This window comes from Fundulus heteroclitus, chromosome 20 (assembly GCF_011125445.2).
Source record: "Fundulus heteroclitus isolate FHET01 chromosome 20, MU-UCD_Fhet_4.1, whole genome shotgun sequence".
NCBI classification, from domain to species: Eukaryota; Metazoa; Chordata; class Actinopteri; order Cyprinodontiformes; family Fundulidae; genus Fundulus; species Fundulus heteroclitus.
In genome coordinates this window covers 9,972,340-10,111,220 of record NC_046380.1, presented here as the reverse complement: position 1 = coordinate 10,111,220, position 138,881 = coordinate 9,972,340, and the positions used below count along the sequence as shown (strand labels likewise).

The following is a 138,881-nucleotide window of genomic DNA, read 5'->3' as shown; positions in this document are numbered from 1 at the left end:
ATTTTCTGAAGATGAGCAGAAATCGAACCCATTAACCATACTTTAATGCTTAGTAATTGTAACAGCTGTCTCTGTATTTGACAAAACTGAGGCAGAATCATACTGTCAAATGATGGCAGCACATGCAAGAAGCAGTGCAAAATAGTTCCCTTTCAAGCGTATTAAGATCCTGCCTCAGTTGCAATCAAAGTTAAATGAATCAATTTTAAACAGTTGTCCAGAGACGTGCGGTGGGCTGCCTGCTTGTTCCCTGTAGCGCTGGCTGCTTGTCTGTCTCACTCAAATCTGGCAACGCGGCCGACCGTCCCGTGAAACCCCATTGGCCACACGCGTGTGACGTCATCCGAATTGGAGAGCAAATGAAACAGTTCCTCCGTCGTCGCCCTCGTCGCTCGCTAGCTCCGCTGCTGCTGGTCCGAGCGGAGCCTGTCGGGCGCACCGAGCTTACCCTCCACGATTTCAGGTAGACTCTCTGGAGGGACGACAGGGAGCCGAGGGCCGCAAGGAGGCGGGGGGAGGGCTTCAGTTCCCCTTCGAACGGTACGTCCAGCCCCGTCAGCCGTAATGTCACGGCTGGCAAGGCTCTGTCAGCGGTGCGTGTTTGTGTCGGAACGCGTGAGGTTAAAGCTAATGTCCGTCCGGGGGGTGGGGGGCCCTCCGACCAGGAGCATGCAGTGGGCTCCTGTGGCCCGGAGGCCAACGCCGCGTTTCCTCCTTCACGCACAAGCGTGCTGCTACTGTAAACAAACGACCCTTGATTTGTAGCTAACGCTAGCCACTGTTGTTTTTGCATTCTGCGTTGGGATTTAGGGGCTGGTGGAAATGAGCTGCGGGTGTAAATAAGCGAGCGGTACGATGCGTTAAAGCGAGCTGCAGGCAGGGATCCTCCCGAGTGTTTCAGCTGTTAGGTTGCTGAGCTTCACTGCTTAATTAAAGTGTGTTGGTTGAAGTTAGCCTGAAACTTCCCTCATCCTCGCGGCCTTTGGCACAGAGAAGCTGCTTTGGTTGCATTGCTATTTCATCTTTTACCTTTTTTTTTTGTTCTGTCACTTTTCTTCTTCATAGAAGGTACACCTGGTCTGGTGTTCTGTTAGGTGTGACATCATCCAGGGGAGACAGATCACCCGCTATTACCATATAACGTAGAAAGGATTGCTTGATCAATGTGTGCCTCTGTTCTGCTGGAGGTTTTCCTTCCCGCTAAAGGGGAGTTTTCCTCTCCACTGTCGCTTCATGCATGCTCGGTATGAGACATTGCTGCAAGCCAAGGACAATGCAGACGACTGTCCACTGTAGCTCTACGCTCCTTCAGGAGGAGTGGATGCTGCTTGTCAAGACTTGATGCAATCTGCTGGGTTTCCTTAGAGAGGAATTTTTTTTTGACCAATCTGTATAATCTGACTGAATTTGAGATGACATGTATCATGAATTGGCGCCATGTAAATAAAATTGGATTGAAATCGGCAGATGGAGGTCACCAATGATGGACAGCAACTCGTCATGAGGCATTAGAAATATACATAAAGCAACGGTGCGCTCAGCACTTCAGACTAGTTTCAAACGTGTGAGGAAAAACTATCCATTTTAGGTTTTCTATTATTGTGCCAGCAGCAGATTAGATCCTATTCTGCTTCGTCTGTGCTGTCAGCCACGGCCGTCAGCTGTTGAAATGGGCTCAGCAGCTATAGCTCCTCTGCACACCAGTGTACCTGTGTTTAGCCATTGTTTAAGGGCAGGTCCTCAGTCTGCAGTCATTTTACTTGCAAAATGGACCAAGGACAAAAAGGACAAAGCTGTGTACAAAAGAAAAGTGTCGATGAGCTCTTTTCATATGTTTTAAAGGTACACTATGCAACCGGGGTTGATTTTCCAGCGAGGCTCCCCCCAGAGGGCGAAAGTAAAAGTGCACTGTCGTAAAGCTGCTCAGCTGTTCTGGTTGCTCAATAGACATATAACCGAATTGTACTGCCCAAATATGCATCACATCAAAAAAAAACATTTTCGCACTTCAATAAATGGTCGAGGAAGACCATTAACGCGATTCGAATTGATAAAAAAAGTTCAGATTGTTGAACCCGAGCGGAATTTTGATTCGCTCTAGACGCGCGTCCAAGTTTGGCTTTGCTCTATTCGCCTAATTCGCGGCATTCGCATCGCTCGAAACACGTCGTTCGCTTCACCGACCTTTTTTTTTTTTTTCTCCTGATTGCGCCTTTTACATATGGAATACGTAAATCACTCACTCCATTCGCCTTGTTCGGTGTGAATGTACCTTTAGGTTGTGACCCACATGATGACGGCTCTAATGGGACATAGCGGGCAAGCTTACTGGAAATGTAAGAACAAATCACAGCTCCGTGCTTACAGGTAATATTTCTAGATTTTCTTGCTAGGTTTATTAGCTGGAATCAGAGGTGGGTAAAGTAGCCAAAAATTGTACTCAATAAGAGCAGCTCTACTTCAACATATTTTTACTGAAGTAAAAGTTAAAAGTCATCAGCAAAGAAATTACCCAAGTAAGAGTAGAAAGGCATTCATTAAGAAGGCTACTCAAGTGCTGAGTAAATAATAATAACAGGTGATCGTTTAATATTTATTAAAAATGATGTAATTAGACAAAAATATAAGGTTATGAGAAAATTCTGGTATTTTAAAGACAATTGTGAAAAAATATACAAAGAATAACATAACTGCAAATAAGTTCAGGCAAAATTGGATTTAAAAATTGAAATCAATACTTACAGCAGTTAATGTGTATACAGTATGTTAGAACCGTGCAAAGTACTACCAGTGACAATATCTACTGTTTACTGTACGTTCATCTGACCTCCAAATGGCTCAATGAGCTCAGCAGATGGGAAAATAATGTTAAAATAACAAAGTTTGTGTACAAACGAGAAGTCTCACTTTAACATAAACTCTAGGTTTTTGTCTCTGGTGCATTTTCGGTTAAAACAATTCAGTTCTTTGTTCATGAAGTTACTTGCAGCAGGTAGAGTAGCCAGAAACTTTACTCAAGAGTAGCGATACTTGAAGAAATAATAACTCAAAAGTAAAAAGTACAGCGCAGTAAAACTACTCCTAAAAGTACATTTTGTTCAAAAAGTTACTCAAGTAAATGTGAGTAAATGTAACTAGTTACTACCCACCTCTGGTGGGAATTAGGCCTGGGTTATAAACTGAACATTTACTGACACTGAAGTTTACGACAATGACCGACATCCTTTGTTGCCTGTGTTGGTATTTTCTCAAAGTTACCTTTTGTCTTTTTTGGCTGTGTGTAGGTAGGCTATGCTCCTGTCCCTTTTAAGACACCATTTGGCCAGGGCGATTAACCGAAAATGTACCGTTATCGTCCGTTTATCGTTATGGAGGAGAGCAGCTCATCATACCGTAATATTGATTTTAGGCCGTATCGCCCAGCTCTAGTGGGAACATTATCCAGTTTAAAGCATTGAATGCAGTTCTTATAGTATTAATCCTGCCATCACATCAATAGATAATTAATTTCCCCACTTTTTTTGCCTTATTTATTGGTATTAGGAACAAGTGGATTTTTTAATTACTCAAAGGGAGAGCTGCTCACTTTCCCCACGTTTAGTAGAGAAGTTACAGGTGAAGCGGCCCCCATTTCCCCTCCCCTCCACCTTTTATCTCCTTTACGCCACTTCCGCTGCCACTCATCGGACATACATTAATGATCAGTCTGACTAAGCGGTGTCCTTCAGTCGCCCAAGCATTGCTACTTTGATTTGTTTTGCACATCAGCAGAAAAGTGTGGAATGCTTTGGTTGGCGTAATAGTCAGCAGATGTTTCCAGGATGCCGGCTATGCTTCCTTGTGAAGGTAATTACTTTGTTATTTTGTTCCACAAAATAACTTTAATCCTCGTGGAAGGTTTTGGATTTTAACTTTAGATTTCGAGTGTTAAAACTGTACACAACATTTAATAAATGAGTTTGAGGAGAGGGGGGGATTTAAAAAGAAGGAACTGAAGATGTAAATGCCTCCTGAGCTTTAAAGACCCCATCTGTGGCCGCTGCTATCGCCGGTATCCTTGGAAAGGTGAGCAAAAGGTGTGTTTAATCCAACTTACCCATTATTTACATTTAACACGGTGAGGAACTGGCTTGCTGGCTCTAGGTTGCACACTTTCCCCACCCCGCTGTGGCTTTTGTCTGATCCTGTGAACTTGGGGTTTCTGGGCGGTCACTCGTTATTTAATGGATTCGTTATTTCAGGACAACTAACCAACATTGTTAAATTTACCACTGCCTTTCACCAAATCTACCACCGGTACTTAACGGCAGCCAGAGCCGTCACGCTGCTTTTGTAAGACGCCAGGACACAAAGAAGGGAACATAAAAGCAGTATTTATCACATACCCATGTTGTGAAAAGGCTAAGAGGCTAACGACCAGATTTACTGTGTGAACATTAAAAAGAGAGCAGTTTAACCCTCAGTCTGAGTGATCTTGTGTAGAAATTTTTTATTTTTTTTGTACATGTCGACTTAAATATATCATTGTTCTCTTTGTTATATTTAACACTGCACTATTACTAAAACTGTTTATCAGAATATGTTAAATTATCTCGTTTTAAACAAATGTATGTACATTTTTCTGTAATTGTTGGAATATTTATCATGCTATATTGAGGTGTAACCATGAAAATCATCTTTGGATGCATTACAGTAATGAATTTGAAGCTCCAAAATCAGTTAAAAAATATACAAAATGCTATTTTGGTAAAAAAAACAAAAAAAAAAACGATGCCACATAATAAACATAGTTAGCTTTCAAATACAAAATAAATGATTCAGGTTTTCATGAGTATGTCCCACTATGTTGCGAATATACAACCATCCCAAAGTGAGTGTGTGCAATATGAATATAATATCATAAAGGACTGTTTGCAGTTTGGTTATAGAAATTCCTGTTTTCCTTTCCAATAACATGTATTCAGCATGTTGGATGGAGTTAAATAGTATTCTTTATTAATTTATCACTGCTTTGATTTTTAAACTGAGCTCTATATTTCTGTTTTTTTTTGTTTTTTTTTTCATCCTGACCTATTTCTTTTTCTCTGTGACACCCTGGGTGATGATGCCTGCAACACTGATTAGAAATGGCAGTCTGGAATTAGGCGTGCTGGTAATTGGCAAGCTTTTTTTTTTTTTTTTTTTTGAACTATTTAACTGTGGTATTTCTTATTTAGAATGAAAATCTTTTCTCCTGTCTGTACTCCTCTCTGTCAGCTTCGCCTATATTTTGAAAAGTCTTAACAGTCCAAGTAATCTTCAGCATGTATTGAGCCTTTTGGTCCTGACGGCTAAAGTTCTCTCTCTTTTTTTTAATGAGGCCAAATGGAACGAGCCCATGGGCATCTTTGAAGACTGAAGCGCGGGTGTTTTGTTACCTTCACAGCATGAGGCTGCACATGCTGGAATTGTGCAGAGACTTGACACACTTAACCTGGAAAGCAGTCGGGCTATTTTTTCCTGGTTTACTCAGCTGTGAAGTTAAGGTCCAGTTGAGTCGGATGGGTCAATTATGGGTGCACTACCCGAGCAATACACTTACATAGGCACTGCTCTCTAAAAATAAGCTCTGCCGTCTATTGTCAGCCTCAGGGCATTTATAGGTAATAGACTTATTTAAAAAAATAAGCCTCTGATTTCATTAAAGCCAGATGTGAGGGAGACGTTATCTGCTAATCTTGTCTTTCTCTGACATTTACCTTCATCTTTTCTTTTTTATTCAGTATTTAATAACATAAATACCAGTTTATAGGCCATATGATTTAACCTGAAATAAATTATATGTAATCTAACAAAGTGTTCTCAAAATTGTCATAAGAAATTATAATTACCGTGTTTTTCGCACCATATGGTGCATTAAATATTCTTCCAAAGTGTGTAATATCACTCCGCCCCTCCACGTACATCGCTCTCTCCTGAGAGGGAGAGCTATCCGTCTCTGCCCGAAGGACAGGGTAGTTGGACTAGTCTTTAGATAATAAACTTACTTATTACTTATATTGATCATAAAATGAAATAATTTGATGAATAATGTATTCATTGTTGAATGTGAGAGGTAATATTTTGTGTTAAATAAATTATAATTTAAGTTCTTTAGCTTTTTTAACATACAAAACTAGTTATACACTACACCATATTTTATTGAGAACATTTTTAAAATAATTTAAATTTTACTTTTAACCGTGCTGGGGCCTGATGACGTGACACGAGAACGCTCAAGTACGCATATTGAGAAACGGCCAATCTGTACCGTAATGTTCCAAATATCCATTGAGTGGAGCGGCTTACCAAAGTCGTAATTACACATTTTGACAGATTTTTGAGTGCATTGTACCACATAAAATCAGTCAGTAAGCACACCAAGTACGTTAATCATATATAAGGCGCACCAGATTATAAGGTGCACTATTACTTTTTTGGAAAAATTTAAGGATTTTAAGCGCGTCTTACAGTCTGAAAAATACGGTGTGGTGAACATTGCTTTCTCTTATAGAAGGGGAGAAATAATTCATGTCAGCTAAAGATTCCCAAATATTTACCCCAATTAAGATCCAGCTCAGAAAACCTTTTGTCTTCTATATTTTGGTAAAAGCTTTGACTGATTTTTGGGGTTATTAGACTTGAGTCATTTTCAGGCTTTTCCATTAATCCTGCCAATAGAGGTTGAAGGCACTCCTACTAATAACAAGTCTGTTTTCTTGAAGCATTTAAAGCAGTTAAAACTCTGACCGTAAAGATTAATGAGTCTGGCTGGCAGGACCGACACACATTCTGGGTGATTATAAGTAGGAACTCCCTGCCAAGACATAATTGAGGGCACACGTGGATGAACCCTTCTAAGGAGTTTATTCAGCCCCTCAAGGTAGTAAATTGTTTTGTTTTAAAAGGTCTTTCCTCTTTAGTAGATTTTCAAGATTAACTTATTTTATTAAATTCCTCATATTAGGTATTTTTTGTCACTTCAAGCAAACCCTTAGTGTTTTTATAATGGATTCAAAAAAATATCTTTATAGGCAATCCCCCTTGATGCACTTGCTTGGTCCTTTGAAATCTTTACACAAAAGGTAACCTTTTCTTAAAATGCCTATTAGATAACTTAGATCCTCAAGTCCATCATCTAGGAACCTCCCATCCACCCCGTCTATTTGTTTGACCCCTTCTGGTGCACGGCTCTGTTAGCCAGGAGTGAGACTCCGGGCTTGTGTTTCTGGCTGCACCATTAGCTAATCTATATGCTAATGAGAAGATGGTAATCAATGAGGTTCGCGCATGGTTGGCCCCAATCAATTCCACGTTGCTCTGGCAAATGACTCAAATAGCCACATTTCATACAGGCAGAGCGGCTGGATGGCGTGTTAATGTTCCGGGGGCAGACCATAAGTATGCCATTATCCCAGGGTCTCATCCACTCCATCCCACCGAAAGGAATTCTGGTGTCATTGAAGACGAGTTGAAAGCGATCCAATGCGGGAATGCGGTTTTCAGGGACTGCCGTTATGCATTTTATTACTGTACCTGCTATGATTGGACGCTTCCCCTGCTGTGACCTGGCTCATAAAGTGCCTCGTGGCTTCTGATCCGGCTGCGTTTTGGAATAAATAGTGATAATTTACTGGGGTGCGGTTAAATTTAGAAAAAATATTTGGTCTGCCATCCCTGATACGATCACTTTTGCACCATTTTTGTGTTTTTGGCAAATCTGTTTCACTTCTAAGTGATTATTGCCTTTAATTTGGATAATATTTGGAGCCTTTTAGTTATAATTTGGTTTATTGTACCACACAATGCAAGCCAAAACTGAGGGACATAAATTGAACAATTTTTTTTTTTTTTTTTTAGATTTCTTTAAATGAAAGCAGTTTTTAAGGCTCTAGCTTTATTTAAAATATTCTGGCTTCATTAATGATAAGCTAGAATAATGGCAATCTGGTTCAATCGGCCACTGCATTTTAAAAAAATTATTCAGTATTCAGGCAACATTGGAGGGGGAGGAGAGAGACGGAGTAAAACATTACCATCATCCTCATTAGAGAGGGGTCGCCTTGCCCAATCGGCACGCCGCTCTGCACGAGGATTCCATAAGCAGCCCATTGGCCGTCGCTAGGATACCACATAATCAGGGGGTCGGATGCTGGAATGACGAGCTGGGATGACGTGTTGGGGGGGGTTGATGCGAGGGGGAATCGGGGGGGTCTTTCGGATGTAGCACGGAAACAGCCCTCACACGCGCTCATTCGTTCCCCCCAGTCAGCCGACCAGCCTGCCACACAGCGAGCCAGACAAAGAGGAGCAGCATCCTGCCAGAGGACCGCACGCTCCCCGGGGGATGGGGCATCATACCCCTGCATCGCGTTGGGGGTGTCAGAGGAGGTAGGGAGCATTGGGGAAGGTGGGGGGGGGGGGCTTTGTCTCAGCAGCAGAGAGCTACCTCTGCACACACGGATCCATACACACAAGCAGATATGTCCCTGTGGACATCCTGCTTTTTAAAAGGGAGACACCAAGTCTATTAGTGCCTTCTTGTGGTTTTCTTTCATTTTTTTTTTCTTTTTTTTAAGCGCGCATCATCAGAGTGGTCCTGGTATGGAGACCGGAGGAGGAAGCCCGCCTGATGGAGGCTCCTGCACTTCCTTATTGTGATGTGAGAGCCAGTCTGTCTGACAGTCTCTCAGCGGCTGTCGTCATTCAGCCGACCGCAGAGATCCTCCAGACACAAAAACTGACAATCTAGTTCCAGCAGGAGTAGACGGATATGTCCACATAAAAGAAGGATGAATAGCTGATATGGTGGTGGTGTTGTGTCGGCTCGTGGTGCTTCGATTTCTCTATCAAGCATATTGGTCTATTCCCTTCTCTATAGGCTGTTTTTCTTTTAATGCTAATTCATTTTAAAACCATATTGAATATGTGGAAGCAGAGGAGGGGGGGGGGGCTGTTCCATTGGACCTAGACATCCACTGATGGATGGGTGACTCCGCTCATAGAGACAGGGGTTTAAGCCTTCATCACCAGAGGGGATTCTCTCCAGTCGTGGATGCGCGCTAATGATGCTGAAATGCAGGCCGGCATTTTTTATTTATTTTTTTTTGGGGGGGGGCTTTGTTTACCATTGAACCTTGATTGTCTGAATAGATTTTGCCTTTTTACACTACCACAATGCAGACACAATATTTTCTGGATGCGCTTTGCCTCATATACAGATCAATCGTTTTATTTATTTATTTATTTATTATTAGCTGTTTGGTTCCGTTTTGTGCTCTGGAGGAATGGGGCTTCCAGAGTTGCAGTGCGAGTGGAGCACAGAGGTTTGCTCCTGACAGAGTATAGCGGGAAGCGAGAGGAAATGGGTCCAGATCTGCGGCGTGACGGCAGCATCCCTCCTTGATTTAATTACTTCCATCAAAGCCTCTTCCCTCTCTCCATCCCGTTTAAATCTTCAGCCTGCACACTCAGACTCACCTCCTCACTTTCTCTCGGCTCCTTGACTCGAGAGCTAATGTGATCACCTCTAACCTTCAGAGCCGGCAGGTCTATCAGTTCCATCCATCGTTTAAACCCTTCTTTATTTCCCAACTCTGTGCTATCAGTTGTCACTGCAGGTTGACAAACAACTCTCTACTTTTTTTTCTCTCGTTTATGCACTAGAAATGCAAAAAGCAGGAGAATGTTGTGTTTTTTTTTTGTTCCATATTGACAGTGAAGGGTGCCAAACAGGAGCTGAAACTAACTTGGATGCTGAGGCCTGCTTCATAGAGAGCTCAGGCCCCATTTCTTCTTGCATTAATGAATAACTCGGCTCCAACAGCCAAGTCTTAAAAGGGTTTTTATAAAAGGAATAGTAATTCTGTCTCCTGATGCTGGTGATGAAAGAAAAAACATTTTGATCATAGAAATGTTTTTGATGGATGGATGTATATTAGCGGTTTAATCTGCTGAAGTTACATTTTCTGGTCTTTATTGATTTTTATTTTACTTAACCCAGAAGAAGATGCATTCTTTAGGATTTCTAAATATATGTAATGTTTGCAGGAAATAATAAAGCATTATTTAAAAGGCTAGTATAACTAGCTGCTTTTCAATATTAGGAAGAGCCATACTTTATTATATTTCTACTTTAGTTCTTTGCTGCTCCTTTAGCCAACAAGCTGTTGTATAAAATCTCTTTTTAAGATTTAAAACCACATTTTTTTTTTTTTTTTTGCCAGTTCTGATTTTAAATGAGACTCCTTATTTGAAAAGGCCTCTCATCCTTGTGGAAAGACATTTTTGTGTTTATCTATACATTGGCCTGCATTGAGTTTATAGCTGTCTTTGTTTTAATAGAAGCGACCATTGACAAGGAGGTCAAATTCTGGTATCTTCTTTTTTTAATTTTTTTTATTAGTTTTAATCAAGCAAAAGTGTCCGTCCACACTCATCAGCCAAAATGTCCAGAAAGTGAACATTTTTCCTGGTAAGAAGAGCGTACCTGTGCACTGTAATCCAGAATACCAGTAAGGTTTCTGAGGCGCACCTCTGAAAACGACCGAAATGTCAAACTAGTAAAACATGTAAAACTGCTTCTCCTCACTGAGCAGGAGCAGTTAAAAGTGAGAAAGGCAGCATATCTGAACTGAAATCATGACAAAAAGATAAAGATCTTAACAGTGAGCCAGCAGTGTCTGTTATAGGCAGGTCAGATATACTGTTTTTCATTTTATTTTTAAGAAGTAAAGTTGCTTCCAGAAAAATCGAAAGAGAATGTTTGAATGATCAAGTTTCCTACTAGATGTTTTTAAAACTGTGGATCACAAGACTGGGCAGAAAAAGGCTCCTGGAACATTGTGCATAGAAATTAGTTTTGGACAAAAAACTGCTGCATCCATTTTTTTAACTCACACTAACTTGATTAGATGGTATGATTTTATTGCTCATATTCTGTGAAGATTAAAATGACTTAATGTGCGCCTTAGTTTGTTACCTTTTTAAGGGCGATGTGTTGCGTTCATGCTTTGCAAGCCGATACTTTGTCGGATCAGTCGGATGGAGTTCGATGCTCACTGTTGATATGGAAGTAGGTGACTAAAATGCCAGAACTGACAGAGCGTGGTGGTGGGGGGGGGGACAATGTCATCACACCCTAACCCTGTATTTAATGATATTACACATGCATATTTGGATAATATCACCCTAAATGATAGAAAACCAGAATGCGTGGCATTTTTTTCTGGCTCTGGTTGTCGATGCAAAATCCAAACGTTAAACATGCAAGAGTTTTAATTTTGCATTGACATCTCAAACCTGCTGCTTTTTAGTGTAAAAACGAAGAACGAAACTGCTTTTATTTTGAAGGCGACAGCCGACCTCTCTGGTTGGATAGCTCTGCAGCAATAGAGAAGATATCTTTCCGTCATGGGAAGCTGCGTTTCTGCTCCAGTGTTCCCCGTTCTGTATAAATATTGCTAATGTTTCAAGAATCCAGCCACTTGCATTGCAAAAATAGAATTAAAAATAAGCAACATTTTCTTGAAATGAATGTATTTTCCCTTGGTTTGAGCAGGTAAATAAGACTATTTGCCAATGGAATAAGATTTTTGCACCTAAAATAAGAACAATTCATCTCCATCATCTTATTTCAAGCGCAGTATATCTAATTATCTTATTTCAGGGGTAAAAATACTCATTCTGTTGGCAAATACATTCATTTCAAGAAAAGTTTACTTATTTTTAGTTCTCTTTTTGCAGTGTAGAACATGGTAGTTACATATCCTAACGATTTTTTAGCGCAGATATTTATGCACTTGGGCTCATTTTTGTATGTTCAAGGGACGTATTGTATAAGTTTCTTTTTTTTTTTTTTTTCCCTCATGCTTTCCTCCACCCCCCCTGTTTTCCAGGCACAGGAGAGCCATTCAGAGGAGTCGGGGATCAAAGGTGAGAAGAGCAGAGGGCACCATGGAGAGTGAACCTGGGGCCCCTGCCTCTACCGCTGGCGGTACTGGGACCATTTCCACAACCAGCAGCTCCTCCTCCACCGCCACCAGCAGCACCAGCGCCCCCGCCACGACCAGCAGCCCCTCCAGTGCCTCGGCTGCCAGCACTAGTGCTTCTAACACCACTACCACTGCTTCTACCACTCCAGGCAGCGTTAGTGGTAGTACCAGCAGTAGTAGCGTTCCAAGCAGTAGTGCCAGCGGCAGCACCATAGCAGGAAGACAAGCAGTGCAGCAGATATCCATCTATAGCGGGATACCCGACCGACAAACGGTGCAGGTGAGCCTTAGTTGGGAGCAAGTCACTTGTTGTGTGCAAACTTTTCTCACTCTACTGCCATCTGTTGGTGTTTTTTTTTTTATTCATTTGGTAACACTTTATTTGAAGGGGTGTACATAAGACTGACATTACACTGACATAAACATGACATAACACCTGTTATGAACATAAATTACTCATTATGAATGTTTAGGACTGTTGTCATTAACTGTCATTCAGTAAATTATGACACTATTAAAGCAAAGTGGACGTTGTTTAACATGTCTTTGTTATGACCTTAATTTAACAAAACCCCAAACCAAGCCCTTAATTTAACCTAATCCTAAATCAAGCCCTAAACTAAATTTAACAAAACCCCAAACCAAGCCCTTAATTTAACCTAATCCCAAATCAAGCCCTTAATTTAACCTAATCCCAAATCAAGCCCTTAATTTAACCTAATCCCAAATCAAGCCCTAAATTTAACCTAATCCCAAATCAAGCCCTTAATTTAATCTAATCCCAAATCAAGCCCTTAATTTAACCTAAACCCAAATCAAGCCCTTAATTTAACCTAATCCCAAATCAAGCCCTTAATTTAACCTAAACCCAAATCAAGCCCTTAATTTAACCTAATCCCAAATCAAGCCCTTAATTCAACCTAATCCCAAATCAAGCCCTTAATTTAACCTAATCCCAAATCAAGACCTTAATTTAACCTAATCCCAAATCAAGACCTTAATTTAACCTAATCCCAAATCAAGCCCTTAATTTAACCTAATCCCAAATCAAGCCCTAAATTTAACCTAATCCCAAATCAAGACCTTAATTTAACCTAATCCCAAATCAAGCCCTTAATTCAACCTAATCCCAAATCAAGCCCTTAATTCAACCTAATCCAAATCAAGCCCTAAATTTAACCTAATCCCAAATCAAGCCCTAAATTTAACTTAATCCCAAATCAAACCCTAAACTTAACCTCGTCTCTGTTGATGTCAAGTTGTCATAACAAAGACATGTTAAACAATGTCAACTTTGCTTTAATAGTGTCATAATTTACCGAATGACAATTAATGACAACAGTCCTAAACATTCATAATGAATCATTTATGTCCATAACAGGTGTTATGTCATGTTTATGTCAGTGTAATGTCAGTCTTATGTACACCCCTTCAAATAAAGTGTAACCATTCATTTATATCCAAACATGCGTTGTAATCTTGTTTCAAATTGGGGAGAAAATGACAGAGGGATGAAGGAAACGGGGTGGCCCCTTGCTGAATGAAGCAATGCTAATGGGCTTTAGGCGCCTTGGTGCTCTTGACCTTTTTAACTTGAGGGTAAACCTCTACAAAGGCTTTGCCTCCACTTGAATGAGGGCGGCTCAACTTTCAGTGCTAATTCTTTGTCAGCAGGTTTATTGTGGCACAGATCCCTCATTTTCTTTGCGCTGACAGCTAAAAGCCAAACATCAGTCACCAGCCTTTTGAGTGTAAAAGCCGACTGGTCCTTAATGCGCAGTGAGGGCCGCCGCTAATTTTACCCTCACTCCTGGAGGCGTTAGTCCGGATGGTCCTCTGACACCGTGGACCTCAGGTCGACATCCCGTCTAGTTACCAGGCTACAGGGCAGAGGGCTCTTGCAGAGGTGAAGGGTGAGGAGAGTTGTCGGCTCTGGTGCATCAAGGTGACGTTTAGACTTGGTTGGAACGTAATTAAGGAACCGGGTTTCATAGTTTGTGCTCTTTTGTAAATGCAAAACTCTGAATTGTCCTTTCGTATTTGTCTTTATCAGTTTGCAGTACCACTAAATCCCAAATTAAGTTAATTCAGTGTCCATTTATTGTTCAGTATTTCATATAATGAAGTGGAAAAAGTAACTTTTTTTTAAAAATAAAGGATTAGGTAGACATCAGGAGTAAACAACCTTTTTTTTTTTTCTTTTTTTTTTTTTTTGCCCCTTGTTTTTCTCTAAGGTTTTTTCTTGATGATCACGTTGGACCAGAAAAACTGGCAAACATTTGAAGAAACTGGCTTATTGTTTGCAACTTGATTACAACAGTATATCCTATTGAAGCCTAATTCATTAATCAAACCGAAGGAAATGATTGAGCTTTAAATGCATTAGAACAAAAAAAAAAAAGAAGAAAAGTAAATTTGTGGTGTAGAAATACTATAAAACATATAGTCTACCTCAAGCAATGATAGATGTTTTTGTTTAATTATAACGGTTATATTTTGACTTTCTGCTAATTATCTCTGGTATGGCTGCATCCCTGCAGTCACTGGGACTAGTGCTTGCTGAACATTGATTGACTGTCATTTTCAACACACTTTTCCAGCTTTATTTTTGCTCAAGTTCCCCACCAGATTCCCAGGGCTCTCTCATCTCAGCCGTTAAAGAAAAACAACTGTTGTGGGCTTTAGGGGAAGTTCTAATCGAAATCATCTGGCCAAATCGATTCTAGATATGCAGAATGTTAATGCACGGTACTTGCAGCTCTAATTGCATGAATGGAATTGGTTCAGGTAATCCTTAATGATAAATGTCTTGATGAGTGAAGTTGCACAGGGCTCATGTATCATTTTATGCAGCATTAGCTGCTGATGTGTTGATTTTAGTGCTTTGTGCCGTTCAACTTCATACCGTAGTCCCTTTCAGGTCGTGTTTTCAGTTTTTGCTCAACATTTGTTCTGCACTCCTCAGCGATTCCCTGAAAGCGTTGACACAGAGGATGAGGTCACGTCGACCCACTTCTGTTATGGCACTGACCCGTTTTGAGAGGTAGTCGTAGAACCGTCACAGGGAGGAGTTTATCACTGTGCCGTGGTCTGAACGGGGCTTAATGTTTCCCTTTTCCATCAGGTTGACATTTATATCCTGACTCAGCATGTTTTTTTAGACTCCAGCTCTCATCCTGTCTTACCTTTTTGTTGATTAAAAGCCACTCGATTTTTTATTTTCTTTCCTTTTCCAGCTGTCGGTAATGGGCAATCGCTGAAGGTTGTGTTGTAGTAGGGTTCATTATGTGCCTTACCCTTCAAAAAGTTAGATTTTTATCCATAAAGACGGTCCACTGCAGGATAAGTACAGATGCTTTTCATTAATAGGTATCAGTACGACCTCCCCTGCTTTTTTTTTTACTTGCACTAAAACGGTAATCTGTTTATTTTTTTATTTTTTAGTGTTTTTTTTATTTTTTTTACTTGCTAGAAGTTGCAGACCTCAGAAGAACAGCATATACAGATTACTGATACATCACACTGACCTCAGTGGATATTTTCATTTTTTATTGAGTGTTTTATTTTTTATTTACCCTGTATGCCTCCTTTTGGAATGACAGATTTGGAAAGCCACTGCAGGCAAACATGAATATTACCACCTTTGGATTGGTGATGCTTTGTATCACGGTAGCAAATATTGTTAAAGAAAGCAATGCTTTCAAAAGTTGGTTGTAATTATTGCAATTTTTCACAACAAAAGCTTGGAAATGTTTGGCCATTATGTTTTTTGACTCTGCTTTTATTTGCAGGTTTTTCAGCAGGCGTTACACAGACAGCCGAACACGGCAGCACAGTACCTGCAGCAGATGTACGCCGCCCAGCAGCAGCACCTGATGTTGCAAACGGCAGCCCTCCAGCAGCACAGCCTCAGCACCGCTCAGCTGCAGAGCTTGGCGGCTGTACAGCAGGTCAGCAAACAATCCTCACCGTTATACTGCCTCCTCCGACAACTCTTTCAGATTGGGTAGCAACCACAAACTTCAGTATTTTTTATTTTTGTTCAATGGGGTTTTGGTGATAGTCCAACGCAAAGTAGAGAATCTCTTTTCTTTAATTGAAAATGCCTCCAAACAACGTCTAAATGGCATTGTTTGGAGGCATTACGATAGGCATTAGGATTGCCCAGTATTTTTGTATTAAAATTGGTTTGAGCCCCTGCTAGTCATCTTATAATATTTTGGTATTGGTCTTTATAAGTAAATCTGGGCAAGAATGAAGAACCTTTTATATATAATTCTGGGGTTGGGAGTCAGCCATGTGGAGATTGTTTGGCCATTTGGTAGTTAGAGTCCTGCAACAGAGGATTGCGGTGTGCTTTAACTGAAGCACAGAGTCGAAAGTGTTGGAAGAAATATATAATATCATTAAATATTGGTTATCAACCATATATGTTAATATCAGATATTGATATCGACCCAAATCGTTACTGCAGTGTATCCCTAAAAGACATTTGGTAGTTTCTGTATAAAAGTCAGAGACCTTTATGCATTTATATTATCAGTCTAAATGTTGACTTCTTTTAGCCAGGATTGACCAGTGGGTGCAGAAAAATGGAACAGCAGCTGTAAGCCTCGAATTGTGACAATTAGGGTCCTGTGCTCGTTTAAGTGGGCCGTCCACCAGCATGTGCAAATGAATAAAAAGTAATAAACAGGTCTATTTCAATGTGTATTATCTAGGCTTTTAATATTGTTGCTATAATTTTTTTTCTACCCAAATTAAAAATCCGTTCTTTCATCCTGTCCTTCACCTGTTCAGCGCTAAGGTTCAGCCCAGAAATTGTGATCGTTGGTGCTGAACTGATATTTTTCTTATGCAGCGGACTGAACTTCCTCTTTGGTGCACGCTCAGTTTCTCTTCGTCAGTACAGAGTAATCATGCAGAAATCAGGGTTTACTACTGTTCTTTTAAATTTACGCCAACAAATAAAAATATTTTCCACACATATGTAATATAACTGCAGTATCACAACTGTAAAACTGGTTAAATTAGTTTATTGTACTAAATGAAAAGAGGCTGCCGTTGAGTTTTGGTTTGTATGTTTTGGGATTATTGCATTGTGTACAGAATTTTTTTTGTGGATCTCACAAACGTTTTTTTTATTTTAAATCTAAGCGTGGAGCCTTTTTAGACCAGACTTCTTATAAATCTAGAATAAAATATAGGTGTAGATAATGGCTACAAGTACACTTTTCCTTGACTCATATATGAGCAAGAGGGGAAGTAGTGTACATATTTATGAAGGGGAAGGAAAATGTTACATGATTTTTCCAAATGCTAATATGTGTAGATATATATTCAGCCTCTTTTACTCTTTTAGCCATTAGCAACCCAGTGCAAAAGTTACTCAGTAAGTAAATATTGTTCACATGTGTCTACATTATAGTCAATATATAAATCTAGTTGTTCTGTGTAGTTCAGGGTTTCTCTTTTAGAGCTTTAGTGAACAGACAGCATCATGAAGGGACACAGCAGACAGTTCAGGTATAACGTTTGGGGAACGTTTAAAGGGAGGATGGGTTATAAAACAATATCCCTACTTTTGGACATCACTGTTCCATCTATCTACTGTCTCAGAGCATGGAGACCATTCATTAGGGAACCAGCTTAGCAGTCCATGGTCACTCTGGAGGAGCTGCAGCTCAGCTGGGAGAATCGGTCAACAGGACAATCATTAGTCAGCCACTCCACAAATCTAAGGCTACGTTCATCCTGCAGGCATTAATGCTCAATTCCGATTTTTTTTTTTTTTTTTTTTTTTTTGTGAAATCAAAAAAAAAAAATTGTGTGTGGTCGTTTACATTTCCAAATATGTGCAACTTGTATGTGATCTCCTGTGTGAACTGAATTCGTACAACTTAAGTGTCCCGCATTCGCAGTTGAGGACGTGATGACGTCACATGTAGCAAGTGTGCTCAGTGTTTGTGGAAGTAAACATGGATTATAATGTTGGTGTGCATTTCGCGATCTTTAATTTCTTTTCTAACCGGAGTTTCTCTACATTGACTGCTCTCCTCATTGTTGTCCGCCATGGGTGTCGTTTTTCTTCCCGTTTCGGCATAGCAGGACGCAGAATAGTGACGTTTGTCGAGTATCTGTGACGTACAGGTGGGATGAATGGGACCTGGCCATATAGACACAGGTCACATTTGAAAAGATCAGATACGTATCAGAATTAGGACCACAGATCCAAGTGGCCTGGGTCGCATTTGAAAAAATTCGATCTGTGTTGTTCAGACTGTCATGAAAAGATCACAAACAGGTCGCATATGGGCAAAAAAATCGGAATCGGGTCACTTCAGGCTGCAGTGTGAACATAGCCTAAGATCAGAATCGGAAATACTTTAATAATCCCAGAGGGAAATTACAGTTTCAGTAGAACCATCCATCACATACATCACAAACATTTCGGGGGAACGATTTGTCTGAGGCCTTGCTGCCGAGGACCCCGCCTGACGCGGTTTCCATTGGACGCTGCCTTTAACTCTGTGGAAAGATAGGAGCCACATTTATGATGTATGGGATGAGCTCCTTCTCATTTTGGATAAATTCAAAAGTGGTTTGTTAAAAATTGTTCGTCATTCCGAGTCTTAGTTGTTCCTACAGGAGAGTGGCAAGAGAACCAACAAAAGTCCTCTTTGTGATCTCCGAAGCGTTAACATTCAAATTCTTTGACCTGCATGCAAAAACGCCGTGTGTCAGAAAACGAACACGGCTCATCTATGGAGAATTAAGAAGCTTGATTGTCATTATGTGCAACCATAATGAAATCTTTGGTGAGGCAGACACCGGCTTAGGATGCACATAAAACACGCAGACATAACAAGACATGATATATTTAACAAACAGTTGATTGCACTACCCAACAACAACGCGCCATGAGGGGAATAAGCGTGCGTATAGTCCTTAGCAGCCGATGGACTCATTTTCAAGTCAAACGTCAGATGGCAGACTGCAATACCGTGCAGTGAATTTAGTTATAGAATTGTGCAATTTGCATGGATGAGACAGGCAGTCCCTGAGTGGTTGATGTGGGCGAATTTGCAAATGAGTCATGGATTTCCATCAGTTCAGAAACCTGTGTGACCTGTAGTGTGTTTGTTACATGTAACAGATCAGAAACTGAGTTTTTCTGCAGGGGACGATGGCCCTTACAGCGTTGAGAAAGAAGCTGTTTTTAAGTCTCTGTTAGTGTTTGATTTAATGTTCCTGAATCGTTTCCCTGATGGAAGTGGGACAAACGGCCTCCCCGGCATAAAACATGGGGATGGCAGAATCATGCTGTGGTTATGCATTTCTTAAGTAGGGATAGGGAAGGGGATCAGACTTCATGGTGAAACGGATTAAGCTAAATATAGAGCAATCCGGCAAGAAAACTTGTCATAGGCTGTTAATGATGTATGCCTGAGTCTTAGAATCATCTTAAAGGTATACTATCCCCCCAGAGGGCGAAAGTAAAAGTGCACTGTCGTAAAGATGCTCTGCTGTTCTGGTTTCTCCGTCAAGCCAGGCGCGGTTGTTTTGAGCTTAGCAGACAGGCGAACACAACGAAAAGTCGAAAAAAACGGCAGTACAAACAATGACTAACACAGTGAAAGTATGAACATCAGGGTTTCCGCAGCGCTATCTTGGCGAGGCGGCGGCCGCCAAGATAGCGCTAATAATATTATAATAATAAATAATAATAATAATAAAACTCAATATGCTTGCATGTTTATTTGATGTTAACACGTGGTTCTTTGTTGTTGCTTTTGCGCGTGCATATAGTGAATGGCAGGGCAAAAACGCATGGAGTTCTCGTCGTAAAGCAAGACCGACTCTCGCGGTCTTGCACGAGACTTCTGAGCCTGTGAGTGCGGGCCGAGGGCTCTTGCAATTGCAAGTACGGTATTTCCCCCACAGACCACCAGGTTGGCCGAGAAAACCTTTGTTCGACCTGAAATGACTCATTTAATCATCCAAAACGGTATGGAACACATTATTTAAATGAAAAATGTTGCATAGTATGCCTTTAAAACCCAAAACATACAGCTAGAGATATGGTAATAGGGACGACTTGAATCTAAGAGTCTGTAGGTGAACACTGATGTTCACAGTAGGGATGCACGATATATCGGCATTAACATCGCTATCGGCCGATTGTTAGTCAGTTTTTTAACATATCGGCATTGGCCCGATAAGTAAAACCGATGTTTGTTTCCATCCATTTGCCGTTTTTGCCTGTTTTTCAAGAGGTGGAGGTGATTGGGCTGGTCATGCAGTGCTTGTTTGGTCATGTGACAGTGATGCATCACAGCCAGGATGGTGTGATGCAGAGTTACAATGCCAGCCGTGTGAGTGTTTTTCACGGTCTCTAATAGGGCTGGATTCAATAACAATATATATCAATCGATAGATGTATATTGATGATAGAAACAAAAGGGTCAGTAAAAAGTTCAATAGTGTAACAGTTTTCCTTCCTTTTGCATTCTAGCCATGAATATTACAGTCAATACATCTTCCCAACCAATCACAAACACCCAGTAACAAAGCTCCGCCCCCTTCAAAGAGTTCAGAGAGCACCTGTTCTTTTTTCTTTTTAAAATACTTGCAGTTTTGGTAAAAAGTTGGTTAAATAAAGGGTTGACTTTGAATTCAGTGTTTGTGTGTTCTGTATCTAAAAATAGGTTGCTTAGCAACAAAGTAAAATGGCCAGGGCTGCACTTAAAATATTTATTTTGGATTTGTTGATAATTATCTTTATCGATACAATATCATTTCTATTTTATCGATATGCTTTTTTCTATATCGTCCAGGCCTAGTGTCTAAAGAAGACATACAACTAGAATATAACTCATGTTAAAAAATTCAGTTAGCATAAGTCTTCAGTTAGTGCAAAACTGTACAAAATTTGACCATCACAGAATCATACGTATAAGTGTGTACACACATGGGTAACTGTCAGTTATCGGTGTATTAATATTAATATCGGATATCGATATCGGCCCAAATTTTCATATCTGCATCCCTAGTTCACAGGTAGTCTTCTTCTAATCTGATCCTCCTTTGCAGTAATTACTACATTTTAGTTTAGTTAGGGTAGGGGGGGATTAGATTTTCACTAAAACCAGACCTTGCATATCTGTTTTTATTCCATTTCACAATGATGCCGCTGGATTATATTAAAAGTTTTTGGTTGTTGCACAACAAAATGTGTAAATGGGGGGGGGGGGGGTTTGCACACGTTTGAATTGTTGCACATTATTGCTGCTGTAGTCCTGTCACAAATCCTGTTTCGGACACTTCTCCTTACTTTGTCCCCTTCTTGTTTCTTTTATACATTTCGACAGGCCAGCATTGCAGCCGGCAGGCAGAACTCCTCACAGAATGGCACTTCATCTCAGCAGGCTGGGTCTACTCAAGCTACAGTAAGTGCACTTTTGTACCTTTTTAAATTGACTATGCCCGATTAGATCTTCTTGGATCTAAACTTGGGTTAGGAACCCGGGTCTTTAACCCCCGTTAAGCATCTACTTTACATTTTAAGAAATCAGACTTACTCATAAGTTCGTGCATTTGGAGTAGAAGTCTAAAGAAATCGCGTGTCTTTAAATCTGAAGTGCTGAGTTAAAGAATCTTTTGCATGTGTAAACCGATAATGCTGCCAATTCCTCCCCCGTAGATCAACCTGACCACATCCCCAGCTGCCGCCCAGTTGATCAGCCGGGCCCAGAACATGAGCTCCCCCCCCACCAGTATTTCCCAGCAAGCGGTTCTGCTCAGCAGCCAGTCCAGCCCGACTCTAACACCCAGCCAGGCCCAGCTGTACCTGCGGCACAAGATGGTGAGAGCCCAGAGACGAGGAGCGGAGCCTCGGGCACATTTACACAAGCTTCAAACACGCATTAACAAAACCCACTCATAAACTGCCTTTGGGACAAGGTTTGTGGATCCTTATAATACAGTCACATTTCAGATGTTGCGGTGGTAGTTTGCAAAATTAATGTCCATACAGAGCTGTTGAGGTAATACAGGACCTGCACTGCATAATCGGAACTTAAAATAAGTAAAATGTTCTTAAAATTAATGTATTTTTCCTTGATTTGAGCAGGTAAATAAGATGATCTGCCAATAGAATAAGATTTTTGCACTTAAAATAGGAACAACTCATCTCCACCGTCTTATTTCAAGTGCAGTATGTGTAATTATCTTATTTTAGGGGTAAAAATACTTATTCCATTGGCAGATAATATTATTTACCTGCTCAAATCTAGGACAAAAACACTAATTTTAAGAACATTTTACTTATTTTTAGATCCATGTTTTTCAGTGTGCTTTGGAACAGCTAATGGGTCTGATTTAGAGCTAGCACAGAAATGCCTTCCGTGTCTGTGGTCGGCAGATATCGACACATTTTGAGATCGTCAGTCTTTGTTTCTATTTTAGGAATCTGGTTAAAAACAAAAACACATTCTTCACATACACACAATCACCTTGAGAGAAATGTATAACGTGTTGTTGGACACACCTATCCACAGATTGAATATTTCAAACCGTGTCACCAGTTAAGTTAAAAAATAATTTATTGCTACCGACGGGAAATTAAAAGTCGCCGCACCTGAAGCTCTCCAAGTTTCTTAAGAGTCGTTGTCAGTGGTGATGAGTATGGACAGTAAGGGTCTCCTGTTGCGCTCATACTTGGCGTGGACCAGAAGAAGCCTCTGACTGAAGGTGTTGGGTCACTTTATGTTCCCCATTTTATGAAGCATCACTTTTTTGCTTCAGAGGTCCTAGAGCAGTCCCCAGAACCGAGCCAGTCTTCTTCTTCAGCTTTGTGAACTTCTTTAAGTAACTGGCTCTGATACTAGATGATGACAGAAAACTCTCCTCACTAGCTTGCTAGGAGATCTCCAAACATTGAACCACCCATGTAGGTTTTCTTCAGAAGTGCTGTCTATTCCCTCCCTCCTTGTATAACATCTCACTATGTCGCCTCTCTAGTCCAGTGTGGCGTCTCAGTGAACACAGAGGTATTCATATTTATTCACCACCGTCACATCTTCTCTCATGAAATCTACATTAACCTCCTTTTTGTTTAGTTTACATTCAAGATAAGCTAATTGTTTTTTTGGTTTTTTTTTTTCCCCTCTGCCTTTTGTCATTTCTTGTTCTGGAAGTCTGAGGTGTATAAACAGAAAGGGGACGTTATGAGCGCAGTCCCCTATGGTGTTCCTTTGTGGGTCAGACACACAAACCTTTTAGTTTCGCAAAGTGCGGTCCGTTTGTCAGGTAATCGTTGATGCAGGTAAATGTGGGAGCATCCGTCTGTTTTTTCTGGAGCCTTTGACACAGGAAATCAGACCGGCTTGTGTCAAATGCGATGGAGAAGTCAAAGAACACGACTCTCACATGGCTGCATGCTTCAGACTCATGACTATAGGCGGACGGCAGGGGTCCTGAAAGGTGCTCATTTGTTTCTCATGGTGTGTTCAGACTGACCGCTGTGTCCACGGCGGATTTAAATATTATCCCTATAGCCTCGCCATGTTCGGTCCGCGTGGAATTTAACTCTCCTGTGACTTTCGCTGGAGTTAAAAAAAATCTGAACATCTCTGTCAAATCAGGGACTCGTTGTTGTTGTGACACACAGTGATGGAGCGCGGTGGAGATGAAGCTTTTTTCAATCAGAATAGGAGATAGAAAAATCAAGAAGTAAGGAATGCTCTTCAGAGGATTGTGGGTGGCTTTGAAAAAAGCCGTTTTAATTTAGTCCTTGAAATGATTGTTAAATCATTCATCCTTCGTCCTCCTCTTGTAGCTCCAGATCTGGACCGGCCAGCTGCGGCTTCTCTGGGCGGGTCGGGTAATCTGTCTCTCGGCCTCTTGCTCTGTTCTGTCTCGCTGCTTCTGTCTGAGCTCCGTAGCAGGGAACACCGTGAGTCGCTTGGTAAAATCCCGGCCCACCATGTTGTGTTGAGCAGACAACCAGATAGAAGCTCCGATGATGCGGTGATTCACGGTGAAACCGGTACGGCGGTGAACTCCGCGCGGTGCAGGCAGACAGACAGGTAGTACGTGGAGAAGAATGGCTCACCAACATCTCCTGATTTGGCTGAAGGCTACGATGAACTATTAGCATCAACCTATGTAAGAGCGTGTTGAGTTTAGCGGCTCTGAAGACATCCATCTATGTATCTGATCCTGCTACCTTCATCTCTCCCCACCCGTCTCTCATATTATTCTGCTTTGGCCTGCTTTCCAGCTTCTTACGGTATGCATCCTTACCGTCTCACATCTCAACTTTAAGTGACTATAGTTTGGTGTCATAACAACCGTCTAAAATTCAAAATCAACAGCCGAAATCCCTCCCACTGCACAGCAAGGCAATTCTCACAAAAATGGATTCTGTTATTGAGTTCTGTCTTAGATTATTTTTGTTTATGTTGCACCTTCCAGGCTCAGCAGAATAACCTGGTGCAGGTGGCCAGGAGTCTGGGTCGGGCCGTCCCTCTGCCCCCGCAGCTCATCTTCACCCCCGCTGCTACAGTCACGGCCGTCCAGTCTGAGAGTGCCACACAACCCTCCGCACAGGTATAACGAGTTCCCCATATTTTATTTTTATTTTTTATTTATTTAATTCAAAATTAACTTTTAAAATTCATACACACAACACTAGCAAATCGATGCATCTTGAATGAAAATGAGCAGAGAGAAGAGTAATCTTATAGCTTGCCCTTTATTTATCTTACAATGATTGTGCATTAGTTCTGTTACTTAATCTTTTTTTTTTTTACAGTATTTACATCCATCTTGTCTCAGTTATCCATATTTGCTGTAATTATATTTTACAGTATTCAAAAAATATGATATAGCATCATTCAAACTCAACTCAAAGTGCTTTACACAGAAACAAAAGAAAACATGTAAAACACAAAAACCTTTCTGACTCAAAGAGCATCATATAGAAAAGAAACAAATGATGAAATGCTAAAATTCTCTTAATAATATAATATTATTATTATTGGTTATCAACTTGGTCACAAACCACTGAATTATTTCATAATTTCATATTTACTCAATACACTTACTTTTAAAGCAGTTTAAACAATATTGTCTTAAAGTGACTGAATAAACTACAGCTGTAGTTTGCTCACTGTTTATTCGTGTCTCGTCTCAAGAACCAGGTTCAGAATTTGGCTATTCGCGGCCAGCAGGGGGCGACCACCTCCTCCTCTCAGACTCAGACCCTTCCTCTCAGCCTGAAGCAGAGCCCGGTGCCCATTCAGCCCGCTTCACTCGTCAAGAATCCCAGTCAGGGGACCCAGACCTCATCAGGTGGGAAGTCCGCTTCCTCTGACGGCCCGTCAGACGGAGGAAAGAAAGGAGACGGTCCGGCGGTCACAGAGGTTCGAGCTATAAACATGAGCCGTAACATCACAGCAGTGAGTGCTCAGCCTCTTATTGCACCAGGTAGGTGGAGGTTCTAGTTCAGACATGGTTTAAAAACACAATATTGAAAACCATCAGAGCTTTTTTTTATTTTTTATATCTTAGATAGATAAAAGGTAATTCCCTTTCATTTTATGCACCATCACCACATAAATAAAATAATCTAGTTGTGTCTGTTCATTTTACCTTTTAAATAGACCCGACTTGTCATTGGAAGCATTACTTTCCAGCCGCAGGTATAAACACCAAGCTGTCAAATTGCCTACCAGCTGCTTCTAGCTGCTTTTTTGTAATTTTCCGCTCACTTCAAGCCTAGAATAGACCCGGGACTCCAGGAATCTTTTTTTATACACGCCAGAAATCCGCTGTTGTAAGATTGGACTGTGACAAGTCAGGGCCCGCACCACAAGTCCATTCACTCAGTAAATATACATTTTGTTTTGGGTTTTGTTACAAAACCGTCTGGCTGCAACACGTAAGAGTTGCCAAAAGGTTCGCAGCTGTGACTTAGTTCTGTTTTTTTTTTTTTTTTCTTCTTTTAAAATGTTGACTACATCAAGCTAAGACAGTTTTGGCAGATTAAATGTTTAATCTTTAAGAGCGCTTTATTGATGCAGTTCACTGTATAAATTGTGCAAGAACGACCAAACGTTTGTACGCGGTGAACTGTAATGCAAGGCCGAATGCGGTGTTGATGCGCAGTATTTGTGCCTCGCTCAAACGTTTGCATGCACAGTGTTTTTTTTTTTTTTATTCGGGTTTGTGACGGTAGTGGGAGTCGGATTATCCGAGCGTGTCGGTGCACAACTGTGCGTTGCTTTGTTTCAGTAATAGATTCACGCAGAAAAGAAAGGGAGGATGGAAGCTGGAAATCTTGGCTGCGTGCTGTCTGGTAAAAGAAATGAACTTGGGTTGCCATGGCAGCTAGGCACAGGGGACAGGTGTGCACGAGATGCTGGGGAGTCGATACGGCGAGCAGGAGCAGAGGAAGCTGTAGGGACGGGCAGACTGAATTCAGATCTGGGCTCAAGCTTGATTTTTATTTTATTTATTTTTTACTTAAATGTGACTCAGTCATTCAGAGCTTTCATTCAAAATTCCATTGTATTACATTTCTTCATGGCCTTTTATGTAAAAACAAATGTTTTTTTCTATATGTGAGTTTTAAATGGTATAAGATAAATGGACTGAACTTATATAGCGCTTTTTCGGTCATGTTGACCACTCAAAGCACTGTACACTAGAGCCACATTCACCCAATCGCACTCTCACTAACGCGCATACATTCATGCACCAATACGCATCTCAGTAGGCAACTTGGGGTTAAGTGCCTTGCCCAGTGGCACATCAACGTGTAACAAGGGGAAGCCTGAATCGAACCCACAACATTCCGATTACAAGACGACTAGTCAACCCATCAAGCCACAAAAATTGGCTAAATATTCTCAAGAGGAAAATGTAGTGTCATTTTTTTTTTTATTATTTTTGCAACTATGTTGTTGCAGGTGTATAGTGCTGCAAGAGGGCATCTTTAAACAAATTGTCCACTTTAATATATAACCAGAAGACAAATTGCTTACTGAAATCCCCACAAAAGAGAAGGGTTGAACAAAACATGGAGTGAGTGCCCGGTTCATGTTGTAGCCAAGATGTAACATGAAGATGATCCATCTTTCACAGACCGCAAGCAGCCGTGAGCACGTTAGGAACATTTTAGCATGGTATTGTATTTAACAAATGTTGTTTTGTTTTTTCTTGCTCGGTGCAGCTTCAATGTAGACTAAAGCCAAAATAATGAGCGAAATGAAACTTTCTGAAAACTTGTCAACTTAACTATTCCATACAGAATGTTAAGAAATTAATTAAGGCTTCATCTCCCTAAAAAAAAAAAAAAAAAAGGTAAGAATAAAAGGCAGGCTACCCCTACAAACTCCCTATAATTGCATATACACATTTTTTAATCTAATTTTATTGTTTTATTTATCTAGTGCCAATGCACAGCAAATGTTGTCTCAAAGCTGCACAATATATTGCCAAATATTGTCATCACAATATTGGTGTATGTGATATTCATAAAACAGCTTCAGGCGATTCTTTACCATATGCATATTGCAGTCCGTGATATTGCAATGACAATAAATTCACGATATATCGTGCAACACACGGATATTTGTATCACAAATGTTCCTCACCTTGACCTTACTTGTGCTATAACACACTTCAACAATCAGTCGTCTGAGCAACGCCTCTATCGCCAAATGTCTAATAAACTCAGTATGTCTTTGTTACTTGAAGATGAATTTGGGTGGAAACAAAACGTTTGGGATTTCTGGCCCAGTGCAGTCAGTATCTGTCATTGCCTTCTTAAAAAACAGCCAAGAACGTATTATAAAAGCCCAAGTGGGAACCCCCAGCAGCCCAGTTCTGGCAGATTAAAAGACCAGATCTGCACATAATGTTGTCTGACTTTAATAGAAATCAGGATCAGTATTCAGCCTTGATCTACATTTACAAAAAAAGAATATAACAGAATAAAAACTTTCACACTAATCAAAGGCGTTAAGAATGTCTCTGTGGCAGTTCGTTATACATGTGTGATTTGTTCACAAAGGATCCTCCGCTGTGGGGATTTTTCTACCTTCTGATCTGAAATCAATTTATGCTTTTGCCTTTTAACTGAATAAAACGAGCAAAAAAGTTTGATGTGACAACTGTTACTCGACAAAACATCTGCTAACCTGAGTGCTCTGCTCAAAGCCAACACATTGTGTTGTAGTTGTAGGTTACAATGTGTTTGATCAGAGTAAGCCAATGTGGCAGCAAATGTGGAAACTCTGGGATTTTCCAGGGCCTGTAGTGCTACAAATATTTAAAGGATCGTATACTGTCCTCAGTGTCCGGACATTGCACAACTATTCGCAGTTGTTGCTCTAATAAAATATTCCTTTGGGGGGGGGGAAGTTGGGCTCACTGCCGCGTAATACAGATTGAATGATTTGCATGTGTGTGGCGTGTGGAAAGGGGGCCGGCATCATTGCAGACAGTGATCCAAAATATTCGAGGGGGAGGTGGTGTTCACGTCGGTTTCTTGGCTTGTCTTGCATCCAGGACTTTTACTCTGTTCCTCATTAGAGGTTTGAGAGAGATGTCAAAATGTATCGGGACGGCAGATTGGATCCGGCAGATCCCGATTCAGAAATCCTCCTCCATTACTCATACGGTGCCTGGAAATCTTGTCTCTTTGATTCCAGAGCAATTCCTGCACCAACAATGGCTACCATGTTGCAGCAGCTCAGCGTTTTGAGCAAAATAACTTGTATCCAGACGCAGGGAATTGCTTTGACCTGTGTGAGCCAGGTCAAATGGACCATTCACAAGCAGCAGGCAAAACAAATGTTGGATCCTATTAGCCTCATAGCCCTGTTGAGTTGTCTCTCTGGTAATAATGTGGCTTTTGAAAGTACTTTACATTTTGTCACCTTCAGCCGCAAATATCAGCCTGTATTTTACTAGCAGAGATGCACCAAATAATTTTTTTTTCTCGATCCATACTGATACCTGGGTTGACCATATCTACCGATCCAATACTACTATTGAATGAATAAACCGTGTACCTTTCCATGTGAGTGAAGTTATCAGGCTCAAAATAAAAACATTGTTTAAAAAAAAAAAGAAGTTCTGCATGTCCTTTAGCGTGGTGTTTTTTGGAGGTGCTTATTTGAGTTTGTGCTGTTGAATTTACCAACCTGATCTGCAGATGCTGCATGTTGCAGTCGGCGTTGTTGGCGTATCAAGTTTGAAATGTTTCCAAATGGCAGACTTGGGTCGGTCCGGCACTTTTTGCTCATCGCTAGCTGCTGTGTTTGCTCTGCGTCAACGCTGTCGAAAACATAGAATAGAAGTGACTAGATCGGCGTAACTTTATTGCTGTGTATGATATTGATTTAAAAAAAAAAAAAAAAAAAAGGGAAATGACTGGATTGGTAATGCTGGATCGGCATCAATCATCCGATATCTGATCCAGCTAACTAGTCTATACCGGAGCCGATATCTCTACATCTTACTGGGATTTTACGAGATGCACCTGAACAGATTAATGCATAATTGTGAAGTGGTTTCCAAAAGTAAACAAAAATGTAAGATGTATATATGTATTCAGGGTTTTGGTCTAAAACGGTATCTTCAGCTTGGAAAATCTCACATTTTCAATCCATTATATGACAAACGTAAAGAGTATAGCACAACTGAAAAAACCTGCCAATACGTAATCTCCCAGCTAAACTGACAGGATGGACATTAATCAGAGAACCAGCTAAGAGGCCGACGGGAAAACTATTAGAATGGACCCCATAACTTTGGCCCAAGTGAAAGAGTAGGAAGAGGAGGGACGGAGGAAGTTATGTTTCCCTTGGCTGAAATAGGCCAACTTGAACTATCTGGCCTGCATATGCAATGAGGAAGACAGCAGTGCTGGTTAGCAATGATTGGAAGTTTTTATGAAAGATTATGACGTCCTGCTGGCGTCTTGGTTATTATTTTAGTGTTTTACGCTTTGTTTTTGCTCAATTTGTTAGTAAATAAAGCCTTTCGTGTTTATAACAACGGCAGTATGATACAGCGCTTACCTTGATGCCGTGTCCTCGTTTGTGTTTATGAACGGGAAATTAATTCCTCCGTGATGTTTTGATACAAGGCTCTTAGAGTTGCTGTTAGATCGATTTATTTTAATTAATAACGGTTGATCTTTGATCACGCCGAGCTGCCGCTTTACCACGAGCCATTTCAGAGGGTCAGGTTTGATTCGGCATCATTGTTATTAATAGTGATTTTTTTCATTTTTATGTTATATATATTACTATGATTTCTGATAGTTCTGCAGTACTGCTGGTAGACGGCACCACGTCTGTTTATATCTGCCCATCGTACCCAGCACTGGGGTTATTGTTAGGCTCAAAAAGGACCGTCAATACACTATCAGGATGGACGCTTTGTGTATATAACTTAATTTTTATAGGCGTATAATGTGGCTATATACCTTTTAATATAAGACAGACCTGGAAGAAAAAACCTGGCTGTTGAAGACTTGAGACTGATCCAGAGATTCTGAGAGCATTTCAATTGGATTGTTTCGGTCAAAGCATATTTGTGTTTTAGAATGACCCGGTTCAAGTCCAGACCTGAATAGGACTAAGAGTTGGTGGCAAAACTTGAAAACCACAAAGCTGGTAGAGATTTAACACAAAAGGATTTACAGCCGCAATTGCAGGGAGGTGGTTCTGCAAATGACTCTCATGGGCTGACTATGTACACACGCCACGTTTTTTAGATTTTTAACAAAAACAAAAAGAAACATGTATGCAGTTAATTCCACTGCAAAACTATGCACTGCTTTGTTTTGTATGGAGTGAAATGTGTTCCGTTACTGTTGCAAGCAAAGAACACATTTGCAAGTTGATATTTGGGGAAAAAATGCAACCCAGAAGTCAACTTTGCAAAACTTCTTAATCTAATCAAAAAAGGTTTTGAGAGTAAATTTGGCATCTTCTCAAATTTTATAAAAAAAACATCAAATCTGTTTTTTCTTTTTTTTTTTCCAGATTCAATTTTTTAAAATTTTATTAAAATTCTTCATTTTCAGATGGAGTTGTTCAGATTATATTCTCGTCACTTCTCGCTCTTGACGCGCACACTGATCATAGAAATGTGTTTGCTAACGTCCAAACAGACCAATAGAAATGCGTCCTCACTCTGGTTGAAAGCCCACCCCCAGAAGAGAAGAGAATGTGATCTGTAAAAAAAAAAACAATTTGAAAAGAATGCAAATCGTAAAACTGCATCTGAAAAACAGAAATTAAAAAAAAGAAAATAAAAATTAACAATTTTTTAACTTTTTTTTTTTTTTTTAAATAAAACAAAATCTGAGAAACCAGCAAAATTACTCTCAAATCCTGTTTTTGATTTAAAATTTTTAAAAGCTTAATCTCTGGATTGCATTTCTTTTCCCCATTTACAGAACTCTTTGCTGGCAACAATATTGTAACAAAATTGACTCCATAGATTTGGCCTAAAGGGGCAAGGGGGTCTAAATGCTTTTGCAACTTATCATTTACCTTAATGACATTCCACCAGTTTGTTTTTAGTTAATACCTCTGGAGACAATATCCAGAACAACCTCACATTCAGGTGCAAAATACTTAAATACAGAAATATATTAAGTTGCATTTCAATTTATTAACTAAGTTCTTTTTTTCTTTTTTTATTCTTTGCACTGTTTTCTAACAGACAGAAATGCCTTCATTATTTCTGGTCTCCCATAGGCTTTGCTACAGAAGTGATGGATGTTCATTACGGTCTACGTTGCTTCTCAACTGTAGGTTCCCATCTTTCTAATTGCAGCGCGGCTGTCTCTTTCCACCCATGCACAGCTCTCTCATACGTCTCTTAATTCATTGTAAATATGAACTTAAGGTTCTCCATGTTCGCCACAGGTAGCGCGATCTTCTGTCAGCGGGTTTCCCCATGTCCCACCATATGAGAAAGGGAACATATTTTTCCAGCACATTGTGTCGTGTTTAAACCCCAATAGACACGCAGGCTCTGCTGGATGAAACAAGAAAAAAAAAAAAAAAAACTCATCTATATTTCCCACAGTGGGGGTACAGACTGCGGTTAATGCCTCGCAGGGGAACTTTGAGACCAGATGGAGCTGATCCCACACAAAGCCTCGTGAAAAGAACGGGGAGAAGGAGGGTGGCACAAGGGGGATCTGGGACAATCGCTCATTAACTTGGCAATTTTCCACTCTTGGATTTATTGTGAGGTTTTATTAACATGAGACAGCACACCTCCATGTCGACACGGGTTCGTACGGCAGGAGCAACCGAGCAGCGCTTCGGAGTAGTAAGTCGTTTCTTGATGGAGTTTAGTAGTAACAACAGGGTTATTAGGTGCAATGTCTGCTGGGGGATGTGTTTCAGATCTGACTGGAGGGAGAGACGCCGGGGCCCGCGGACTCCATGAAGGTGTCACGGGCCAGTCGGCTCAGTGGTTTTCAACCTGGGGCCTTTCTAATATTAGAGCAGCCCCAGGCTACCGCCGCAGAACTCCATCCCATTTTCACATGTTGCCACAATACAAGATTGATGTGCTGTGTCTCTGGCTTCAGGGCAAGAGATGAGCTCAGGATGTCTCTTCACCTACGGCGCGCCGACAGGTGCTGACAGGCCGTTTTGAGACAATTTGTGGGTAATGGTCAGGTCAGAACCCGGCATCGGATTTGTCGGTGCACCTTTCAACAAGCTCTTAATATTACATGTTGTCAACGGGGGGGGGGGCCACGAAGGTGAAGGCAACACTACCAAATGAGATCGTTTGTACAAACCTCTATTTTTCACTGTTGGAGCCTGAGGCAGAGTGCTGCAATTCACCTTCCGCTTCCTCCTCCCACGTTTTCTCAACTGTAATTGCTTTGCTGCTCGTCAGAAGTGGAGGATTATGCCCTTCAGATAAAGGGTAGGGTGTTTGTGTGACGTTTTTTTTTGTTTTTGTTTTTTAAAACCCGTTTTTTTCAAGTAATTCAATTTCTATAAATATCAAAGAAAGAATATCTGTCGTTTATGCTGACAAAGTCGTCTGAGGCCAGAGGAGAAAGTCTTTTTTTTTTTTTTTTTCTTAGTTAAAATCAGACGAGCTTCAGTGTAAGTTGTTGAGCGTTTTGGGACATAACAGACAGCTGTTGTTCTTCTTCCAGCCTACACCCAGATCCAGCCTCATTCGCTGGTCCAGCAGCACAAACAGCAGCAGCAGCAGCAGTTCGTGGTCCAGCAGAGCCACGGCTCCCAAAGGCCGACGGGCCAGCTGCTGCAGACCGCCTCCGTTCAGCCGTCGCAGGCCCCCGTGCCCGTCCTGCCCAAACCTGCGCCTCACCAGCCCTCCACTCCCAGCCAGCAGGCCACCATCTTCCACTCCACCCTCAGCCCCCATGCTCTTCACTCCTCCCTCAACCAAACCAAAGCCCAGCCGGTCCAGCTCACTGCCATCAACCTGCAGATACAGCCGGCCGTAAGTAATCTGCTCGTCTTCTGCTAGTTACTGCTTTTACGTTTTGTTTTCTGCCTCACGGGAAAGGATGAGAAAAAAAAAAAGTCCCCATTGTTAATATACAGTTGTTCCGAAACTCAAATTTACACACTATTTGAAATTTAGGGTTTAGAAATTATGTGGACTTTTAAGAAATTCATCAGTTCTCAGTCTAAAGGAGACGGATGTGTGGCAACACGACAGGTAGGGAAGACATCAGCAATATACCTGGAAAAGCAATTTAGGAAACAGTTATAAGGCAATCTCTAAACCCTTTGAAATCTGTTGTTTTTCAACGTTTGAGATTAGATTGAAACAGTTTTAAAACCTCATGACATGACTTTATTATGTCCTGGTTTGTAAAACTTAAAACTAAGGATGTAGCTTATTTTTACCATGACTGTAACTGTCCTAAACTGGGACGTTTAATTAATTTGGCTTTCTCATAACACTTAAAGAAAAAAAGAAGTAAAAGTAAAAGAAACAGCAAATTCTTTATTTCTGATTGTCTTTGTTATAACTCTAGTTTTACTGTTATTAGGGTTTTATGCAGTCTGAAACAGTATGAAAAAGTTTGATTCGGGTGTTTTCTAAGTCTGGGTTAATATAAACAAATATTTTCTTCCAGACTATCGTTGATTGTCATCCTTCCTTTCTTGTGTCCTCCCTTTTTCCCCATCATCATTTCTTTTTTCCTCTCTCTCCTTATGTCCCTGTCCTTCCTTTTTCACTTGTATATTTCCTATTCTTCATTCCTTTCTTGTCTCCTTCCTTCCCTCCTCCTGTCTTTCTGTCCTTCCTCTGATATTTGCCTGATGCAGAAATGTCTGCCATAACTTCATGGGGAATCTTTGTATTTATGTTGAAACATTGAGAGAAACTGAAATGTTGAGCCAAGAAATCTGATATTTTTACATGACACTTGTGGAGAGGAGCCCGGTATTTATAGCAAGTATTCCTCACTCAGTAATATAAATTATCCAGTTCTTGTAGACATCCTATAATATGTTATATTAGAAAGCGCTGAGAAGAAAAACAAAAGCTGCTTTTGCTGCACCAGACAGAGTGCACATCCGTCCTCTAAGACGCCCACAGGGGGAAAAGACACTGCGATGTCTCTCCTCTGAATCTAGACTCTTGCTGTAATATTTTCCTTCAGGATGTTCAGTTTTCAGGCACTGACATTAAAAATCCTTAAACTTTGCTATCTTGGATTTCTGCTGTCAGACATTTGACTCCTTGTTTTAATTTTTTTTTTATGTTCCTCTTGGCTCTTTTAGACCCCACGACCTGTTCAGGACATTAAAGATAAGCCGACCTCGTTAGTAGTTAGAGAAACAAGTCAGACCCCGTCTACTCAACAACAGCAGCAGCAGCAGCAGCCGCCGCAGCAACGACCCGCATCTTCTCCATCGCAGCCCTTCAAGCCTGGAGAGCAGCCCAAAAGCAACGCCGCCACCCCGCCTGTTCCAGCACAAGGTAAAGACTAGGCCGGATTCACCAGGACGGCGCCGACTCTTATTTAGGAGCAACTCTTTCCCTAGTGAGCTGCTGCTTTGCTTCTGAAGCCCCGGCTTTTAAAAGGTTTTCAGTTAAAGATGATTCCGTCTTATTTTTTTTTTTTTGCGCATGTTTGATTACATTGAGGTGAAAAACTGGGAATGGGGGTTTGTTTGATTATTTATTTAGTCGTGTTGTTTAAAAATTTAGAGCACCGAGATTTTAAAAAAATACTTCCACTCTCCAAATATGAGCCCAGCTTTCAGATCGCAGAGTACAGAGCAATTTAGAAATTCCAGGTTAGTGTAACAGTAGACCTGTGTGGCAAAAAAAACAACAACAACCAGAGACTGCACTTTTATGAATGCCAGAAAGGCAAATCCATAACTTGTTTAAGTTTGGGGTTTAGTCCAGGTGGCGAAGTTCCTGCCTCAAGTGAAGGAGTTTAAGTATCTTGGTGTCTTGTTCATAAGTGAGGGGAAAAACGGAGCGCAGTAACGAGTACGCTGCACCGATCCGTTGTGATGAAAAAGGTGAGTCGAAAGGCGAAGCTGTCAATCTACCAATCCGTTGCTCTAGGTTCCTATCTTCACCTGCGGTCATGAAATTTAGGTCATGACCAAAAGAAGTAGATCTTTGAAGCAAGCGGCTAAGGAGCTCGGCCGTCCGGCAGAGCCGCTGCTCCTCCGTATCGAGAGGATTCAGCTGAGGAGGCTCGGGCATACTAAGCAGAAGACCGAGTTTAGTGATAGACCATGGGGGGCAGCTGATAGGCTAGAATCAATGTTTGTAAATTGTCATGCCTCTGACTTATGTGTGTGAAGTCCAAAGAGCTGCATGTATATTAAAGTTTCAACGCTTTGAGCTTCTTTTACGCAGAAACTCCCAGACATTAGACTTAGAGTTCCTACAGTGTTGGTGGTACTTCCTGTTGTGCATAATGTGCGCCGTTTGTGGACAGATGATTCAGATACTAAGTGGTCAGTAGCTTTTTTACGGCTATGCAAAGATGGCGGCGCTGCAGTCGTTTAGCTAAACAGCATCGCTTAGATGCAAGGCAGTATTATTAACTGGGCCAACAGGGATATTATTGCCAAAGAGAAACCAGATTTAAAACACATGAAGAAAGATAAAGGTTTTAAGTTCTTCATAAAGCCTGGTTTTAACTTTTAGTTTCATCTTCTTTCCATCTAGAGATGGAACTTTCTTTATTATACAAGGTGTGAAAAGGCATCCGGCCCCCGTACAGATTTATCATTGTCAAACAAATTTTTATAGATAACTCTGACTAACTACAGATGGAACGCTAACCTTGGATTAAACCTTAATTCTATTCTGATTAAAACAAATTAGGCTTTTAATTTGAAAGTCTGTCTTATGATTGTACAGCTTTTTAAAGGCGACTGTCATAACACCCATGTGTGAGAGTGTGTAAATGGTAAATATAGAAAGAATGGTACATAATAAGGACAAAGGACACTCTTTTGAGGACCAGAATGTTCACATTTTGGACAAAAGACAGATGGTTCGAAAGGGGGGTGAAGGAAGCCATTTACGTTAAGAGAGAAAAAACAACTGTAAACAGAGGAGGAGGACTCAAGTTTCAACTTTCAAAAACTTACAACACAGCAATAAGTTTGATTCCTTCCAATTTTCACCTCAATCCTCACTTCCATGCAGGTGAGCACAACATCTCCCCTGTAAGCCAGAACAACGATGAACCTATTACTAAGGGGTGGACCTGTTTCGGGTTAATTTGCATGTTATCTAAGCCATAACAAGGCCTCTTTGGGCAATAATATAAAGCTTGGAACTCCACACTACTCCACACTTGGATTGAGTCTCTCTCTGGTAGATGCTCACACCTGACAGATTACGTAAAGATAAGGAAAACAGCAGATTTTGAAACGTAGAACTACAGTCCGATTTGTCTGTATTTTGTGGCCCTGCTCCTTAGCGCTGGTGAAGTTTGTGGGGAAGAGACTGCTACTCCCTGGGATTACAGCTGGAGTTGGCATTAGAGTAAAAATACCGAAGTTACACATTTAAATTGTCTATAAGATATATGTTACAGTTGCCAGTATGGGATGTTGTATTTTTGCTGTTAATTTCTAATGACTAAAGTTACCAGAAGTTGATTGAAAGCATATTTTGATCTTATTGTACAATATTATTTTATTTTCTAAATAATTTGGGCCAAAACAAGTAGTAGTCTCCCATGTAGAACTTTGGGGAAAATGCACCGCCCACACTTGATTTTTAAACGACAGGACTGTGGTTTTATTTGGTGGAGGGTCTGTTTGCACACGGGGGGACGAATTGTATTCAAGCAGCTGAGCGGACCTGGAGTCGCAGATACGAAAAGATATCTTCACATGTTTAGTCTGGATCTGAAGGCTGTTTGCTGGGTACTCCCCGCTGGAAAATTGGTGATCTGCAGCCTGAGCTGAATTATGGAGCAGCTACTGTGGGGGCGCCGTGGGAGGAAACGGGGGCGGGGTCCTGCTTTCACAGACGGCTCATGAGCGGGCGTGAGGAAGCGCCTCTGCAGCTTTAAGTCTCTCTCAGCCTGTGCAGCTGCTCTGCGTGTCGCTCTGAGTCGGATCGTTAGAACAACAAACAAACGGAGCGGCACATGTTTTCCGTCTGAACAGCGCGGAAGTTGCAGGGTAAGAAAACTCTTATTCGGCACTAATGGCTCTAGGGTGACGAGGCATGGCGGCTCACTGTTTACTTTTGTTTCTGGGGCTTTTTGTTCAATAAAAAAAACAGCTTTTATGAGCACGGCTCAAATGTTAGGAGGTGGCTGTGTGCTTTTTGTTAATTATTCACCGTTAAATACTTTAAAAGGTCACTTTTCACTGTCTGAAATGAGATTTTAACCTGGCAGCAGGCAGAAAGATCCGATTGTGTCTGTTAGTTTTGTCCATTAAACTAAATTTCCACAATACATTACGGATACAACTGATCTCTCATCAATAGAAACTGTGTGTGTGAGACTGTGTTTACATGAATACCACAAATCTCTGCTGTTGCATACAAATTCACAAGGTTTTTACCCCCATATGTAAGAGCTGTGGTGATTATTTTGGTCATCTTTTACCCACACAATATCAGGAGTTGCATAAACCACTGTGGTTATTAATAAAGTAGGAAACCTAAACATTCACTAAATATTCCAGTGGGAATCTATCTTCAAAATGAATGTTTTGCCCCTCTGCTCTGTGATTGGCTGAATTAACGCTGAGATACAATATTTACTTTCCAAAAAAAGGTAAAAAACAAAGCAACTGGACTTGTTTTCCGTAGTTGAAGACGTTTCGTTTCCTCTCTAGGAAGCTTTCTCAATTCAAAAAGTCTGGAGTAATGTGGAGTAACAAGCTTTATACAATTGGCAAACAAAGGCCTTGTAAACATATTTACTTAATTGGTTAAAAAGATTATAATTCCTAGAAGGGCAGGCCAAATGTGTTCCATTGGGAGCGTAGCAAACCAGCTCCTGTGTGCTTTGGTGCTCTTTAAAATCTCCATCAGAAACTGTTTTTTTTTTTTTTTCCCCAATTTAGAAATGGACTTTTCTCTGCCGTTTTGATCTGAACTGCATCCTGTGTACATTTCTCGCTCAGGAGGGGGATCAGCCAAGAGGCCGAGCGCGACGACGCCCGGGACCCCACCTCCAGCCATGACCTCTGGAAACGAGAACGAGGCGCCCACCGTGACGGGCAGCGCGCCGCAAAACGGGGAGAACAAGCCGCCGCAGGCCATAGTCAAGCCCCAGGTCCTCACGCATGTCATCGAAGGCTTCGTCATCCAGGAGGGAGCCGAGCCGTTCCCCGTGTGTGTAAGTGCCCGCGCGACCTCGGATTTACTGGCAGAGAAACGCGGTAAACAACCAAGAGCCGGCACGCTCTCCAGTGTACATGCCTGCAGGGAGCTGTCAGCAGGCGAACACAAAGCCTCTGTTGGTGCTTGTAGTGACAGCTCACAGTGGCTGCTTGAATCAGTCTTTAATTAAAGGGAGACGGTGGCGGAATACAGATAGCTGCAGCTACACCACACTGCAAAAACAGAACTAGAAATAAGTAAAATGTTCTTAAAATTAGAGTATTTATCCTTGATTTGAGCAGGTAAATAAGATAATTTGCCAATGGAATATGATTTTTGCACTTAAAACAGGAGCAACAATCTCAATCATCTTGTTTCAAGTGCAGTATGTCTAATTATCTTATTTTAGGGGTCAAAATACTCATTCCATTGGCAGATAGTCGTATTTACTTGCTCAAATCAAGGATAAATACACTAACTTTAAGAACATTTTACTTATTTTTAGATCTGTTTTTGCAGTGCAGTTAAAGCTTCTTCTCCAATCAGTGCCGTGTGCTTTCACTTTAAACGCTTTGACTGTTTAATTGCCAAATATATGCTTATGTCGGAGGCTGTTGCAAAATGAAACCGTTTTAACTCATTTTAAGTATATATTTGTAAGTATACATTCTGGAGGGCAATGAGTCAAAGATTTTACCTTGTCTGCCTCCTTCTGGTCGGTTGGTGTAAATGCATCTTATTTTAGTACATGAGGGTTTTCAGATTTCTTTTTTTTTTGGTTAAATTACTTCAAGAAAATGTAAAAAATATTCAAACATTCATCTTGCAAAAAAAAAAAAAAAAAAACTGTACGAGCTGCTTTGAGAATCGGGATGAAAGTCATTTCAGTTTCCCCAAGAAATGTTGTGCTGGGTGGGGGTAAAAATTAACAATTAACATAGTTAATTGTTCTTTTTTGGGGGAGTTGCTAAGATTTTTCTTCCACTTAGCTTTCCATTAATATCACAGAATACAGCTTTAGATGAGCGGCCAGCTTCTATCTCTTTTTATGTTTCTGTCTCTATCATGTATTTATTTTAAAGGCTACATGCCATTCTTCCTTCCTGCTTCTTGATTAAATGAAAATCTCTTTAAATCTAGATCTGCCAGAGTCTAAAGTATTTACAAGTGCAACTTAATTAAGTTTTTATTACATTTGGGATCCGCTTGTGATCCGTTCATGGGGTCCATCTAGCAACAAAAATGCATTTTCCAAGAATAAAGCAGCCACAATTCCTCATAGATGGACTCATAAAGGTGGATTTTTGTGTCCAACAGACCGAATTTTGGTGATTTTTGCATCTGATGGATAAAAAAGTAGTTTTAATGCAGATATGTTGGCCTACTGAACACCATGTTGACGTACTGCGCCATAGATACCATACAGATACAGAGGTGATTAGTCTGCAGCACTAAGAAGTTAAGGAAGCTCCTCTGCGTCATTGTCTCTCTGTCTCATCTTCCTCTTTACGATTCACCATAGATTCTCTATGAGGTGGTGATCTGGTGAGTTCTGGTGGTCAACCAAGCACAGTAATGGCGTGGTAGCATGTTTTTTTTTTTGTTTTTTTTTGCTGTGTGGGCCAGTACCAAGTCCTGCTGGGAAATGAAACCAGCATCTCCATAAAGCTTGTCAGCAGAGTGGAGCTTTAAGTGTTCTAAAATTCCCAGGTTGCTGCAAACTTGGGTTTTCCAAATGAAATGCAACATTTATTTTCATTTGAAGAAAGGTCTCAGGACTGTTGAGATCCAAAGCATTTCTGGAAGTGAGCCTTCTTGGGGAGTGTGTCAGCGAGTGTCTGCTGGATGATTATCCTCAGCAATCTGCCACATGATGCTGTGGATCCCAACATTTCTACATAATGTTCCAACTTTCTGCAAAAGAAATTTTTTTTGGGTTGTCACCAACTTATTGAGATGCAGGTTAGGGCTGGACCATGTACAGAAAAAGCTGATTGATCGATAATTACCAAAAGATTCAAAACGTACCTCTTTAAGCGCAGCCCTGGCCATTCTATGCTGTTGCTTAGCGACCTATTTTTAGATACAGAACACACAAACACTGAATTGTATCTCAACCCTTTATTCAACCAACTTTTTACCAAAACTTCAAGTAAAAAAAAACAAACAAGAAAAAAGCTCTGAACTCTCTGAAGGGAGTTCCTGGCTCTGCGTTTGGGATTGGTTGGGAGGATGTAATGACGCTAGTTTTAACCTACATGATAGGCTGAAATGCAAAAGGAAGGAAAACATTGCTATTAAAGTTTTTATTGATATTTCTTCCTTTCGCACCACACATCTATTGATCGATCAATATATATATATATATATATATATATATATATATATATATATATATATATATATATATATATATATATATATTACTGTTGAAATGTCGTCCAGCCCTAATGCAGTTGTGTTTGGCAGTGTTGTCAGGTTGTATGCTTCCTGATCACTGTTCCTGCGTTTCCTCCATTTGAAATGCGATTCTTCATCTTCTGTTTTGTAAATGTTCTAATTCTCACTTCAGGTGGAGCGTCTGCCGATTCTCATCGACAGCCCAAAGAAGCTGGATCATCAGCTGTCTTCAGACCCCGACAAAACTCCCGTCAGCAACGCGGGGAACACCGACTCTGAGCCCGAGGACATGAACCAACCAGGTGAGACCAAACAGATTAAAGCTGAGCAGTTTGTCTACTTTTATTTGTGTAGGTTCATCCTGTTACAGCAGTGGATTATCCCACTCGCTGTTCCCACGATTCCCGCGTGCATCTTCGCGAAAGGCGGAAAATTTGTGAAATCGGGCTCACAATGGCGACAGTTCAGTTCACCTGCTGCTCACTGCCATGTCGTAAATAGAACGGAGGCTCTTCTAGCCGCCTAATTTCATGCATCTGCATCTCTTCACCGAACCAATTACCGTGCACGTGGCTCCCGGCCAATCTGAGGCAACATGCTCAGTAACACCACTGCCTCTCACCAGAGGATGTTGCATCCCGTTATGTGTCGGCTCCTTTCTCAGTGTTTTCATCTCTGCTGAGTTCTGTTGAACAGTTTCTTGTTTTTTTGTTTTTGTTTTTTTGGTCATCTCAAAAGGAATTCGGACAAAGTGCTGAAAACTGTCTACTGCAAAAACAGCTAGCTCTTTATTTTGTGAACGGTATGATCCAGTTTCCATGCACTCTGTGTCGCCAACAACTGCATGTATCTGGGGCAGAAGCAAACTCTTTATTCGTTATACATTATTTAGATTATCCACACGTTTTATTTTTAGCATTTGGAGACAGAAAATGTTTATGTTCAGGCTATTTTTTTCTCCCCCCTCATTTTATTTTGATGTTTGAATCCAGCCATCGCGTTTCAAAGACTGAGTGTGCACAATATCAGCCGGTAGTTTCAGTTTCAGTCTCATCCTTCTCGCCGCATCTGCCCGCACAGAAAAAGAAGAACCCAAGCTGACCTGCGAGTTCTGCGGCTGGGTGGACTTTGCCTACACCTTCAAGGGATCAAAGAGGTTCTGCTCAGTGGCCTGTGCAAAAAGGCAAGTTAGCGCAATGTTTACATTAATTTGTTGATGTATAAGCTCCATTAAATGGTTACAGGTGAAACAAATAGGACAAATAATCCTGTTTTAATAAAATTTACTCTGATTTATTTTCAGTCTAGTCAGAATTTATTTTTCTGTTGCCATGTATGTACGTGTATATGTACTTTCAGCTGTACATCAGGAGACAATGCATTAAACTGGAGGCTCTTTTTCTATTTTTTTCTTTTTTAATTTCTTTTTTTTTTTTTTTTTTTGGAGCAGGTACAACGTGGGCTGCACGAAACGGGTTGGACTTTTCCGTCCAGAGAAGAACAAAACGACAAACCGCTGGCGTAAAAGGTCTCACGGCCGCTCCAGTATAGAAGCTAAGCAGCAGGTAAAGATTATCATTTATTCCCTTATGACGAACGCGTTCACAACACCTTTTACAGCCGTTCACTTTTGCACCTTTTTGTTAATTTTATGAACTTTCGGGTAAACTGTGCCAGCCTGTTTTTTTTTTCTCCCTCTGTCTTTACGGGTCGTTAACTGTTCTATGATCTAGAGCCACCTTTTATTGGAGACCAGCCTGAGTAGGGAAGAATTACTTAGGATTTCCTGCCCACTGCACCTATTGAATGGAGAGCATTAAGAACTGTTAGTGGACCCAGAGGCCTTGGTTTATTACTGCAGACACGCTGTGGGAATATCAAGCAGAGTTCAGAACCCTGCAGAAATGTTTACTTGACATAACTTGTTTTATATAATTTTCTTCAGCGCTAGGTGTAGGAGGTGCTGATGTTTTATGTAGTTAGTCGATAAATAAAGCACCTGAATCCTTAAGGCACTCTTTGAAACTGTTATGAGGTTAGAATATTTCTTATTTAAATTCTCTCCTGATGTCTCTTGTGATTTTTTTTTATTTTTTTTTTATTTTTTTGGTTTGTTTGTTTCCTCCCTTGCTCAGAAAATGTCCCCGTCACCACAGCAGACTCAGGGAGGCTCTATATCCTCGCCGCATGCCTCTCAGCCCAGTCAGGAGGAGTCCAGCCCGTGTTCAGACATGTCCAGCTACGAAGAGCCGCCGTCGCCCATATCCGCGGCCAGCTCTGGGCCCCGCGCTCCGGCCTCCGCCCAGGTCCCCGTCCACCGGCAACCAAGCAGGTCCTCGGAGCCAGAGGGCTGCCCCGGCAGAGACGCACCCTCACTCAGCGAGCGTTTCCTCCCCAGCGACCCCACCAAGTGGAACGTAGAGGAGGTTTACGAGTTCATCCGCTCTCTGCCAGGTTGGTGGCATCTAATCAGGGGGGGGAGATTCAGAGCGTGTTGCATTCAGGGACCGTGTTTTAATGCATTTCCTCTGCCGTCCGGTCAGGTTGTCAGGAGATCGCCGACGAGTTTCGCTCTCAGGAGATCGACGGACAGGCGTTGCTCCTGTTGAAGGAGGACCACCTGATGAGCACTATGAACATTAAGCTGGGACCTGCACTCAAAATCTTTGCACGCATCAACATGCTCAAAGACTCATAGCAGACATTGTGTGTGAATTCAGCTCATAGCACTATAGCAGCACAGAGCACTGACTGCACTGTGACGCAGCCTTCTCAGCACTACTGGACTGCTTCCTCCAGCTACAGAAGGGAAAAAAAAAAAACCCTGATCTGCATTTTTATCACCAGTCCTGATGGAACAACATGATGGTTATTTCTCCGTGTTTTCGCAGGTGTCAGTACTGAAAGAAAGGGCAAAGATCTGCCACACTGGGTCATTTTGCGCTCATATTTTGAAAGATGTTGTGGTTAATGGTCATGTTGTGCTCCCCCCCCCCCCCCCCCCCCCCCCCCCCCGTGGGGAAAAAAAAAAATGCCTAGCATTTCTAATGTGGCGTCAGAAAACTAAAATGTGCTGGTTATCAGCCTTACATTACCATCATTTAGCTTCTACAGGACTTTCTCAGAAAATTAGAATATTGTGATAAAGTTCTTTTTCCTGTAGTGCAATTAAAAAACATGAAATGTCATACATTCTGGATTCATTACAAGTCAACTGAAATATCGCAAGCCTTTTATTGTTTTAATATCGCTGATTATGGCGTACAGCTGATGAAAACTCAAAAATCCTATCTCAAAATATTAGAATATTTCCTCAGACCAAGTAAAAAAAAAAAATTATAACAGCAAAACAAAATCAAACATTTGAAAATGTCCGTTAATGCACTCAGTACTTGGTTGGGAATCCTTTTGCACAGATTACTGCATCAATGCGGCGTGGCATGGAGGCAATCAGCCTGTGGCATTGCTGAGGTGTTATGGATGCCCAGGATGCTTCAATAGCGGCCTTTAGCTCATTTGCATTGTTGGCTCTGGTGTCTTTCAGCTTCTTCTTCACAATACCCCACAAATTCTCTATGGGGTTCAGGTCGGGGGAATTGGCAGGCCAATCAAGGACAGTAATGCCATGGTCAGTACACCAGTTACTGTGAGAATCTGATGTCGTCTCTTAACCACTACCATACTTGTGATTTAGTTTACTGAACCAAGCTGAGTGTTTTTCAAGGCTCAGGAAACCCTGCAGTGTTTCGAGTTAATTAGACGATTCAAGTGATTAGTTGAATAGCCTACTAGTATACTTTTTCACGATATTCTAATATTTTGAGATAGGATTCTAATATTTTAAGATAGGATATTTGGGTTTCTTAAGCTGTAAGCCATAATCAGCGATATTAAAACAATAAAAGGCTTGAGATATTTCAGTTGATTTGTAATGAATCCAGAATGTATGACATTTCATGTTTTTTAATTGCATTACAGAAAATAAAGAACTTTATCACAATATTCTAATTTTCTGAGACAGTCCTGTACTTTATGTGCTAAGCTACGATTTTTGCTCTGCACAGATCAAGCCTGAATAAGAAACCCAGTTTACAAAAGAAAACCGAGCTGTAAGAGCAAGCAGTGCTGGAGTGCTCTACCTGTTCAGTTGTGCCTGGGTTTGCTCACACCGCAGCACAATCTGCGCTCATTTGAGGCATTGTGATAAGCACGAGTGAAAGTCTGAATTTATTATATTGTTGTTCACGTTTTTTTTTTTTGTACAGTTTTGTTGCCGTGTGAAAGGAAGAAACGGCTGCGAGTCTGAGAACAGAAGATTGCATTCAATAATTGGCGTTTTTATTCAGCAGAGCCTCCTTTTTGCCTTTTCCTAACAATAAGACCCCCACAGCTGTCAAAAGAGCAAAGCTCGAGTGAAAGCAGAGAAAACGATTCAAGGAGCCTCTTTTGTGTCAATTTTCTTTTCAGCCTGTAGTTTTCTCTGTAGATTTAAACGACTTACAAATTATCTACTTTTTCAGAATGATTAACTTAAATATGACATTGATTTTCTGACTCAGGTTTAAAAGACACTAATTTATACAAGGAACAAAATGGGTTTGCTGCTCTCTCGACGCAACCCAAATTTTAGCTCTTTTTTTTTTATTTTATTTTATCATCCTTATGCACAATATGTTGTGGTGTGCAATTGTTAAACAATGCAAGTTTGTCCATGTATAGCAGCTCATTTGAAAGCTTGGAACTGTTCTTTATATAAGTTATCATTTTTATTTTAAGAGAAATTTAATTTTGGTTAATATTTTGATATATGCAAATTTATAAAATACCATTGGTGTTGGAGTTCCTATAGGTAATGTCTTTTTTTTAATAAGCTCTTTTTAATGGTTTTTCTTTGTGTGATAGAAAGTGAACTTTTTTTAGATAATTCTTTGTCAAATGCTTGTATTTAAGAAAACAGTTTGTTACACATTTTGCAGTTATAAATGATTTACAGAAGAGTTTTGTCTTGGTTTGATTTGAATCATTTATGTGTCTTTTTAAATGATTTCTGCAGAGCTGTTACTATTAAGCACATATCAATATAATTGAAAGGTTGATTTATTTTTCGAAACAAGTAAATATACACAGAGATTTCCAAGAGCCTATTTCTGCTCATTTTGATAATTATGGTTTACTGCTAAGAAACAGAACATTATGTTTTTCATATATATATACAGGATTTAACTTTCATTAAACAATAAATTAAAATGGAGACGTATGGCCCACGAAATCATGGGGAAGACTGCTGACTTGACAGATGTAGAGAGGACATTCACTGAAATCTTCCACGAAGGAGGGTTAACATAAAAAGTAATTGCCATAATTCATTCAGCGTGCTGTATCCTTGCACATTAATGGAAAGTTGAGTGGAAGGAAAAAGTATGGTAGACAAACGTGCAGTTAACAGACATAACAGCCTTAAGATTGTGAAGCTAAGTCAGTCACTGTTGAGGGGGAGATAAGAAAGGTCTGAACTGCAGCTACTACGACTTGAGCTAAGGAGAAAAATGATCAAACTGTTACTCATTTGTGATCTTTTTTTTTTTCTCTGATGAAAGGTAGGGTCCTGAAGAATAGTAGAGAATCAAATACTTCAAGTTATTTGATGTCCAGTGTTAAGTTTCCATAGATTGTTTGAGGAGATACCATCTGTTGCTGTTGGTTCCTTGTATTTTGTCAAGCTCAAAGTCAATGCAGATAATGTTACACCACTCACTCCATGCATCAATTTGCTGGCAGGTTTTATGGAGACGCTGATTTTGTTTTCCATCAGAATCTGGCACCTGCCACCACTGCAAAGACACCAAAACCTGCTTCAATGGCTACGGTACCACTGTGCTTCATATAAGAGCAAACTCTTAAAACCCGCCATAGACAATATATGGAGCATTGTCCAGAAGATGAGACATGGGAGCCAAGAACGTAGATGGGAAAAAAACCTATTAAAGACACCAGGGTTTCGTTAACACCTCATGCTGATTGCTCCCATGATACACAGCATGCGTGCCACGATTCATGAAAAAGGAGCTCAGACCAAGTAGGTAGGCCTACACTCCATGTAATTTTTCAGTAGGACCATATTCTGAATTTAAAATCTTTTATTATTCTTGGTTTGATGCAAATGTCTTATTTTCTAAAAAACATCACTTTGGCTGTTACTTCAGTTTCAGCCAAATCATCAAAATTGACAGGAAGGCCTTAAATGTATCACTTTGGAATGAATCTATAAGTGAATTTCACTTTTCTTTTTTAATAATTGAAAGTTTTTAAGCTATTATAATTTATAGTTACACCGATAACAGAAGTGGATTGTAACAAACTTGAAATAGGTTAGTTTTTAACATAAGAAACAAGCCAACGTTCAAATTTTCCCCTAAATGAAATACAGTATCATCAATATGTGACCCTCTGTGGTGTTTAGAATTAGGAAACTAAACGGACTGAAATGTGTCTGTTTACACTGGTTCCCCGGACTCTTTTCAGTTTGTCTCAACACAAAAACGCGACATTTCTGGTTCACACATGTTGCTTTCATACAAAAGTATCGACTGCTTTCCATTTTGTTTCCACTGTGCTGCAAAGAAAACGGCAGAACAGGTGAGGTCAGGTGGGCTATTGCGACAGAACGTAGAGGAAAGCAAGCAGGAAGTTACAGGACCGACGCGCCGTATGTTTTGATTTGAGATTGGACCGAACTAAAAAAAGTTACGCATTTCTGATGCGTTTCTTGTTAAAATAAATACACGTCAGCTATTTAAATAATGTAAGCCTTTGTGTTCTGTTTCAACTGAACCGTGCATATAAGTTAAATAACATCGGAACGCGAGATAAAGCATTTTCAACCCCCCCGTGTATTTCGACGGAAATGGTTTGGTCCAGGTTTGAACTTGACCGTTGACGCAAACGTCGTTTTAAACGGCTGATAGATTCACTGTCAGTCTGACGTTTCACGTTTCAAGTCATTTAAAAAACAACAACAACAACAACGCCCGGTGAGTTAACCGATAATACGTTTAATTATTAATGCTGTGCTGGTATGTTTCGGCGTATTTAAAATGTGTCTTTTATATTAAAATGTGTCAATTTACAGTGGCATTGTTACGTTTGGGAAACTCCTCGGGTAAAAACAGAGACGTACGGGCACGTCCTCGATTTAAACTAAACTCTGCCAGGTGATGTTCTTTACTCCCTGGCTATCCAAATAGTTGACAAAAATGTTGTTTTGCAAAATTTTGTAGCTTTTTTTTTCTAACTCTGTTTTTTAATTAAGTAGTAGTATTAATTCAATCTAAAAAAAGAGTTTAGAAATTGTATTGCTAACCTTATTTCACTTTGTACAATTAGTCTAGGCAAGGAAAATTTATTTGTATAGCACATTTCAGTGCACATACAATGCAAAGTGCTTTACATGATTAAAATATAGGAAAATAAAACAGAAGTTCGAATAAAATGTAGAAACAAAGCAAAACATGGGAGAATAGAAACTAAAAGCAAATATTAAAAACAGTTGGACAACAAAGTTGAACTAATGATGTTTCAGTAAAACAGTTTACCTAGAACAGTTTAATCCTAAACAAATGTGTTTTAATCTTGATTTAAAGGAACTCAGGCTTTCAGCACTTTTACAGTTTTGTTCCAGATAAGGAACTAAATGCTGCTTCTCCGTGTTTAGTTCTGGTTCTGGTTCTGCAGAGTAGGTTGATGCACTGATAACAAGTCTGTGATGTATTTAGGTGCTAAGCCATTCAGGGATTTATAAACTAACAGAAGAATTTTAAAGTCTATTCTCTGAGACACAAGGAGCCAGTGGAAGGACTTCAGAACTGATGTGATGTGCTCTACTTTCTTAGTCTTAGTGAGGACAGAGTTTCGCCAGATGTGTATCAAGTTTCACCCTGATTGCTGTAACAAAAAAAAGGCAGATGTGTTTGGATACGCTGTTTTCTTCTGGCGTTAAAATATCCCAAAAAAAACGGATTGTCATAAAGAACATAATAGCTGCAAAATTCACTTTCCACCAGTGCAGAGCTTGCCTCACTTTGGCAGCAGGTGGGTGTGTCCAAGAGAAAATCAGAAGCATAATTAAAATGTGCAGAAATCACGGAAAGACCTGTCGTCTGCTCCAGTTCCAAAATCATCAGCGAATTTTACATCAGATTGATGGGGGGGGGGGGGTATTTTTTTCTGGAGTTTAAAAGGCAGAAATTGCCACAAATCTTGACCACGTTGAAAGGTGTTGGTTATTTTTCAAAAGCCTGCAGAAGCAAAAGCGGTTATGACCAACTTCATCCACCAATAAGACAAGACTTTGGCCCTGGAGGTAAAACCAAAACACCAAAGGGGAAAAAGTCCAAACGTAAATAAGCCTTTATAATAATACCAGTTCTTCATATAGCTTCTAAGTATCTGCTGATAAAATCATTTAAAATTAAGAAAATAAAATGCTTTAGTTGTTCATCTGTGAACTGAGGGAAAGAATCACCCCACATATTAACTTTTTCTTTATGTAATATAATACAATCAAGAAGTAAATGGTTTATTGAATCATTACTTGTTTATTAAAATGCTCCTCTCGATGACCAATATTGTCCTTTTGCTGTGTTAATGGCATTATTTTCAATTTGCAATTGTTCGCTCAAATGTTTTCTCCACACTGACATATTATGTGTGTTTTGGTTACGATTCACCGAACTATATGACAAAAAAATAAAATAAAACAGCTTGATTACCAGCAACAAGAGAAAAAGACTAATCTATATTTAGAGAGTTCAAATGTTCTCGGCACTTGTTTCAACCAAATATCCAGTTATGCCTCGTTAACGAGGGAAATAAATGTTTGCTGCTCTGCAGAAATGTCCGGTCGGAGAGAGGAGCCCACTGATGATTCCCCGGCTGACCTTCCCAGTCTGGAAAAACTCGACTCTCCTGCAGGTATATGGAGCTTTATTGCACAGGCTCCAGTCTTACAGAGCCTATTAGTAATTGAATTATTGCCACCATGGCAGTTTTAATTATCTGTGTGTGTGTGTGTGTGTGTGTCAGGGAGCCCACCCACTGCCTCGTTATCCAGTCTGATGGAGCTAGAAAACTGTGTCTCCAACCTGAGCCTCGCACATGAGATAGTGGTGAATGGAGACTTCCGCCTGAAACCCCGAAGCCCCCCCACCGACAGGCAAGACGCATCCGACCGCTCGTTGCTTCCCGGATCGAAACTTGAGTTTGAATGAAACGATTTGCTTCTGTCTTAGCCTGGAGGGCAGAGTGACAGACGCCGTTCACCGGGCGTTCTGGGACGGTCTTCGGGAAGAGCTGAGCAGCGACCCTCCAAGCTACAGCCAAGCAGTGAAGCTGCTGCAGGAGGTCAAAACTGTACGTTTTCTGTCATTGGAAAGTCAGATTTTCCCTTTCATTGAAATAAAAGGGGGAAAAAACAAGTACAAACAGTCCTTTTATAAGGTACAACGCAAACCTTGCCGGAAACAGCACCACAGTTATGAGATCTCGCTGAATAAAGTGATCTAAGCAAAAGCCTTTAGAGGAGACGTGAGGAGGAACACACGTCTGCTCATTTTTTTTTTTTAGCTCTTTCTGTGATGATCTTTATCCACAAAAGGTCTGTGAATCCACAGCCAAACCGCTTGTGTTCTTGCTCTCAGATGCTCGGGTCGCTGCTGTTGCCCGCTCACGTCAGGTTGAGGTCTCGGCTGGACGAAGGGCTGGACATGGAGCTGATCCAGCAGCAGGTGCAGCACGGAGCTCTGGACCTCCACAGGCTGGCGGGATTTGTCGTCGACATGATGGCGTCTTTGTGCGCTCCTGTGCGTGACCCCGAGGTCCGGGCGCTGCGAGGCCTCGAGGAGCCCGTGGAGCTCCTTCGGTGAGAAGACCGGCCTGTCACACTTACGTAATAACTTCATAGAATACAACAACAACAAAAAATGCTTTCTTTTCTATATTTGTTGTGTCTCCTACTCTGATTTGTAAAAGTTACAGACAGGACTTGTTATGGTTTTCTTTTCATAGGGACTTTCTTTATGTGGTTTTCATAAGGAATAGTTTTTTTATCAACAGATATTCCCACATGCGCTTTGGATCTCTGCAGCTCCTCCAGAGTCACCACGGCCCCTTATTATGCTGTTTGTTCTCTTAAAAACCTCTGAGGCCTTTACAGAGCAACTGGATTTATACACAAATTAACTTGATTCATTTATCAGCTTGGTCAGGGTCCTGCAACCTTTACGGTCTAAAGAGCCGTTTTGTCTACAGTCCAATTTAATTAAACTCGTCCAGAGCCGCAAATGTCGCCTGGCCTTTTGAAAAAAAGACACGTTAGAATTTTTGATAAAGATCAGCTGTAGGAAATATGCTGTCATCGTTAAAAAACACCCTTTTATGTTTGTTTTCAGGATGGGATGTTAATATTTGTGGATAATGATGTAAAAAAAATCATAGTTTCCAACATAATGAAAAACTATTGATTTAAAATTAAATATTACTGGCACTTTTAGCATCATTCTGTTGTGAAAATTAAAAGCAATTATTCCAAGAAAAAAACTGCTTAAACCTGCATTTATTATCATGGTTACATTTAAATACCATAATAAAAATATAATTTGTAGCCAAAGTTATTAAGAGTCACTGTGGAAAGTCCAAGGAGCCACAAGTTGCAGACCTCTGACCTAAGTGATTAGGGGTGAATCCAAAAGCACTCCACACTTTTCAGATTTTAATACTGTTGAGTGCCACGTGCCATTTTATTTCCACCTCAAAATAATATACTGCTCAGTGTTGCTTTATTGCACAGAGTCCAAATAAATGACTTGTATGTGTTCAAATTCAATGTATTCTATAGATATGAATACCTTAGCAAGTGACTGTAAACAAAAAAATGTAATCCCTTTCCTGCAGGGGGATCTTCCGCGTGTTGGAGCTGATGAAGACCGACATGGTTAACTTCACCATCCAGAGCCTGAGGCCTCATCTCCTGCAGCAGGCTGTGCAGTATGAGAGAGCCAAATTTCAGCAGATCCTGGACCAGCACCCAGGTGAAGAGAGAGAGAGAGGGGGGAGATCTATCTTTGTTTCACTCTTCAGTTTTAATTAAGCAGTGACAGAGATATATGCAGATGGCATAGGTGACTTTGTGAGAGGAACATTTGCGGTAATTTAATGTCTCCGTATTCAATTAAATAGATTCTGACCTCTGTCGCACTAAATCACCGTCTTCCAGGTTGTTTTATGTGTTAACGCCGTGTGAGAAACTGGATCCTCACACAGATGTTTAAAGTAAAGCTAAAGGTGCTGATTCATAGAATAGCTTCCGCTTCTATTGTTTTTACCAGCTCTCCTGAACATAAGTGGATTTTATAAAGAAGATTAGGGCACAGGGAAACACCTGGCTTCTGAGTATAGCAAAGAAATGTTTTATTAATCTGCCTCGAATATATTGTGCTTGACGTCCCTCTTCTTTACAAACAGACATTTTTTACATTTATTAACTCTGACATTGTCAGCGATGACTGTACGGTCAACAAAGAGCAGAGACTGATTCATTCCACCTTGTAAAAATCACATTCAATAAATTAGAATAAGTTCATTTGTTTCAATAACTCAGTTCACAAAGTGAACTCTGTGTGAGAAACCATTATATAGATTAATTACACACAGACGGATGTGTTCAAGCCTTTAGTTCTGTTAATTATGATAGTCTTCTGCTTACATGTAATGAAAACACAACATTTATTATAGGAATATTAATGATTTTTGATACAGAAATGTGGGCTTAATGGAAAGTATGTTTAATACCTGCTTAAAGGTTGTTATATTAAAAAGGCACATTTCAGTACAAGGACAATGCAAAGTGCTGTAAATGATTAAAACAGTCTTATTTACCTGCTCAAATTAAGGAAAAATGCACTCAAATCAAGATAATTTCACTTACTTTTAGTTCCCTTTTTGCAGTGTGGAGTGATATTACACACTTGGAAGAATATTTAATGCGCCTTATAATCCAGTGTGTCGAAAAATACGGTAGATCATGTGGATCTTTTTGTTACCTTTCACCAATCTTTGGTGTTGCTCTAATAGGGTCCAACTGAGAACAAATCAAGACGTTTTTAGGTGTCCGATGGTAGAAACGTGTGGCTGTGAACATTTTAGAGCTTCCAGAAAGCCTGAATTAATCGGCACATGTGTACTGTACAAACACAGGAGACCCTCTGCTCATTCAGTCAGTTGTGGACAAATATTTGTTCAATGGTGTGCTTCATTTAAGAGCGATCCCTGTTTTTTTCCTCAGCTTCTCTAGACAACACGGCTGCTTGGCTCCAGGCGGCGGCGGCAGAGAAGGCGGCGGCGCTCCGAGCTCAGCGTGACGCTCCCGGTCCTGACAGTGGAGCTCTCCCCAGTGCCACCGCCATCCTCCACCGCGCCTACACGCGTCTGCTCCACTGGGACCCGCAGGACCCGAAATATCCCGAGGTCAGCGTCGGCCTGGAAAATTACCTCTCGCCGCACCTTTCATTACACACTGTGATATTTTATTGATTGCGAGGGAATATCCGGTAGCTCCGCGCACTCCTCCTCAGCCTGCTGCATGTGACAGGACATCAGGGTTCTTGTAGAACAGCAGCTCCAAACCCTTGTTCCGCTTGTATCAACACGGCACCGTCAGACGAAGCCACAACCTCCCTGATCAACATCAGATCTGCTGCACGTGTCTTTAGTTTTTTTTAGTTTTTTTTTTAGGAGCTCTTTCTTTTGAACAGCTTATCAGTTTGTCTCTTTCGATCACTTCAACTCCTCTGCAGTCTTTTTGCACAACCACCTAGGGCTGGACGATATAGGCAAAAAAAACACATCGATAAAATAGAAATCATATTGATCGATATTGATAATTATAAAACGACTAAAAACATACGTTTTAAGTGCAGCCCTGGTCATTTTTTATGTAGTTGCTTAGCGACCTAGTTTTAGATAGCGAACACACAAACGCTGAATTCACATTCAACCCTTTAATTATACAACTTTTAACCGAAACTACAAGTTTTTTAAAAAGAACAGGTGCTCGCTGATCTCTTTGAAAGGGGCGGAGCCTGTTGAAGGAGCGTTCCTGGGTCTGTGCGTTGTGATTGGTTGGGAGGATGTAATGCAACCTGCATGGCTAGAATGCAAAAGGAAGGAAATCGAATATCATCTATATATATATATATTCTATATATATATTCTATATCTATCTATCTATCTATCTATCTATCTATCTATCTATATATATATATAATATATATATATATATATATATATATATATATATTATAGTATAGTATCTATACATACTATATATATATATATATAATATGTGTGTATGTATGTATGTATGTGTTCTATATATATATTATAGTGTGTATGTATGTAGTATGTATGGATATATATATCATATATATAATATAGATATATACTATAGATTATCTATAATATTTATATTATATATTCTAGAGAGATATATATATATTAATATATATATATATATATATGTATATATAATGTGGTTGTATATGTGTATATATATATATATATGTGTATATGTATATGTATGTCGTTATTGAATTATCGTCCAGCCCTACAACCGCCTTCATGTTAAGAAGTCACACATGTCAATGAGGTGACCGTGTGTTGCAGAGCATGCTGATGGACCGATCCCGCCTGGACGCGCTGGGCCAGCAGCTCCACACGTTGGTCCTGGGGGCTTCTGTGTTGCTCCTGACCGGCACTCGCTGCCGGGGCGTCGCTTTCTCCCTACAAGGGTTTGTAGGTAAACTCAAGCAGACGACCGCTGCCCTGCTGGAGGGCAGTCACGCCAGGTAAGAGCTGGGCCGGGTGATGCACGTACCGGCTGTCACGGGGAACAGGTATTGTATGAGGCGGACACCAATGGAGGTGACAGGAGGCGGCGAGGTTGTCAGAACAGATGCGGCTAACCTCATTCTTTCTGTTCAAGCAAAAGCCCCGCCATGATTGCTGGACGACAGCACACCAAGAGTTTTATAATCCTACCGCTGCGGCAGACTTTCGATGAACTGAAATGTGTTCCTGCCAATTGAGCATTCGGCATAATGGAACGGATCTCTGTGGAACCCGATACCAGCTGCTCCACAGTTTGAGATTTATTTCTGCATCTCCAGGGAAGCTGACCTGAAGAGGGCCCTACTGGAGCTCGGGGAGGCGGTAGTGCAGCAGGTGAAAGAGGCGCTGGGCACCCAGGAAGGAGGAGAGTTTCCCCAGGAGAGCCAGGATCTGCTGAGAGGACAAATATCTGACCTGTGGAAGAGTAACAACCCGGTCCGCACACTCATAGGTCAGGCAGGGTTCCAGGAGCAGTTACTTTCCAGGCTCTCACCAGCTTCTTCTGACGGTTGTTCTCTTTAATTAGATTGTGGTGCAGAAAAAAAAAAAGGATACTTTGATGATTAGATGGATCCGTTTTAAAGTTACCGAAAAGAAAACGATTTGAAAATAAGTGAGAAAAAAATGTTTAATCTCTCTCTGAATTATTTCAGGATGGTTTGCGTTCCCTTTATAGCACAGAACCAGGCCTGGTTAGAATCCCTGATGAACGGATCATGGCAGCTGCCTCTGGAATATTAACCGTTCACATCCTCTGACACCATCTCCCATAAACCAGACAGATTATTTTCTATTGGCATCACTGCCACACACCTCATTCCATTACCTCGTTCCATTATTTTTTAATATCTTCCTGGAAATGTTATATTAATTTACATTGCTACACAGAAGTGAGACCCTTTCCCCCAGTCCCACCTCCTCCATCCCTCTGACTCCCTTTTCCTGTTTGTACAAAACTAAGTCTTAGTTTACCTCAAACTTCCTCAATTTAAACAGTGACAAAACTGAGGTTTTTACCAGCTCCTCCCAAAATCTGCTGGTTCTCCTTTTTAATTGGCTGTCATATAATTTCCTCCTCCCCAGAGGTTAAAGGTCTGGGTGTCACTATAGGTAAGACTCTAAAAAGTAAGTAAAGTTTTCTTGAAATGAATGTATCGTATTTATCGGACCATAAGGCGCACCGGATTATAAAGTGCACTAAATATTCTTCCTAAGTGTGTAATATCAAACCTCCCCTTCACGTCCACAGCTCTCTATCCGTCTCTGTTAGGAGGACAGAGTAGTTGGACTACACTGCCCTGTTTCTAACATGAAGCCAAAAAAACATAACTTTTATATTATTATTATTATATTATATATCGGTGTCACATAGAAAACAGTTCGATGAAGTTTATAGTGTGACACCGCGTACGCGGTTGTAAAAAATTGAGCTCTGCACTGACCCGTATGTGCGGACCTTCGCAGAGTAAACTAAGCCCGAGTATTTGGGGATCTTTAGATAAATACGCTTCTAGTTTTGACATTACAGTCAGGCAGTCTTGTAGACAGCTCAGGGGTCCCATCAGGTAGTGACACAGTGTACCGTAATGCTCCGAATGTCCAGTGAGCGGAGCGGCTTCGTTACTAACCAAAGTCTTACACATTTTAACAGATTGTTGAGCTTATTGTACCACATAAAATCAGTCAGTAAGCACAACGGTAATCATATATAAGGCGCACCATGAATTTTTGAGAAAATGTTAGGAATTTAAGTGCGCCTTATAGTCCGAGTAATATGGTATCTGTCCTTGATTTGTGATTTGCAGGAAAATAATCTTATCTGCTAAAATAAGATAATTGGATATATTCACTTGAAATAAGATGATGGACATGAGCTGTTCCTATTTTAAGTGCAAAAGTCTTATTCCACTGGCAGAAATCATCTAATTTACTTTCTCAAATCAAGGGCAAGTACACTAATATCAAGAAAATGTTACTTACTTTTAGTTCCCTTTTTGCTGTTTCTCATAGAAATAATGCCACCTTGTCTGCTTACTTCCACTGCCGTGATATAAAAACTCTTTTATTCTCTATCATACAACCTCCCAGCAGTACCAATTCACTCCCAAGTTACCTATTATATAGATTATAACAACTATTCATTTCTTCTGTGCTACAATTACCATGAATTAATTCAAACTTTCAGTCAAACAGACCTGCTGTAGGAAAGAAATATAGTTAAGTAGCTATTGAAATGTTTATATACGCTTTTGATATGAATTGATTTTAATTTGGTGTTTATTAATTATAATAATTTTTCAATGACTAATTCATTTGTTCCGTTGTAAAACTTTTGACCCATTCTGCTGCTGTTCTTTTACGTTGTTCTCTCTCTGTAAACCTTTGGTACCTTAACAAGCGCTTTAAAATGAAATATATTCTTACTATTTATGGCTGTTGAAAGCAGAAAAACATCACTTGCAACTAACCGTTTCCATTCTCGACTAATGAGAGAAAACAGAGAGCACGTTTCTTAAACTTTTCCCCTGTTTATGTGCGTTTTTAAACATTGATGATGCCTGCTGCACAGTCCTGACTCTCCTCCATCTTTCTTTCATCCCAACGTAGGAGAACGAGTTCAGGGCTTCCTTCTGGCCACGCTGCAAGGCGGCTCGGCTAAAAGGCGTCCAGAGCTGCATTTTCCCCTCGGGCTGGTGAGTCCAGAGCTCGCAGAGTTGGGGACGGCCTTTGGGCAAATTGTCCACTTCAACCGAACAGTCTTTGGTCCCTTCTACGCGCCCATCCTCAGGAAGCTGCTGCTGCCATCAGGAGAGAGTGAAACTGGGGAGGACTCGCGCTGAACCATTAAAAACCCACAGTGTCGTGAACATAAGCTGGCATTTTTAATCAAATGTTGAATTCAGATTATGATTTTTTTGGGAATGTTTGAGCTAAAAATCTGTAGTTGGAACATAAAACCATGCAGCTGAACGCCTCCTGTTTAATCAAATGTACAGTTTGCAAAAAAAACAACAAAAAAACATTAGGAGGGATATGTAGCAGAAATAAATGGCAAGATATCAAAATATCAAAACACAAGTACCAAAAACATATGCTAACATGTTGTAAATGATGCTTTAATTATGCTTTACCTTGTTTTCTGTCAATGAATGTTTATGTATAAATTACCAAAGACATTGTGCACTTTTCATTTATTTTTTTATTGTTCTTCTTTTGCACCTTTGATTATAAATCAGATATATACTGTTGGAGAGTTAATGTGTTACTAAACAGGGGTTTATGGGGAAACAAAGTTTTTTTTTTTTCATATATCACAGCCATCCAAAGAGCTCACATTACAGAACGGAGAAATAAAAATACATGGATCTCCCAAACACTCTTTGGAAAAAAGAAAACTTATAATGAACAAAGTAAAAAAATATATCATACAGATGATCTTCATAAGTGTTGTATATTATGTTGGGGGTTTATTTTTCACTCAAATAAAGTAACTAATAAGCTTAATCTTGTCTTGTTTTCTTTTTAGAAAAAAATATGTTTGCTCATAAGACGAGTTTCTAGACTGAGCAACGATTGCTGTGATGCATATACTGAGCAACATTTTACATTAGTCTGTTAATGCACTCCATTATTTCTTTTCAGTTTAAATTTTGCACTTTGCTTATGCTCTATAATCACCACAGTGAAGCAATTATATTTATGTACTTTTTATGAGATTTCTATATTATTTTTCTTAACTTGGCATCTTGATTGGATTTAAAACATATCTCTCTCTCATATATATACATATATATATATATATATAATGCTTTTAAGATTTTCTTCAAATTTTTCAAGTTCAGTCATATCTTTGGATTTGATTATGACATTATTATGTAACCAGTTACTTTCAGCTCCAGCCGGTGGTCCATTTAGATGGGAGGGTCATCTCTGCATAACTTGCTTACATGCTGCCTTGGTAATTTAAGCATTTGAAAGAGCTGTTCAAAAACCCTTAAAAGAATGCACAAGAAAAACAACGTGACTCGACTAACATGTGCTGCAGCTGCAAATCTGACCAAGAATGCCATTTTAGTTTTGTTAAATTTAAAGTTAAAATGGTAAATTTTTAGCTTTGCTTTCAAAAGAGAAATCTTAATTTCTAGTGAAATAATTTTCCCTGTGAAGTGTGCACATTTTGGATTTAAATCGTGAGCTTTGATCGATAGTGTGCAGCGTTTGCTGCTGCTGTGAACGTTAGCCTGTGTTAGCAAGGATGCTGCTAACGTCACGTTAGCACCAGAAATGCACCATTCTGTCCAATTAACACTTTTTGAGGTGAAATCTCCATGACTTCAAAAGGTGGAACGATTGGCTGCCCAGTGTGACGAAGTTCTCACAAGTCAGCTTCTGATTGGTTGATCAGTCCCCTGTGACGGCTCATCATCTGAAAGCGGATTAGTTTGGAAATTTAGACAGAACTATCAAGTGGACAAATTAGCCTGTCGAGGTTTGGTTGTATAATTGTCTGTCTTTGCTTGATATGCTATTTTATATCTGTCTAGTTTTGTGTAAAGTTCCTGCCGTATTTTATGTTGTTTTTTTTCTTCCTCTATACATGCAATGTTAGTACATTTATTTGGGGAGGTTTCATATTTATTGTCAAAGGTCAGATAAATAATTCAGGCTAATTTCTAATGGATTATAAAACTAACTGGTGTAGGAATGTTATTGTAATGTAGTTTTTCCTGTGAATAAGTAAATCACACCATTGACTAAAACATTAATGCAGATGATATAATTTCTATTTTGTTTGATTTTCATTGTACTTAGGAACAGCACATGGGCAGTGACTGTTGCCAAAGCCCTTCAAGCCAACATTTATTTTCAAGACCTACTGCTTGGTTGGGCTCTTCTACAAAAAAAAGAAAGAAAATAAATTCATAACATGAATGTAAAAAAATCCAAGTCAAAAAAACAACACTAGCTGTGACAGACTAACATCATGACTTAAGTTTAAAAAATGTGATTATTTAGCTGTTTCCTTGTTTTACCATTTTATAACTAATCTGTCATGGCTAAAATTTGACCATTAGATCAGAGTGTATTTTGGAGATTTTCTTTTTCCACCTGAACCCCCTGAGAAGCGGAAGAGCAGGTGGGATGATTTTGCGCGTGCACAGTTATTGAAAAAGGGACTTTGGCTTTTTTTTTTTTGTACCTACATTTCTGTAAAAAACGTCCACTCTACGTTTAAATAAATGAAGTGCAACATGCAAAAAGAGGAATTCTCCTTTAACTTTAAGTGAATTTGGTGGGAAGTTGCAGAGCTGTGCATTAGCTGCAAGCTAAATGTTCAGAAAGACTTTAAAAAAATTAATCGGGTTGTTGGAGACTTCCAGGATCCTGAAAGGAAGATGTTCTCTCTGCTTCACCACAAACAATGTTGAAATTGTTTCTTGAGCTAAAACCTTACTGAAGTTGTTACGGAGATCATGTATTAGTCTTTACATGTTGAATAAGTAAAACTGTGTTGTCATTTAAGTCTTTTTTCTGTCACCCCTAAAATAAATCGCCTCACATTTAAATTCTTTGTTCGTACTTCTTTTGATTCTGATGGTTCTGTGAGAACTAGACTACAAGAGCAACACTAATCTCTCTTTTCTCCCTCCAAAGATCAGCGAGAGCTCAGCTCCGCAACTTGAAAATAATAACGCAGACGAGAGGCACAAACGGGGCTAATCGTTTGTTTAGATTAGAAGTTGCGCCACCCACTAATCTCGTTCAGCGGGGAAAACAATGAAAGCACAATTGTACGATAATTACCGTCTTGTAATGTCACTTTTGATTTGGAAACAGCTGGTGTAACGTGTCTCTTTTTAACTGCTCAGCCATGTAAAGAAAATCAATGCTGACAACAGACTTGAGAGGGTTTCTTTAGTCTTTGTATTATTTAATATCATGAATATAATATTGCTTTGAAATTTGAAACAGTATCACATTTTCAACAACAAGCCATACTCTGACCACAAATATGGGCAAAGCATTGTATGCTGGTACAGTTTTCTCTCTCTCTTTGTCTCTCTACATTTTGGTACCCCTTTATCAAACCCAACTCTTGCCATCTTCAATAGACCTGAATCAACAGAAATTCGCATTAATCGTCTAAATTACTAAGGGTCTACAGTGCTCTACATGTAACAGTACCTTACAGACCTGTAAGCCACGCGGAGGCCAGGAAACAGACTTGACCCAGGGGCGATATACAGGTCCTGTGTTAGCCGGTGATGTGGGACCAAAAGTTACCTTTTTTATTTTATTTTTTTATCCTTTTGACTGTGAGTTGGGAATTCATCTTGGGAGCAGTGGAGGAGCAGGAGGTGTACAGAGTGAGACCTAAATGTCAGAGTAACACTAGTTGGCTCCTTCTCCTTCTTCTTCTTTTGTTTTTACCATATTCCCACTGCTTTGTGCACTAATTCAACACACGCAAAAAACACACTCGCATCGGCTGCTCCCCTTCCAACTCACAGCTTGGTGTCCGGAAACTTGAACGTTGGGGTGAGCTACACAGGGAGAATACGGATGTTAAAAAAGAGGACCGGTACATGCACAGCCACATCATGCTACCAAAAAACTTGCTTTAAATAGCTGCTCTTCATTAAAGTGTAATGCTTTTTTTTTTTTTTTCTTCTCCTTTTTTTTTTTTTAAAATAGTGTGCAGCCATATGAGAGCAGGTTGTCCTGGTGACACACAAAATGGAGGGGAGACGAGTGTGACAAAGAATTGGTGGAAACGGAAAGGGATGGGTATGGATTAGCGTGGAAACAGAGAGAGGGGGGGAACATAAAAGGCGCGTGTGGCAGATGAAAGAGTGGAGACGAGACGCCGCTACGGTACAGTACATACAGAGACTGCTCAGGCCAAGTGCATCAGAGGGGACAAAACACAAAGACACTGCCAAACATGCATCATCGGTGGAAGCTAACAGATAAAAGTCAGAACAAAGTGGCGATGACACCGACCACGGCGCCGCACACACACAACAGCAGCAGCAGCAGCAGCAGCTACATCTGAACAGTCTCCCTCACTTCTGCTGCGGCACACGCAAAAAAAACGAGGACAGCGGCCCGTGATGCAGCAGTCCAAACTTCCACAAGGACAGACAGAAACGAAGCGTACAGCACACACGGTCGGCAGTGCACAGGGGGTGGGGGGTTTGGGGTTGGGGGGGGGGGGTGGATAATAACCCAGTCACCTCTCAATCGCCATCTTCTTGTTAAGTCACAGTGCGGGAGGGAAACATAAATAGATAAATGAAACAATAACCCGTGCCGTTTCCAGCTTTGCAAAGCGATTTGCAGTCAACCAGACACCGAAACGTGTGAAGTGACACGCTGTGCATGTACTGTACCCAGTTTTAGGAAAACGGTGGTCAACAGAAACCCAAAGCGTTTAATCATGTATAATGAGCTACGCTATGAAGGGAAATGCCCATCAAACTGTGCCCGGGGGGGGGGGGGGGGGGGGGCTCGTTAATATAAACTCGTGTTAAAGAGACAGCTCAGGACGTCTGGAGTGGGGCTATGTTAGAAAGGTATTAGCAGTAAGTATCTTACCTGCAGCAGAAAACTGTTTTAGTGCCTTCATTAAGCAAAAATTCGGGCTACTTAGTCTGAGAGGTGGTCGGCTGGTTTGAAAGAGCCGAAACCAAAGCGGACTTCTGAAACTTATAAAGAACTACGACCTCAAAAATGCTAACGCAGTTTATGCCAAAGGCTTTTTATGTACCTGTGTACAAAAGGAACATTGTGTTGGGTGTTTAAATACAAGCTGTTGATTGGTTGATTACACATAGATGGTGCAACAACACCGAATAACTTCCTGCATGCAACATGCAATGAAAATGGACCACGCAACGCATCAGTGATCATAGTGACAGTCGGATTTAAAATGAAAGCTTGTAAGAAGCGTAGCAATAATAGAAGACATTTCAGCGCTATTATATTGATTTTAAACTGAATTACTTTACTAATAGGTAGTTATTCCAAGCGAGTACGCTATTTTATGAACCTTTCGACTATTGCTGGTTATTTTCATAGAAGATGACAAATTATTTTTAATGAAAATGTACAGAAAGTAGAACATGTAAAGCATTTCTGCTCTAGACTCTGGCCCTAGACTCAGCAAGATTCTATCTAAAAGTCTAAGATGAGAACTTAAAATTTCGACGTTCCACAAAAGTTTATAAATGATTTAAAGAAAAATGTCAGAGAGCATGAACCGAAATTTAAAGACGGCTTAATTGGATTCAGTATGAATGGATTTCATCCCTTTCAGCTGTGATATATTTGACTAACAATAAAAATAAGTTAGAAAGGATCGTCTGTTTTTTGTTAAGTTGAAAGCTAAAAATTAAGAAAATAGAGGTAAAAGTGATATAATGACATATTGCTACTGCACTACTGGATGTAAACGACACATTTTAATCTAATGGGCTGTTAAACATTTAAGATCTACAGGTTGTGCATCAACAAAACACTTTCTCGGTGTAGCCAGAGTGAAGGGGTTCATTTTCACTAAAGTAAAGCCAGATCTCTACACTCCCATAAGGCAGCCGCACCTTTTTGACAGAGATCCTAATAACAGGGAGACGACACAGCAGTGACAGCGTATCTCTGAAGCTTTTCATTTGTGTTGTGAAATGAGTCTTCACTCGCTTGGAATGACAGTAAAACCATCACAGGTACACATGTACACCAATTTTCGGCCTAGATATCTTTGGATCATATAGAGGATGTTTACAAAAATAACAAAATGCTCACTGCTCAGCACCTTATAAAAAGGTAGGTATTGTAAAAATGACATAGCATTCAATTAAAAGTAGTAATTGATATAATAATCTTTATTTGTCATGGCAAATTTTTACTTTTTTTTTTTTACATTCCAATAAAATGTGCCCTGTACATTTAACCCGTCCCTCAGGGAGCAATGGGGCCGCTACCGTACGGCACCCGGGTAGCTTTTCGGGGGCTAGGGGTTTTGCTCAAGGACCCAGAGTGGAAATCTGTGGGCTTCAAACCGGGGAACTTGCATCCTTCCCACAACACAAGCTTCCCTGCAACACCAGCTGAGCTTCACCCGAGTTTGGTTTTCCAGTGAACGGCTGTAGAGGGAGGGAACGTTTAGAGCCGACGGCGCCATTACGTCATGCTAAGAACATGCAGACTCAGCACATTTGACAGGTACCCGAGGAAGAGGAAGAGTTTGGGGTTTCCGTGTAAGTAACCCTCGGGCAGAGAAGCGCCATCGGCTTAAGGCCCATTCATACCCTACGTTTGGCCTACACGTCCGTATTTCTGTCCGTACGTTCTGTCCGTTGACTCCTTCATACCTCCGTTCGTTGAGGTGCGCAATAACCAATATTTCCTCTAGGTGGCAGTGCTGGGTGCCAATAATTCGTCAAACATGGCGACGGTCCAAGACGTGATTTTGTTGTATTTGCTCCGTAACTAAACTTTTTGTTTGTCCCTGTGCCCCGGACACGACACATCATATATGTGTGGGTAGTTGCGGACAAGCTCCGCAAGTTGTTCCTCGAATCCCGCCATTGTTTAGAGCCCAGAATTATAACCTTCTTCGTGATTTTGTTGACATTTTGTACTACAAACTCATTAGCGCCCCCACCGTTTCCGGTAGCATTGCTCCGTATTGATCAGTTTCGTCCGTAATCGTAAGCTCCCAATTTTCGTGTGAAAATATGGACGAAATCGACGGTTAGAACGTATGAAACACTCCACACGTATCCGTATCCGTCTTTTACGTGAGGTATGAATGGGCCTTTAGGGGTTCCTAAGATAGCGTTTGTAAAAACCACTGATATTATTTTAGTTTGTTGTTGTCTAAAGAAAGAAAGGTCCACTTTGATCTTTCTCCCTGCTCACTTGGATTTACGATAAATGAAGACACTAGAGGACTTATTTACTACGGGTGAGACATTAACTGGTCACTCTGTTTTGTTTTTTAACATAACCTCACGTCCAAAAATCCTGAGCAATCTTTTTAAAGAAATGATTTTTTTTAAGTGCAGATTACAAAACAAATGAAATGTGTGACTATTTTATCAGCTTTTTTCTGTAATATTCTCAGTATTTTACCTCATGTTGGGATATCCATGATCTGTTTTCAGTTACCTCCCATCTTAAAACCAAAAGTATCACAAAATGCACTAAAATTCAACTTGCACTGTAAGAAAACAAGGTTTAAAAAGGGATAGTGCTGTTTTTTTTTAACACAGTGCTTATAGTTTTGCTTTTTTTTTTTTTTTTTAAATGAAGAAGATTTGCAGGCTCTCAGCGCTACCGTTAATGCTGACAGGCACTGGGCAGTACAAGGCCAGACTCATCTCAACAAACCTGTACCATCACATAACCAACATCTCCTCAGTCACTCACAGTTCAATACAGCAGGAAATCCAAAATGTAGCTTTTTTTTTTTCCCGCACCCCCTTGCTTCCTTTCCGTCCATTTAAAGAAAAAACTGGTTGGAGGCGTGCAGCTGTTGGGTGCTGGAGTTTTGGCAGGACAGGAGATCAGGTGGGATTTTAAGTTGATTATAGTTACCGCAATATCGTGTAAGAAGGTTCTCAGCTCTCAGTCCGCTTTGAGTTCAGACATCAGTGATAGATTTGTGACCAATCCGCTTTGTGGTCTTACTATGAGTACTGTACAAATGAGTAAAAAAATACAGGTTGTTTGCTGCATGTTGCTGTTTTTGTCTTTCACTTATATATTTTTGTCCATCTTGTGTCCCATGCTAGCAAAGCAGCCTCCTCATAGTGCCTCACAGTGGTAGATGCCTGGTAAGACAGGACAGGCTACAGATGGAGAAAGAAAAAAACAAACTTATAACTGTCTTGAAGCAAAACAAATCAGAAAAAAAACAAAACATATACATAAAAATGTGAACAGAACAGTCTTACTCTCCTGAACTTAAATCTATATCTGTGGGAGTCTTAAAGGAACAGTTTGACATTTTAGGAATAATGCTCTAGTGGTTGAATTATGAAAAGACTGATAAACCATTTTACATCCGTGCGGAAATATTAAAATCCCAATATTATCTTCTGAAGGACACATCTGTTTTTATTTTATTACAAACAAAAGGGAAAAAAAAGAACCAAAAATATGGAAAAAAACATCTTTTTTTTTAGCCCAAACTTTCTAAACAATTATAGGCAAATGCAAAATGCTTCTGTTAATCGTTTAGTAAAAAGCTGAAAATCCAATCCAATGTTTATGCAGTGGAAAAAAAAAAAACGTGATGAAATAATTGTCTCAATAAAATTCTTGGAATACTAATTGTAACTGAAACATTTTCGCTATTGATACTTTAATTTTTTTTAGTTTGTCTGCTTGTCTGGTGGCTTTTACTTGGTTTTTCATAATTTCCTGTTTCCCTGCGGTATACATATAAGGTGACATATAGGCGTGTTTCTCTTAACTAGTTGTGAAAAATTGGAAAAACATGAGAGGCAGGATTGAAAAGCTTTTTTTAACCGTTTGAAAACTACTTTTCTTATTTGAATTGGATTTTAATGTTTGGATTGTGTGTTTTTGGTGTTTTAGATTCTCAAAAAATGTGAATAAAAGTGGGACAAATTCTGTTTTCACTGCACTTTCTTCCAGTTTTTCTTCCCCATTTCTAATTCATGATTAAATGCACTAGTTATGCTCCAGCTCTGCCAAATTAACAGCGGGAGCCATGCTGACCTCTGTTAACGCAGGCTAACTACAACATAGTTTCTGACCCCTGCAAAGACGGACTCTGCCCAAATGAAAGATTAGGCGTCTTTAATGTTATAAACAGAGGGAAGTTTGTATTTTTGCCATCTCATACAAAATGTTAAAGGTTATCAATATTAAGAAAATTCCTCCTGAAATGTCAAACTGCTCATTTAGTGTTTTGAACCCACAGACCAGTTTAGCCTCACACAAATCTCTAAAAAAAACCAAAAACAAACTTGAACTTGCTGAGAGGTCAAGTCTGAACAAATCAAAAATTAACATACTTGTTTTGCCTGTGGAGAAAAAAAACATAAGAAAAGAAGAAACAAAAAAACTGTCTTGAAAGAAAAAGAAGAAGAAGAAGAAGAAGAATAAAGACGCAACCTCTGGGAGCTATCGGGGATTTGGAGGCAGATGCAAGTTGTCAGGAAGAGGAGGATGAGGAGGAAGAGGCAGTTTGGTCGAGACGGCAGGGCCACTGTAAAATGAGATCAGTCCAGGATCATCCGTTCCAGGGCTCCGCCATTGGCTGCAGCAGCAACAGGCGAGGGAGGCTGCCGGGGGGGGGATGTTGGAGGGGGGGGGGGGGGGGGGGGGGGGGGGGGGGGGGGACTCAGGAGAGCCGCAGGAGTGTTTGTCATGGCATGTAGGAGGTCGGCGTGGGTTGCTGGGCAGGGCAAAGGAAGGTGCAGGAAGAGGCAGCCCTGAGGGATGCTATACCATCACAGTGAGAAGGCACGGGGCTCACATGTATATATCTCTCTGAGTGTGTGTGTGTGTGTGTGTGTGTGTGTGTAAGTGTGTGTGTGTGTTTCTCAGTGAGAGAAAGAGATGAGCAGAGAACCGGATGCAGGAGTAGAGGATAAAAAGTACGAGGGAGGTGCAGTGAGAAGGAGGGTCCTGGGGAGGGGACGGGGGACGAGGGGAGGGGCGGTCCGGCCTCAGAATATGGTGGTCTCGTACTTGGTGCTGACGGGACGCCTGTTGGAGTCCCGCTGGTCACAGAGCCAGGTGGTGCTGCCCAGCGACTGCATGTCGGCGTCCATCTCCAGGGGGTCGATCTGCCGGAGGGGGGTGGGGGGATGGGGGGGAGGAGGGAGGAGGGACGAGAGGAGGAGGTGTGAGACGTGCGGCAGTGGAGGCCCTTCGCGCCACACTGACAAGTCCTCAGCTCACACAACGTGCATGTGGATCAGAGGTACAGTCAGTCCAGTGATCAGGTTATAATCACAGACACTGAGGGCTCAATCCACAGAAAATGGATGACATTTGACAGAAAAGAAAAAAAAAAAAAAACCCTCTCAGCCTCTGTAAGCGGCGGCAGCAAACCAAACATACGACTCTCTGGGGGTTACGCTGATTACTAGTTCAGAAGCACCACCGTCTTCACACTTTCTGCTGATATAATTACTTCAACACAGCTAAAAAACAAAATTATTATTATAAAACAAGCCCTAGGTATTTGTAATTTTTCAACCATCCATCTGAGACAACCATGACATTATTGTTGCAATGGATTCCAACCCTCACTATGCTTTTTAACCAGGAGCTTTACAGACTCTAAATCCCACAAAACCCCTCCGCCACGCTCCTGTTTTCGACTCTGACATGTAGGATGGAGATGAGAGATGGGGAAAGCAAAAAAGGGATGAAAGGAGGCCTCTCTGAGATCCAAAATGTTAAAAAAACCCACAAACGGTCAACGTGGCACTGCAGAATCCACACACGCACACACACACGCACACACACACACAGAAGAAAAAAAAAAATCATAAGAAAAATCGATATAAGGGAGACATTTGTGTGTAAGCAGATGTATGGTGAGCGAGGACTGAAAAAAAGGAAAGGAAAGAGAAGGACCTGGATTCCAGGGCTAACAGAGTGCAACGGGAGGAAGGAAGGACGGTGGGTAGTACACGTGTGACAGTGACAGCAGCGGCATTCGAGCAGAGGGGCGCCCTGGGAAGCAGGAGGACCGAGAAGACAAGAACAAAGACATGTTATAAAAAAAAGGAAGGCAGGAGAGGACGGACAGAGCATTAAACGGGCAGTGAGGAAATCCAGTGGCAGCATAGGGGGGAAAAAAATTGTTTCAGGAATCTGTTTTTCCTGACGGGGGGGACTTTGGGCAGCTACCGTCCGGTTCGCAGCGGCTGAGGTCGGCGGCACGTTGCAGCCGTGAAGATGGAGCAGAATGTGATTAATTAAACATCGCGTTGTTTTTTTTTTTTTGTTTTGTTTTGTCGTGAGCAGCACGTTTCCTCCGCAAACGCGGACGGATTATGAAACGGAGAGCAGAGGCGTGCGTAAAATACTTTCCTCCATCCTTCGGAGGTGTGAAAGGATTTATTTAGATGATAAACTGTTTTTAGGCCAACTTTGATTTAGTCTCTGCCAAGTGTTTTTTGTTCAAATCAGTGCATCTTTCCGTTTTTGTTCCTGCATCTCTGTGAATCTGAGCCACGGATTCATTTTTTTCTTTTCTGCATCTTTTATGCGTTTATGCATCTGTCGGAGTAACTCAAACAAGCGTTGCATTTGGCAGAGCCTTCCTAATCACCCATTACCATAAAAGCCTTTCCTAATTACTTTAAAACAAAGAGCAAGAGCAAGAGTGTCAGATTTCTCCATATCATCTTTGAAATGCTGGAATTAGTTGTGGGTTCGCCACATGGATCAGCTGCTTAGGGGGTTGCTGACTGTTTGCTTTAGGATCTGTCTTTTTTTTTTCAGTTGTTGTAAAGCCATGGATGCAGCTGCCAAGTACATACTTAGGACCGCTTATGCAGTTTAAAACAGTTCAGGGCGGGGCATTTAAAGAGAGGAGTGTTTAACTGACTGGGGCATGTCAGAATATCCTCAAAAACTTAATTTGTGTCTGTAATTTAGCAGAAAGGCTACGCGGAGTTTGAAATAAAGTGTTTATTTCTGTCCTTTGGGTCACAGCTTATGAAGATCCAAAAAACAAACAAACATAAGACCAATTAGAATTGATTTTTAGCACAGAAATCTTACGTTACGGAGGATGAGCTACAAAATGTTAATTACTAGCAACGTTGGCTGTGGACAGAGCAACGTACAAGTTGAGGAAAGTTGAGTGGAGTTGGTCGACTATTTTTTTCAGGTCCAAAGTCAGCACGGCCATCTACCAGGACCTTTTAGAGCAGGCCATGGTTCCCTTTGCTAACAAGCTTAACAAGATGCTGAATTTATTTTACAGCAGGTGCTGATACCAGCCGACACCACCAAAACACCAGTACGGTAAAAAAATAATAAAAATGCACAGAGAATGTCGTCTGCACACACGGGATGCTAATAAGAGGATTAAAAGGAAGTTTTCCTCTCCACTGTCGCTTCATGCATGCTCAGTATGAGGCATTGCTGCAAAGCCATCAGCAATGCAGACGACTGTCCACTGTGGCTCTACGCTATTTCAGGAGGAGTGAATGCTGCTTGGAGAGACTTGATGCAACCTGCTGGGTTTCCTTAGAGAGGAAACTTTTTGACCCAATCTGTATAATCTGATTGAATTTGACTTTGGAAAGTGCCTTGAGATGACATGTTTCATGAATGGGCGCTAAATAAATAACACTGAATTGAATTGAATTGAATCCTGTATTAACCCCATTTTTTTTTGTTGGTTTTATTTTAATCAAATTTTCTGAGAAGCCGAAGTAGCTGCAAGCCAAAAATGATCAAAATGAACTGAAACAAATACACTGATCACTCTTTTTGTAACTAACCTATATAAAGTATGCTTTTGGAGGCCAGATGCAAGTTATCAGGAAAATAAGTCAATTTCATATTTATTTTTTTATTGAATTACTGAAACAAATGATCTGTAAATGACAGTCCTCTAATTAACAGAGGTGCCACCCGTATTTGTCCAATCTGTTGAAATCTGCCAGTCTCAGCCGCCGCACACGTCACGTCACACGACGGAGAGTTGCTAACGAGACACCGATCTGCCGTGTAAACCACAGAAATCGTTAAGGTTGTAACAACTGGAACGGTGTGGGACGGGGGCTTAGCAGACAGTTAATAGCTCTTTGGAGATGATGTATAAAATCTGTTTAAACCAACAACATTCTGCAGCAGCACCAACCATTAAAAGTAATCACAGACGACAGAAATCAGTCCCCACCTCATCTAAAGCCTAAACACTGAGCCAGGCTCATTATGCAGATGTGTGCGTACTCCATATTTTTTAACGGACGACAGGCAGGTGGTAAAACAAAATGATTTGTGTTTCTGCATAAGCAGTCGGTCCTGCAGTCTGCACGCTCTCTCAGGTGACAGTGATTGTTGAATGCCTATAATATGCTGCCAGAGAGGTCAATATGTCAATGCGCCTCCCGAGGGGGGACCTGTGTGAACATTTACGCAGCCCACTCAATCAGAGGTGAGAACACGCGGGCGGGTCTGCCCACCGGGGATGTGGGGGGGGGCTGAGCCCTTAGAAATGGCCCGCAGCGAATCATTCATCTGGCTGTAAGCAACGAATAAAGCTTTCATTTATCACTGTTTTCTCCGCATGTGCGCCAATGGGAAATCTGCGCTGATCGGGAGTGACTCTCATTGCTGTGGGGTGTGTGAGAGGGAGCTGGTGGATAAAGTGATGACTCATCACTTTTTTTTTTTTTCTTTCCCCCACACGCAGCAAATCTTCCATTGTAGGTGGGCCCAATGGGGAATTGAGTAGCAAAGGGACAAAATCCCGGTCACGAGGTCTGCTGCATGTTTTTACCTGTTCTTTCAAATTTAAATAACAAGAAAAGCCCAATAAGGGCCAAGCTTTTTTTTTTTCTTGATACTCACCGCTGATCTTCTCATGCTGTTCCACGACTGAGACACCGGGCGGCTGGTTTTGGTTTCTATGAACTCTGAGCCCAGAGACGTTGGAGGCACGTACTGTCTCGCCCTGGACTGAACCGCCATCTGATAAGCCACCTCGAATGCCTGTCCCAGTGTTAGGATGATTTCGTAGGTCTGGATCTAAGTTAGATAAGAAAAAAAAAAGTGCAACACAATGTGAGAAAAGGTTCGGAATGAGCTGTCACAGAACAGCTTTGTCTGAGTACGTATATTGACATGTTTATTTAAAGCAATATGTTGTTGAATGTTTCCGCGTCAGAGCAAGTAGTGCATAAATATGCAGAGGATGGTAGGTGATACATGGTTCTTGACCTGTTATGATAAATAATCTGAAAAGTGTGGCATGCATTTCTGTTCAGCGTCTGTATCTCAGTGTTTTGCACAACCAGCCTTTGCCGCAATAACAGCTGCAACTTATTTGGCATAGGTCTCTACCAGCTTTGGACATGTTGAGAGTGATTTGTTTGGCCAGTCCGCTCTACTACTTTGCAAAATAGCCAATGCTTGGTCAGGCTTGATGGGGAGTGTCAGTAAGTCTTGCCACATATTCTTAATTGGATTTAGGTTTAGGTTTTGGTTGGGCCATTGTAAAACATGAATATGCTTATACCTAAACCATTAAATTGGAACTCTGGCTATATCTTTAGGTTCATTGTAATAAACAAAGGTGAACTGATGCCCGACTGTGTCCACCTTCACATCTAGTCTAAACTGCTCTGAATACTTTAGCTTTCCATAGACTTGGATTCTTGCTCATATTTTATTTTTACACACATATGAAAAGCACATTTTGTACAGATGCGCTATACTCCATTGTGTTTGCACATGTTTGGACAGAAGATATTTTTTCTTGCTGTGTAGTTGCTAATATTATTACTAATAATAACCGTTTTGCAGCTTGTGGATAGTGCCTTCCTCTATACATAGTGTTCACCTCAGGTTTTGCCTCTCTGGATCACAGCCATGTCCTTCCAAATGTTTGCTGTGTCCCCTACAAGGCCAGGGGCGACCTAAAAACAGGATTTCTTATAATGATCCATAAACAATAATGGCTGCGTTCTTTTGGCACGCAAGGCCTCAGTACAACCGTTCCCCGATGGACAGTTGTACTGAAACTGTAATTGCGATTACAAATTGCAAATTGTAGTTGACAATAAAGATTGATTGCCACTCTTCCATAAAGACGAGAGCTGTGGAGTGTTTGACTAATTGTTTTCCTGTCTACTACCAGAGCGGTCAATCTATGCTGTCTGAAGACGATTGGTTGCACTGAACTTTATTTAAGGCTATTTTTTAAGGGAAATAGGAGCCAAATACAAACGCACACCCTACTGTTGTGGCCATTTCTGTTGGATTTTTGTAAACCATGAGTCCTATTTATTTATTTATTTTTCCCTACACTGTTAGATTATACCTAAATTAGTTTGAAACCAAAATCTGTAATTTTATATTTAGAATTGTTTAAATTACTTTGGTAATTTTTTAGACTCTTCCATTAATTTAAGAGATGAAGAACACAAGAAGGGTTGGGTGAAAATGGCTTTTGTTTGTCAAATGTCCCGTGTGACAACGGGGAGGTTGTAAAATGATTTTATTTCATCTTTTTATCCCTGTTTCATCACATTTATGAACTTGTAACGTCAGATTAAGTTAACTTTGGTTTTTATCTGAGTTGTAAGAGGTGTTTAGTTATTGTTTTGTCCATATTTTTGCTGAAAAGAAAAAACATGTATTTTTCTCAAACAATCCACTTGGAAGTGCGTTCAAGCTTCAAACCACCTGTTGCTGCCCACTGCCTTTCATGGAAAATTGTGTTTTTTGGAAGGCATGACACATTTAAGATATTTCTTTGTGAAGAATTTTGCACGCTACTTTCCTTTCACTTCCTACTTTATGTTGATCAGTCAAAAAATATCCTAAGGTTTTGTGTTCTTGGAGTCGCAAAATATGGAACAATTCAAGAGGTATTAACACTTTTACAGGGCACTGCATTGAAGGCACATACAGCTGTGTGTATGTTATGGACTAAAACTTTGTTTCTGCACAAACAAATAAATGTATAAAGAATGCGCCTGCTTTTCGACATATGCGTAAGCAAACGTGGTTCTCTTTTATGAACCTCAATGACAACAAAATAGTGAGATGGCGGTTCAACACATGCAACATCCCCAATCGACACATTAGCCCCGAATAACTGCATGTCTCACAAATGTTTGTAAAACAACTACGAGAAAACAGGAAACGTCAGGAGAATACCTTCCTGATTAAGAAACCCAGATTTTCACTGACTGTTGACAATTATTACCGATAATTGCTCTATAAAACCCCACTTCGTACAAGAAAGACACAAAATACAAAGATAAAAGATTGTCGTCGACCCTTTCACAATTACCAAGAGGGTCCTTCATGTTAAAATTGATTCAGTGTAACAGCAGGTTTCAAATCAAGCCATTTGACGAGCTAATGAAGGAGAAAAAAAAAACTGTCAACAGGATGTTTGTGTGTAGGTTGAACTGCAGGAAGCTGATGACACGCAAAGAGTCGGTGATTTTCATCATTCCTCTCCTGAGGAAATCGCACACAGGTGCACGCGTTTCTTTGTGTTTTATCGCAGCTTAAAACTGATTCGAACACTTACGACTTCCACAGTGCTGAAGACATGACAGAAGTGATGGCCGCTCTTCGAATCCTTGGTGATGTAAGCAAACGTACAGAGGTCATCTGGGTCCTGGGCGGCACACGAGATGTTTCTGATCTCGTGCTCTGCGACTATAGTCTGTTGGAGGCAGAGAAATGCAGGAAGAAATGAATCTTCATCAAGTCGACCGCAGCGTTTGTGTTGGACTGTTCATTAAGCTCGGATGCCGACGTCACCGTACCTTAGTGGCGGCATCAATGAACTTGACACCTCTGTAGGTAATGGACAGTATGACGACTGGGCCCTTTTTGGAATCCTTTGATTTCTGAAATAAACAAGGCTCACATTATGGTTGTTTTCATAAGTAGCAATAATCAACGAAAGCTTATTAAATCCTGTGTGATCTCGATAATCTCCCAGTTTTTGATACACCCATGTTCAGTGATTGTTGCTTATTTGCTGGGATTCAATGATTTATAGCGTTGGTCACTAGTTTCTAATATACACTCATTATGGCCATGAATTTTGGGTTAATTTGGGACTATTCAATATGTACCGTAGTTGGGACATTTTTCTTGCAGGTTGCACCACTCAAGTGTATGCATACACCACCACTGATATTTGCTTAAATCTGTCAGTAAGTTGCTCCGGAACCACGCAGTGTTTGTAACTATCATCAAGCTTTTCCCATAATCGTGTCTCAATGTTTGACCCCCTACTTCTGGTAGAATCGGTGGGGTTAATCTAAAATGGTTGGTTTCCAGGAACCGGCTCTGGCTTTTAAGCTTAGTTGACAGATTTTTAATTGTGTTGAGGTCGGCGCTTCACAAAAGCCATTCCAGTAGGTCGGTGTTAGCTTGCTTTACCCTTTCAGAACTGGTTCATCGTGTGTGTTTGGGATCACTGCCTGGTTGGAGGATCTAACTTGTGTAGACGTGTCAATCATTGACCAAAGCTACACCGGAAATATGGGTGACAAAGGTCAGTAACATCAGATCATAGCGGTCCATCTACAGTTAAACGTCTATAAGTCATGTGGTTTGTGAAGAAGGGATTTGTATCCTCAAAAATCCCAATTATCTCAACTCTTGATTCAACACCTCAAGTAGGAATATATGATATTCTGGCCATACAACATGCTGTCCTCTTGCACTGATAAATTAGTCTAAGGTTAAATAATAAAAAAAAATCTGTTTTGTCTATCCTTGAATGCTCTTCCCTTTCACATTCTCTGCTAAATTTACTCTGTTATAAACACCATCCTTTCCCTGTTTGATTAAGATGACGTCTCACTTGAAAAAAACTCAGTGTCTTCTCCAGCTCTGCCATCTGCTTCGTAACAAATGACCCTCTCAAAACACACCACTGCACCGATTCCTCTCTTAAATGGCCATCATTGCATGTCTGCCCACAAAATTCATTGGTTCAGGTTAATATACAAATCTCTCCTTCCTCTTTTTCCCCAACCTGCAGAAAAAGGAAAGAAAAACTGGACTCCTTTACCTCTAAGGTGGCTTTTATTGTGGGATTTGTGAAGATGGTTGCTGGTTTATTTAACTTAGCTGAATTTTTGTCACCATGTTTACTTAGAATAGTGTTTGTACTGGTTTTATGTGTCCTCTTTTATAACTTCCTTTCCACACTCCCTCAAGAGGTCCTGCCTTTTGTAAGGACAGATTAATAAATGAGAAACTAGAAAAAACTGTTCCTGCGTAACAGTGAGTGAGAATGCTAATCTGCTGAATGATTTGAGCAGAAGATGCAGAAGATCCCTGCAGAGAAGAAAAAGTAGCTGAAAAACATTGAAATCAGATTTGAAGAATTTGAAAAAATTGCAGAATTTGAAGGGATTTGAAGAATTTGAAAATTTTGAAGAATTTGAAAAAACTGAAGAATTAGAAGAAATAGAAGAATGTGAAGAATTTGAAACATTTGAAGGGATTTGAAGAATTTGAAAAAAATTGAAGGAATTGAAAAAATTTGAAGTAATTTGAAGAATTTGAAAGAATTTGAAGGAATTTGAAAAAGTTGAAGAATTTGAAAAAATTTACAAAAAATAAAAAATGTGAAGAATTTGGAAGAATTTAATTTAATTTGAAGAATTAGAACAATTAGAAGAATTGGAAGAATGTGAAGGATTTGATGGAATTTGTATCAATTTGCATTGATTTCAATGGGAACAGCCATAAAAATCGCACAAAAAGTGAAATATTTTAAAAAGAGTAAAAGTTAGCATAACCATGAGATATAGCAGTCATGCCGGGAACAAGCTGAACGTTTTGACACCAAAATTGTTAAAATCGGTTGAAGTATGCGGGAGTAGTTAGACACCCACGGAATAATAATAATAAAGAAAAACAGGAAAACAATAAGTGAGAATGCTGTATAGCAAAGAAGCCTGCTCATAAATCGAAACCTCCATGTGGACAAGCCGTATGCATTGTGGAGAAAAGTTTCATGGTGACATGAGACAACGACAAGAACTAGATCTGGAGGAGTCAGGGTGAGGCTTTCAAAGCAAAGACCGCTGTGCCAGCAGTCAGGCATGGCGGCGGTAGCATCATGCTGAGTAGCAGTTTCGTTTCCAGTGGCACTGGTGCATCGCACAAAGTAGATGTAATACTGAAAAGGGAGGACTACCTTTAAATTGTTCCGCTTCACTTTAAAGCAAACAACTAGAAGGTTAAAACTTGGACAAAGCTAGGTGCTCCATCAGGACAATGATCCCAAACTACCATAATAAAATATTTGTGAAGGGAGAAAACAGGCAAACGATGTTTTAAGAACGGTTCTCCAAAGGCCCGATGAAAAGGATTTATGGAATAAACTTAAAACCAGAATATCGACCAATTTGAATGTATTCTACGGGAAAGTGGAGAAACATTCAGCCTCAATTATTAGATAATTTTGTTGATGGTAACAAAACGTGTGTGGTCAAACTTTCTAAGGGTCACTGGGGACTTAACTAACTGTTTTCTCACTGTTGTTAAAAGTCTATGAATTTGTTCATTGTACGAACAGTAAAATTGAATTAACAAACTCAAATTATTAATTAAAAGCCCCTAATTCCCATGACGAGCGTTTGTAAACTTCAGAACATAAACATATTCGTTGTCAGTCAGAGCAGGAAAAACAAAAAAAGTAAAAACCAAGAAAAAGTTTTCTCTACAACTCACCCGGATTTTTGCACAGGCATCTTGTGTGGACTCAATCCCTCGTAAATCCCTGATTATCAATGATCCTAAATACTGCGTGGGGTGGGGGGAAACAAAAAATAAAATCAATCAAAACACAATCCGAATGCAACATCATCACGGCTGACGACAAATCAAAAGTCAAATCAAAAGAAGAGACAAAAAAAAAAAAAGTTTCTTTCATGGAAGTAAAAACTTAACCAGATGGTTGGAATGTTTCCGCCTGGGTGCTGAAGACAGAAAAGGATACTTACTGTCGCCTCGTACCTGCAGGAGTCCAGGATGAGCTTCTCCGGCTGGTGATGCCAGGCGGACACGGTGGCGTACGTGGCGGAGTGGCTCGGCGGCCGGACGTTGACACGAGACTCTTTGTGTCGTTCGCTGTGTCTGTCCTGCAGAGAGGCAGAGTCAGAGGCCTGTTGGACGCCGCCGCACCCCGCCGTCCACTCCAGCTCAAAGAACGTTTGACTCCAGATGCTAATCTGTGTCTCTGTTGAACTGCTGAGTTGAAAGACCTCTAACTGCTGCATATTAAAGTAAAAGCATCTGAAGTCTGTCTGGTCAGCACTTTTCGGTGAGTCGTTTTTTTTTTTTTTTTTTTGATATCCGGGTAGGCTCATAAATATTCATGCATGTTCAGCCTGCAGGTCATGCAGGATGTGCTGAGCTCTTTCATAAATCACTTGTCAGAATAAAATGTACTCATGATAATGACACAATGACGATCAATCAGAGATACGTGGATTTAAGACGCCATTCTCACTGGGCAGTGCAACGTATCTCTTTTTTTTTTTTTCTGGGGATGTTCCTGTGTCTTTCTTTCTTTCTTTCTCTTTGCCTCACTGAGTCAGACACCTGGCGGGCAAGCTTGACTGTTTTTGTGTCGCAGTTTGACCTTTAGCAAATGCTAAAATTTGATCACAGCGGTATTTTTAGCTTCTTCTCTTGCAAAAATAATCCAAGACACTCAGGGAGGCTGAGCTGGGTTTCGTGAGATAGAAATCGGTGGGGAGGTCCGTGTTTATTGTTGAATCCAGCCATATCTTAGCTTTCAGTGATGTAGTTTTCCTACGGAGCAATGATTATATGCAGATGCACGAAAACAAAGACGTCATTTAGGTTTTTAGCATATATTTTATAAGAGTTTTGACCCAAGTGCTGGAAAACCTTTTAGTGTTTATTTTTCTGTTTTAATCTGTGCTCACAGATGCATTTCTGTCATTTCTGACCCGACTAAACTTGCGTAAATTCATCCAAAATGTTTCACTCTGAGCTACGATCGAATGAGTTTAGCTTGCTGAATTTAAACGTGTTATTAAAAATATGCAAGGAGTTGCAGGTTTTTTTTTCTTAATAACCATAGGACACAGCATTAGGATGTAAAATGTTACCGTTTCATTTTAATTTGAACTTACCACATTAGGATGTTTCATGGAGAATGCATTTGATAATTGCGAATAAATGGACAGAGATGCATTTTTTTTGTCGGAGCGAAATCTCCATGGGATTAAAATCTGCCCACTAATTATACCGCTATATTAAACCGCGGATGAACACAACAGTTCTGCCTCTGGGAAGAAAGCAAATGTGCTGAATCCTCCTCCATTTTTCTTAAACTATTAATTCTCTTATGCTAAGCTGCAGTGGGTGTGTTATTTCTTTTAAAGTTTTTTTTTTTTTTTATAATTTTTTTAGTCAAGATCCAAGTAACTGGAAGTTAAAACTCACTACAGAGCGAGGCCTCTCATTATAGGATCGCAGGGAAATGCTACAGTCTTGGTCGAGCGCTCTTCGCCTTCGGTCGGACTCGGTCAGGGGGAGGAGCATGTCCATGGAGCGACTGGTGTAGGGGTCCAGCTGACTGAGGGGTGAGGTGGTCTGGGACAGGAGGTCGTGGAACTGTCACAGAAACACACACAGACATACGGAGCCGATTATTGGCCTGAAAGCGTCGGTGTCCCTGCTCTCCAACCAAAGCTTAGCCCTTGACAACAGATCCTTCCCTCGGTTCATTTTAGCTCGGTTTAATCTGCCTGACACAAATTCAAACATTGTCTCCTGAACCGAAAGAACAAAAAAAAACCAAATTATCTGATTCAAGTATTCCAGCATGAGAAAGCAGCACACCACAGGATGCTGGTTAACTTTTATCAAAGCTCCGGTTATCCAAAATGCATCAACATAAATGCTAACTAACTAAAAAAAAAACCACTATTATAGGTCATAGAGAGAACATGAACTGACCTTCCAGTCAAATTATGCACATTAGGGATATCTTCTGTACCAACAAAATTATACACTGCAAAATCAGAACTAAAAATAAGTAAAATCTTCTTCAAATGAGTGTATTTGTCCTTGATTTGAGCAGGTAAATAAGATTATCCGCCAATGGAAAGAGTAATTTTACCCCTAAAATACGATAATTAGATGTAATGCACTTGAAATAAGTTGATGGAGATGAGTTCTTCCATTTTAAGTGCAACAAACATATTCCATTGACAGATTATCTTATTAACCTACTCAAATAAAGTACAAATACACTCATTTCAAGAAAATTTTAACTTATTTTTTAGTTAAGTTTAGTCTGTTTTTTGCAGTGTAGAAAATGGTCATTCTCCACATTATAAGTTTAAGAATCCGCAGAAAAAAACGTTGAAGACTTAATAATCTTAAAGTCATTGCTTTTTAGGAGAGGTTCGTTAGAGCTGTTACGGGGCGTAAATATCTTACTTGCAGCTAAGAAAGGTCAGTGTAATCCTGGTTTGGAGAATCTGGGAGGAATTGTCATGGCGTTAAGATAACAGCTATTTAGGAAATGCCCACTGAAGGGTAGATTTCCACCCTGTGAAGCAACCCTCGTGCAATAACTCTTCCAGCAGTTTAAGCAAGCGCTAGAATATTAAATGTCTCACCCTTGTCACTCATGTACAAGACAGCTGTCGACATAGTCACGTTTTTTTTTCCAAACAATGCCAGAGGATGAACGCGTCCTGCTGTGAATCTGTCAGGTCTCAGAGTTAGGCCTATTTAATCCCAAAACAACTGCTGATCCTGCATACAACTAAATGAATACAGGCGCATCTCAATAGATTTACTGTTTCATTGAAAAGTTCATGTATTGCAGTAATTCTGGATTTAATACACGTGGGGATATATTTCAAGTCTTTATCTATCTATTCTAACATCGATGATTAAAATTAAAACACAACGTTCAGTTTGTCCGAAAGTTGGTAGAATTGCAATGATAGAAAATGCCGATAAAAATTGCTTTCAATTTTGAAATATTATGTTATGGCTATGCAGCTATGGAGAAGAGTGCAGCTGGTCATCATTCACACCCTCCCAAAGAAGGGTAAGCCACAAAAAGTCAGCGCTAAAGATGGCAGCCTCCTCCAGGCAGATTAATGGATTGTTGAGTGGAAGGAAAAAATGCGGCAGCAACGGATGCAAAGGCATTAAGCGTAATTACAGCTTTCAGAGGCTTTTAAAGCAAAGCCTGTTCAAGATTTTAGGGACGATACACAACGGGTGGATTGTCTCTGGAGACACAGATGTGTCCTGGACATGAACTAAAGCTGTCGTATCCGTTGTGCTAAGCCAACCGTCCACCAGAAACAATGCCTTACCTGGGCTAACAGAAGACACAACATGATTGTTTTTTTAAGTTTTCATTTTTTATAACTGAATCAGGGAAACAAAATGAACTTTTTGATGATATTATCATTATTTTTTTTGAGATGCACAACTAAGAAAGTTCCTTGTGTTATTTGTTTAACGACCCTTACAGTGATATACAGCGTTAGCGGAGGCTTCCACGTCAGATTTTATTTTTCTGTCTAATCTGGTTTATACAGTTATCGTCTTTTTTCTGCAGCCTTTTGTCTTTTACTTTGTAACGACTCAGTTTTACTGTCGGTAGTTGTCAAGGAAACAGCAAAAATAGTGCCAGTGTAACCAAGAGCCTCACGGAGAGCTATTCATAGAGAATGCAAACTAACTTTTTAGACCTTCTTGCTTTTCATGTAAATGAAAAGCAACAAGCCCATTTTTTCGCTAGTTTGCCACTAATAATAATACAATTGGTTGATTTTACAGCTTTGAATTGTTTCACTAAACCTGGTGAAATAGTGGCTTAAACAAAGCTTTTTTTTCTTGTCTTTATGTATTGTTACTTTCTGCTGTTATTATTTTGTACCAATTTTTCTCTTACGTTTTGTTTTTCTGCTTGTTTTAAATAATTTTTTTTTTCTATTTGTAGTTTTAAAGATGTATGATGTTTAAACGCTGAGCCAGGGACTAAGCCTGAAAAAAAAAGCATTCAGCTGGAAGGCCGACAAACAATCCCTTTTCCCCAAGAAATGGAACAGTGCTGTATGTCCTCTCCAAGATTAAATGATTTCTAATATATATATATATATATATATATATATATATATATATATATATATATATATATATATATATATATATATATGCACAGATGTATACATATATATATATATATATATATATGAAATGTGACTAATACAGTTTGCTTCAACTGTTTGAAGATTTTTACAGTTTTGATGCTATGAGACTCGCTCTTAAATCGGCTACGTTCAGATGAACTGTTATCATAACTGGCCCATGAAAAATTCATGATTCTTCATGATTCCCTAAACTGAGATTTATTTGACTGCTGTATACTAAGGACATTGAATCATCCAGAAAAAAAAATACTTTTAAAAACTCCATTAACTAAAAGAAACCAAACACATAAAGAAAAGTAGCTTCAAAGTGACATAGAAAGTCAGGAAAACAGTTAAAATATCTTAGCGTTTAGAAAGCAATCCCCCTTATCAGTTCCAGTTAATGGCAGCTGCTTTAGTCCTTATTGATGGCCCGCAGAAAGCTTTCTCATTACCGTGGTTTCACACAAGAAGCAAATCACGATGGGTAAAGACAAACAAGCGCTCTCAAGAACGCAGCAATCTCAGTGTTTCAAAAATACACTGGTGACATTAGTTACAGGTGTTTTAGTGATCACCATTGGGGCCAAGATGTAGGCTGACTTACACGGAGCGTAACAAAAACAGCAAAAATATTTTCCCTGGAGAGTTTGCTCGATAGCATGACATGTTTCACGGACTACAAATTGAAAAAACAGAATGCGTCGCTTGTATTTTTTTGCGTCACCCTGTTGACTCTGACCCTGTTAGTCCCGCCTCTTAAATACGGCTCTACCAGCTCGTTACCAGACTGATACGCAGTGTTTAACGGCGCAGATAAGTCGGCCTGGCCAGGCTATGCTTCATCTAGAAATAGGAAGATCCAGATTCAACTATCAACCGGATTCCACATCACCTAGAGAGCCAGATTTATAATATGTAGCGCTCTCTGTTCTCCATATTATCAATCTGGTTCAGCTCCGGTCAGGGAAAGGAGGGGCATTCAGCAGAACTTTATGAGCTGATTGGGCGAATCGCCTACCGAAGGTTGGTTTTAGCCAATCACGGTAGCAAATGAAAATGTAAGCAGCAGGCGCCATGAGAAACCACAACAGGTTACGCTGATCAAGGCACTTCTCGCTGTTCTTCTTTTAAAGAAGAAATCTCTTGTGCTGCCTTGTTTATTTTGGTTCGGCTGCGGACTCGGCAGCTCCCGCTTTTGTCAGAGCTGATGTGTCCCGCCTTAAACCGCGATCCTTCAATGCGATTGGCCCGAACCGTTTTTGGTTCGGTCACAAACGTTTAGAGACAAGATGGATTCTCGTGTGTTTGTGAATGCACGGATACCGCGATAATTCAGCTTGCAGGCAAGTTTAGATTCCACAGGCACTCCTCACAAGATTTCCGACAGAGGAGATTAAAGGTGTAAACATCCTAGTGTGGATGGAGACATGTAACCAAGACAATTTAGACAAAAATGTGAAAACGAACAGAGTGGCTAACAAAACTCTTAGGCGGTTTTAGAGAAAGAGAAGAAAGCTGCATCAACGGTCTGATCACCTGACTTGAATAAAACTGAATTTCTGATGAAACTGAGCTGAAGAGGCCCATGAAACCTTCAAGATTTGAAGTGGAAGAATGAGTCAAAATCACACCTGAGAAATGCATGCAAATAATCTATCCCAGTAAAATATGTCAGGACCAAAAGTAAGCTTTTCTACTTGTATTTAATTGTATTTCAGCTAAGTGTTCAAGACTTATTCCTGCTCATTTCACTTTACTGCACACAATTTATGGGTTTAACTGTGTTGATTTCTTCATATTTGGGTTGTTACCGACTTCTGATGTAATGTTGATGTCAATAGCGCCGTTACAAATACATTTACTAAGAAAAAGTTAACGTGTTTGATGTCTTTTTGTGGGCAGCAAATAACAAAATCCCACTAAGTCAACACCAGCATAATGAGAAAGAGGCTAGATTGAACGTTAAGTATGTAAACTTCATATTCAGTCTTACCATAATTGGGGAGAGCCGTCGGGATTTAGACGGAGCTTCCTCATAGGGTCTCTCTGCGAGAGATGCAATGATCCTCTTCCTGTGGCCTAAGGGCCCGACTTTAATAACCTGCAGGGAACGACATCCGTCCATGAATTCCCATTTCACCATCACCTGAATATCTCAAGCAGAACAATTTATCCAGACAAAGCCAAGAGACATGCATCCAAAACACACCGAAGTACTTGATGGCATGTACCCTTCACTGGCAGGCAAAACGAAGTGACACTCGTCAATAATTTAGCCTCAATCTGTTTTGCTGCGAGCCTAAAGTACAACACTGTGTCCTTCTTACAACGCTCCATAATTCACGAGCCATTTTTGAGCGATGAGCTGCAAAAACCGAGAAGACCTTATAGAACATTATCGAGAAATATAGCATATGCACAGTACACCTATGCATTGTGTTTGTCCTGCTTTAGATTTATGTTTATAGTCTACTGCACAAGATTATCACTTACCCATAAGCCAAATCTGTTCATTTACAAAGACCACGTCAGCTCATGCGTCTAAAAGTCTTAGAGGATGAAGCAAATGTTCATTTCGTGTAGTCCAATCCCATCACCTTAATACTATGTATTTGCATAATTGGCTATTAACATTCATGCTCATCCTCAAAGGGTGGATGTTGAGTGATTAATGTTACATTTGCAATTATGTTCCTGGTACAAAACCTTCCAGAACAAGCTCATATAATTCTTTGTCCGATGGGTTCAATTACTTAGAGGCAGAAGAAGCAAATGGCCTGTGCATCTGATTTCTGGTTATGTTTTTATGATCATCATCCATGACAAAAAAAAAAAAAAAGAAATCCAGCAAAACCAGTGAAAACGGAGCTTGCGAAAAAAAAACTTAACGTGGAATTATAATGGAAACCTGACCCGGCTCATAGATCATCAAGGAGCCCGATGCTATTTGCTGTAAAATGCTGAAGAGGATGTAGGAAATGTAATGGGCAAAGAGAGTTCTGCCAAGATGCTCAGAGGCAGTTCTTGCCGCTCTGCACACTGAGAGTAATGTGCCTCGCACTCAGACCCCCATCTTTCTTCATCGCAGTGTGCTGGACACCATCCCTCTCGCACTGCATTGGCAGCGAGCTTTGGCCGCTGCTAATGCAGCCCTGTCTGCTATTTTACCACCACTGCCTTTTCATTTACTGCAAACAGATGCTGAAAACATAATGCATTATATTCAAACACGCTTGCTCTCAGGTTTCTACGTTATCTAATGACATAACACACGCTATGGCTGACTATGGCTTTGCTCGCGTAGTTGCCCTCCGTTACCGTGGCTAACATACAACATGTGTGTCACTGATGCTAAAACATTAGCATTTCGCTTAATTAGAGATTTTAAATAAAAAAAAAGGCACTTGTGTTACCAGTGCATAACATAAAAGATTTATGGTCGAAAAATAATGTTTTTAACCCTTCTATTAAGGGAACATTTTTTTTAAAGTTATACAAATAAACCAAAAGACTAAGACCAGTAACTCCCAATCTGTTGGACAATGTGTCATATTCTCTCAGATGTTTGGGTTTTGATTTGCTTTGGCATTTATGACAGCATGTTCTTGTTGCTTTCTAAAGGATCTTGGTGTATTTACTGCATTTCTGTGTTCATTTTTGCCATATAAGGTCTTGCCGTATTAGTTAATGCATCTGTGTTTGGTTTCTTACTTTATACTTGTGTTATTGGATTCGTTTCTTCTAGATCTCTATTTATCTTTTACCTGTTGTTGATAATTTTTGTAACTAAGCTCAGTTCTATTCCTTCATTCTGCCTCAACTGCAACAGTTCCTACGCTTAACTCTTCTGTTTTTTTATTTTTTTTTGTGGGTATTTTTTGTGTCTGCGACAGTTTCCAGTTTGCTTTTTGGGAAAAAAAGTTTAAAAATCATGTGTCATTTTCCTTCCCCTTCACAATCAAGCTTTGTGTTGGTCTATAACGGGGAATCCTGATAAAATACATTCATGTTTGTGGTTGTTCTTATGCAAAATAGTTAAATAAAATATATATACTTTCCTAAAAGAAATGTGTGACATTTGCAAACAAATCTTAACTGCTTTTAAAGATGCATTACAAAAAAATTGACTGGTCATATCTGTTCTTTTTGTCTTTATTTTCAGTTTCTAAACCATTGAATGTTTTGAAAGCCTTAAGAAAAAAATCTAAGCTCTACTCACAACTTACGCACAATTTAAAGAACCGCTTGAACTAAAAGGCAACATGCATCTCTCTGCTGGATCGACTGCTTTAAAATCGTAATGAACCAGTCCTCCTTTCTTAATCACTGATTATCATCAAATGTCACACATTTTCTCTAAAGATTAAACCAAATTAGACTTTTCTTGTCATCACTCACCCCTTTTCTCCCTAATTTACATTATCTGTTACTCATCGACCAATTACTCAGTGATTTAGAAAATCTTTGAGCTGTAGTTTTAGAAATGTGTCTGTCACTGAAGCACTTTTTTTTTATTTTTCAACACTCCACTATAAAGTGCCTCACAACCTCAAACTGAAGCCACAACATTTCTGTGTCAGTGAGAAACAGTTTCTAATGCCGCACAAGTGAAATTTCAAGGAAATGTTTGCGTCACTTCAACACGTTAAATGTTTAAAATTAAATAAAAGTTAAATATTTCAAAGAATTCTTACATTGACAATCTCCAGCTCCCACAAGTTCTTTACGCACTCCAGGGTTCGGTAGCCGTTAGACAGAAAGTTGGGCAGATACTCATGCAGGCCAAGGCCGTCCAACCAAGAAGCTAAAGATGTGCTGCCATCACAACCCAGTGGTTTCACCTGCAGACAGAAAGATAGATGTGTGTGAATGCAAGTGCTGTGGTGCTAACTTTATATTAGGACTTAAAAATAAAACTTAAAATAAACCTAGTTTCCTGTTTCACTTCTACTTGACGAACGCAGGGCTCTGCCTTGTTACCTTAACACAAGACCTCAAGTTATACGCAATTACCTAAGTGATTTGATAATCATTTGAAAATGTATGTATTCTTTAGGGAAAAAAATATAATGTTCCCAATACTAAACAACTGTTTTTATTTTATTTTTTACCAACATCTTAAAAAGCCAAACGTCTCATTTTTGGTGCACTAACATGTTTATATTGGCCTGTAATTCAAGCACACAGGTCAACCTCCATCTATTTATCCATCCTTGCATCTACACATTTCTTCAGCCATCCACCCATCTCTTCATGCATCCTTCCTATAATCCATCTCTGCATCCATCTTTCCATCCCCCTATCATCACTGCATTCGCCTACCATCTATCCATCCAACACATGGAACCTCCTAAAGCAAATTATCAAGAAATGTCCTTAGGTTGTGTGATCAAGATTAGAATTAACAAATAAGGAATATTAAAATAAAAGATGGCAAAGTCTAAATTCAGCAGAAAAAAAAATCTACATTTATCAGTAAACAATGCAATGCTCGGTTAAGCTCTGTTTGGATAAAGCGACGTGAACTCGTTCATGAATGGATGAGCGTTTCAGATTCATTTGCGCCACAGTTTCCAGCCTAAAACCGATTACTGTGTTAAGTGCAGAAGATGATCATTTCCGCTCTGAAGAACTAATGCTGAAGGGAACAATATCACATCTACATCCATTCACAATCAAAACCTTTATCTCGCTTCGTTTCTGCCATTTGACCACTGCTGCTGAAGTATTAGAGTCTGTCCTTCTGGATGTGGTGTTAAGTACCTTGGGGAAGCTGCGTGCTGCATGGAGGATTTTCTTTCTGTGTCCTGGGTCAGTGATCCCCATGTCTCTTAAATCTTGGTCCTCCATCACGTTACTTCCCTGCATGTGCACAGACACGAGAGAAACATGCAAATAAACTCACTCACACACAGGCGCAACCACGCGGACGAAATCGCCGGAAAACATCCACGCAAACAGCCTCTCTCAGCCACAATTTTTGATGCCAGACTGTATAATAAAGAATAAATAAATAAAAAAAAAAACCAAGTCTGCTTCATATCATGTAGTACATGTCATTTACACACATATGAACATGCAACGTTTGCTGCGGAGAATATCTGATCAATAAAACCCAGTGTGACTCCTTCCACGCGTTTCCCTGAGAGCAGCAAATTGTAGCTGCACATGTGCAAGCGCAGAGAAAATGCACATCTCTGACACGGGCACTAACAACAGAGTGGGAGGACAATGAAGTCAAATAAATTGTGCATGCCAAGAGTAATCAATCTAATCTGGTGCGACTCAGAGAGAGCAAAGCCTCCACAGCAGCAGCAGCAGCAGCAGCATCTACAGGACGCCTTTGCTGCCGTCTCAGTGTGTGCCACATAATTACATCCATTATTTCACTATTTCTCTCACAATCCCTGCTTGATTAAAGCCGTTTAACCAACTACAATTAGAACTTTATTCAAAAATCCTGAAGTTTGGACTGAAAAGCAGATTCTTGTCTAACTTCGTGGAGATGTTCAGCCACAGCTCCAAAGGTTTTCTTTTCTTCTTCCCTTTTGTAGGCAGGAATAAAGTCACAAGGACAAGCAGGAAAATGAGGAACTAAATGTTTTTTTTTTGCACCAACACGCTGCTGCGGCCAATTCACCCCGGCCAAGAATGTTTAAACGCCCTCTTTACTCAATCTGCTTTCGCTGGATTGATTTCAGAGCACACAATGCAGCAGCGTCCATAGGCCTGCATCAGGGCGCAGTCAGGAGATTACTCACTGATCGCTGTAATAAAAGGTCAAAATGAAGTTGGGTCGGACGTGAGGGAGGCCCAAAATAGATTCTCTGCTTTTATTAACACAGTTTGAAGTTTGATGATGCCTTGGGGGACTCTGCAAACTTATTATTTCATGCTGCATTGGAAACATGTGACTGGAATGTATGGTTCAGTTCTTACATAGCTCATGAGCTACGGTGGCTTGATTTAATCGGATACGACTCGCAGATGTAGCCATGGAAGAAGTCCTTCATCTCACTAAATGCACTCCGTTAAAGCGCCGTATTGGTCTCCCCCAGAGAGGAATTATATAAAAAAAAAAAAAACTAAATAAATTTGTTACAATTTCTAGACTCAGTGGGCGTTAATGGTGAACCGAAGAGGAAAAATAGGTTTATGTGTTACAATATGTATGTTCATTTCCACATTATACCAACTGAAACAGAAAGGGCCGCAGTCTCTGATGCAATATTAATGTGGCAGATATGCAATGTAAATGCATGATGGGTGGGTTTTAGATGCTCTACACAAGACAATATGCCTGACTGCCACTTTCGTTTGGAAATTAAAGCAACAAAGCATGATGTTATAGTAAGAGAGAGAGAGAGAGAGAGAGCACGAAAAAAGAAGGAAATTATGTGGAATTTCAGACTGAGAGAAAACGTGTAGGCATAAAGGCAGAGAATGAAAGCCACAGCCGCCCCACTTCTTGTGGCATGAAAGGAGCACAAAATGATAATCGTCGTGTAAAAATTATGAGAATGGGCGCACAGCTGTTCATAATTTATGATCCCTCAAAAGCCACCTCTCCCAGCAATCATCACATGCAGAGCGCCTTGCTGAGCCATGCCGGTGCCGGCCCCTTCGCTCTGAGGGGAGAGTAAGGGGCGACTTTGCAACACCCATAGTGCATTATCTTCAGCTGCGACGCTGGTGGTTTGTCGGTACGGTGAAGCGTACACGTTCCCGTGGAACCGGAACCGCATCGAAGGAACTGGTCTAGGGTGAATCGCAGTTACAACTTGCAACACAACGTGTGTTGTTTATCAGACGGGGCATAAAAACTAAAAGTCTGATGTTATAAAACATGCAGGTCAAACTCAATGCAGTCAGTGTTATAATTTATATTATGGTGTTCCACAAGACATAGTTTTAGGCCCCACATTTTTTTTTTCATCTTTATATGCTACGCCAGAATGATCATATCAGGAGGTGCAGCATTCATTTTGATAGCTGTACTGATGACACAGAGCCTTATGTTGCAGCATAAACCCGCAGATGATGAGACAGCTATGCAGCTACTATAAAATAATAAGTTTAAGATAAACATTTAATCTGGCTACAAATGTTGATTTGGCAAAGAAAGGACTTAGTAAATGTTTCTCACAATTCTCAGCGACTTTTCCAGAATGTCTGAATGCCCACCTGAAAATGATCCTGCTACGTCAAACAACTTTTATCACCAAATATATCGCCGGCATAGAAAACCTGAATGCATGGTGCTTTTTATAGCTGCTAATGCTTATTGCAGTCCAAATAGTTCCCAAATAAATTGTTACTGGATATAGGGATTTTGCCATAACAATATATTTGCTATATATTGTGCAGCCCTGCTTTCCAAAGGCCACGTATCTTTTTGATCAAAATTGAAGTAAATTTTTACTTTATTTTGTTCAGTTGCTTTTTTTTTTCTTCCTCAAATATAATAGTATTAATTTAATTAAATTCCAATTCAGTTTTATTTATAAAGCACCAATTAACAACAAATGTCATCTCAAGACACTTTACAAAGTTGGTTCAAATAAATCATACAGAGAGATCGATCAAAAGGTTTTCTATCTAAGAAGCCCAGCAGATTGCATCGAGTCAGTAGATAAATACCAGATTCATCTTTAGGACCAGGTATTCATGGACTATTCAAAATTTGATGATAATTAAAATGTAAGTTTATGTTTTAGCTCTATTTTTTATATGGTTAAAATATACTTTTTTTAATTCATATTACTTGTTCGGCTGAAACCAAATATCTAACCCAACACAGCCTTTTAATATTAAATCAGGCTCTTTTATTTTAATTTTTGTTGCTTTAGGGCAGTAAGGATTATCACATTTATTTCCATTTGCCTAATAGCAGAACATTTTAAAGAGGCTTTTTAATGGCTTTCTTCAAAATTCAAGTAAGACGCAGGTTTTTTTTTTGTACACGAGATGAATGTGTTTTGGTGTGAAATGTGCATATCAACCCCAGAACAAAAGAAGAAACCTTTTGAAGATGCTGGCTGAGAATGGAAAGCGATAGTGTCGTTAGCCACTGTGTAGTAAGCCCCTGAAAGTCCATTCATGGAGAATGAAGCTCTTACTGCAAAAGCAACACACACAAAAAAAAAGCCAGCTTACAGTTTGTAAATGCACCCAGGGACAAAGACTGTCATTCGGTCAGCCGATACTTTGGCCATAAAGAAGTGTGAGGGTGGTAGCAACACGCTGTGGGGGGCGTTTCGCTGCATTAGAAAACGCTGAACCCGCCTATATAGATGGCACAATGAGCACAATAGCTAACGTACAAATTTTGAAGCATTATCAGCCAGAAAGTTCAAGGTTGGATATGAAGACGCATTCAAAATGAATGTAGCTCATTGACGATAACAGCAATGAGTTGGAGCGGCTATCTCAAAATCCCGCTTTCAAAGAAAGTGTGCAGAGCTGAAAAGGTGGGCGAGTGGTCTGAAATGGCCAAACTTTTTAGAGACGTTTTGTAGAGGGACACTCAAGATGTTTGACCCAAGTCATATTTTAAATATAACTCTATATAATAAGAAATTGCATGTAAAATTAAAAATAAATCTCAATAATTTTTTCTGTCAGTTAGCAAAATAAAATACATTTTAAAACCCCTTTTGATGTAAGAGATGAAAAGTTAAATTTGATGTCAGTGAGAAAGGTGATGCATCTTTTTAGTGTAGCGTACGCAAATATCTAGTGCTTTAGGTGCTTCCCCAATTTGTCATTTTATATGATATTCTCTCTAGTTGTTAATGATTATTACTGAATCTTATTAGATTCTACTTTGCTTAGCATTCTCTGGAATTATTGATTTTTATTACTGGGATACTTTTGCTTTCTTCCCAGGTTCTGCCATTCACTTTTTGTCGCATTCAGCGGGATGCAGTTTGCTCTGTGCATCAAACCTGATTGATCTAAACGGAATGAAAATAACACAGGGGATCATTCTGTGGCTGTCATTTTGGGGAAAAGGAATCCAATCAAACCTGAATAGAAAATGAGCCATAGTGCTGCCATCTACTGATCAGCCTAACCACCTTTACAACGAGTCCCGCAAATGAGTTCTGATCGATCACATCTGAAACAAGTCTGGCACCGCCTAAAAGGGCACAATATTAAACATTCACAACAGTAGCCTGACTACTCTGACCTTTATCTTGTTTGCCAACCTCCACATCTTTCTGGAGGTTGCATGGGTAATTTGACTGGCGAGCCTAATGATTTATCTCTTTGATGCATCAAGTTCAGCAGACACATTAGTTGTGACACGAACAAGAGCATCTGAATGCTTGATGACCTGCAGTCCCCCGTCACATTTTTGGCCTTGGGAGTTTCCACGAACCAGCGACTCTAAACGCCCAGCGGGCAGCAAGATTCGTCTGTGCGCTTTACAACAACTGTAAATAAAGCAACGCGTTAGAGCACAACATGTTATGAATTAAAAATGCCTTTTTAAGGTAATGTTTGGCACAGCTCGTTTGACGACAATCATTATTTAATGCACCTACATGAAGGCTAGAGCAACATTTGCAGCAAAGCAGTGAGGGGAGAACTTGTTTGAAATATATAAAAAATGCTTGTTTCAATAAACAATGCGAAGGAAATCCATGTACATACAATGAGCCTCCTACTTAAGTATTGACTGTTGTGCGATAGGTGCACATTTGTGACATGTGAATTTCTCCAATGTGAGATCAATAAAGCCTATCTTATCTTATCTTATCTTATCTTATCTTATCTTATCTTATCTTATCTTACATTTAAGTAACTTAAGTCACTTTAGGTAACTTTAAGTAACTTAAGTCAGTAATGTTTAAAATACTGTAAGCTACTACTGCAACTATACCTTCAGCCTGAGGTATGTAGTAACCTGCTGTATTCCCATGTACAAGTCTTAACAAACTAAGTTTTTTTTAACCTTAGGAACTTGAATTGAGAGAGGTTGAAAATGCTGACAGTAAACCATGTTCATGGACGGCTTCCCCTGGAGGCCAGGTTGCCGTCTGTGTAAGCGCCCCGGTGGTCAGACTATTTCACACACTTCCAGGTAATCTTTGGGAATACTCTGATTAGGCCTGGGCCTTTATCGTATCGTTTTATCGTTATCTTGAAAAATTCCTTATCGTGACAAGAATTTGGATCAATCTTGGCAATGATTAAACCCAACTAGTGGTGTCTGAAACCCCCCCCCCCTCACAAACTGCCAGTATTGTCAAGATTGTTATTTTTGCTATTTTCTCCACTGTTGGTTTATTGAGAGCATCAACAAACATGAAGAAATTCAAAAATATAATTAAACGCAGCCACTGTGTGCAGTTTGGTAATATATAAAATCACACTTCTTTATGTAGCTAGAGTCCTGATGAAACGTAAATCGAATTTTGTTTTAATATGTTACATTTTTAAATGTTTTATAGGACCGTATTGGTGCTGACCGACATGTAGTCCGAGCCACACAGTTACCTGAAAAAGACTGCAAGAAGCTGTAAACAGTCTTTTATCATCACCTTTGTCGTTATCAAAACTTTACCGCAATATATGGTGATAAAAAAATTCAAGTCCATGTGATAACTCTGATGTCTCTTACTCACTTTAAACTTAGCTACAAACTCACGGCCGATGTCTTTTCAGTACAAACTCCATTTCACTCTGAAACACATTTTATTTTCTCCATGCACCATGCAGCAACAATTTGAGGCTGTGTCCTGTCCCGGTCTAAGCTGAGTTGGATTAAACTTTGACAGTGGTGCGCTGTGACTCATTGTCGCCCAGCTAAGTGACACAAGCCATCTATCAAACTGCTCCTGACTAGGATGAAAATAGCTGGTCAGCCAGGAAATGGAGCTCTCCTATGTGTCATCACAACTTACTCTTACTTTCTTTCGTTAACCGAGCTGGTGCGAGTGTTGCTCGTAACCCCAGACACATGCGCCGTCGTAGCTGACAGCACTGCTTGCTTTCCGCTTGTCAAACATAACCATAAACGTCTGCTCATTATTTCGAAACAAAAACGCCAACTGTTTTTTGCGCTGCGCTCCGTGGAACTTCGTCGAGTACGGGGGTTTCCAGCTGAAGCCGGCGACAAGCTCAACTTCTGGTTTAAGCGGGCTGTTAAGCATCAAAACCCCGCAGGCCATGCATCCTGTGGGAGAGCGCTCTAAAATCCATTGGGATCATGAATGCAGGAGGCAGGGGAGGAAAAAGCATTGAGCTGCAATTTACAGGACTGTCTCAGAAAATTAGAATATTGTGATAAAGTTCTTTATTTTCTATAATGCAATTAAAAAACATGAAATGTCATACATTCTGGATTCATTACAAAGCAACTGAAATATCGCAAGCCCTTTATTGTTTTAATATCGCTGATTATGGCGTACAGCTGAAGAAAACTCAAAAATCCTATCTCAAAATATTAGAATATTTCCTCAGACCAAGTAAAAAAAAAAATTATAACAGCAAAACAAAATCAAACATTTGAAAATTTCCGTTAATGCACTCAGTACTTGGTTGGGAATCCTTTTGCACAGATTACTGCATCAATGCGGCGTGGCATGGAGGCAATCAGCCTGTGGCATTGCTGAGGTGTTATGGATGCCCAGGATGCTTCAATAGCGGCCTTTAGCTCATTTGCATTGTTGGCTCTGGTGTCTTTCAGCTTCTTCTTCACAATACCCCACAAATTCTCTATGGGGTTCAGGTCAGGGGAATTGGCAGGCCAATCAAGGACAGTAATGCCATGGTCAGTACACCAGTTACTGTGAGAATCTTATGTCGTCTCTTAACCACTACCATACTTGTGATTTAGTTTACTGAACCAAGCTGAGTGTTTTTCAAGGCTCAGGAAACCCTGCAGTGTTTAGAGTTAATTAGACGATTAAAGTGATTAGTTGAATAGCCTACTAGTATACTTTTTCACGATATTCTAATATTTTGAGATAGGATATTTGGGTTTCTTAAGCTGTAAGCCATAATCAGCGATATTAAAACAATAAAAGGCTTGCGATATTTCAGTTGATTTGTAATGAATCCAGAATGTATGACATTTCATGTTTTTTGATTGCATTACAGAAAATAAAGAACTTTATCACAATATTCAAATTTTCTGAGACAGTCCTGTATATAAAAACTAAAAAACATTTTGTTACTAATAAGTTTCTTTTTTTCCTTCCCATTGCACATGCACGTATAGTCTGAAAACGAAACGCGGTCATACTGTATTATATCTATGTGAGCAGTGGTTTCGTCAGATGACATTGGTTGAAGGTACACCCTCTATGCCCTTCAGCTGGTAGTGATTGCACCGTAAGCCAGTTTTAACTCTCCTGGGTGTGATAACGTAGGGTCTGAGTGAATAAATACTACTTATCGGAGACATTCCAAAGAAAAACAGGAGGAAGTCAAGGCAATTCATTTTACAAACGCTAAAAAGAAGATCTCTAAGCTGCATCCTTCCGCCATAACTGTTTATTAATATGGTTGAAGATGAGATGCATCAAGATTTAGCATGGCACTCCGCACCGAAGCTCCTGACTTCTGCTGCATGCAGCAAATGTTGGCTTCATTAACTTACAACCTTATCTTCCCGGGACAAGCTTGGTTGGTGACAACCAGAAGCGGCTGGAAGCTGGGGCCGTTTCGTTGAAGCGGGTAAAGTTACACAGTTGTTGCACAGTGGTGCAGTTGGTAGCACTGGTGCCTTGCCACAAGAAGGATGTGGGTTCCAATCCCAGCCTGGGTCTCACTGCGTGTTCAATAGTATGACTGTTAGGTTGGTCTTTCTAAATGAAATGGCCAAAAATCCAATTGAATATACTCTATGCTTCTAAATCAGAATCTGTAGCTGTAAAGACATTTCGGGGAGTGTTGGCCTAGTGGTTAAAGCATTGCGCTGGGTCCCTGAGCAAGAACCTTAACCCCAGATTGCTCCCCTGGCGTTGCACAGTGGTAACCTGACGCCGCCAGATAGATTTGCTCCGCATATCCATCTGGAAACCTTCCGTTGAAGTAATTTTGGGAAGGGGCGAAAATACTGGTTAGCTGATTGGCCTATGTTGGTGATAGACGGGCCAAATGAACCAATCAGATTCGTCGTCACTCTGTTACGAGCGACGACGAAAACACAACCACAAGCCAAGCTACTCTTCCTGCTGCAGGTAAAGGCTCGTTAGCTCAGCAGAGAAATACTCTGTAATTCCGATAAAACTTGCTCGATAGCCACGCTAACGCTAGTTTCATCGGCTGAAGCCGCCATGTTCTTTAGACTGAACTGTCGCGCTTCTCGTTGCGTCACACCTCAACCCGCCTCAAAGCCAACGCTGATTGGACGTTCGTTTGGTGAACGGCTCCAAATTTTCTTTAACGGAGAGTAGCCAGACTGATCTGCGAGTGAAACCTTGAAAGCTCGCGAGATCAGGATGGTCTCACGAGGCTAGCACAATGGCAGCCCACTGCTGCCCAAGGGGATGGATTAAATGCAGAGAACAAATTTCGTTGCAATGACAATAAAGATGATTATTATTACACAAACAATAGAAAAGCACACAGATGAGAGCAGGTGTATTGTAAATTAAGTTAAATTGAACCAGGCTAGCAATAGCCTGACAGGGAGTAGGTTACACAGATTGCGCAATGATGTTATGCAAGCTAATGCATGACGTCATTTGCCAACCTTTCACTTTTTGAAAGATTTTACAATAATTTATTTCTATCGATATTGGACTAATTGAAGCACGTTTTTGAGTTATCCAGTTGTATTTAACTAGTTCTTGTTCTGGAAACCTCGTTTTATTTCCCCTGAGTGATATTGTCATCTCAGTATAACAACCTTTAGGATGGTATGGCATGATCACAATTGTGCAGGCCTAACCCTTAGAAAATAGCTAAATCAATGCAGTATAATAATAATAATAATAATAATAATAATAATAATAATAATAATAATAATTATAATAATTATAATAGTAATAATAATAGTGTATTGGGTTATGGTTTGATTAGGAAAGTTGAAAAGGCTAACACTGAGAGAATTTTTTTTTTTTACCTGAAATGTATTTTTTGACATGATGTACTATATGCGGCAATATCAGTGTAAGAGGATTAAAGCAGATTAATAGATGAGTGATTCGTTGATTCAGCTTTATGCCATCCGGCTCGTTCTTGATGTAATCCTTTAATTCAACATATCTAGACCTGTATGACTCACGCAGCCTCGTTGCCACACGATCCTTCACGGATCTGAAGATGGGGTCAGCGCCCCAATTCGGTATCGGAGCCATCACGTGTTCTGAAACACCTGCAACTATCCGGCGAGCAGACACTTCCCCAGAAGGCGAGAGCAGCAGAACGTTTCCTCTTTTTCCTTGCGCTTACTGATCTCAGTTAACCAAGCTCAGCTGTGACAAATAGATGTAACATGTAACCTCTGGTCCTGACATAGTTCTGTGGTCTGAGAAATGTCCACAGTTAGCCCTCTGGGCCCGCTTTTATACAACACGCAGCCGTGTTTTCTGAGAAACATGACCGGTGGAAGGGAAATCTAATTCTGTTTTCCACAGTCCCTGATGACTGAGCTATCAGCTTTCCACGCTGTGTTCTTTACAGGAAACATGATAAGGCTTTTAGTCAGATTGTGGACATCCTTTGAGCAAAAGTTCAGCGAAATTGTTCAATGTAATCTGACATAGTTCTGTGGAGGAGGGGCGGGGGGTGGGGGGTGAGGGAGTAAATCATAGAGAAAATGTGTCAACGTTTAAAGAATTATATGATCGTGCGCTTTTTAACAGTCGTGCCATAGAAATTGTGCAATGATCATTTATTTACAGGCTAAATGATAAATTTGGGATGAAAAATCAAAGTCGGCTCTCTAACATGCGTATTTAAATTATAATATTAATGAGCATCTATAAACCCCCGAATTAAAGCATGCTGCTGTAGTGCTTTGATATCTTGTACAGTTATGGCAAGCGTTTTGGGGGAAAGTAAGAAAAGGGTGCAGAGGTAGGAGTGGGTGTGCAACCATACACAAAGTTTGTTTTTATCATCTGCAAATGAGGCTGTACATTTAATTGAATTTGATTTTTGCAACAATAAAAAAAAAAAAAGTTTTGCCACATTGCACTTCCCCTTCATCATCTGCAACGCAAAACACACACATTAGGATAAATCCATTAAAGCACCACAACACAAATAACTTAAACTATTTTTTTTTAAAGTGGGTTTAATTTTACATATATGGGTTTTCCCATATGTGTAAAACCAAGAGTTTTTCCTGTCTGGTGAGATTGTGGAGAGACTGTGTTGGTCGCTGCAGCTTCCTTTCTGTCAGTTTTTATTGACAATAAATTGGGGATTTAATTCCTAAATTCTTAAATCTAAATATTATATAAGTAATCATTTTCATATCTATTTAGAGGACGTTTTGCCAGGGAATTGTTGTTTTTCCTCTCTTTGTCTGGCATTAAATCATACTCGACTGTTTTGTGTTTTTTAGATGAGTGAGGATTATCAAAATTATTATTATTTTGCTAAATGCCATAATGAGTGAGAGAATCTTTTTAAGGGAACAGATTTCAACGTTCTCCAGATTCAGATGTGAACGTATATTTCCAAATTATTTGGTTGGGTTGGCTTTCAAACTGACCCGGTCAAATTTGATCAGTGACCCTTTCATGAAACCTCTCACAATGTCCTCCTGATAGAGCTGGTGTTGAAAAATTAGGGTCCGTGTCCATGGGTGGGTTTCCAAATCTTTTTTTTTTAGGTTTGTTTTGGAAAGATGGCTTCTTCTCAAGGTGTTTTGCTTTTGTTTTCGGGTTGACGAGCACATTTCACACCAAGTTAATCTCTGGCACACAGAACACAGAAATCTTCTTCCTGATTGGTATAATGGCTGGACGTCCCTGTGTTGTTTACGCAGGCAAGTAAGGTACCTTCAACCATCTAGAAGTTGTACCCAAGGATGAACAGCAATTATGTTCCCGATTTCTTGGCCAATATTTTTAGATTTTTCCATTATGTCATCTAATGCAGCAGTGTGTCTGATGCGCCGTCTTAAAATAAATTCACAGGTATGCCTCAATTTTACCATCAGAAGCTTTTAAAAGCTAGTACATTGCAATGTAAACTTTCCCAACTTGTTTAAAAATGCTTTCTCAGTTTATGTACTCTTCTGAAATTTAAGAAAATAATCTATGATTGCAGTGGAATTTAGCAACAGAAAAAAAACCTAAATCATTTTGCAAATCCTACTGTAAAAAGGAACTAAAAGTAAGTAAACATTTGTTGAAATTAGCATATTTGTCCTTGATTTGAGCAGATAAATAACACTATTTGCCAATGGAATGAGTATTTGACCCCTGAAATAAGATAATTAGTTATCCTGCACTTGAAATAAGACAATGAAGATGAATTGTTCTTATTTTAAGTGCACAAATCTTATTCCATTGGCAAATAGTCTTATTTACCTGCTCAAATCAGGGAAAAATACACTAATTTTAAGAAAGTTTTACTTCCTTTTAGTTCCCTTATGCTGTAAAAAGTTTGCTTAAACTGAATGTGAGCCATTCATTTAAAAAATAGAAGATTTTTTGACTTTTACAGAGTATGCAAATACCTGGTCTAACTGTATGTGAACCACATGATTAGATCATCTGGCTACATTGTTGGCTCAGAAAAATTTAGAACAATTCTGAAAAATATAAATTGCACCATAGCGAGATTTAGGTGTTTAAAAGAAAGTTCCTTCAGTCAAAGGTTGTACGCTTGGAAGTTCTGGGGGTGAAAGGCTAATGGATTCTCGCTGTTATATGTCTTCCCACTGGTGGCAACACGTAGTCTTTAAAAACGATTCGCCGAGGAGCCGTAAAGTTCTTCCGGCTCGTGAACAGCACAGAGTTGAAGATGAGATACTAAGGAGAAGGCCAAACCTGTTAATGAGGAAGAGTGAAAGGCGTGGGTGAGAAAGAGCAACAGAATGGGTGGAGCTTGTGGGAGACGAGCGCTGGGTGAGGGTGACATGGAAAGACAAAACTGAGCCGGGTGCTGACACGGGCAGGGCACGGCTGTGAGACAAAGTGGAAGCGACCCCCCCCCCCCCACCCCCGAGACGACATGCTGCAGGTGACTCACCATGAATCGTAGGTCATCAAAGCCATTGAGCAGGAACTTGCTCTCGTACTGCGGCAGCCCCACGTGCTCCAGCCACTCTCCGACCGGCTGGTCCAGGGCTTTACCACAGGCCCCATCTGCCGAGAGAGGGAAGCGCTTCAGCAGGGAGAAGCCGTTCAGCCGGTAGCAGCGGCACTCAGAGGACGACACATGGCATTGCCACATCATCCTCGGCCAGCAGAGGCAGAGCCGAGTGCAGCAGCACCAGGCGGGGTGAGGGGGAGACAGGGTCCAGGCTGGGGATGAGGGGCTCCCACTGTACAGGCGGGGGCCCGGCTAAACTCAAACACAAGGGGGGGGGGGGGGGGGATAGGAAGTGCTGCGGGCGACGCTTAGGCCCCTGCAGGGGACTGACTAGACTAATATTACACCTACTGGTGCTAGTGTGACTGACTGGAGATGTCAGGCGAGGGTGGAGGTAGTGCGGGGAAGGAAGCCCATCTGAAGCTTGGTTTTGCTAATTATATTGGACTGAGCCACCGTGGCATCTTCCAGCAAACAAGGTTCACTAAACATTCCTTTAGTGAGCAGATGAGCAAGTGTGAAAAAAAAAAAAAGAAAGCAAAGAAAAGAAAAGAAAAGTCTCCAGCTACAACGACAACCGAACACTACAAATGAAAAAGGCTAGATATATTAGGCTGAGGGAAAAAAAGGGAGCAGACATTTTCCTATATAACACATTGGTTTGCTACGCTAGAAATCTCCCTGGAAATCAAACATCCTAAAATCATCAGGGGTGCAACACAGATATATTCAGTTCCCCATAAAAACAAAGCGGACGGGGTTTTCACCACATACTTGTAAAGCTCTGGCTGAGTCCCATGGCTTCATTGGTCAACCTCTTTGAGAGCTAGGACAAGGCTCATACAATGAAGGTAGCAGCATTCTAAAGTACTGTTGAGGTACCCATGTTATCATTATTCTTTTTTTTTATTCATTATTATTCTTTTTTTTTTTTTTTTTAACTCAAGGAATACAAATTTCGCTCAAATCATGTTGCGTCCTTACTCCAGAGCCACACAGAGTACGATCAGGTAGACATATTGTAAATCCCACATGAAAGAAACGCCGGATTTCCAGGCAGCCGATTCCAAACTCCTCAATTCATATTCAAATCCAAGAAGATATTCCTCGCTCCAGGTGAGCTGCGCGGCAAAAAGGCTCAGTGTCCTCGGTGCTCCCGGTGCCCCCGGTGCAGCCCGGCATTCACACACCTTCCGATGGGGGCTCGCTGTCTGTCTCCTCTCTCCTCGGAGCCGTAAATCCAGGTTCAGATCCAGCGCTCGGCAGGTGAGCTCTCTCTCTCTCCCCTCCCCTGAAGCGAGGAACCGCCGTGGGACCACGGTGCGCGTTAGGCCAGCTCCTTCATGAGGCGAGCAACCCCCCGCCTCCTGCTCCGAGACCACCTGGCTCTTCTTCGCCTTGCTGGGTGCAGCTAGCAGCCTGTGAGCTCAGGGCAGAGGTTTGCTGCATCCCTCGCCTGTCTGAGACATGCAGGCAGCGCTGATGCAGGAACACACGCACACACATACACGCACACGCACACTTACCACCACCCCCCCACCCCTTCACTGCTCACAGGGCATAGCGTCCTGAAGCCTTCCTACTCCGACACAGAAGACCACAGACCTGCCTGCACCTCAGCCACTGCTGCCACGTCCTTCCAACATCCACGATGGGCTATGCAGCCACTGATCATCCCAACCACCACCACCACCACCACCTTCTTTTCATCCGAGCAAATCCCTCAAGCGCTTCTTTTCAACTTGCCACCCCCCCTCTCCTTCTTGCTCTCGTCTCTCTTGGCTTTCCGCTTCTCGTTCTCATAGCCCCATTGCTATGCTGTGTGATCGCACTGCAGGTCTGCCGTATGCTGCCTGATGAAGTGGGGTGCTGTTCCACGTAACCACCCCTCTCTCTCTCTCTCTCTCTCTCTCTCTCTTTTTCTCTCTCTCTCTCTCTCTCACTACATCAGTTCCCCTCCCTCTGCCTTCCTCTCCCTCTCTGGCTTGCACTCTCCTTCACTCCGTCTCGCTCTTTGCATCTCAAACACACAGACAGATGCAAACACACACACTCTCTTTCTTTTGCTGTAATCTGTCTTGCATTGCTTTCTTTGCCTTTCCTTCTTTTCCACCCCTACTTCTTCTTCCACCTTCTTTCCCGTCCCTGCACTGATTGCAATTACACGCACCCACTCTGATCTCGTCAACTGAGAAGAGACACCAGTAGCAGAGGCAAGGTGCAAGGTCCAAAATCGCAAGACTTCAACGTGGGGCTGTAACTGAGCAACCCTGATTCTTCCCACCATTTTTTTTTTTTTTTTTGGTAGGGGATAGTGAAACAAAGAGCGCTCCTCAATCTGCCTCCTTATTACCAGAGGGCTTTAATTCATTTAAATCTTACTTTGATGATAGGGCAAAGGGGGGGGAGGCAGCATTGATTCAAGTCAGCAGAGCCTCTAATGCACTTGTACAAGAGCAGAGAAAGAGGGAAGAAAGGAGGAAAAAAGAGGAAAGAAACACAGACTTGTCTCTCCTCATCTGGCTCAGTCATGTCGTATGACAGTGAAGAGGCAAAATCCATTATGTGCTTCCAGATGTTCGTGTCACGTCAACCATTTTCCAGAGCACAACAGAAGCTACTTACAGCAAAAAAAAAGCCCGGACGAACAAGCGAGACGATATAAAATTCTGATAGATTTGGCATAACGGGGGTGGAAATAGAAAAAAAAGGGACAGCTCGATGGAGTTCACCAACTACCAACCGAGGAGCTGCTCACCTTGTCTAATGCCGCTGTTATCAGAGGCAAAGCATAATTACTCAGGCTCCAAAGCTGCTCGCAATCACCTCTCAGGTTCCCAGTAGGGTTGTCAGCCAGTCGGGTAGTCGTGGCAATAAGAGGAAGCCCCCCCCCAAAAAAAAACAAAAAACAAGACAAAAAGTGGCAGAGGGGCTATTGATTGAACCCGTTCTGTAATTGGGCACCTATACCAGCGCCACTGAGGCCGCGCAGCGCCCAGGTAAAGGCCAGGTCAGCTGTGTGTGACCTGTCAGTCATCTGGGGCCTTCGTCTGAGCCTGCAGGGAAGAAAAGGCTGCAAATCAGGAGAGGAAGGACAGGAAAAGAGAGGAGAGGAGAGGGAAGACGGAGGAGAGAATGAGCCAAGGACAGATAAGACACCAAAAAAAAAAAAGACTAATAGAGCAGCAGGCGATGAAACATTTTGGCTGAGATAAGGACGGTAATAGTATGTGAGAAGAACTGTAGCGGACTAATTATGATTCACTAGAACTCCTCTTCCTGCTTTAGGCTTCCTTTTTCTATTTTTTTTCTTTCTTTCTCGAGCTTCACGCCACTGCAGCTTTTAACATCCGGACAAAGCCTGGTGAAAACATCAGCCGCTACACCCATTTACTTCCACTCATCCCCTCCCACATTAGATGAACCTAATTACTGACTGACAGAGTATCCGCTGCTCATCCGTGGGGGGAATTGGGTCACTGTTTTGATCCCCCCCCTTCCCTTTATTAGGCCAAACCATCTAAACTACCAAAGTGGATTTCTGTCGTTTGTGCCCAACGAGGTCTGGACGTGCCTTAAAGGAGCGCCGAGAAAGGCCCCGTGCACAAAGAAATGGAAGCAGAGGTTGTGCCTAGATAAAGCCGAGGCGCTTTATCAGAGCGGGAGGAAAGCAGTAGCTCCTTGTCAACACACCCAAGCAGTGGAGAAAATTAGCCGCAAAGCTGAATTAATTCAGGGAAACCGAAGGCGGACGCTTTTTTTTCCTTTGAACATCGGCGTGTGCCTGTACACAAACCCGGCCGATTCCTCCTGTTAGCGGCGCTTTCTCTCCTCTCCCTCCCCGTTTGTTAAGCTCATTTACTCCACAGTCAAAAGGTACTCATAATGGGCACAAAACACAAACAGTGTCTGGCTGGAGACTGCAATATTGTTCTGTTCACCAGAAACCAAAATCCCATCTGGTTTCCCAAATATCTATTCCAAGAAAGCGAACAGATTCACCCAAATGTCTTACATTTGATTGGGGGGGGGGATTATACAGATACAAAACAGTTGATTAAACATAATAGATATTTCTTCATTTCTGTCAAACACACACAAAAAAAGAAGTGAGTTGACGAGTATTTGCTTTCTTTCTGTTTCCCTCCCTTCACTGAATGCTCTGAAGGCTACCTGTTTGTTTGCTTTCATCCCACTTAGGAAAGAAGAAAAAATAAAAACGAAGCTCTTCACTAAAAGGCTCATAGAAAAAAACAGCAACAAAGCATCTTCATAACCTCGGGAAGTACTTGCTCACAATCTACATTTATAATCGGAGCAGAGATTGGATGACTCAGCTGAATCTGGGACACTTTCAGAATGCTATTCTTTAAACAGCTTCTCTGACTACCACACACCTATCAGAGTAGAAAAGGAAAGACCCACCATGTTCCCCCTTATGTAATGTTTCAGATTTGATACAGGTTCATCTAAAAAATGCTTTGGGAGCTTGAACTTAGAATTAAAATCATAAATTGGGCCTTTGCTAGACCCGGCTCTGCTCAATGTGTATCTCCACGTCAACCAACACTGGGTACGTAATTATTGGTAAATGTACAGACTTTGTATTTATTCATTCATGTCTGACCTCTTACCATGTAAATCGGAGAATATATACATACAACGCTTTCCATTGCTATTGATTGTTGAAAATACACTCTGTAAGAAATGTTTATGTCATGTCGCAAGTGATCAAACAATGTCAACCCACACCTGTCCTAGTCGGTGTTCACAAATCAGCTTACAGAACGACGCCATTTGAGAAATAATGTCATGGGAAAAAGAAATGTCCATGCCTATCATTACAGGTTATGTCATATTCCACAGGTGTTTGAGTTTTGGGTTTATTTTTTGTGTTTTCATTATTTCATTGTTACTTATTATATTCTATATGGTTTTGCCGTACTTGTTAGTTTCTCTTGGCTCATTACTGTCTGTCTGGTGTTTTCCATATTAATGAATTATTTTTTTAGATTCGTATTTTGTATTTTGTGTCCTCTTCTTTGTACATTTTCTATGTCATTATTAAAAGTGTCACAATGCTCATTCCATGTTTCTCTCCGCACTTTGGTCCAACCGTATACGCAACATCCCGGTTTAGGTCCCACAAACATCTAAGGTTTGACCTTTTTCCTACTTTAACTGCTTCTCTCCAGTTAATTTCTAAATGCCCTGGCCACACTTTAGGTCACACCAAGATGACCTATTATTCACTGCAGGTCATATCCCGGAACCTGTCAAATATTAATGTTTTTATGACCTTAACAGTTTAGAAAGTTTTTTTTAAAAGGTGTTTTCTGAATATCTTGTCAATGTACTTCAAAGTTTGTCGTACATAAATATTATTTTGCAAATAAAGAGCTTTGCAAAAGCTTTCACATAATCTATAAGTAGTCATTCTTTTGATATTGTTTAATGTGGTAAACCTTGAATTTGAACCAGTCCTTAACTCAATAAAATGATTACACGTTTGAAACTGTGAATGTGAAAACAACCACAGCTGTGAGAAATAATTTTGACCACAGTTATGAGTGTTGATGTACTGGGTCTCTGTTTTTATAAAGAATCTGGTTTAGAAAAATCTCGCATTCCCAAAGTGTGCTTTTGGTTGGTTTCTCAGATCCTAGTGAAGTCTCCAGAATATTGAGTTGCAATATTTTGCATTGTGCACCACGTTATTGAGCTAATGTTTTTTTCTTTATACTAGACCTTGGACTTGTACTCAGCATAGCTTTATTAAAGCATTTCATCCGCTCCTTAATTCAGAGTGGGGAACCTCCAGACATCTAAAACCCGGTGCCAGAGACCAGAGTACAGCCCACTGGTTTTGGAGGTTCTGTTGATTATAGATCAAAGCTGGTTCCAAGCCTTGATTCCTGTTAGGTTCTCCTCCCTCTTCTTAAATTGAAAAAGAGAAAAAAAAAATAGAAATTAGTCTTCAAACACCTTTCTTCTGGCACTTGAGAGATGGATGCTATCATTGATAAATATTAGACTGTAGATGCATTTTAATTTGTAGTTTGGACGTTACTTCCCTGGTCATAAATCTATAGCAGCAGTTGTAAAGCAAATTTAGTGTTGTTGGTCTTCACTAGCTATGTTTACATGCACAAAAGTTTGCAGTCGGATTGAAAGTATTCGAATTAAAAATTAAATAAAAAATCCAAACCTTTTACATGGGCACCCAATCAATTAATACGATCTTAATGTGTGTTTATATGCACCTGGCTTTGTTCAGAATACAACCACTCTGACATGCGCAGTTATCAAATCTCAGATTACTTTTGTCCATGTAAACGTAGCTGTTGTTAGTCAACAAAATTGTTTATTTCTTCAAATCGGTTAACCTTTGTCAAAAAGATGGTATTTTACTTATTTTGACTGGTCCAGACAGTTTTAAACATATTAAATATAGTTTGGTCGCAGTACAACAGTTATGGAAAAAATAAAGTCCATCTATATTTTTTGCAGAAAAGTAGCTCCCATACATTCTAATCAAACGTACTTCATTTGATTATCATAAGCAGGAGTAATTAACTTTGCAGTTTGGTGGTCTGGAGCATACAGGTGGGTTTTTACACAATGACAAAAAAGAAATACAAATTCTCTTAACATGAAGAAGCAAATGTTGCTGCTCATCAGTCTAGAAAACAATTTAAAGCCATTTCTGAATACTTTTATTCTCCAGTGTGAATGTTTTTTTTTTTTTTTTTTTTTCATAAATCGAAAACATTTAAATCATCTCAGGAGTAGTTGTTGCAGCTAATTCAAGTGAAGGCAGTGTGGGGCTTTGTAAAAACGTGTCAGACAGTAGAATCAGAGAAAGACCGAACAAGTATGGCTCATAATAAAAGTGTAGCCAGGAAATAAAATTATTTTTTATCTTAAAAGAACACGACCGAATGACTCAAGCTTGCTAGGCTGTGTTGAAAAGACCCACAAGACTTTGGAAATCCAGCACTTTGGTTGTGATAACCAGTAACATGGTTGTCGACAAACCAAAGCCGAACCAGCTGATACCAACGGCTAGTCAAGGTTGCAGAAAGATGATGATTTGGGCTTCTAGAGACTCCAGAGTCAAACGTGATTCGCTACGTCTGACACCTAAACCCAGCAGTCTGAAACGGAAAAGAATCAAGGTACTGCTACAACTCAGTAAAACTCCAGACCTTACAATACAACTGTTAACTCATAATGCACTAAAACCCACTGTGTTTCCTAATTAACGTTATGTCAGTAATTTCATGTTTATGTAATAAACCTTTTCTGCCAGGTTTTGCTGTTTCTTTGCTGTCTAGAATCATGCCATACATTGATGTGGCCCATGAAGCGCACTGTTCATAACTGATGAAAATTTTATCTAAACCTATCTGTGTAAAAAGCTGTCCTGCGCAGAGAGGAGCGGTTACATAATAAGATGAAACCTCCTTATAGGAAAGTATCTAATGGTGGAAGCTGACAGTGTTACCTAAACACACCAAGCTGGTGCCAGCTGGCCTCTCCCTCTGCACCGCCTGAAGGACACTCGCCGAGGCCCACTATCAAAGCGAGAACTATTAAAATATAAATCAGCCGGGGAGGAACTGACAGAGGAGAATTTAAAATGATGTATTTTTCATAAAGGGGGAAATTTGCGAGTTAAAAATGGCAACAATGAACTGTCAGATGAATGTCAGCTTAAATCCCTGTGAGTCAGGAAAACAATATGTCTACCATTCATCCAGTCGCAATGTCTGCGTGAATACTGGAAAATAGGTCCACATTTGTCACAAGTTAGAGGATGTGTATTGCACACATCCATATACACGCATCCTGAATTTGACCTTCCATCTGTAAGAGATCTCTTTTATTTCCTACTGCATCTCATTGATAGGCTTTGCCAGACATTAGATCTGATCAAAGTAATTGTCTTACCAGTTCAGGTAGCATCCCGATGTTTGAAACAATCTGTGGACTACATGACTTCCAGTCCATGTTAAAGTGCCTCTCACATAATTAATCTTATTGCAGAAACTTTTGAAACATGTCACCATAACTTGTATATATAAATTATATACTTAATGATTGTGCCAGACTAAATGTGATTAATGTCTTCATTTAATGATGTTGTTATGCGTTTCAGATCACAGGAGAGTGGCTTAATTTGGACATATCCTTAGACATTTTTTGGAAATTCGGTGTTACTGAAGTCTAAAGATGTGTTTTACAGGAGGTGTTTTAGAAAAAAAAAAAACATGGCCAAATCCATTGCTCACAGTCTGCCCAATGTGACATAACTTTCTTTACCCCAACTCCGTATCTGAGTAGTTGATCAGTCCTTCATAATGCCTGCTCCCTCAGAGGTACATACTTTCAAAGAGCTGAGTTTGGAAACTAACGTCCAACTCAAAAACAAGAGTTTTGTTTGCTCTTTATTTCAGCAAACCAATTCCAATAGTTATGCTAAATGAGGAACCTCCAATAATTCAAGAACCTGTCCCCAAACCACTATTGAAACATAAATCGGACCAATTTAGGCTCTGTCTACTTCCACTCAAACGTTTGGGGTCAATTAAAGGGGTTCCCCAAGGGTCCATCCTGGGTCCCCTCCTATTCAATATGTACATGCTCCCTCTAGCTCTGAGCATAAAAAACAACAACATCAGCTATCATAACTATGCAGACGACACACAGCTTTACATCACCATGTCACCAGGTAACTATGGACCAGTTCAAGCACTGAGTAAATGCCTAAAAGAAATCAATACGTGGATGTACTTCATGCGACAGTGGAATATGAGGGATTGCTGCAAAGCCGTGGACAATGCAGACAACTGTCCAATGTGGCTCTATGCTCTTTTAGGAGGAGTGAATGCAGCTTCCTTAGAGAGGAAACGTTTTGACCAACCTGTATAATCTGATTGAATTTGACTTTGGAAAGTGCCGTGAGATGGCATATTTCATGAATTGGTGCTATATAAATAAAATTGAATTGAATCGTAATATAAATGCCCTTTACAGTGTTTAACAAAACTTATTTTCTTCAACTGAATTAACATTAACTTCATCAGAAATACAGTCTAGACATTGTCAGTGTGGTAAATGCTAAGACGGCAAATAACCTGTCCTTGTATAGTACTTGGGATTCTGTCTATAATGGGGTGGCCAGTGCAGTCACCAGATCTCAACACCATTGGGCTGCTGTTGGAGCACCTTGACCATATAGTGCATAAGAGCTGTTCATCAACCCATGTTCATAATGCGGTGAAACAGATTACCTCAACAAATTGACAGCTAGAATGCCAAACGCCCGAAAGGCTGTCATTGCTGCAAATTGAGGATTGTTTGAAGGACAAAATTATTATTTCAAGCACAAATCATTATTTCTAATCTTGTCTGTGTCTTGACTATATTTTCAGTTAATTTTGCCACTCATTTAATTGATAAAATCTCAGTTTTCTTGGAAAAAAACATGAAACTTTTTGAATGTCCCCAGACTTTTAGGCAGTAGTGTATAGCCGTGTATCCATCAACGTTTTTTTTATGTGCATTTTTAAATATTGCATTAGAAATGTTTGATTGAAATGGCAAAATTCAAAATAACTTCCTTAATTTCGTTCACCTTTTGGCTTTTGTGACAAAAAAAAGAGTTAATACACAAAATGGGAGATGGAAACACATTTGCAGAATAATTCCTGGCGTAGCAAACGTTTACCTCACATGACTGATCAGCTCTTTCCATTGTCGGCGTCTTCCCGGATATTCCCATAATAAGAAAATAGCGTCCTTATTGATAGGTTGGAACAATGGGCAGGATTGTCTGAGTTTTGTGGGGACTCTGAACTGCTGAAGCCGCAAAATGCAAAATGGACTCTGTACCACATTCGCATATTGCACATTTGCACATATGCCATCAGACCGTTGAAACTGCTGAAGCCAAAAATGGACTCTGAACATCTGCACATTTACACATTTACACATTTGCACATATGCTTCAGACTGCTGAACTGCTGAAGCCACGAAATGGACTCCGTACCACATTCGCAAACTACACAGTTTTTAATAATACTCACCTGTACACTGTGAAATCGTACACTGTCTATTTCCCCTGCATTGTTTACATTGTGAAGATTGTTTACATTTCAATTGTTTACAAAAATCACCGCTGCACCTTGTCCTGTAATTTACTCTAATTTACTGCAATTTACTGTGATTTTTCAAGCTGTATGCAAACAAATTTTCGTTCTATACGCACTCTGTGCATACAAAATGACAAATAAAGTTGTCTAAGTCTAAGTGTCTAATTGGTTCAGTTCTTACTTGATAGACCAGAGCCATTAGTCATGTAGTAATTATAAATAAGAGCAAACAAAGAACCCATGGGGTACCTCAAGGCTCTATTCTCAGGCACCTTTCCTTCACCATCCATGTGATACCACTCAGATTATAGGTTACAACAACATCTCATAAAATATCTATGCTGATAACATGAAACTATATTTATGCGTTATGCCATGACAATGGTCCACCTAAGTCACTGAGTCAGTGTGTGCAAAATATCCATGACTTAATTTACCTAAAAGTCCTGAAGCACAGTGCAAATAAAACCTTACATCTTTGGTTCGAAAGATTTAAGGTTTGAAATCAGCACTCAGTTAGTTTCCAAGGGGCAAAAAGCCACAGAGCAAGCAAAAAGAACTAAGAGTTATTGTGGACTCAGTCCTGAATTTTAACAACCAAGTGAAGCCTGTCAATAAATCAGATCAGTACCACCTTTACTGCATTGTCAGAATGATTGATTTCCTATCTAAGCTGGACGCAGAAAAACTGGTACATGCTTTTATTTTCAGTAGGTTGGATTATTGCAATGTTGTATATAAAGATCTCTATAAAAAAATCACTCCAGGAGCTACAGCCCATCCAAAATGCTGTTAACAGAGTCCTACTGAGAAACACCAAGGAAACGGATCTAGTCTTTACACATGCTCCCTGTTTGTCAAAGGATAGGATTAAGATTATTGTAGAAGGTCTACAAAGCACCTGGGCCTAAATACATTAGATAGTTGCTGGTCAGGTAGAAACCATGAAGACCATCAGAGACCTTAGTTTCTATGCTCTCTCAGCTCAGGAACCAACTGCCTGGAAGTTTCACATGTGCAGAAACTGTTGGGCAGAAAAAGAAATAACATTTTACGACAGCTTACACACAAAAGCCAACTGTTACTTTATTATTTCTATCGTTTCTTTGCTTTTTACGTGCTAGAATGTTGTCATTTTACATTTGTTTATTTGATATGATTATGTCTCACATCTGTATGCTTTTATGTGATGCTGTTTGATGTATCAAGTGTTTTTTTTTATCTCTCTTACTTTGGTCTTCCTGCACTTTAAATGTATTGCGCATGAATGATATTATACAAATAAACTTGCTTTGCTTTTTCCACAGTGATGGTTCTGTTGCTGAAACACATTTGGACTTTCATTTCCTCTTTTTAATCCCTCCAGTCATCTTAAAATAAGAACTGACTATAGCATTTCTTCCTCTGGGTCTCAGAAAGACTGGCAAACTCCTTATAAGAAATTTAAATGCTTGATTATTGTACTTGTGATTGTTGGTGGTATTTGTTCATTTTTATTTTTTATAGGTTTTTACTCCCTTTAATCAGCAATTTTTGCTAAGTTAATTCCCTGGTTTCAATTCCCCCCCATCTAGTACTATACTGATTAATCAGAATTGTTGCTCTTTGCTGCTAATAGTTTGTTTCATTGGTTCAATCAATCATTAGTGAGTAGACATTAGTTGATGAAAATAAAATATCATTGAGAATCTGTAAGTGATTCGCTTTTGTCAGTCTTTCCCTTTTAACTGAATCGTTGATTAATATTTACATTGATACTAATTCAGTTCTACTCCAGATAAATGTACAGAAATATCCTGATTTGTATTTTATTGTGATAAAGCTCCCTCTCTGAAATGGTACAAAAATGTCCATTCTTCAGATTGATTTATGATACTGATTGATATGTGAACATCAATGCAATTTCACATGGCCTAATATCCCCACACAACTTTTGGCTGGACACTAACAGCATCCGTTAAATAAACCTCAGAAATAGGGCTTCAACCATAATTAAAAGACCTAGATTCCACAACAAGACACGTTTGATGGATACGTTTTTTTAAATCAGAGGTGTCAAACTAATTTCTATATGGGGCCACTTTGGCATCATAAAGTCATTAAAAGGGCCACTTGCATGTGTAGAGACGATACTTTTCATTTCATAATTTCATTCCAGTTCACACAGTTGTATAAAAAATGCACAGTAACATAAAAGTAGCACTCTTAGGCCCAGTTTATACAGTTTATCTGCAAAAAAAGTTGATATTAGGGTAGGTTACACTTACAGGAGGCACAGTTTTAGCCACTTTATACACTATAAAAGGATATATGCCTTTTTTTTTGGCTCTCGAGGGGCGGATAATTTACCTTGAAGGGCCAGATTTGGCCCGCGGGCCTTGAGTTTGACACCTGTGTTTTAAATCTCCAAACAGAGCAGTGATCTTGTCTTAATCTCCTGTTTGGAGTAAATCCTGTAATATTGTTTACCATCTAAAGCTATTCTTCAGTAACAACTGATGTGAATTTCCACATCCTCAACTAATGACACTTTAGCTGTGTGTTTGTATGGAAACGCAAAGAAGGTTGAATCTCTATAGTTTCTAAGCTTTAGTTGTATGACGCTTAAAAACATTTAATATTGCGTTACGTTTTAGTAAAACAACAACAGGGGAAAACGCTTGTCATGAAAACAAGAAAAGAATTACCTGGACTGGCTTTGGGCTGCTTGTTTTTGGTCGTTTCTATGCCAGCCCCAATCAACGTCATGATCTTCTCAATCTGTTAAAAACAAGCATAAAACACTGGTAAACACATTTGGTAATGAGATCCAACAATAATTTACAAACTAGATAGACCTAATGCCACTGCAAAAACGGATCTAAAAATAAGTAAAACGTTCTTAAAGGTAGTGCATTTGTCCTTAATTTGAGCAGGTAAATAATATTATCTGCCAATGGAATGAGTATTTTGACCCCTAAAATAAGATAATTAGGCATCCTGCACTTGAAATAAGATGATAGAGATGAGTTGTTCCTATATTAAATGCAAACATCTTATTCCATTGGCAAATCATCTTATTTACCTGGTCAAATCATGGGTAAATACACTCATTTTAAGAACATTTTACATATTTTTAGTTCCGTTTTTGCAGTGAATGATGAAAAAATAATCTTTCTGAATGAGTGAGTCTTATTATATAGAGTCAGGACTGTGTGCTGGCCGCTTTGCGGTGATGGATGGGGAGCACAAGTCTAACTTAGACAGCAGATTGAAGATTGATCCACTGCTTAGAAAAATCATAGACAGGTAATAGGGTGACTGCAACTGAGAATCTCCAGTAACTCAACATAACTATGGCCCTTAGGAGTGTCTGTAATTAAAACAGAACCTCTGGAGACCCTAATCTGATTGAATTTGCCGTGTCAGACACACAGCATAATGTACTGTATTTGGGCTTCACAAACTCAAAAGCAGTAACTTGATGCAGCATTATGTGTGCAGTGTGGCAGTCAGAAACTGAGGAAAATAATGTTTTAGGCCTTGGAGTCAGAAACATTTATTAAAGAAGACTCTGGCTATCCAGACCCCCCCCAAAAAAAACAACAACAAAAAAACTGTCGGTTGTTTGCAATTTTTCTTATATTGCCAAGTGCAAGTTTTACTGTTGTGCCTTTGGGGTTGGTGTGCTTGTTGCATGAAAGTGAAACTGGTATTATTGGTTTTCTCAGAAGAGGGACTAGATACCAAATGAACCGATGACCTTAATTCTACAGTAAGACTGTTCTGCATGTTGACCACGAGAGCCCAGTGTCACATAAAACAGGCCTTCTGGTATTTCTGTGCTGCCATTTCACTGATTCACAGAAGCTGAATCAACAAACATGCAAATCTCAAGCAGCAGCCAATGTAACACATCCTGTGGGACATAATCAGAAAGTGGCCATGATATTCTTTTGGCACCATCAAGGCTGTCCCCTCCAATTTCAATTGATCCTCACTACAGCCCCAATTTGATAAAAGCAGTGACTTTAGGTACAGATAAAATAAGATTAGCTTAAAAAAAGAAATCCTTTCTTCTATTTCTTTCTTAAATTGAGTCACTAGCAGATATTTATGCTTAGAAAAATGCCTTGCTGCAAAGTATGCATATATATATATATATATATATATATATATATATATATATATATAGTATATATATATATATATATATGTATGTATATGTATATATACTGTGTATATACTGTATATATATATACATTTATATATATATATATATATATATATATATATAATATATATATATATGTATGTATGTATATGTATATATACTGTGTATATACTGTATATATACTGTATATATATATACATATATAAGTATATATATATAAATAGATAGATAGATAGATAGATAGATAGATAGATAGATAGATAGATAGATAGATAGATAGATAGATAGATAGATAGATAGATAGATTCCCAGATGGGAACATGGACTCATACTAATACAGTACAGATACATAAGGGCCATTTTCTGTCACCAAATTCTGAGTCAACCAAGAACTCTGGGATTTATTATGTGTATATACACTGCCTGTTAGAAGAACAATGACCCATTAGCACTAGCACTACTGGGTGCTGTAGCATTTGCTGACGCTCAGTGCTTCAAGGACAATGAGATGTCACGCACATTACAATGTTTCATTCTGTATTTATGCAAACAAACCACTCATTTTTGCACCATGCAATATTCTTTAGGTGTTTGCAGAAGAAGAAACGGCACATAAACGTTTGTCAGCTACAAGCAGGCCAACTTTCAAACACAGATGACCTCAAAATTTATGTGCGAAACATTGCAAACCAGACTGGCATCTAAATATAGAAACCCTGGAGTAGACTTTCCACGATCAGCGATACAGGTTTTTGCAAGGCTGAAAAAAACGGATTCTACTTTCACTACTGACACCAGGCAGAGACACAGCCAGGCTTATTTGATGTAATATTTAGTGTTTGAAAAAGCACTATGCTCTTCGCTAGTGGCATCAACACTGTGGAAAAGCCTTGATTCATTTGGAAGTCAGGCACGTGGGATGCATGGCATATGCCTCCAGCAATACAGACCCCACATTACTCTTTGAATTAACCCAGTTACATTCTATATCTTACACACACACACACACACACACACACACACACACACACACACACACACACACACACACACACACACACACACACACACACACACGCACAGGAACACATTACATCTAAGTTGAAGTGCACCTTTATTAAAACCTGGCACCAAAAATGCCGCCTCTGATGAAAGCCATTGCAAACAAAATTAGCAGAGGTAAAATATTTCACAGCTGCATATTATTAAAGAGTTATTCAGCAAATGAACACTGACTACAATTTAAGAACCGATTAGTTTATTGTACTTTACACTACACTAAAATCTGACTTTATTTGACTTGGGGGAAAAAAAACATTCAACCTTTGGCACATGCCGTGGTGATCATTTTCCCCTGATATTGCAACGCTTTTTATACAGTGTGAGGGGCTTTGAATCCTGCGAAAGCAGTCAATACACAAAAGGCAGGTTTCCCCTCAGAAAGTAAAGTAACTCAGTTTAAAATATGCACTGGCAGAACCAGCAAACGCCACACATAAAGGTCCCATCCAAGATTTAAACACTAAACCCCACGCATCAGGAGTGCAAACACGTGATTGCTTCACTGTAGACACATAAATCAGGTTTGAGCATTCCAAAAATGCAGCAGGTGAGTTCGCCTGTTTTCAACCTAAATGGAAGAAGTGAGAGGAAGAAGAGTGAGGGTGAGAGGGAGAATCCGTGGAGGATGAGCAGGAGGTAGAGGAAGACGAAGACCTGAAACAGGAGGAGAACGTCCTCAAAGAGGAAGAGGAGCAAATTTGTCAAACGTCAGCTGTGCAAGGATGGATCCATCGTTCAAGATGCTTCTTCCCATCTGGCCAATGAGGACATTGCCTGCCATCTTGATGTAGTAGTAGCAGTTGTATTTGCTGTAATTTATGTTACAGTTTTTTTTTTTTTTTTTTTTTTTTTACGATTGCTTAAGCACAATTTTTGAAAACAAGGCTCGGAATTTCAAAACACTAAACACAATTAGCAGAACCACACACACAATATGCAGCTCACCTCAGATCTGGTGCAAAATGAAAAACTTGGAAAAAGTATAGAAACATTTATTAAAAAAAAACAGATTATGTTACCATATGAAACAAACACATTTCATAAGGCTTAATTCTGTTTGATTTTGATTATATGAAGAGAAATAAATTATATGTTGTAATAGTCTACTGCACTGATTTTGTATTTGGTGACTTCACCGTGTTGTGTATTTTCTCTGTGTTCTTCACTTGCAGTAGTCCAGTCACTGAGAGGCAGAATTGTTAAGTGTTTTAAGTTAAACACAGAAATGTCTGGCTGGTTCAGACAGAATTATGAAATGTTCAAAATGTTTCAAATGTTCAAAACTCAAAATGTCTCAATTCAAAATGTGACATTTTTCACAGAGAAAGCTTGATGGGAATGGGAAGCCAAAATGTCTTCAGCTTTAGAATAGAAGTCCAGTTGTTTTATTTTTTTTAACCTTTTTTTTTTGATAGAATTAATATAATGAAGAATATGGTGCTTTTCTGTATGAATGGAGCCCTGAGATGTTAGATGATTCTGCACTACAAGCAGGAAACTGCCCTGAATTTATCAGATGTCTTTGTAACAAGGGGTGATGTCATTTGTGCTTTTTCATAATGGGGCGGGCGATATGGACTTTAATTTGTTATCATGATATATTGTGGTAATGTTGTGATAATGATAAAGGTAATGATAATATAGAATATTTACAGCTTCTTGCAGTCTTTTTCAGGTAACTGTGTGGCTGTGACTGCATGTCAATTACTGCCCAAGAAGAACTAATACTGTCCTTTAAAACATTTAAAAATGTAATATATAAAAACAAATTTGGAAATATGTTTCATGAAATATGTGATTTCTTTAGTACCAAACTGCACACAGTAACTGTATTTAATTATAATTTTGAATTTATTGATACTTATTGATGCTCTCAATAAATAACACTCCAGACAATACTTGCAGCTTTGGGGGTTTTCAGACACCACAAGTTGGATTTTATCATTGTCAAGATAAATACAAATTCTTATCACGATAAGGAATTTTTCAACATAATGATGTAATGATATAATAAAGGCTCAGACCTATTTCAAAACGTGATGTAGTGTCAGAAGCAGAGCCAGTAGTGATGAGGGGATTGCTCCTGTTATTCTGGAAGAAACAGGTGAGCTGCTGTAACAGAGTGTGAACAAATTACCATTATAACTGCTTTCTATCCCCAAACAATATCAATGACCCGTCATACATATTTTTGTTATTAAAAGTAAGATAGCAAATACACAAAGCCCACAAGTGGAATGGAATAGGATAAAATATGAAATAAATTTGCATATTTTTAAGCTAATTATAGGTTGTTAAGTGGGCTGGCCCTGGATAAAGATTTCAGGAATCAGCTCCGTCCTGCAAATTCCCAACATGGTCAAAGTTTGGGAGAGCGGGCAATGCCTGGCTGGCGGGAAGCAGGTAGGAAAGTTCCCCGGGAGGGGATGGAGCAGGGCAGGGATGGAGTTGCTGGGTTTGCCTTGGAACCCATTTATAACTGCTAGCAGTTCACGTTTTATGACTGTTTTTATGCATGTTTAGATTTGCCTGCCTGACGCTGAACTGAAGAAAAAGTTCTTATGGAGATCAACAAGTCCTTACAAGTTTTTACTAAGCATATATCTTTTTTTTTCATTTTAGATACACTGCAAAAATAGAACTAAATATAAGAAAAATCTTCTTGAAATGAGAGTATTTTTCCTTGATTTGAGCATGTAAATAAGATTATTTGCCAGTGGAATAAGATTTTTGCACTTAAAATAGGGACAATTCATCTCCATCATCTAATTTTAAGTGCAGGATGTCTAATTATCTTATTTTAAGGGTCAAAATACTCATTCCATTGGCAGATAATCTTATTTACCTACTCAAATCAAGCATAAATACACTAACTTTAAGAACATTTTACTTATTTTAGATCAATTTTTGCAGTGTACATACCTGATTAATATCTGCAAGATTTTGGGATCAGTAAGCACATGCCCAGTACCCCTGATTTAAACTGAAATAATTGTAAACTAGGGGAGGGGAGATTGGTAAATCTTGCCATCCCATTATATAGAGTCAAAACTTTGTGGAATCATTTTTTTCTGAATTTACAGCTGTAACTCTTTTGTGCTATGCCTTCACTGATTTTTATACATCTGGAGACTGATTTTTTTTTTAACCTTCTTCTTTGTAATATTGCCAACACTCAGTCAGATTTGATAGAGTACAGTGAAATGCAGAAAGCCATTTCAATTTAAAGGTGATTTATCAGGGACACCGTGGACACCGTATTTACAGACCTTCGGGGATTTTTTCCGAGACATCGTGCACTCCTTCCACCGCGGTACCGTCACTGATGCTTCCCTGTAAGTCTGAATTCATCTCTGAACATTTGATCTCTGTATACTTTTTTTTTTCAGGATTCCTTGCTGGTGGAATAAGCCCCCAAATTATGTCGCTGAGTGCTCACTCTACTTTTAAGAACACCCATCTCTTCAAAGACCTCACATAACACTCCGGCATGTCTAAACTGCTTATATTTTTTTTTTACAGTTGCTTCAATTGAATGGCAGTTTAAAAGATATTGCTATTGAATTTTGCCAGCGTCTACCTCTGAAGCTTAGATGTGCTATTATCATTTGAGAAAAGAACTCATCAATGCGCAGATTTACACTAAAGAGCTATAGGTTAAATTAATGCTGCACAAGGGGCCTATGAACACAACCACTTATTGATCATTCTTATTCCCCTTTATATAAATTCTCTGAATCTTTTAATGTCACTGAAACCCCAAGATGTTGCAGGGACAGCAATTATTCATAATTAGTATCACTATTCGTCCATCTAGTCTCAACTCTTACATCCAGTTAAGTTGTTGAAATGTTACAACAGATATTTAGTTACATGTTAACTATGTGCAAATGCAGCTGGCCTCTTGCACACAGTGAGCACTGTGATTCAGCCAAGCCGACGTGTTACGTCCTTCATCTTGTGCATCAGTGTCCTCGGTAAAAATAGACCGCATGCACACGGTATAGATCTCATTTTTAAATAATGAATTAGAATTGGCTGGAAAATGTCCAAATGTGAATCTGAGGTGCAATGCAGTCAGCAATTCATATTTTTTCCCCCCCTATCATTTTTCATTATCACAGAAAGAGACAAAATTAGAGGTTAGATACAAAAAAATGACAAATAAACCCGACAATTTAATGTCCCAATTTACGCATTTAATATTTAAGGTGTTGTCGATCATGATAGTAACATCCAAAGAGCGTTGTGTAAGTTTTGACCTTAATTTGATATATTCAATTATATTTCAAGTCAATATATAGTATTTCCACATATGGATGGAGGGCTGTCCTTCTCCAAAACTCACCCATGTAACTTTAGAGGTGGCCTGGATTATTGTGATGCATCAGGACGGTTATGTTGTTATTACCATTGGCCCCTGAAGCCTTTTTGATGCATGGGGGTGCTAACAGGAAGCTGGAGCTATCTTTTAAGGCATCAGCTGAAGCTGTTCAGCCTGGCTTTGTTGGTTTCCTCGAAGCCAAGATTTGCACGAGATCTTTTTTCATAATTCTGCGGCAAGAAGTGTTTGAAACAAACAAAACTATTTTGGTGGGTACAGAGCAGACTTTGGTGAAACTACTCAGTACATCTTACAGTGTTCCCATTCTGAGTGTTCTGAATTATGTTGTCAGCAAAAGAGTCCGGTTCCTGTAGTTCCCACTGAAATGATTTCACGATGCTCTCCGTGTATGGAAATTGCCCCAACGCAGTGTCGATTTGACCCCGACAGGCTCTCGCTACATCAGAAAAGTGAGTTTTGAAAATCGCTTATCTACTTAGAAAAAGACAAAGTGAGGTTGATTTATGTAAAAGCTACAAAGATAGGTTGTTTTTTTTATTCACTGGCGTAATAATAAAACATACTTGATTAGGTTCACTGGCCCATCTGATGTACAGATATTGGAATAGTGCTTAATGTTTGTGTTTTTGCTTTGTTTTTTTTAATGTTATTTTATTTTTTTATTTGCACCATTGTTCCTCATCTCCTTTGTCTGCATGAGATAATGCGAAATAATCTTAAACAATGTGCTTTAGGGATACAGAGTACATTATTGTTTACTGAGCCAGTCTCTCTCGGGCGCAGATGATGGCTGAAAGCCCAAAACGGGGGGGAGATAATGAAAATGATGACTCGATATATTAAACCAAGCAAAAGAGCTGTCTGCTTCACTGGCGTTGGTCTGAAAACAGGATTACTGCTACAGTATCGCTGTCAATAAACACAGATGGGCCAGAAGCTCCGAGACACAGATCACATAATTATATCCAACAGTTCTGACTATTTGAAGTGATTTTTATTTATTTGACAGCTTTGAAACCACACAGCATAAATAAAATCAGCGTGAATGACAACTTCCAGATGGCAAAGCCACTCTAAATGTGGGCTGGTAAGGTGTGCGACGAATGTTTCTTTTTTTTTTCTCAAGAGTTTCCATCTAATTTTTGCTTTTTTTTTTTTAGAAAACAACTTTAGAAATTCGGTGGCAACGCAAACTAACGTGAAAAGCTTGTTTGAATGATAAAATTTCCTATAAAGTTTTTTTGTTGATAATAACAAAAAGTTATTTCTGTACAATACAACCGATGATTTGATACATATATGTGTTTGTAGATATTACGCTGTGGATTTACTATAAATGTCTGTTTGAATGATACGACATATTTTTTTGTGTGTATTTTAAACTATCTCTGTGAAGGAACATCTTTAAGCTCTGAACAAGACTGACGGATAACAGCAGAGCTGGAATATTTATGAAGCCTTTCAGAGATGGCCTCGGTGCGGCTATATATGGGTACATCCAACTATGTGTAAATCATTTAAACCAGCTATCCATTTTTCTATTAAAAAGTAATGCAGCTTCTTTTTTCTTAACAAACAGTTGACAAACACATTTTCATAGTATCCCAAAACTGGACTGTATAAGCAATGCTATCTATGATATCTGGCTGGTTCAAACCTGGTCAATAAGGTTTACATCAATTTCAACATGAAACATTGGAGTCATCTTTAATCTTTGTTGCCCTGTGATGGACTGGCAGCCTGTCTCTGGCCCAGTGACCGCTGGAGACAGGTACCAGCTCCGCAGTTCTAAAACTGAAGAGTTTAATTTAATATCTCCATAAAGAACACAATAAGTTTGAGATATTCTGCTAGCAACATGAAGCCAAATTGTAATCCACTAACCCTTGAGCTAAACAACATCTGCCTCTCGAAATCTTTAGGACGTGTTCACTCTGCTGGACCTTTAAGGAAACATGAACCAGCTTCATCATATTTTTTTAAAAATTTGCCCCTATCAGGTAATTTATTATAACGATATTTTCTATGTTGGTTCTCTTTCGTTTTTAGCATGTCTAAATCAGAAATTGTGCTAATATTGACAACTAACTTAGATGTATTACTTTCCATTTCAAAATTGTGTCATAAAATATTTTGAAGAAAATGAATTATTTCTAGAAGCTCCAAATCTACTTATGTTATGTGCAACCACGGCTATAAGGGAACGTTGAAGAGTTCAAACGCCTGAATGGGTAAAGACCTCATGAACACCACTGGGAACTGCAGATTATGCAGAAGAAAGAAACTACTCAAGCATTTTTAACACACAACCTTTGCCTCTGAGTACTGAGCAGATGTAGAGAAGTCATGATACAAGCAGTTTTTACAGGATTTCTCACAGAAATAAAGGGAACATTGTGCAGTAAAGGTAATCGCTGGACTTGATCCACTTAATCTGAATTGTGAGAATGTGATGTAACCTACAAAAATGACAAAATAAATAAAAGATATTGATGATGAGGGCAATGTTTTCTGATTAAATTATAAATGTCAAATAGAACACAGTGTTAGGATCTGCAGGGAGTGCTTTAAGTAAAACAAGTCCATGTAAAGGAAATGGATTTATTATTACAGTTACTTTAGCTGTTTGGTTATATAAAATGTAAAAAAACAAAACAAGATACTACATAAAAATAGAAATTATTGCCATAGATAACATATTGTCTATCAGTCAAAAATAGGGGGTCATCGTAGGAATAAAAAAGTATTTTTTTTTATTTTTTACAATGTATCGGCCTTAAAACCTAAATAGACTGTTTTTAAACGGAGGAACTTAAACTGAGTGGCTCATTTTATCAGCAACATTTTCTGCAGCCAGCAGTTGTAAGATATTCTTTGTAGGGCAGGATCTGGCTGTGTGTAGAGCTGGTCCACACGTTCCTGTCCTCACATATTACTAATAAAATGTATGTTTTTTTTTTTAACATAATTATTTTCAAATGGTGTAAAAGTAAGGGGAAACGATAACCTTTCAAAGAGCAAGAGGTCTTTGTAAGAATTAAAGAATGGGTTGGCTCTAGTGGAGTTATACTCTTTTTGCAATCTGTTACCCAAAACAGAAAAATATGTGAATGAAAGCAGATTTTGTGTAAATTTGCCCTGTTCACATACAATATGCATTTGAACACAGAGAACAGGAGAGAAATAATGTGGCAGAGACCACATAGTAAATACTAAAGTGACACAATCTACCAGGATGTTACATTTCATTTTAGAAGGATTTATCTTGTTAAAAATAGACTAATGAACCAGGTAATGTTGACGGCTGGGATTTTAGCTCATATTTTTTAACTGGCGACCTATGAACGTGAATTATTGAATTTTAATCTTTGGAAACTAAACTCAAGCTACTTCTGAACTTGTGACACACTATTGTTGGGATAAGGTACAGCCAAACCCACTGAGAATATGTCAACATGATCTAATGTTTACAAAAACTCAGAAATGGGTTTTAAACTCGAAAGAGACAGAGAAGCAGATCCAAAACGTAAATTGGACCAAATAAATCTGCCCTGTTTATGTGCTGACTTTCAATATTTGAGCATTTATTTCATTCACTCAGGGTTACACCAGAAAGATGAGAATTGCAGGAAAACGCCCTGTATCAGAAGATTCATGTACTAACCCAGCAGAAGCTAACAGGAAATGGACATGAAAATGCACATCCTCATGAAGACGAACCAACAAACAGGCAACAGCACTCAGACATCTGCTGCTGCGGGGACCAGGGTGAACGTGGTTACATCTTTGGGGTTTTCCACTGAGTATTTTCCGTAATTAAAGTTTTATTTACATCAAAGACAATCCCACACAGATTCAAATGAGTTCGAGCGTGCTGCTGTACTGTCCCACATTCATCCGCGATGTGTTTCAACATGGACAAAAATTTGGCCGTTTTTGCATCAGAAGCGGTCTCATTACATCAGCCGACTCTCGTTTTTATATAAGTGAAAGTGTTAACTGAATATCAAGTACTTTCCCTACAATAGGAAACAAAAAAAATGTGCCGCTATATTAACTGCCACACAGAATAGGATTTACTATGCTGCCATGGAAAATGTCAACTGGATTAGAAGATTACACTTAAAACAGATATTTAGTTTTTACATTGATGTCACAGTTTTAGCCTGTATGCTGCGTGAACTTTCAATAATGAGTACTTCTGAGTCAGGGTTCATATTTAGATTTCATTTGAGCTGTCTCTGTTGCTGAATGTATCGACTTTGAAGAGATCGTTGACTAAAATAAGCAGTCGCTTTGAAGGAGGGGCATGCGGGTATTTTAATAAAGCAGCCTGTGAATACAAGTCGACTCTTACTTTCTGCTTCTGCTGAAACAATTGTTTGAACTGGTTAGTTGAAAGCAACTGCAAAAAGGGCAAACACAAGTGAAGTGTGCTCAGAGAAAAGGTCAACAATTGTTTCTCTGCAGATAGAAGGCCACGCTGTTCATTAGATGAGCAAAGACTCGGGTCTTCCATTCCCCGCAGCAGGGTGCCTTGAGAAATGATTTGAAATTGAGGGAATCAACAAAAGATTGGAACACACAACGATAAGTGGAAATAAAGAGCTGAAAAACAGCGGCCAGCTTATTCCCGGAGAACAGAGCAAATTCGGAGACATAACTCGGCTCACTCATTGATCCAAATAGCATCTAGCAGGAGGAGTGATAGAGAGTGATGGGAACCATCAGGCCTCAACAATAGGACATTAAAGGGACAGTGTGCAACTAATTAGTTTTTTTACTAGCAAAAATCAAGTATTGATTTCATAAATAAATACATATTCTGCCAAATATCAAAAATTAAAGCGTTATCATTCCTCAGAATAAGAAGTTTATAAGTATGTTGGTGGCGGTCCAGCCAATGGAAAACGGCATGCTGCGTCGTTGTTTTTGATTACAGTAGCCGAAAGGGGACAAACTTGTTAGCCTTACAAGTTTTACCTGTATATGAAGACGTGCTCAACATAACTTGCCATTTTCTGTTAAAATGGAAGACCATCAATGCTATTGAGAAGAGAAAGAAACAAAGAAATGAAAAACAAGTAATAACCAGGAGAAAACAAGAGTATATATTGGCGCAGCTATTATTGCCAGGTGGAGGCATATTATGAGGGAAAAGCTTTTCTGGATGGCAGAAAAGATATGGAAGCCCTTATCCTGCTAGGAGACAAAATGGTTGTGTAATCATTTATAAATTATACAAGGGCAGGTGAATATGTGGGCATGAAATCAGCTAAACACAAATTATGAATATCAGTAAAGACAAAAATAAATTAAGAAGACCTAAACTGTATTTGTGTAAAAACAATGAAATGAAGTAAATAAAAAATATATTTTTTTGTCATCATTTGTCTTAGTTTTTGGCTTGATTTAATATTCCCCATTTCATGCTCATCTCAACTACCTCCCAGTCACCACTCACTCGCCATAACCAGCTAATTAACCAATGACTAATTATCATTTTGATAAAAAAACAAAACATTTTTTTTAATCAAAACTAATGCCCCTATTACTTTATTATGTTTTTTTTTTTTCCTTTGGCAATTCCTTCATCATTTCCTACCAGAAATAAATTTTATTGTTGAATGAAAATTATTAATAAATCATTTGTAATTTTAAATCTGCCAGGTATATGAGTAATTCTGGGCTTAACTGTAAACAGCATTATGAGGTAATAACAGTATGTGAAAATCTCAACATCTCAATCCATCAGCCGGCTAAAATATTGCTGGGGAACAAATGAGTCAAGCAAATAGACAATGGCCCTAAGCATACAGCTTCAGGAGGTACAAGTGCTTCTGAGTGGTCCTCCTGATCTTTGTCACAGAGAAAATATGAGCACAGAGCTGAAAAGATGTGTATAAGCAAGGCGTCCCAAAAAACCTGATTCAGTTCCACCAACCCTGTCAGAAGGAATGGACCAAAATCCGAGCAAACTGTTGTGAGAAACTTTGACCAAAGTCGTGCAATTTAAAAGGCAATTCTACCAAATACAACGAAGGGTTTCTTATGTTCTAACTTTAAAAGAGAAGAACAAAAACCCAGGCAGAAACAGATGAAGCTTAGTTTGATGTAATGTCAGATGTTGATAAAAAAAAAAACATTATGTCTAGTGCTGCTCTGACCATTTTTCTTTTAATACAAGCGTTCACGCACATTTTAAGCACAGCGTCTCCACCTACTAACTCGATGGAATCATGCAAAGAAGCATCTGTCCCCGCCCCATTGCCACATTGCCAACCAAAACAAATCCTTTGAAACATTGAAAGAAAAAAAAAGACATCTGATGCAGCTCCAAAACAGGATGCCCTCGAGAACAGGACACCCCACCCAGAGCAGCCTGAACAAACAGTGTGTGTCAGGGGGAGCAAAGGGATGGAGCAGAGAGCAGGAAAAGGGCATGGGAGATGACAGAGCGGGAGAAACGCAAATCCAAGCGGAAGTTCAACATTTTCTCCGCCTTGTGTGGTGACACATTTCTGTTTTAAGAGTGTAATCGCACAAGTCAGCGGCACAGGGTCATAGCCATCTTTATGCGCTAAGTAGGGCTTAAATCGAGATAACATGAATTTAGGCATTGAGAATCCAAGATTATAACAGATAATCCTATTCAAGGAGAAATCAATCTGAAGTCAATGCAATCAGCATTAGTTTCCTTTGACACAGGATTTCTTTTTACTAGTTATTATTTTTAAGATCATCTCGGACTGAATGGGACCGTATGAAGTCAACAGTAAACCTGAATCTGACTGTATGACAGGACTGAAATAAAGTGGATTGTATATGAATGAGTCACTTTTTCTTGTAAAGTTGCTTTGAGATTATGTGAATTTGCTGTGTAAAAGGGATTGAATAAAACCAAAAATCCCGTTGCTGTATAAGGATGATGTAATTGTGTATTTTTACCGTTTTGCCATCTCAGATTGCAGAAATTAATTTTATGAACTAAAAGCATGAAACACTTTTGGTTACCTGACACAAATAAAATGAAAAATTCCAGTTCCTGTTATAAATAACAGCACAAAAGAAATGATTAAAAAAAATACTTCAAGTACTTAAAGCTATAGTTGTTAATCCTGTTCAGAAACACTTTTTGCCACACTGGGTAAAATCATCCTTCCATCCTAAAAGTAATATATACATTATGTGTTCAGAAAAAGGAGGATAAAAAATTGATCTCTGTTGGAGCTGCAGGTCTGTAAAAATCTGACCAAATCCCTGCCCTTCGCACCGAAGAGCAGAGATTTGGTCAGAGTTTTGTTCCTGCTCTCACTGTTCTCTAAAGTTCTGGGGGAATTGCCTTATCTATTGGCTGTCCCTCATACCAATCATTCTGACATGCTCACGTAACGCCAATGTGTGCACATTTCTTGCTAGTTTCCGCTTGCTGGCTGCACATGCGCACTTCTAGTTTATCTATCCTGTTAGCTTAGCGGCTAGGTTAGCGGTTAGTCGTTCATTGTAGCTCCGCTGCTCTCACCGTATGTAGACTTTGAACACGGCTGAGAGTCACAAGAAAGCAAACCACGTTTGTGTTTATGAGAAGAAGAGGAAGGTCTCAGTAGAACGTAATAAGACCAGAGTGGATTTGGGAGATTGTTTTCACGGAATCCCCCTGAAGAGTGGAAGAGCAAGGTAAGACGGTCGTGACCAAAATTCAAAAAGGGACTAGAGGTTAAGCCTCAGGAAAAATCGCCGACCCTAGCTTTAAACAGTGAAGTCAGCAACAAAACCCGCCTGCTGACTGCAACGGATTGAACACCGCCCACCTTAAGGCTGATTCACACGACAGGATTTTAAAATAGTTGGTCGATTTTCACAGCCTGAGAGACACCACACTTAACGATAAAAAGTCCTAGATAAAACAGGTTTGCCCGTACAGTGTGTGGTGTCCGGTCAGAGGGAGAGCTCAACAGACCACACGCGAACAGATTTCACTTAAGATCATTCAGATATCAGACGGGAAATGTTGCGAAACCTCTCAAGATCAAACGTGAGTTTAGAGTGAATAAACATGGACGACGAAAAGAAGAATAATGGCGATAGTTCGTGGACTGATTTTAACAGAGAAAAACCATAACAAAGGAAAAGGCGTTGGTTAAAGAAGCAGAGACAAAAGAGACCCGGGGGCTCTACGCTTGCGGCACAGTGAAATGCAGGCGAGTCAGGGTATTTTTTTATTTTTTTCTGTCAGGGAATCCCTCACCTTTCTGGTCTCATTCAACAGACTGCATGCTCGTTTGACTTCGGGAGACACCACACGGTGGTATATCAGGGCAAGACCATCCGATATGTTGAATATCTCCAATTTGAGGTTGGAGCAGTCCCGACGTTCCACCGAGTGGAACCGATCGCTCCTAACACACCATGCACAGCAGGATATTCTCCTACGATCATTTTAAGAGACACGCTGATAATCAGCGCCTCTCGGAAGGGGGAGATCGGGGCGAAAGATGGCCTTTGTGAACCAGCCGCTACTCTCAACCTTCAGTCTTGAAGGAATTGACATGGTGGTCAACAAAGTGAGGAAAATCTTGTCAAATATTTAGGATTTTGACTATAAATGAATGGTATACTACTCTCTTATCGGTAGCTGCCTGACAGAGCTTAACTTTGTTCAGAATCCTTTAAATTGTTACAAATAATGGTGAGGAGGATGGTACCTGCTAATCAAAATCACACCCCAGGCCGCTCAGATGCGCATACACGAACGTCACTCAGGGGTATGGATGCAAACGCAGGAGTCAGACCGCAACAACAAGAGAGACAGGACACAATGGTGGCCATGAAAGACAATTTGGTCATTTCCAAAATAATAATTCCACGAGGCTTTCGTAGGATTAAAAAATGCATGAATGAAACCGACCAGACTTAAAAATCCAGCGGCAGGAAATGGACTATAGACTGATTTATTTCTAAATAAAGTCTGTTGTTGTGTATTGTTGTGTAATCTCTGATACCCCCCTCCAAAGAAAAAATACCAGCACAACACTGTTGTGTCTCTGCTCTGTCTTCTACCCCCAGTCAGTCGAGGCAGATAACCGTTCATACTGAGCCCGGTTCTGCCGGAGGTTTTCCTTCCCGTTAATGGGAAGTTTTTCTTCCCACTGTCGCTTCATGCTTGCTCAGTATGAGGGATTGCTGCAAAGCCATGTACAATGCAGACGACTGTCCCTGTGGCTCTACGCTTCTCCAGGAGTGAATGCTGCTTGTCGGGACTTTGATGCAATCAACTGGTTCTCTTATATAGGAACTTTTTGACCAATCTGTATATGATTGAACTTGATTTTGTAAAGTGCCTTGAGATGACATGTAAATAAATAAATAATAAATAAAATTGAATTGAATTGAATTGAATTGAACACTGGACACCAACTATTTTAGAGGTAGTATTATGAAGTGTTTTAAAGCATGTTTAGGCTATAAAACATCATCCCAAGCACTGAATATTTCACAGAGCTGTGTTCATGCTATCATCTGAGAATAGAAAGAGTATGGCTCGACTGCAAAGCTACCAAGAAGTGGCCATCTAACTAAAGTGACTGGCCGGGCAAAGAGAGCAGTAATCAAAGAAGCAGTTTGGAGGCAGATAGCACCTCTTGAGAAGCTGCAGAGATCCACAGGTCAGGTAGGCCAACTTGTTGTCAGGACAACTATCGGTCGTGCACTCCGCAAATCAGACCTGTGTGGAAGATTTGCATGAAAAAAAAAAGTCTTTGCTGAAAGAAAAACATTAATATTGTTTGCAGTTTGCCACAAGTCATGTATGTTTTTTTTGTGTTCTTATTATCAAAAGTTTAGGCTTTGAAAATAGAAATCTTAAATGATTTCACAATATTTGCAGAGCTGAAGGGAGGGGTCGGAGCTCCAAAGGCTCAAGAATCAAAAGTAAACGCTTTTTGAGTGTGGACTGAAGGGTGGGATGGGTGTCTGTGAGGGGGGGGGGGGGGGGGGGGGTAAGGGGGTGGGCACTGAAGGATTGCTCATAGTGGACTGAAAAGTAGATGGCGCAAGACGTAGCAAAGGAGCCAGAAAAGAGCAGGAAGAGACACTGGAAGCGTGGGTCGGCCCCTGAGACATGTACTGAATGGATGCGGTGTGACAGCACAAGCCCAATTAGTCTTGGATGCCAGGGCTGCTACAGGGAGGTCGGTGCAAGTGATCAAGCCATTCATGCATTCAAGCACTCGCCCGCAGGCATTCTCTGCCGACAGCCTGGGTAAAGTTACTCCATCACTGCTTGGGCTGGACTCCTGATCATACTGCTGCCTCTGCTTTCCTCCTCCTCTTCCTTCCTTTTCACTTTCCCAAAATGTGCAGCTAAAATTTCTCTATACCCCCCTCCCCCCACCACACTGATTCTTCCTTGCGTCTCTTCTCACTCTCCCTTTTCTTTTCATTTGCACACAGCGACACGCTCCAGAGTGTCATTCCCTCTGACGTTTTCACCTTGCTGCTTGTTCCCCATCTCAGTAGCTAGCGTATTACCTCATCCCACTCAGATGCAAAAGAAGGCATGCGCTCCATGGATGGCTGCCCGGAGCTGCAGTCGGCCACAGACCCGCTGCGGTTTCCCAGACCTCCGTCCTCCTCTCCGGCCGGCGACGCCAACAAGTCAGAGTCGGACTTTGACAGGCTTCGAATCAGTCCCAGGTCTGCAGGTCTCACTTTAAGCATTGCTGTTGACGCAGGCTCCGGCGAAACTTTGCTCCCATCCTGCACGTCCGTCTTTGGACTCTGGATCACCTTGCCGGTGGTTTCTGGCATGTTGTCGGCCATTGCTGTAGGGCTGCAAAATGCAACTCAAGTTCATCCGTTGTGATGATGCAAAGATTAATCCGATGTTTTTTTTGTAGAGCCTGTTGCACTGATGCTGGACTGAAAAGATATTGGTTAATAGGACATAAATACTGCAGACTCAAAAAAAAGTAATTCCCTGCAGACAAAGACTCGGGCTATGAAGTTTTCCTGTTTATAGGCAAATACAGCGAAAAAAGGAGACACTTGTTGTCCACAGAAACAATAACTAAGGCCCACCCACTAGTTGTATCCTGTTTCCCTCCCCTCAGGAAAGGACTGCCTCTTCTAAGACTCCTACACTGTGTCATTTGAACTTTAAATTGCGCTGGAGAGGCAACTTCATTTGCATGCTTATAATAAGGCTGGAAAACGATCATAGCCGAATTCTCAGGGAGTAAACCAGCATCAGAGGACAATAAATGCTCTTCCACAAATGGGCAAAATCATACTGTATGATCCACCCAGTGGCACCCAGCTTTAATTAAGAAAGAAAGAGAGCATAAACCTAAAATCAAACGACTGAGACAAACTCATCAGTGTTAAGGAAGATAAAAGGAAAAGGTTTTATGAATCCGTTTTCTTACCCACTGACTTTTAAAATCCTGATGATTCCTGTTCTCGTGTGTCCGCGTCCGTCCTGCTCGGATGTTGCTTCCCGTCTCCAGGAGGACCGCTTTTATCTCGAAGTGAGAATCAGAGGACGTGTGGATCCCAAAGCCGGGCCTTATCCGGACTGACAGCTGGGATAATCAGGTTACTGATGCACTGGGTAGGGGCTCCATTTTTTGAGGAGTGCGACTTGGGATTTGTCTCTCACTGACTCTGTGAGTCTGAGGTCATAAAGATGAATATGGCTGCTTTGCTGGAGTGATGACATAAAATAGGTACATTTTTAGACAAGTCTACAACCACCGTGGGATGCTTATGAAACACATATGCCAGGTCTGACTTTTTTTGCCTTTTGCTTGCTTCCTTCACATCTGTCAAAGGGAGCAATAAAATAAAAATATATTTGAATCCTGTTACCACCTACCTAAAAAGAACGTTGGAGACCAAGATTTTATAACAGGGTAACAGATCATTTTCTTGCCAAAAACTAGAAAGGTGAACAACCTGTCTAAAAGAAAATGTATCAAGTGTATTCACAAAAACTATTCAGGAACATGTTAAGAACCAGAAATCAAGATATTGATAACTCTAAAAATCCACAGTTTAATTTACAGAGGAAAAGAAGGGCTAGCATTGAGGGCCCACTAAATACATGGCAGGTGGTTATGACTGTTTAATGTATATTTCTCTGTAAGAGATTTAGAAAAAAAAGGCCCTCCCTCTTTACCAAAAAACAAAAACTGGACTGAGTTTTTTTTGCAAATGAGGATGGCATGTGGTCACAATGATGAAACGAGAATGAAAAAGAGAAAAGGTCAACTTTAAATCAGAGAAAGCTGTGAAATGTGGTAAAATTCTTAGTTTCTGTTTTTTCACATAAGAACAACATGCATTTTACATGTTCAACATCGACTGTCCCATATTCCCATGGACTTTACATGAACATGGTATTTCTGGGTTTAACATAGGCATCACATGTCATTTGTATGTCTCACAGGGCATTGCCTGTGATCCCAGCAGTTTTACCGGAGTATCACACAGATTTCTTATCTTTATCACATATATTCTCATAAATGTCACGTAATTATCATGCATAATTTGATAGCTTTCACATAAATATTTACATGTGTTTCCCACATCATATAATCAAAGTGTGTGTTTTTTTAATAATTTCTCATGTTAATATTTGTTCCCACATTACATTTCGCACGCATGTTGTCCGTGTATCTTTTCTTCTGTGAGATCTTGATGCTTTTATGAGATGATCTGTTTAAAAAAAAAGTAGGGCCCTGTCATTACATGACGCATTCATCAAAAACTTTGACTAGTAAAAGAAGAAAATAGTGTCTTTGTCTTTGCACAGCACACATCATATAAAATCTGCTCATAGCTGCCAGTAAAAAAAAAAAAAAAAAGAATAATTCATTTAGGTTTTATCTCCAGACTTCAAATGTGCCGCTTGGAACCTGGTGGATTAGATTCTTTCATGGTTGTTGTCTCATTAATCTCCCAAAAAAATAAAAAACTTCTCGGGTCACATCAGTTTCTGTCAGTTCAGAAGCTTTATTTTAAATCACAATCACATATTTGTTGAAGGTAAGTACCAAAACCCATAAATATCGCTCGGTCTATTATGTTTGTTTGTTTGCATCTGTTACTTGGTGGAATAAGTCGCGTGATATCTACAGATGTTGCAAACAAGTATGGATAAAAAATGTTCATGGCGTGGCACCACTGGAGGAAAGATTGCTCACACCGGTTGCTATTTATGACTCTTCTAAAAGGGAGCTGAAGCTGACAAAAGAGTCTCTTGCGAGACATTCTTAGTATTCACAGCAACTGTAGTTGTGCACACAGCTCGCCATGCCCTGTGCCCTCAATCAGCCAAGTTCCGTGCAAACTCACCTCTCCCCTGTGGGCAGCGCTGGTGTGTGCATGACATAAAAGATAACATCCCTCTCCCACCAAGGACGGGGCAACCGAGCCTCAGACTGCTGAGGTTGGCAATAGCAGAAAAAGCCACGTCTAATGATGCACGCCAAATTGCACATCTAATGATCTCTGTGACGGTGATGAGGGTGAAGCTTTTTTTGTGTCATCCGCGTCTTCTGTGGCATTTAAACAACCGAGGCTCTGGAATACAACGTGTTCAAGATAATGATGTCTTCACGGCATATTAGAGGGACTAAAATAAAACACGAATCCCCTCCTTCAGCCGGCTGGATGCTGAGCCGCGGGCTGAAGACAGTGGTGACTCATGAGCGAAATGCTCACTGTGCAAGTTGCAGAGAGCCTGCGTGTACAGTAAACAGTCACGATGGAGCGCGGCGTCGTCATGCGTTCGGGGTTTTTGTCTAAAATAGGTTCCCTGGTGAATAAACGCCTTTTTTTTTCTTTTTCTTTTCGGGGGGGCTCTTGTGGATGTCGGTGCCGGGTTCCCGTTCTCGCAATTAGCTTTTTTTTAATTACACGGTACACATTTTAATACCTTCGCTGCAATTTAGTGCCCTGTAGAGCCAAACTAATCAGCTGGCATCACGGAGATGCAGCACGAGGCCACTGGAGAAACATCTAATAAAGTGAATCAGTCACAGAAGCAATTACCTTCAGACATGCTTCAGAACAAAGAAGCCTAAACGAGCCCTCTTGCAAACATCATAATTTATGTTTTACGTTTCTGCCTGGAAATGTAGACCTCAAAACACTGAGGTTGTTCGATGTACAGCGTTTAGCTCTCTCGCTTTGGCGAGGTTCAGACTCACAGGCAGACAAAATAAATGAATAAACTAAAAAAACGAGGTTATTTGTTCCCTCAAGCAGCATATCATTCACCCAGCCTATCATTTTCAAATCCGCAAAAAACGTTTCTCCCTGGGGTGACTTCACACTCGAAGAATTACTGTATACTATGTTACTCACAAAGACTAAAAGTTAGGACAGAATGTACCTGCAAAAAAAACGATTTTCAGTTGCCTCCATAACAGCTTAAAATGCAGAGCGTTGAACAGTTTAACATTTAGCTTGCTTTTTTGAGATTTCACTTTCAGGCAACATCCCCCCAAATATTTCCTCACGGTAAAAGACACTTCAAAGTACTGGGCTGGGATGGGGCCCTTTTAAACAGAGGAAACAGCAAATCTACCTGCTGTTGGCTCCGAATGTCTAAATATGAGAGCGTTGTGAGAGCTTTCCTGCAGACAAGGAGCAGAGCTGACCTCCCAGCAGGGAAATGGGAGGGCAGGCGTGCATGGCTGAGTGAAGACGTAGTGCTAGATATCCGTCAGAGAGCAAAAAGGAAAACAAAGAGAGGCTGAAGGGATGAGACAATCTTTTCTCGGTTTCTATGAGCTCAGCTGCGAGTCGTGCGGGCTTACTCTGTGGATTTTCCTCAAACACTGTCCAATAAATAGCATCTGAATCGTCTTATTGTTTGCGGGGAAACTGACATGAATTCACCTGCAGAGAAGGAACCCGACAAATTCAGCTAGAGTAGGGTGATTTTCTGGCATTTCAACCGAGATAACTGGATGACTCAGTGATTACTGGATCTATTTCCATCAAATCAGGAGGTGCGCAGCTTCCAAATGCTGAATCCCCGTGCTGTTTTATAATGTTTATCTTTAGAACAAGGTTTGCCCTGACTATATGTAACCATCCAGAGTATCAGACTTCTTCCATCAGACTGATTCTTGAGCAATGGAAGAATCGCTCTCCCATCAAATGTTGGATTTTCTTTCTGTTGTATTCAGAAATTCTGTAGAGAAAGGGATATGGTGCATGTAGAAATCACAGTAAGTTGCCTTATCCCTATAAAAAAGATGACGCAAGATCACCAATTAAATTATAAAATATATTATGCATCAGTCGGGATTTTTGAAAACCCTTGACAATCCCAACAAATATTCATTCCAAAATTTTGTACCTGTAAGCAGGAGTTACAGGTACAATGTTAAGCAACCATTATAAACATGGTGCTGATATTAATGCAGCAGTATTTATAAATAGAACCGCAAATGGTGTTCAGGTGAAAAAGGCGATTAATAAGGCAGCCTAATGCACTGCATTATTTTACATTCATTCTGTGATGAATTAAAACAAACAGCCAGGGACAGACAAGAGACAAGGAGCTCAATTTATCTCAGCGCTAATCACACTTTTACTTGTGGTGCCGCGGGATTAATCTAAGGAAAACTATTGAGGCTCTGAAACCAGTTTCACAAGTTAGCAAAATTAATCTGAAGGATGAATTATTGGCCTTTACAGTCCGCCTCCTTATTACAAACAAAAGAAGCAGACGTTTTCCGTGTATTGCTCAGGAGTAGGTCTTATTTAGGATAGGTACTTAAATAATTCAATCAATGACTAAGAAAAAAAAAGGAAATACCAATTCATGTAATGAACAAAAATGGTATTATTAGTCAAACTAAGTTACAAACCTAAAGATAAAAGGACCCTCCTACATGCAGAACTATTTCTAAATGGTGGAAATGAATGATTAATGATGACGTGCATTTTGGACTCTCAGCAGTCTGATGAAAGGGGGAGTCTTTTTTAGGCCTAATTTTAACACCAATATCTAAATAATCTGAGAGGGTCTGGGTGGTCTGGCTTTGCTGGATATCAGTGCTGTATATGAATTAACCTGTTGTATTAAAAGATGGTACCAAAAACTACCCGTTATATGTTATTTTTCAGCTTTCAGTGAATCACAAGGTGCTTTCTTTGGTGGTAAAAACTCGCATGAGAATATTACCAATCTGCAAAGTAATACTGATTAATACTTTTTTTTAAACAAAATAATCACAATTTGTGCATATCGAAGGTGTATGTCGAAACTTTTTTTTACATGTATGTATATTTGTAAAACTTGATGAGAGGACCAATACATTTTTACCCTGTTATAAAAGTTCAGTAATTGCTTTTTGTGCCATTTATTCAAAATATTCTGAAATTCTGCCTGCCTTTCAATGTCCATGCACATGGGAAAGCAGAAAGCAATGTCCCAGGACACGAACCAGGAGCCTGTGCTTAATGCATATTCATAAAATGCTGTGAGACTTTGATGCACTGAGAGGAGGCTACGTGCTCTAATAATGTTGCTTGAGACCTGGGGCTAAATGCATGAACAATGTGCAACAGAAAAGCTTTGCACACATCTTTTCTGCACAGAAACATATGAATATGCAGTGGGAATATGTGCATGACGTGCATTTCTTTACACCGTGCAGGAAGATGTCTTTAGAGCAATTTACTTCAGATGTGGTGAAAAAGGGGAAACAGAATGAAGCAGAATTTAACCTAAAATGCACTTTCAGCTCAATTCTGGGAAGATTTCTGTCCCTAGTTTTGCTATCCTTATTTAATTGAGGGTATACATAAAACTGCTCTTTGTGGTCATATACGATGATGGCTGCTCTAATGAAGTTAAAAGACTAAAGAGGAAACATTTTCTGGCATAGGATGATAAAGAATTACTTTGATATGTTTTTCTATTTAGGTTACACAACAAACATACTATGCTCCATCTGTTCATCTGTGACTCCCCCCTGATTTTCTCCTCACCGTGAAAAATGTGCGTTTATCCTGTAAACATAAAGCTGGGGCTTGTCAGCTTTTTTTCCCCACTATCCTTGATGTTGATGCCCTTTCTGACCCAATTTGTAAATTAAATATATTTTTATAGCTCTAAACCAATGTTTAAACAAACTTTCTAAACTTCTTTGACAAAAAAAGAATATGTAATGTAATAAAAAACTTGAAATTTCACATTTGATAAAAAAAAAAAAACCGTGTCAGCAACCATTCATTCATTGATTGGCCAATGAAAAGATGGAAAACCAGACTTGTGCATTTGTGTAAAATTTCCAGAAGATTGAGTTTCGTAAAGCAGAATATCTCCTCAAAGCCTGAAAAATTTTGTAAAAAAAAAAGAATTATATGTAGATATCAGTATTTCTGTGTACGAGCGGCTGTGATCATGAAATTTCAGAGTGTTGTGCTTCTGAGGTGAAAATCATGCGGGCGAAGACAGAAATTATTTGCAAAGATAAATCGAAACCTCTATCATTTACCTGTCAACACAGTCAATTCTGAAGCCAACCGAATAGCTACAGAAAAGATAAAATATTCTAGTCTTAAAATAGCAAAAAAAAAAAAAAAGGGATAAGGAATCTGCTGGCACGCAGCTATAATAATCTCTATCCTCTCTTCCTGCTTCCATATCTACAACCTTGACATCCTTCTCACCACATTAGACAATTTGTATCTGTATTGAAAACGTATTTGTTTTTGGTGAACACTATCCTTGGTTGTATTTTCTCAAGTATTCTCAAAACTGCAAACATGGATGTAAATTTTAGGTCATTAACAGTTTCTTTAATCACACCTTTATGGGTGATTCTCTCAACATTTATCAGCTTTTTTTTCTCTCACTTCAAACATACCATCCAATTTCTGCTTATATTTTCAGTGTGAAGCAATAAGACTCAGATTTGAAAGCTGACAAACAATCTGATGTCAGGTATCTTTAAATGAGCAGTGGAGCAGCAGCGATAGCAATCATTCCCAAGCAATGAATTGTTACACTCATCAAAGTCGCGCTATTGCAGCATTTTACCAGCACATGTTGTTGAAGGAAAATGGATCATCGGGTTGCTGTGATAAGGGAGCGCTAAGTCTTTTCCTGTGCTGCAAGGCATTGTACGACCTAAAGAATGTTGCTGAGAACAAGAAGAGGAAGATAAAAATCAACCTACAAATGTCCAGAACAAAGCAAGCAGCACATAAACACAAGCATGTGTGTTTATACATGGATATCTGCATGTGTGTTTCAGCACACACGTGTGACTGTATATGTGCAAGCAGATTTAAATGTCTGTGTTAAAGCCAGAGGTACACAAATGGTTCTTTCACAGACAACAATGAGTAAAGAACAGCAAACAGGCTTAATCCGGAGGCAACTGGACCTGAATCATGATTAGACTGCTGATGTAATCTCTTTGGAGACCAAGTCCAAGACCAAATCTCATAGGTGACCAAGTACACCACTCACATCAAGCAATAGTTCCTAACAACCCAGGACAATGGCGGGTGGGTCATTGATTTGCATCTGACTTGGAATGCTCCTAGGAGGATGGGCCTCCATGTCCTTCAAAGCAGCAGCGCACCAACTACAGGTTGCTCAGTGCGAGCCTACAGAACTGACAAAGACTCTTGGATAGGTGTCGAAACGTCTTCAGAAAGAACTGAACGAAAGTCCGTTTGTCTCCAGTTTAAGCCTGTTTGCTGTTGCGATGACCCGGATAACTGAGAATCTGCACAGGCAATGAGTAA

The 138,881-nt window shown here is 40.0% G+C and overlaps 3 protein-coding genes across 9 annotated transcripts; 2 read left to right on the top strand and 1 right to left on the bottom strand.

The window, feature by feature from the left end:
* The first annotated feature begins 8,210 nt into the window (after positions 1-8,210).
* Positions 8,211-44,295, top strand: phc2b (polyhomeotic homolog 2b (Drosophila)). The gene is made up of 15 exons (XM_036151378.1): positions 8,211-8,409; positions 11,916-12,291; positions 15,803-15,961; positions 21,383-21,460; positions 21,715-21,876; positions 24,489-24,623; positions 25,211-25,502; positions 33,232-33,542; positions 34,841-35,039; positions 38,687-38,901; positions 41,458-41,587; positions 42,366-42,468; positions 42,736-42,850; positions 43,421-43,739; positions 43,829-44,295. Exons 1-15 carry the CDS (start codon positions 8,366-8,368, stop codon positions 43,981-43,983), a joined length of 2,793 nt encoding a protein of 930 aa, XP_036007271.1. The 5' UTR covers positions 8,211-8,365; the 3' UTR covers positions 43,984-44,295.
* Positions 44,296-48,204: 3,909 nt separating this feature from the next.
* On the top strand, positions 48,205-58,730 carry LOC105928053 (T-complex protein 11-like protein 1). 2 transcript variants are annotated; one of them, XM_012865133.3, is made up of 10 exons: positions 48,205-48,316; positions 50,175-50,255; positions 50,367-50,496; positions 50,573-50,693; positions 50,981-51,201; positions 52,233-52,369; positions 53,623-53,804; positions 55,002-55,183; positions 55,505-55,677; positions 57,834-58,066. In XM_012865133.3, the coding sequence occupies exons 2-10, from the start codon at positions 50,177-50,179 to the stop codon at positions 58,064-58,066; spliced, it is 1,458 nt and encodes a 485-aa protein (XP_012720587.2). In that variant the 5' UTR covers positions 48,205-48,316; positions 50,175-50,176. The 2 variants fall into 2 exon arrangements, with proteins under 2 accessions (XP_012720587.2, XP_021173497.2); XM_021317822.2 differs by lacking the exon at positions 48,205-48,316 and having other exon boundaries at positions 50,177-50,255; positions 57,834-58,730.
* Positions 58,731-59,054: 324 nt separating this feature from the next.
* Positions 59,055-131,118, bottom strand: anks1ab (ankyrin repeat and sterile alpha motif domain containing 1Ab). Of its 6 annotated transcripts, XM_036124613.1 has the most exons (16): positions 130,629-131,118; positions 113,226-113,298; positions 100,319-100,434; positions 87,914-88,012; positions 86,845-86,991; positions 84,144-84,251; positions 79,428-79,598; positions 77,954-78,091; positions 77,682-77,753; positions 74,747-74,830; positions 74,506-74,643; positions 71,811-71,987; positions 68,853-68,951; positions 67,956-68,053; positions 67,377-67,470; positions 65,226-66,082 (listed from the first exon to the last, which is right to left on the bottom strand). In XM_036124613.1, exons 1-15 carry the CDS (start codon positions 130,917-130,919, stop codon positions 67,386-67,388), a joined length of 1,896 nt encoding a protein of 631 aa, XP_035980506.1. In that variant the 5' UTR covers positions 130,920-131,118; the 3' UTR covers positions 65,226-66,082; positions 67,377-67,385. The 6 variants fall into 6 exon arrangements, with proteins under 6 accessions (XP_035980508.1, XP_035980509.1, XP_035980512.1 ...); XM_036124614.1 differs by lacking the exon at positions 67,377-67,470 and having other exon boundaries at positions 130,629-131,117; XM_036124615.1 differs by lacking the exons at positions 65,226-66,082; positions 67,377-67,470; positions 68,853-68,951 and adding an exon at positions 59,055-61,771 and having other exon boundaries at positions 130,629-131,116.
* Between the last annotated feature and the right edge of the window lie 7,763 nt (positions 131,119-138,881).

Coding starts and splice junctions, on each gene's coding strand:
- anks1ab (XM_036124613.1), bottom strand. CDS start 130,919: ATGGCCGACAACATGCCAGAAACCACCGGCAAGGTGATCCAGAGTCCA. Junction 84,252..86,844: donor GGGAGCTGGAGATTGTCAAT/GTAAGAATTCTT, acceptor CGTTCCCTGCAG/GTTATTAAAGTCGGGCCCTT. Junction 79,599..84,143: donor GACGGCTCTCCCCAATTATG/GTAAGACTGAAT, acceptor TTTCTGTGACAG/TTCCACGACCTCCTGTCCCA.
- LOC105928053 (XM_021317822.2), top strand. CDS start 50,177: ATGTCCGGTCGGAGAGAGGAGCCCACTGATGATTCCCCGGCTGACCTT. Junction 50,256..50,366: donor AAAACTCGACTCTCCTGCAG/GTATATGGAGCT, acceptor TGTGTGTGTCAG/GGAGCCCACCCACTGCCTCG. Junction 55,184..55,504: donor CTGGAGGGCAGTCACGCCAG/GTAAGAGCTGGG, acceptor CTGCATCTCCAG/GGAAGCTGACCTGAAGAGGG.
- phc2b (XM_036151378.1), top strand. CDS start 8,366: ATGGGGCATCATACCCCTGCATCGCGTTGGGGGTGTCAGAGGAG. Junction 8,410..11,915: donor CGTTGGGGGTGTCAGAGGAG/GTAGGGAGCATT, acceptor CCTGTTTTCCAG/GCACAGGAGAGCCATTCAGA. Junction 24,624..25,210: donor CCACACAACCCTCCGCACAG/GTATAACGAGTT, acceptor TCTCGTCTCAAG/AACCAGGTTCAGAATTTGGC.